Source organism: Mesoplodon bidens (genome assembly GCF_964165515.1).
Source record: "Mesoplodon bidens genome assembly, chromosome: 1".
NCBI classification, from domain to species: domain Eukaryota; kingdom Metazoa; phylum Chordata; class Mammalia; order Artiodactyla; family Ziphiidae; genus Mesoplodon; species Mesoplodon bidens.
This window is the reverse complement of record NC_138176.1, coordinates 162,926,623-163,041,830: the sequence shown is the minus strand read 5'-3', so window position 1 is coordinate 163,041,830 and position 115,208 is coordinate 162,926,623. Positions and strand designations below refer to the sequence as shown.

The 115,208-nt window shown below is 44.0% G+C and overlaps 3 protein-coding genes across 15 annotated transcripts; 1 reads left to right on the top strand and 2 right to left on the bottom strand.

Moving 5' to 3' along the window:
- Positions 1–19,352: 19,352 nt before the first annotated feature.
- On the bottom strand, positions 19,353–35,302 carry MAT1A (methionine adenosyltransferase 1A; the record flags this gene model as incomplete). Of its 2 annotated transcripts, none has more annotated exons than XM_081234725.1 (9): positions 19,353–19,954; positions 20,627–20,760; positions 21,082–21,264; positions 22,409–22,627; positions 26,877–27,020; positions 27,377–27,489; positions 30,513–30,635; positions 31,476–31,553; positions 35,209–35,302. In XM_081234725.1, the coding sequence occupies 9 exons, from the start codon at positions 35,300–35,302 to the stop codon at positions 19,852–19,854; spliced, it is 1,191 nt and encodes a 396-aa protein (XP_081090851.1). In that variant the 3' UTR covers positions 19,353–19,851. The 2 variants fall into 2 exon arrangements, with proteins under 2 accessions (XP_081090851.1, XP_081090852.1); XM_081234726.1 differs by lacking the exon at positions 19,353–19,954 and adding an exon at positions 19,968–20,456.
- DYDC1 (DPY30 domain containing 1) lies at positions 35,227–104,506 on the bottom strand. 5 transcript variants are annotated; one of them, XR_014015086.1, is made up of 8 exons: positions 104,331–104,506; positions 101,354–101,523; positions 98,878–98,979; positions 92,463–92,555; positions 89,078–89,134; positions 88,496–88,597; positions 54,355–55,139; positions 35,469–35,555 (listed from the first exon to the last, which is right to left on the bottom strand). XR_014015086.1 is itself a non-coding variant. In XM_081224569.1 (7 exons), exons 2-7 carry the CDS (start codon positions 101,498–101,500, stop codon positions 35,433–35,435), a joined length of 624 nt encoding a protein of 207 aa, XP_081080695.1. In that variant the 5' UTR covers positions 101,501–101,523; positions 104,331–104,497; the 3' UTR covers positions 35,227–35,432. The 5 variants fall into 5 exon arrangements, 4 of the variants coding, with proteins under 4 accessions (XP_081080695.1, XP_081080694.1, XP_081080697.1 ...); XM_081224569.1 differs by lacking the exon at positions 54,355–55,139 and having other exon boundaries at positions 35,227–35,555; positions 104,331–104,497; XM_081224568.1 differs by lacking the exon at positions 35,469–35,555 and having other exon boundaries at positions 53,570–55,139.
- Positions 104,507–104,564: 58 nt separating this feature from the next.
- Positions 104,565–114,842, top strand: DYDC2 (DPY30 domain containing 2). 8 transcript variants are annotated; one of them, XM_081228658.1, is made up of 5 exons: positions 104,565–104,601; positions 105,076–105,238; positions 110,433–110,580; positions 110,922–111,047; positions 113,949–114,842. In XM_081228658.1, the coding sequence occupies exons 3-5, from the start codon at positions 110,434–110,436 to the stop codon at positions 114,207–114,209; spliced, it is 534 nt and encodes a 177-aa protein (XP_081084784.1). In that variant the 5' UTR covers positions 104,565–104,601; positions 105,076–105,238; position 110,433; the 3' UTR covers positions 114,210–114,842. The 8 variants fall into 8 exon arrangements, with proteins under 8 accessions (XP_081084784.1, XP_081084790.1, XP_081084789.1 ...); XM_081228659.1 differs by lacking the exon at positions 104,565–104,601 and adding an exon at positions 104,792–104,839; XM_081228660.1 differs by lacking the exon at positions 104,565–104,601 and adding an exon at positions 105,948–106,026 and having other exon boundaries at positions 104,988–105,238.
- Positions 114,843–115,208: the final 366 nt, after the last annotated feature.

Sequence of the window (115,208 nt, the reverse complement as noted above, 5' to 3'; positions counted from 1 at the left end):
CAAAAGCAGTGAAGGACAAGAGCACTTACACGGGAACCGATGGAGGCACGTGGCAAAGGGAGTCCTCTCCCTCCTGGGCCTTGGCCTCCCGGTCCTGGCTAGTGGTACATTCGCAGCCCCAGAATCACGATCCCCCAAAAGCCCACCAGCTGGAGAGAACATACCAGGGCTGGACTCTTTTCCCAGGGGAGCAAAGAGGCAGATCAGTGACATACAGGGTTGTCTCCTGGGGCCATTCCAGCTCCAGAGCCTCTTTGGCTCTTGGAAGTGTCCATAGGGCTCCAGAGTGTACAGAGGTCATGTCTGAAGCCAAAGGGTGGTCAGGTTGAGCTGGAACAAACTGTCTGTCATGGGGCATGGATCACCACTGAGCCCCCAGCTCTTGCTTCTGGGGCCTGCAGCTGAGTTGATGGACCATGGTTCACAGGTACAGGTGAACCCTTGGTGGGTTCTCCATTCCTCCCGCCAAGGCAGGCTCAGAGGTGGGGAAGCAGGGCGGGGCTGGAAGGTCACAGGAGGGCAGCAGTTTCTGTCTTGGCCTTGGTGATGTCTGATGACCTGCAGTGGTGATTTCTTTAAGTAGTGGAATGACACGTGAAGCCTTAATTGATAAGATTCCCTCTTCAAGCCACTTGATGAGGAGGGAATCTCTAACGTAGGGATGGTAACGATGGGGAACAGAGACAGGAAGAAATTGCCATGCTTACCTGTGAGTGGTCTGAAGAATCCTGAGATCCTCAGGGAGAGTGGGAGCTCAGCTAATGGAATCCCTTTCCCAGGAGCAGGGAGCCCATCAGAGCCTCTCTGGAGCCCTGAGTGCCTTCAGCTGCCCTGCTGCTGCCTGTCATGTACCCTGCGACTCTGTGGGGCACAGGATGGGGAGCCAGGGCCAGCGCAGGTTTGGGGCAACTAGGGAGCAGCTCTAGCTTAAGGACCACAACTCGGCTTGAAGGGAATGCGGTTCTGCAGGTGAAGGAATGGGAGCAGGGGTCTTCTTGGCCAGATTTTAAAGGGTCTGGGAGGAGGCAGCCTGGAGGTCCGGGCCATGGCTGGTGGGGAAAGGTGTGGACTAAGGAGTCAGACACACCTGAGTTGCACTTTGGAGCTGACACTAGTTTTCCCTGTGGCCAAGGTCAGGTTATATAACTTCCTGAGCCATGGCTTTCTGGGTTTTTTTTTAAATTATTATTTTGAAATAATAATAATAATAAATAAATAATAAACCTACAGGAAAGATGCAGGTGCACTACAAATTTTTTTTCTGAACCTATGAGAGTAGGTTGCAAACATGATACTCCATCACCCTAGTATATTAGTTTATATTTCATATGAAGATGTTTTCCAATATAACCATCAAAATCAAGAAATTAACACTGGTTCAGATCTTATTTTTATTTAAAAACATGAAAGAGTATCATGGGGTATTTTATTTAATCTTTGAAGTCACTTGTTTAACTTAAGTCACTCACATGGCTTAATGCCAATATATTAAAGTGTGTCATAAAAATTCTAATAAAATGACTAATTAATTATTTACCTGGCCTTACCTCCTTCTTCATCCTGTGTTCCACCACTCTCCTTCTGCAGCTTCTAAGAGCATGCTCCAAGTTCATGGAACTGAGGGGTGTTTTCCATGTCACTCTTTCACTGAGCATGATTCTTCTCTTGTCTGGAGTGTTCTGACTGCCTTTTCTGCCACACACAAAAAAGGGTGGATGTCATACAATATTTGTCTTTCTCTGTCTGACTTATCTCACTTAGCATAATGTCCTCAAGGACTATCCATGTTGCTGCAAATGACAGGATTTCCTTTTTTCCGTGGGTGAATAATATTCCGTTGTATGTATACACCATATCTTCTTTATCCATTCATGTATCAGTGGACACTTAGGTTGTTTCCATACTGTGAATAATGCGGCAATAAACATGGGAGTGAAGATAGCTCCATGAAAACCTGTTTTCATTTCCTTTGGATATACACCCAAAACTGGGATGGCTGGATCATATAGTAGTTCTATTTTTAAATTTTTGAGGGACCTCCATACTGTTACCCATAGTGGCTAGACCCATTTACCAGTTTATAATCCCACCAACAGTGCACAAGGGAACAAATAATTTTTTACTGTAAGTATGCAGCATTTGGGATGTACTTATACTAAAAAATTATTCATTGTTTACCCGAAGTTCAGGTGTAGTTGGGCATCTTATATTTTATCTGGCAAACCTACCTGCAGGGACCATCAAGCAGAGGCTTTGGGTGAGGCAGGAGAGACCTCCTTTGGCTTGCTGTCATCTTATAGGTTTAGTCTGGGCCCACATTGTCAAAGTTGCTGATTTTTGGCTCAGATACAGATGAAAAGTCTTCCTGACCTCTGTGTGGCTATCGAGCAGGGGCTGAAGTGTGGAGTGTATGGGTTACAAATGGGGCTGGTATTTAAAACAAACCCCAGCTCTCCTGAAGTGGCAGGGAACATCCAGGAGCCGGGGGTGAGAAAGCTCAGGATTTGCTTTATCCCTGCCTCCACCTGGACAAGAATGACTCTCCCGAGGGAGTTTCCATGGCTACATTGGGAGGGAGGACAGCAAGGTAAGACACAGTAGGACAGAGCAAAGGAAGGGACCAAGTGCGGCTGGAGGTCCCGACCAGGCTTCCTGGGGATGAATGTCCATCAAAGCAGGGATGTTGACCAAGTGCAGAGGCTTGTCACAGAGTCTAAGTGTCCCTTTCTCTGGGGCAGTGGGCTCCAGACACCTTGCAAACCACACGGGCAAAGCCCAGACAGGAGGCACCAGCCAGGGCTCAGGCTCTGGTGGTTGTTTACATGAGGCTGCCTGGTGGAGACAAAGCTGAGAGCAGCCGGTGGGACAGGACAGGACAGGCAGACAGCAGGGGCAGGGAGGGGTTAGCAGCAAGCAGGCTGGGGTTCTCCCCAGGAAAGATGCAGAATGGGCTGCACCTGGATCCAGCCTGAGGGAGCTAGAGAAACCGTCTGCCACGTACACTGTGAGAGGAGAGAACTTTCAATGGCCTGCAAGCTTCTTCATGGACAACACTTTAGTTTAACTCCAGTGCATCACAGGATCAAGGAGGCCCTGGTCTTCAGAATCCAACAGGTACATTAGCATGTGCTCTACGCAGCCACAGCTGTTCCCCTGGGAGGAATTCCAGGCTCAGGACAACATGGGATTTTTTTCGCCCTGCTTCACGGAACAACCAGTTTCTGGTCTGATCCCAGCCTCGTGTTTACACTGGAACTGAAGGGACTTTCCCCATCATGGATCTCCCCATTCCTCCCCCACATTCACTACATTCATCCGGGGCCTCCACTGTCCTCAGAGAACACCTGAGTCCACGTCCTGACACCCACGTGACCCTCCCGTGACAGCCTTGGCCCCCTCCTGGATCACCCAGGAGCCAGGCCCCGAAACACCGTGGCGTCAGCTGTGGGAGTGTCCACAGAGCTCTCTAAAGAGGCTCCTTCTTCCTGGTCCTACAGCCTGGATGCGTTCTACTCCCTCGTGTGCAGTGCCCTTCTGTGAGTCCTCCTATATTTAATTAACCTCAGATTACAGCAAGAATACCTCAACACATTCATTCTAGACTTTTGAAAACATTTCAGAAGGGACCAAAGCCTCTCGGCATTTAGGCCTGCAATGCTTGTCCCAGTGATCTGGGATGTCGGAGCAATGTCCCCTCAGGCCAAGTAGTGGGCCTAAGACTGGCTATGGTCTGGGTTTCATTTTCTAAAAGACCTGAATGTTCAAGAAGAGAGGGCATTCTCTGGAGCTTTCAGCTTAAAAGTGGCTCAAGAATGGGGCCGAGAAGGAGGTCTCAGCACCGCCCACCCTGCTCCCTCACGGCATCCTGAAGGGCAGCCAGACCACAGGCTACTCCACCTCATTGGGCTGAAGAGATGATAAAAGATGACAGTTCAGGTAGAGCTCCTGGCAGGGTGACTGGTGTGGGGAAAGTCTGATCCTTGCTGGAGTGTCCCACATCTGTAGAGGTGAAGGAACCAGCTCCTCAGGCACCCGTCCAATGCCCGTCCTCTGCGGGGGCAGGCAGGGCTTCCCTGGCATCTGCCTCACTCCTAACTCTAGGCTCTTCTTCCGAAACTACCCCCTGGTGTGTGGTTGCTGCTTTCCAGTCCCCTCGTAGCAGAGGATCTGTTGGGTGGGTGCTGGAGTTGTTACTCACTGACCCAGGAGAAACTGACTAGGAACAAATAAAGACTCCAGCTTCCAGTCAACCTGTATTTAAAACAGCTTCGACCAAACACATCTTGGTTTACTGGGAGATGGTGTTAATCTAAAAATTATGACTGTGAATATAAATATAAAAAACTGAATTTGTGCTTCATATATGACCCGAGCCAGAGGAACTCAGCCCTCTGCAAAGCGAGCACAGCCCCACCACGTGCCAGAGCTGGGACTCTCCTAAGCTACATGGCTGTGCCCCAACTCAAGACCAGAGGGCACATGCTGGGCCATGGACCCCACACTGCCCCACGTCAGGAGCCAGGCCTGCAGGGACATTCAGAGAGGCAGGGCCTTCAGGAGTGCAACTATGGCAGGTGACCACTGCAGGGCCACTGGCCACCAGCCACATCTGCTTCCACCACAAAGCCTTGTCCCAGCAACCCAGCGGTACTGTCCTGGGGCTGTGCCCACTGCCGTGGCTTGTCTGTACACAGCCCTGCAGACATCCATAGGACAAACACGGAATCTGCATGAGATCCTGACCCAGCATCCAGCCTATGAGCAACAGGGATACTGAAGCTGGAGGAGAAAGAGCCTCCGCCTGTGAAGTGTGGAAGGGTAACCTGAGGATGAGTGTCTCGGATAAACATGAACCAGGGAAGGGAGCAGGTGACTAATCACAGAGACCCACAAGGATGCAAGCATACCCTGCGAATGCAGAGGGAACTGAGAGACCAGCAGAGAGCCGTTGCACACAGCTTGAGGTCCACCCCAGAGAACCAAGGAGAACCAAGGAGAGTTAGCCAGATTGGGAGAGACACATGAGAGGAATAGAGGGGCCCACGGCGGGAAGGAGACCCAGGCCGGTACACGTCACAGAAGGCCAGGGAGTGGTAGGACACAGTGCCACAAACGCTGCTGCCTGTGCCTCAGACTCTTATGACCCTGGGGAGAATCCTCACTCAGGAAGCCCGCGGTTCCCAGCTGTGCCCCTGAGGCCTGGCTCGCTGAAGGGTGGGGGATGGCTCCTGGGCCCAGGGCTTCAGTGTCCTTGATCAGGAATTCCCATTCCCTTCTAAGTTCCACTTAAGAGCAGACACAAATGTTGGATGGCATCTGTGTCCCCCATGGTTTCCTGAAGAAACTGAGGGTCAATTTCTCATGTGCATAATCCTTCCCCCCCAGAACAGTACACCCCTAACAAAGGAGAAAGAAGGGGGTACTCCCTGGGATGAGAGGGGCCACAGGCACACCAAAGCCCTGAGAAATCTGATCAGACTGACGCAGGAACATTTGCCTCAACTGGACTTTTTTGTTCTAGAGAGATGGAATGTTGAGAAAAGGGTTCTGACCTCTCAGGGGCTGTGAATGGCTTCTGTGCCTACAGAGAAGAATGGTGGTCCCTGAGTTCTGAGGTTTATCATCCCCAGTAGAACTCACAAGAGGGAGCCTGGCCTCGATCCCACAAGGAATGTATAGGTCAGCTCTGCCCTCTTGTGGCTGCATGAAAAACTGCAGTCAAAGGAGAGGATGTGCAGACAAACATCACACATCACCCTCCATGTTCATTGATTCCACCTTCACGGAGGGCTACTTTGTATCAGGTGCTGTGATAGGCCCTGACTTAATCCTCTGACTCCCCTGGATGTATCCATGAGGATTATTCCCTGCTTCCTCCTGACCTAGTCTGATACAGAGTCTTCACCCTTGTGCACCTCCCTTTGTCAGGGCTCTTCTTGCTAATCGTCCCATCCCTGTTTGTCCACAGAGGCTGACTCAGTGCTGTGCCCCAGAGAAGGCTGATATAAACCAGTGTCCATTCCTGAGCACCTGCTAGGTACCTTTACATCTACCATATCCCTCCCAGGCTCACTGGAAGACAGGGCCATCTTTACCCCCTTATAGCAGAGAAGGAAACTGAGTCTCAGTGAGGTTCCCATAACTTACTAGAAGTGGCACAGCCTGCAGGTTCTAGAGCCTGGTTTAAACGTCTTTCCATCTGATCCCACAGCATCTTAGGCATGGTTTCCCTGAAGATCCAGTGCATCCTTTGCCCACAGCCATGGCTCAGGCCCTGGATGGGCTCCTCTTGGACTGTCACTCTGGCAAGGTGGACCTCATCCAAGCCTCAGGTGCCAGGACGGCTTACTGTATCCTCCAGGAGCTCCAGCCTTGCTCTTTGCCTAGAATCCACATCCATCCCTGGACATGCTTGATCCTGGCTCAGCTAGACTGAGCTCAGCAACTTATACCCCAGCCTTCAGCCCCAAGGCTGCTGGCCCAGAGCTTGGTACAGGCTGCCCCCAAGGCCCTCAGCAGGTGCACTGTACAGCCGGTGGTGCCACTGGAGCAGGCTCTTCGCTCTAGCTGAAAAGACCCATATGCCCTGGAGAGGTGGAACAGAGCTGAGAATCCCAACCTGTACCCACCTTCTGCAGCCCTGAGTAACTGAGTTCAGTCCAGCCCTGGCCAGGGGCCCTGACAACAAGAGGGCAGCAGCTCTACTGGGCCCAGAACACCAGGAGCCCCCTGGGCCCCTCATTCCACACGCCTGCTCCCTACACAATGATCACAGCCCAGCCATTCTTTAATCAGCTACTATTTACAGAGACCATGACATCATCCCTACCATTCTCTTATTACCCAGCAACACAGAAGCATCGGCAGAGAGAGAGTGTTCTGATATTTCCAGTGTCTCTGGTGGTTGAACTCCTCCCAGAGAATAGTTGTTTAAGAAATAGTGAATTGTGTCATCAACTTAAATTTAACCCATTATATTTTCTAGAAATTAAAATATGAAGAGAATCATTTAAAAAGCCACTACTGGGCTTCCCTGGTGGCGCAGTGGTTGAGAGTCCGCCTGCCGATGCAGGGGACACGGTTTTGTGCCCCGGTCCGGGAAGATTCCACATGCCGCGGAGCAGCTGGGCCCATGAGCCATGGCCGCTGAGCCTGCGCGTCCAGAGCCTGTGCTCCGCAACAGGAGAGGCCGCAGCGGTGAGAGGCCCGCGTACCGCAAAAAACAAAAACCAAAAAAACAAACCACTACTTACTAAATACTATCCAGAAGTTTGTTTATAACACTATTGAGATACAATCTAAGAAAAAGTAAAAGACTTATGTAAAAAGAGTTCTTTAAACTAAAAACAAATATAGATAATTCAAAAAATACATTTGGACAAAGGTGAGCTATTATAGTGGGCCTTGGGGTGATTTGGGATTTGATCACGAAGCTAGGAGGTCATTCATCTCCACGTTCTGGATGAGCGTGTTCAGGGAAGACCCAGCCCCTGAGGGAGGACGATGGGGAGGACAAAGACTCCTTGGTAAAAAGCCAGCTCAGGGGCCCGCCTGGGCCCGCCTGGAGGAAGGGGTGAAAGAGAACATCCTCCCACCATGAGCTCCACATGTGGATTCACTGGACAGCGTGGAGGAAGAGGAGGGGCAGGGAATGCGTGGCAGCCATGGAGGAAAAAAGTGGGGGGAGAAAAACAAGGGCCTAGGGCTTGGGTAGCATATGCTCCCTGATAAGTGCTCCATCTGGATCATCAGATGTGTGAAGCTCTGTTTTTTTTAAATTAAACTATAGTTGATTTGTAACATTGTATTAGCTTCAGGTATACAATGGTGATTCAATATTTTTATAGATTATACTCCATTTAAAGTTATTATAAAATATTGTCTATATTCCCTGTGCTGTACAATATTCCCTTGTCACCTATTTATATTAAAGATAGTGTTTTACCTCTTAATCCTGCCCCTATCTTGCCCCTTCCCGCTTCTCTCTCTACTATGGTAACCGCTAGTTTGTTCTCTGTATCTGTAAGTCTGTTTCTTTTTTGTTATATTCATTAGTTTTGTTTTTTAGATTTCAAATATCAGTGACAACATACAGTATTTGTCTTTCTCTGTTTGATTTATTTCACTAAGCATAATACTCTCCAGGTCCATTCATGTTGTTGCAAATGGCAAAATTCCATTCTTTTTTATGGCTGAATAATATTCCATTGTAAATATGTACCACATCTTCTTTTCCGTTCCTCTGTTGATGGACAGTTAGTTTGCCCCTTATCTTAGCTGCTGTAAAAAATGCAGCTATGAATATTAGGATGCATATGTCTTTTTGATTTAGTGTTTTTGTTTTCTTCAGATTAGTACCCAGGAGTGGAATTGCTGAATCATATGGTAGTTCTATTTTTAATTTTTTGAGGAACCTCCATACTGTTTTCCACAGTGGCTATACCAATGTACATACCCACAAATGGTATATGTACTAGGGTTCACTTTTTTCCACATCCTCACCAACTTTTATTATTTATTCTCTCTCTCTCTGTGGATTTTTTTTTTTCAGTCATGCTGTGCAGCTTGCGAGATCTTAGTTCCTGGACCAGGGGTTGAACTCTGGCCATGGCAGTGAAAGCACCGAGTCCTAACCAAGGAACCAAGGAACTCCTTATTTATTCTCTTTTTGATCATAGCCATTATGACAGGTTCAAGGTGATATCTCACTGTGGTTGTGATTTTCATCTCCTGATGCTTAGTGATGTTGAGCATCTTTTCATGTGAATGTTGGCCACCTGTATGTGTTCTTTGGAAAAATGTCTATTCAGGTCTTCTGTCCATTTATTTTTATTGGGTTGTTTGGGTTTTTTTATATTGAGTTGTTAAGAGCTCCCTTCTAGCCTGTGAAGTTTCTGCAGAAAAATTGGCTGATGAGGGTTCCCTTGTATGTGAATCTTTTTTTGTCTCTTGCTACCCTTAAAATTCTCTTTAACATTCGCCATTTTAATTATCTTGATATACCTTGGTGTGGGTCTGTTTGGGTTCATCTTGTTTGGGACCCTCTGTGCTTTCTGTACCTGGAAATCTGTTTCCTTCTTCAGCTTTGGGAAATTTTCAGCCATAATTTCATCAAATACATTTTCTACCCCTTTCACTCTCTCTTCTCCTTCTGGGACTCCCATAATGTGAACATTAGTACACCTGATGTTGTCCCTAAGGCCCCCTTAAACAATCCTCCTTTTTAAAAAATTTCTTTTTCTTGTTCTTATTGGTTGACTTCCATTATTCTATCTTCCAGATTGTTTATGCATTATTCTGTATCACCTAGTTTGCTGTTAATTCCTTCTGTTTGACATTTCAGTTATTGTATTCTTCTCTGACTGGTTCTTTTTTATATTTTCTGTTAAAATTCTGTGTTCATCTATTCTTTTCCCTAGTTTAGTTAGCATTCTTATTACTAATGCTTTGAACTCTTTATCTGGTAAATCTCTGTTTCACCAGCATTTTTTTTCTTGTTATTTTGTTTGAAACAAATTCCTCTGTCTTCTCATTCTGTTATCCCCGTCTTGAAGGTGTGTCCTTGTGTGAGAGTGCTCCTAAGCAGTTTGCATGTGCCCAGTGGCTCTGGTAGAAGTGAGCGTGGGTCACATCTTCCCTCAGGGTGTGCTGGCAGCTACTGCCTCGGTGGGGGGTAGGGCTGGAGATGGAGGGGCTAGAGCTGGAGCCAGCTGTGAGCAGGGGTGTCTCCTCTGCTCAATGGACATCAGTCCCTATTGGGGGCATGGTCAGGGCCCCAGGTGCTGGTGCAGAAGCCCTGAGGGTCAGGTCCGAGCTGGTTCCATTCCCTCTAAGCTGGTTCCATTCCCTCCACCCAGCAACAGCACCTCCACCCTAGTGGAGAGCAGCACTGGAGCAAGACAGGCTGGAGAAGGTGCCCACTGTGGGCTGGGGTACGTTCTGGGACAGTTCCAGCAAGCCTATCAGAGCCCTGGTTGTTGCTATCTGCCGTCTCTGCACGCTCGCCACCTACAGGAGCCCTCACCCTATTGGAGGCAGGGCCAGGTTCAAGCCATCTTCATCCCCCCCAAGTGTGCTCTCTCCTTAGCAATGGCAGCCTTTGCCCTGGGGGACAGCTGCACCAGAGCCAAGAGTGGCTGGGCAGGCTCCCGCTGTGGGCTGGGGTACGCATGAAACTGGCCAGAGCCCAGGGGAGGTTTCCATCTGCTTCCTCTGCCTTGTCCCCAGGACTAAGCACGAGTATGTGTGCGCTCTTCAAGGGTGGTGTCTAGGTCTCTTACAGCCCTCCAGTAAGTCCCACTGGTTTTCAAACCAGCTAAGGGTACTCGTCTTTCCCGCATCAGACTCCAGAGCTGGGGCGTCCAATGTGTGGCTCAAACCCCTCACTCCCCAGGGAGGATCTCCAAGTCCATGCAATCCTCTTCCTCCTCTGTGTCCCCTGCTAGGGGCACAGCTCCTGACCTGATCACTTCTCTCTTCTGCCCAACTCCATGTGGATCTTTCTTTACAGCCTTGATTGGGGAAGAGGCTTTCTGCAAGTCCTGTTAGTTTTCAGTAAGAGCTGCTCCACATGTATTACAGATGTGCTCATGGGGGGAGGTGAGCTCAGTGTCCTCCTACTCCACCATCCTGATCTCCCCGCTGGAAACTCTGGTTTAATCGCTGTTTCTGATATTCTTTGTCTTGGGCCTGCACCTCCTGTCTGGAGGTGATGTTTCTTTTCAGCCTTCAACGATCATGAGTTTTCAGTTCAAGGGACAGAATCCTGTTTTGAGAAGAAGAAACGGATCTTTCTAGCTTTTGTTCCAAGATCTTTGTGTGTTTTTAAAAAAATATTAATTAATTAATTAATTAATTGTTTGGCTGCGCCGGGTCTTAGCTGCAGCAGGTGGGATCTTTAGTTGTGGCATGTGGGATTTAGTTCCCTGACCAGGGATCGAGCCTGGGCCCCCTGCACTGGGATGTTCCAAGATCTTTGAATCACTCTCTGTAGTTCCAGATCCATTTTGGACATGTCCAGGACATCTGACCTTTCTGCGCTTTGGTCTTCTATTCCAGGATAAAACTTGATGAGGGCTTTACATCTTCCTAGAATTAGTGCTGAACTGCTACTGGCATGCTTCTCAGCTCCCTGTAAAGAACGTCTGGTTGAACGAGTCCATCAGAAACAAGAGAACTATTACCAGGACACCTACCACAGCACCCTCCAGCATCTCCCACTGAGATCCAGGGAGAGTTAGACTTGGCCTCATATCATACGGAAGGTTCTCCTGTCATGAAACTCTGCAGCATCTCCTAGGTTTGCCGCTATAACAGCTTCATGGGAGGCTAAGTCCTCCCTAGTTCCCCAGGCTGATGAAGGGCCCCCATCCTCAATGGTCTGCTGGGCCACAACAGGGAGGAGACCAGGGGACAAACCTGCGCCTGGTAACCAGGGCAGACCAGCACTACAGGGGGGCAGGGAAGGACAGCAACAATAAAGGCACACACCCTCAACCCTCCTGCCTTCTACGGAAGCCTTGCTTCTGTGGTCTCCGAGGACCCACCTCCCATCCTCTGCCCACACTGTCCCCTGTCTGGTGAGCCCTTCCTCTCACTGCTCATGCTGTGAGCACGTTCCCACACGTAACCCCTGGGTTCCCCGGCCCATGTCCCCAGGGCCCGCGGCACAGTGCTCCATGATCCATGCAAGTCTTGGATGGCATGAGGGAGGGAGGGAGGAAGGGAAGGAGGGAGGGAGGAAATCAGGGAGGGAGGAAACCACCATTTGCCATTCCTGAGCATTCACACGTTTTTGTTCTCCTCTCTTGTCTGTGGCTTTCCCTAAGGAAAGCTTAAAATTACTGTCCACAAGAGTATCTGAATTACAAATTACATAATTTAAAATATAAATACATGTTATATAAATTTAAATATCCAACAAATTAAAATAAATGCAAATCTACATGCTAATAACATCAGGTGACCACATAACATTAGAATTCACCATTTTGGACTGTTATACAACAAAAACCTCAAAAATTTTTGAAAAGTACAAATAACAGAGATTATTTTCTGTAATTGCCTGTCAGTGAAACTAGGAACAAGTGAAAAAATTCAAGAAAAACAACCACGTGGAAATTTTAGAACTGACTCTCGGGTAAATTTTGGATCTAGAAGCAGCTGAGCCTACATGCAGCTCAGAAAGTTAGAAATGGAAAATGAGGGCTTCCCTGGTGGCGCAGTGGTTGAGAGTCCGCCTGCCGATGCAAGGGACACAAGTTCGTGCCCCGGTCCGGGAAGATCCCACATGCCCTGGAGCGGCTGGGCCCGTGAGCCATGGCCGCTGAGCCTGCGCATCCGGAGCCTGTGCTCCGCAACGGGAGAGGCCACAACAGTGAGAGGCCCGCGTACCGCAAAAAAAAAAAAAAAAAAAGAAAGAAAAGAAAGAAAAAAAAAGAAATGGAAAATGAAACACAAGGAAAGCAGAGAAATAGAAATGAGGTCAAAACAAATGAAATATCTTAGAACTCATAACCTCGGGATGCTTTGATGCCAAAATCAGAGCTAATTACAAGGTGATATTCCTTTTCTTTCCTTTCTTTCCTCCCTCCCTCCCTTCCCTTCTTCTTTCTTCCTTTCTTCCCTTCCTTCCTTCTTTCTTTTTTTTTTTAAAGGGCGAATGTTCAGAGCTGCCTTTCAGAGTTCTGTGCAGGGAGATGGATGGACCCACAGTGCCTCTTGGGAGGTTGCAGCAGCCCTGGAGGAGGTGAGGGGGAGGGGGCAGGGTCACCCTGGCTAGGTGCTCCCCCTGGGACTGTCTTAGGGGATCCCTCAGCCCAGAGTTGAGACTAGAACAAGCCATCCAACCTCCTGTCGGAAGGAGTTGAGGTGAGCACAGCGGTTGGGGTCAGGGGCCCTGGAGGTGAGGGGTGGGTCCAGGACTGAGGGGAAGGGGTCTCCTACTCCTCCCCTAGGGGCTGCCCCTCCTGCTGGAGAACATGCACAGCTCCGAGGGTCCTCACACCCCTCCAGAGCAGCAGGACGAGGCCCAGTGCTGGGTGAGGACACGATCCAGCCACTTCTCCCGACGCAGGGAAGGGGAATCATGTCACCACACCTGTGGTTCCCATCCTGCCCGGGGACAGGGTCTGCCCTTTACTGAGTGGGGATCCTCAGAAGTGGTCTCACCCGCCTGAGCCTCAGTTTCCTCCTCTGTAACCTGGGGATCTGAATGGTCCTCTTAGGCTGCCATGATCGCCTCAGCAGTTGCAGCCTTGGCTTGTGCAGGACGAGGGCTCCTCCCAGCCCCTGTGTCCCAGGGCCATCTTTTGGGGGCTCCACAAAACACCCTAGAGGTAGCCCCCTCAGCCTTGGCAGCAAGGCGGGGAGCCCTGCTCTAAGGAGGCCAAGAACAGACGTAGGCTTCCTGAGAGTCCCCCCTCCCCCCGACCACCTTGATCCGGTCAGCCCACACCGACCTTGCCCTCCTGCCCTCCTCAGGACAGGTTGTGGCCTCCTGATCCATAGGTCTGGGAGCAAAGCACTCCCTCCCTATCTTGATGGCACCTCTGACCCAAGGGTCAAACCTGACAAACATGGCATTTAAGTTCAAGAAAAAAGAACGAAGTACCCTCCAGAAAGTTTGTAACAAGTAACACCAACCGTATTTGGAAATGCACATTTCCTTACATCTTTGCCAGCCCTGGATTTTAAGAACATTTTCCCCCAAGCCATTTGTTCGCCAAAATACAATATTGCATTTTTAAAAAGTTATTCCTTGAAATATGTGCCGTTGAGCAACTTTCATTTCTTGTGGTTTCTTCCATTTCTTTAATTACATGTTTATTCCTGTCCTTATACTTTGTCCCTTTACCTCTGGGGTTTTGGCTGCTTTCTTATTGATCTGTGGTTCATTAAATTTGACATTGTAAATATTTCCCATTTGTCAGTTATCTTTTATCTTTGTAGGTTTTTTCCCCTAATGCAAAATAATTTTTTTATGACATCAGATTTAGCGAATTATTTCCCTTATGCCTTTTGAGTCTCACACTGTCCTGTGACAGTCACATCAGATGGGTCTGCTGTAACCTCCCATATTGTAAGGGGACGTCCAATGCCACCTTTGATGCAGATTTTGGGGGTTGTAATCTCCCCTGTTCCCCCTGGTTGGTTTCCTCTTCCAATGAATTATTTTCCTACCCACATTTTTTTGCATCTAGGGCTGATACAAACCGAACTCAGAACACAGCCCCTCTTCCTTATTTCTCCAAAACCTCTTTCATGAAGATGTCAAGGCAGTAGACCTCAGAGCCCAGGAACCAGGTGTCTGTCTCAGTTTTTTCCCCCCAGACTTAATGAGATATAATTGACATATAACATTGTATAAGTTTAAGGTGTGCAAAGTGCTGATTTGGTACACCTGATACATTGCAAAATGATTACCACCAGAGCATTAGCTAACACCTCCATCATGTCACGTAGTTACCATTTCCTTTTTGTGGTGGGAACATTTAAGATCTACTCTCTTAGCAATTTTTAAGTATATAATACAGTGCTCTTAGCTATAATCACCATGCTATACATTAGATCCCCAGAACTTATCTTTTAACTGGAAGTGTGTACCCTTTAACCAACATCTCCCCATTCCCCCATCCACTCACCCTCCCACCCCCTCGAGCCCCTGGTAACCACCATTCTACTCTCTTCTGTGAGTTCGGCTTTTGTAGATCCCACAGGTAAGTGACGTCATACAGTGTGTGTCTCTCTCTGACTTACCTCACTCAGCATAATGACCTCCAGGTTCCTCCATGTTGTTGCAAATGGCAGGACTTCCTTCTTGCTCATGAGTGATATTCCACTGCACATATACGACACATCTTCTTTATTTATTCTTCCATTGGTGGACACTTAGGTGGTTTCCATATCTTGGCTATTGTGTCACCGCTTCTTACACTGTGCCTGGGTCACATCTGCTCTGGGGAATTTGTCCCAGGCCAAAATTTCTCCTGAAGTTTCAATTTCCAAGCCTTTCACACCAGCCACCCACTGCTGGGCTGCTGTTTCTCCCAATTGCCTCTCATTCCCCCACCCCTCCATCCACCACCACCTCTCAGACCAAACTCCCAACTCCCCTTCCTCGACACCCGCCTCCAAGTGCCTCCCCATCTGATGTCACCTTCCTCTGGACCCTCTGTGGGAAATGGGCTTTGTCATATCGTGTCATTCATTCCCTGTTCACTTCATGTTGAAACATTAAACTGCCAAGTGATTGCTGTATAACTACTCACGGTTACAGTGCTACTTCTTAACAAGTGCTAAAACACACACACACATACAAGAAAAACAAAACAGAACAAAACAAAAACAAAAAAAACCCCACACAACTCTGATGAAGGATGGTAATCTACATCTACATCTCTGGGCACCTGAGCCTGACACAGAACCCACCGGAGGGCAAGCAGGATTCTCAGCGCCTGCAGAACCTCTTTGGTAAGGGGAGCTCAGGGAGCAGGAGAGATGGGCACACCTAGGATTCATTCTGATACGACTACATTGAGCACCTACTCTGTGCCAGGCCCGGCACTGGAGCCAGATATGAAATGGCAAACAGAGCAGCCAAGGCAAGACCTCAAGAATTCTGAGTCCGGGGCTTCCCTGGTGGCGCAGTGGCTAAGAATCCACCTGCTGATGCAGGGGACACGGGTTTGAGCCCTGGTCTGGGAAGATCCCACATGCTGCGGAGCAACTAAACCTGTGCGCCACAACTACTGAGCCTGCGCTCCAGAGCCCGCGAGCCACAACTCCTGAAGCCCATGTGCCTAGAGCCCGTGCTCTGCAACAAGAGAAGCCACCACTGCACACCACAATGAAGGGTAGCCCCCACTCACCGCAACCAGAGAAAGCCCGCACACAGCAACAAAGACCCAACGCAGCCATAAATAAATAAATAAACAAACAAATAAATAAATAAAAAGAATTCTGAGTCCTATGGATGCGACAGGCATGAACAAGCAAGCACTGCCACCCACAAGGAATTACAGCTTTTGATGGCTCAGGACCAGAGTAAGATGGCCATCATTTATGGAGGATGTTTGGGAGAGTCTTTCTGGGGGGTGATTAGTAAACTGAGATTGGAAGGGTTCGGAGGAACCACCTGTGAAGAGACGAAAGGGTGGGTGGGTATAGAAGGAGACACAAGGGGTTTGGGCCCCAAGGTTAAACAAGGAAATCACATATTTACACATTATACACACTGAACAAGGAACAAAAAATGGGAGGAGAAAGGGGAGGTTATCAAGGAAGGGGTTTTTCAGAAACACAGAAGTTTCATCTGAAACCTACAGGATGAGACAGAGCATCCATCCAAAGACAGAAGAAGAGCATCACAGAAAGAATGGCATTTGCAAAGGTCCTGGGGCAGGAGTGAGTGGGGCCTGTTTGGTGAAGCCAGAGAAGCCAGGGAGTCTGGAGTGGGGTGGGTGGGAGAGCCCAGAATGAGGGCAGACAGATGGGTAGTGGGCAGGCACGTGGGACACTGACAGCTAATACCTGGTGTATTAGAGGTACTCAAGGATTACAACTGGAGTGTGAAACACGGCCACATTTACATTTTAAGGAGTCTCCTTTCCCCAGGTCACCGACAACCTCCATGTGGCTGAAGTCCCTGGGCACTCGGAGGCCTCATGTCACGTAAGCCACTGGTGTCATTCCACGTGGGAGACCCGCGCTCATCTTCACTTAGCTCCCAAGGATGCTCCCCACTCCCACAACTCTCCTGGCTTCCCTCTTCCCCCAGGCCACCCCCTCCCCCCACTTCCCATCTCCTTTACTATTTCATTTCCCTGACACTTTGACACTTGGGAACTTCATGGCCCAGAAAGGGCTTCCCCTCCTTGCTTTCACTAATTATTCGGCCTTTGATGCCCACAGAGCCATTCTTCTACCACCTTCCCTCCCGGGCACATATCCTAACACGGCTCATGCGCATCTTTTTATTTATATGTGTTCTTACGTGTATTATTTTCTAGGAAATGTAGTCATTGCACAGCCCAGGCAATAGCCTCTAGAGCACGGGTCTCCTCTCTCTGCCACACTCCCAGGTCTATCCTTCCTGGCGCCCTGGTCAGCCCGTCTTGTGTCGGGGTGTCACCAGAAACCTCTTTCTGCAGTCTCCCCCTCCTCAGCCTGATCGGGACGTTTCCCCAGAGCTGACCCCCTCCCCACCACCTGCTCTGACCACACCCCAGGACGACCTCTCCGGGGGCTCCTGCGGGGACAATCTCTCATCTAAACGATGGTTAACTCTCCTCACGGGACGTGTGAAGGGAAACGTGCACCCACTGAAGGCCTGGCTCGTCTCTGCCAACCAACCCCCTTCATTCACTCACCTCACTTCAGTCACTGAACCGGCTGACAAATACTGCACGAGCGCCTGCCTCGTGCCAGGCTTACTGCAGACAACATGCAGGGAGGGGCAGCAGAAGGAACCAGGCGAGGACAAGGGGCACAAACGCCAGATGATGGAGGGGGCACACTCTGAAGCCACCTGCCAGCCAGGTGCCCTCGGCCACACTCCCATCCCACTTCGGGCCTCAGGGTCTCCATGTGTGATGTGGGTTTGCTAGGAATGCCTACCTCTGGGCGGCGTGCTGCAGAATGAATACGGTGATGCAGTGATGACACAGGAGGTGGCATGAGACGCCTTAACCTGTGCTGGCTGGGCGCCCCCTGCACGGGATCGGAGGGACCCTGGCTGGGAAACCCTGAGGGCAGGACACCTGCTTCGCTGCGGGATGGGGATCAGGTAATGTTACTTGGAGGGGAGGTTTCTAGGGGGTTGCAGACAAAAACTAAGCATAGAGCAGTTGCTCCTTGAGTTTTTATTCACCGGTTTAGCAGGAACTATTAACAAATAGACTCTAGTTTCATATAAACAGTGTTGACCCAAAAAAACCTTGTTTCTCCAGCGGGTGGGGAAAGTATAAAATTCTGAATTTTCACTTCGAATATGGCCCAAGTTAGAGGAACTCAGCCACCTGCAAAGCTGAGCCTCCCTCTCCCGAAAGGAACTCAAGACTTCCTGGGTGACCTGGAGCCCTGAGAGAGACTTGAGCTTCCGTATCACACACACCAGCTCTAGGCTTTTATGGAGATCTGGGCTTCTTTTTCTGCCCTGAACAGCTGCCTTTTCCCTGACGGGAAGAGAAAGCCAAGGGTCTTTGTGCTTCAGGCCTAGAGCCCAGCTGCTGGCCGTCTGCCACCCAGATGAGGCTTCCTGGGCTGTGTCTCCCAGCCAGATCCAGCACCGTGTGCCCCAGAAAGAAGGCCAGTACCCAGTGTTCTCCAGAAGCCCATGGAGGCCCCTACCGGAGCCTGTGGTCTGGGGAGGTGGGGAGAAGGTAGAGGTGCAGCTGTCAGAGGCCCAGGCTGAAGAAGGGGGTTGGGGGGAGTGGGTGCCAGCCACAGGTGGAAAGGCTGGGGAACGTGCAGCTTCCAAGACCCCGGTGCGCAAAGGACCACCCAGGACCTCAGGGGTACAGCTGCCCCCAGAGGCTGCCTGGTAAAGGCAGAAATCTCCTCATGACATCCTGACTGACTTATCTCCCATTAGGGGTCAAGCCCTGCCACTTGAGTCACCATTTAACATTTGATATTCGGGCCTTAGGGCTGTCCTCTCTGGAAGGGGGGTCTGAGGGGCTCACCCACTTACTCTAACAGCACTCAGACTGCAGGGGTTACAGAGGGGCCAGAGAGAGAGAAAGCTGTGGAGGACACAGGGTTCCATCCCTTGTTTAAGGGACAAGCTGCTGCTCCTGCTCTAGGAAGCCCAGTGGGACAGGACTGGTCTTGGACCCTTACCCCAGGGGTCCACAGGCCCAGCCCTGCATGTCCCTGAGTGGTCAGGGGCTGGGATTATACCACTGCCTCTTAATTCCCAACTCCAGCCCAGCCCCGTGGGCCAGGATAGCCAGCGCACCCCAAACTGTCTTCTGAAATGAAAGAGGCAAAGGAAACACCCCTCTGGTTCTGTCCTGACTCTGCAGATCATGGCCCAGGGCTCACCAAGGGGTTAATCCCCTAATTTCCAGTAACCTCAAGTCTTCAGGACAGAGGTCACAGCCTCATCTCAATCCACTTGGTCATCGCTCAGACCTGTCTCTGGCATGAGATGGGGGTGCTGGCGGGGGGAGACACAGTGTATGGCTCCTGCTCTCACATCTAGGCCCTGACCCACGCAGCTGTGGGGCCTTGTGAAAGCTACTTCGGCTTCCCCATCTATACATGCAGGTAACACAGGGTGTCACCTCACTGTGTTGCAGTGAAGAAGAAATGAGATCAGTGAGTAGCTCGGTCCCTTACACACTAGATGCTCTCACCCCCTCCACAAGCCCAGCCTGGGAGGGCCTCTGGGAGGCCTGGGCTCAGGACACTGACCGCACGGCCGCAGATGTGAGGGGCAGCCCCGGCACACCCAGGCCCACATGGAGCCCTGAGATCTGTGCCGTGTGCTGCCCTCGGCACATGCCAGGGAGGCAGGGGCTGATCAGCGTCCAGGCCGTGGCGGAAGGTGAGCGAGGGGACTGACTGCCGACACGGGTGAGATTTCCACTAAATTCACATCGCCTTGGCCTGAGGGAGAGGCAAGGGAACCTCATGACTGTCCTCACAAGGAGATCTGAGCCCGGCACCAGGAGGCCTCCTCCTCCTGCTAAATCAGAGGGGCCTGGCTTTGCCAGGGAGGTGGCAGTGGGTGGGCAAGGCCCAACCCTGGGTCCGGGAGATCTGAGGGTTGGGGTCCTAGAGAAGAGGAACATGGCTCTGTTCCACTCAGATGCCTCCACGGTGCAGCCAGGCCTGGTCCCACCAGCACTAAAACACAAGCTTTTTCGGAACTTCCCAGGGGAACTCGCTTCTTCCAAAATGGCCGTAGCATGCCGTCTTCTGGTAGATGGGCTTCTTCAAATCCAAGTCCCTACATGTTCAGCAGGAAAAAAGGTCATTTCTAATGGAAAAGTAGCAGAGTTTCTTCCTCTGAATTTGGGCACAGGAGCAATTAAGAGACTACGACAGTCTGTGTGGGTGGTGTTACCCACCCGAGAACAACTAACTCCCCGTAAGTGTTATGTCTCCGCCATGCCACGTCTTACGAGGTGACTGCCACTGGTGCTTAGGAAACAGGCTCAGAGTTCAGGGACAGCCCGACTGATCTCACAAACGCAGCAGGAACCAGGGATGTGAACTCTGGCCTACTCTCCACTCCACTCACCTGGCCCAGGCCGACATCAACACCGCCAAGCTCCAGGCAGCAGGGGTGGCATCAGAAACGAGAGCAGGTGGGGCTGGACTTGCCGACTAAATTCCCAGCCGATGGGCCTTGTGATTATTTTCCTAAGATCCCCCACCTGGCTCAAAGATGGCCCCTCTGGGGTCAGGGTCTGCTGGGCCAGCAGGGACCCAACCCAGCCGCCTTCAACCTGCAAACCAGACATCCTGCATTTGGGGTTTGCACTGTGCTGGACCAAGAGCCTGAAGTCCCTCCTGCTTCTGGGAGGCTGGACATGCTTCCTTCTGCTTCCCTTTCCAATGAGCTGAGCACTGGGTGAGGGAAGAGGGTCCTGCCCAACAGAAGGGGCTATCCTTTTACCTGACGATGACGCCAGGCCGAAGGTCGAAGTTCTTGTTGACCACAGCCAGCAGCTCTCTCTCTGTCTTCTGGGAGGTTCCGTAGGTGAAGATGGAAATGGACAGTGGCTCGGCCACACCAATGGCATAGGACACCTTCCAGAAGAGTCCAGGGTCAAGGACGGGCCCCTTGCAGAGACCCTGCCATCCTCAGGGAGGTGACGCTGAAACCACACACGCCCTGCCCAACACATTCCCCCAGCCCCCCATCTGCCTAGAAATCCCTGCCATCTTCACGGTGGGCAGTTTCTGTACGTGCCCCACTGCCTGAAGACTTGTTTTCCCACTCCCAGGTTTTCAGGGCACCGGCCACAGAGCCCAACATGACACACACAGAGTCGCATCCTCCGGCAAAGTGTGGGCCTTCCCCTAGGCCAGGGTGCCCTTACTCAGGGTAGACCTGGGGGTCCGACCCACCTGCACAAGCACTCTCCGGCAGAGCCCTGCCTTCACCAGGGACTTGGCCACCCAGCGGGCAGCGTACGCGGCCGAGCGGTCCACCTTGGTGTAGTCCTTCCCGGAGAAGGCGCCCCCGCCGTGCGCCCCCCAGCCACCGTAGGTGTCCACAATGATCTTACGGCCAGTGACGCCCGCATCCCCCTGCAGAGGGAAAGGAAGACACAGAGGGAGGATGTGGGAGGAGGAGGCGGCCAAAGCACTGCAGTGGCTGCTGGACCACAACTTGGAGGCGGTCCCCAAAGCTTCTGGGGGCACACGTTCCAAAGACCCCTTGGCTGGGAGTCAGCCAGAAACCCTGGGCTCTAATCCCAGTTCAATCACTGACTAGTCACAGAAGTCAGGTCACCTGTCAGAACCTCATCAGAAAGGGGAAAAGGTGGGCCAGCTGGGGTCACAGCCTGCTCGTAAAGCCTTTGTTTGTAGGAGTCAATCATAAAGGAGAAATCCAAGTGCAGGAGGAAAGCGCACTGTGACAAATACACCCCGGGCTGTGCCCCGGCTGGTGCCACCCGGCAAACGTTAAGTTGCCCATTTCCTCCAGTGTCTGCTCTGTGCATCTCTGTCGACAAAGACGTTTGGTGGGGGGGGTCTCTATGTTTCTGTTAAATGATGCGGGGAAAGTCTGCATACTATACCATGCCCCCCTACCCCGCTTAGAGATCCACAGTTCACAGCAGCATGCCGAGGCCCTGAGAAGTCCTGCAGGAAAACACAGTGAGCTGTGCCTTCCTTTCACCCTGGGTTTCTGTGTTACTTTGGCTATAGGACCCAACCTGGGGGCTCCGCTTTGTGGCAACACGTCCACAGGGAGGTGCCCAGGCAGTGGTCAGCAGCCTCTCGGAGGGGTTAGGGCTCTCTCTGACTGCTCACGCCGGCTGCACAGGAGAAAGGGGCAGCCCCATGTCCCCATCTAAAACACAGCCCCACCTTGGTGCCCACAAGAGCTGCAGGTCACGTGTGTCCAAGACCCAGGAAGTGCCACCCGGGCAAGCTCAGCGCCCATGATGGTGAGTTAGCCCCGGGCAGGGTCAGGCGGCAGCTGGACACGTATGAGACGTCTCGAGTGGGAGGGCCAGGCAGCACTGAGGGGGAGCCTCCTGGGGACATGTCCCCAATTCCTCCTGTACTCAAGGGCGCACAGCAGGCTTCACAGAACGAGCTGACTTCACATTTCGTCCAGGGCCAGACCTACCTGGCCAAGCCACACAAAGCCACCACCCTCCTGTGGCCTTTGCACTCAGGGAGGTAAGCAAAGTCAGGGCCTCATTCAGAGCCGAGGACACACCTGGGGGCCTCCGATGACAAACCGCCCGCTGGGCTGCAGGTGGTAGATGGTGTCCTCGTCCAGGTACTGGGCCGGCACCACGGCCCTGATCACCTGCTCCTTCAGGGCCCTGCGCATGTCCTCCAGCGTTATGTCTTCGTTGTGCTGCACAGAGATGACGATGGTGTGGATGCGCACTGGGATGACCGCGCCGCTGTCCTGCGTGTACTGCACTGTCACCTGGCGGGAGGCAGGAAACATCGTGAGGCCCTGCCCTGAGCTGAGGACACATCACTGCCAGGCGCGGGTGCCCAGAAGGCAGGCAGGGCTCCCAGGAGCCAGAGGGATCTCCTGTCCTCAAAGGGACTTCAGTAAAGTTCATCTGACACATTCTTAAACTGAGTAACTGCCTGGTGCTGTGAGATGACTGGGCATGAGGCACAAGCTATTCCCACCTGTGACCACAATCAGTGCCACTTGGAGACTCGGGTGTCACAGAGTTTCTGCTCTGTGACCCACTAGACTCCACTCCTCCTACCTCAGAGGATTCTGGGTGCCAGCAAATGTCCCTCTGCCAAAGCCCTGTCTTGACCCTCCGTGGCCCAGGACCAAGACACACCGGCTCCCACCAAGGAACACAGGAGTCCAAAGGCCACATGCCCACTGCCCCGGCCCCCTCAGTGGAGGAACTCTGGAAGCATATGGGGCCAGAGGCCTTGCCTGCTGGAGGGACAGGGTGAGAGGGACTCGAGCCAGGGAGACTGAACTGGAGGGAGCAGCAAGCTCTGGGTCACCAGCCTCTGTGTGTTTGGACAAAAGGAAAAGCAGAGAGTGCGTGGAGGGAAGGATCCTGCCTGCAGCTCCCTCGCAGGGCAGGCCATAGGGACAGAGCTGGGGTTCACTCCCTCCAGTTCTGTGTCCACTCTATGCATTATCAATGAATATTTAAACCAACCCAGCAAGATCGGCATTACTGTCTCCACTTTACAAATGAGGAAGACCAGCCTCTGAGAAGTGAAACAACTTCCCTGAAGTCACACGCCAGTCAGTGAAAAGCCCAAGAGCCAAACACTGCTCTGCCTGCCCCCAAAGCTTGTGTCATGCCCAGAGCAGCACAGAGAAAATGCTTTTGCACCCTGTCCTCTACCGACACATCAGGGAGCGCGAGGGCCCGACATCACAGCCCGATCTGTCCGGTGACGAAGGAGAGCAGCCTGGGCACCCTGGGCTTACAGAGCGAGAGGGAAAGGGATGGTGAGGACGGCACATGAGGCTGGGAAAAGAAAAAAGAAGCCAGCAATTGACTGAGTGTGTACTGTACGCGACAAGCCATGCCAAAAGCTGTGAGAAGCTGTTACCAGCCCCACTTTAAAGACAAGAAAGCTGAGGTTCCAGAACATAAATACTCTGGTCAAGATCACACAGCCAGCAAAAGTGGGCTGTGACCTTGCGCTGTGTGGCCTGGTGCCTGCGTCTCTGCCCAGCACAAGGTCGTCACCCAAGACCCTCAATGCTGGAGCCACAGGCCCCGTCGCTACCCGAGGCAGCATGGACCCACAAGGGCAGTGCCCAGAGGGGCTGTGCGCCTGCAGGAGTGCAGCTATGCTGCATGGTCTGGCAGGGACACTGGTCGGCAGGCACATGACTGCTCCCCACCCCAAGGGCCTTGACAGGACCACAGGGCAGCAAACAGTGGCTCCTGGGGCTATGCCTGAGGCGAGGTCCCAGCCTGCCCAAAGGCCCCTCAGATATCCATCAAACACGGGACGTGTATCAAACTCTACTCTACGTCCTGTCTGGTCCAAAGAGCCATAGGGTGGGATCCAGAAGAAGGAAGAGAAAGAGCCCTGACCCCACGATGCCAGATCCTAGTGAGATGGGCAGATGCACACCGCCTGTGCTCTGAGAGCAGCCCTTTAATGCTGGGCTGCGTGCACCCAGGGCCCTGTGAGAGGGAGCTGGAGTTGGGGGCTTGGCGGGCTCCAGAGTGGAGGCCCTGTGGCAACTCTGGGACCAGACCTGCTGCATCTGGCCTCAGGAGAAGGCTCCTATCCTGCGCAGCTGCTGAGGCCCATCTCCACTGCTACCGGACTCCCCCGCTCTGCCACAAACCCCAAGCAGAGCTGTGCCAGAGCAAAGGGCCCCAAGCATCACTCTTATCTCATCACGTCAGCAAGATGTGGGGAAAAGTACACCGTGGAAAACACAACTCTGGCCAGGTACAAAAATAGCCATCCGTATTGCCACTCAATTCTCAGTATCAGCAGCAAGAATTTGTTCAGGTGGAAAGGTTCATCCTGTTCACAGTCAACACTCTGGGTAGATGATGAAAATCCTTTACCAGTAAGGTATAGAGGAGAAGGCCCAGACATTGTTCCTGGCAGGGTGCCCAGCCCAGTGCAGCAGCCGCGTGGAGGCCGGCCGAGGGCCTCAGGGAGAGGCCCCGTCAGCAGACCCCCACACCCTCTCTGATGCCCGCTGGCTCAGGGCCTGCCTGCAGCAGGGGAGTAAGGCCGACTTTGGTATCCAAAGTAGCATTTGTAAGAGAATTCAGTGTCTCCTTGCAAGAAGGGAAAGCCTGGAAGAGCCCATCCTCCCCACCCTCCCTCACTGCCTTCTAGACTCAGAAACCTTCTATTACTAAGCAAATACAGGAGGCCTTTCCTATTTCAGTGGGTCCAGTAGGTGGACCCTCCAGTCCTTACCCTCAGGCAGGGAGAAGGAAACCCGAGTCACCCCACTTACTTCCTCCCATCCCTGTTCTAGGATTTCCTTTTCTGTGAATCTCCAGCCTGCTTCCCACCACAGCACAGCTCTGGCACAGGGCAGGGAGGGCTCTTTTCTTTTGGTACCATCACAATCCACACGTTTTAGCTCTCCTGCCCACAACCTCAAAGAACACCTGAGGGCTGCTCATGATTCTACTTCTCACCTCGGGGGTCATGTAGATAACACCAGAAGTCCCAAGGAAGGGTTTCTTTTAGGCCACAGAGGTACTCCCTTGCCCCAGGTACAGCTGATATGCAACTTCTGCCTTGTGTGGCCTTGCACTTGGGGTGAGAAGGATGCACCTCTGTGAAGCTGGAGTAACGGGACAGAGTCGCGTGCACCGCGCTGAGCTATAAAACCACGTGAGCCAAATTCCAAGTGCGGGGTCAAGAGGAGGTCCCACCTGAGGGCGGCCAGAGAAGACCATGAGGAGGTGGGAACCACGCTGGCCACTGACAGACAGGTGGGGGCCAGAGAAAGCTTCCAAGGAAGGCAAAGTGTGGGAGCGCAGGTGCAAAGCACCGAGAGAAAAGGGGAGCATGAGTGAAAGGATATGGTTTAAGCAAAGACTGGGGGTGGGGACAGAAGAAGGCAAAGCTGGAAGACCATACACGGCGTTAAACAGCAGAATAACAAGTAGGAAGGAAGCAGAAAGTTGTAGACAATTCTGAGCAGATACACGGAAATTAAAAGTGAAGCCCAAAGGGAATTAACTGAAGTTTCCAGGCAGGGAGAACCTCTGGGAGGACACAGCACTGTTCCTGGGCCTGGCCTGGGAAATGGGGCTGGAGCGGAAGGGATGCGCTAGAGGGAAAACGGGAGCCCGGGTAGAGTGGAGACAGACAGGACCAGGGAAAGGTGGGCTCCATCGCACTCCTTCAGCTGAGGAGAGCTCCCGGGGCCCGGGTGTTTGCGGGGTGAATGAGTAATGGGGCTGGTGATTCAGTCAGACCTGCAAGTGGAAGATTTGGAAGCTGAGTGTGCAGAGGTGAAAGCTGGATTCACAAGCGTGGGCAGGAGGAAAGAGCGTGGAAGAGGTAGTGCCAAGATCCCGCTGGAGTGTGGAAGAAGAGCTGGGGAAGGAAGCCTTGAGGAAAGGGGCCATCAGGGCCGTCAGGATGCGGGGAGAGAAGGCGGACAGGAGGCTTCTGCGTGTGCCAACACCTGCATCACCACCGGCCATCAAATAGTACAGACTTCGGTGCGGATTTCATCACTGCAGGGAGCACAGGGGTCAGGGCGGCTTGCCACAGAGAGTCAGAATCGGCAAAGCCTTTTTATGAGAAACAAAGCAAAAGGGCCACAGCAAGCTGCAGACAGTACTTGTTCACGGTGTGTTCAAGGCTTGCTCAAGATGTGGAGACCTGATAGGCAGCGACCGAAAGTCTGAAACCTGTTACAGAGGAGGTTTGTGGCAGGAATTGGGGAATCATATTACTAGAGTCAACTTATGCTAAGAAAGCCCCCCCACTAAAAACCCAGAACTGCTCTTTTCATTTTTCTGTGTCTTGAAATTTTTCATAATAAAATGTTGGGGGCAGGGGAGAAAAGATCTGGAGCTGAAGATTTTTGAAACAAATAGTTCTTTTCAGAATCAACAATTCTTTGAATGCCCAGACGGAACATTTGGATCTTAACAACGATCAGAATCAAGAGGAAGGGGGGTGGTGTTTGAAGCACGTGTCTGGAGTCCCACGGGGGGCGGAGGGCAGGGGCTCACCTGTGTCTTGGAGTCGGGCCGCAGCCAGGGGAGCTGCCCCGAGCGCCGCAGTTCCGCCATGCGGGCATTGAGTCTGTGCGCCAGGATGATGGTGAGGGGCATGCACTCCTCCGTCTCATCTGTGGCGTAGCCGAACATCAGGCCCTGCAGCGGACACCTGCTTCAGACCACAGGCAACAACCCTCCTCAAATCTAAAGCCCCACTGGCCCTCCATCCTCGCTGGTATGTAACTTTTGCACTGGGCACTTGTGGAGGGGAAGACGTGGTCCCCGAACTCAACACTCTAGAGGGGAGACAAGCCCACACCGGGTGTCCCCAACCCTCCCTGCCCTCAAGTCACTACCCTGAAGAAGGGGTGACTCACTCCAGGCATGGGGGCGGGGGGGTCTACCCCACAGTGCATTCAGTCCATTACACATGAACTTCCCCGGCTAGCCCCTCAGACAGAGCACACTGCACTGCCGTCCTGACACAGGGCCAACGCTCAGCGTTTAGTGACCTGATCTCCGGCACCGACATCCTCTTCGTTTCTGTCCAGATGGACACACTGGGCAATATCCGGGGACTGCTGCTCCAAAGCCACCAGCACGTTGCAGGTCTTGAAGTCAAAGCCTAGGCACAAGGAGAGCAGGCCTGAGCAGAGGGAGGCTGGAGCTCCTGGGGGACTGCTCGGCACACGACAGGGCATTTAGCGGCATGGGTGGTCTCTCTACCATCCGTTTGGGCCCAGAGCTGAGGCCCAGGATGGGGAACATCAGTATCCTTCCCATCCTATCACGTGCAACTCTTTAGTCAAAAAAAATCCTCCACAGTGTATTAAATCACACCTTGATTAAAAATATATATCCTGGGATTCCCTGGTGGCGCAGTGGTTGAGAGTCCGCCTACCGATGCAGGGGACACGAGTTCGTGCCCCAGTCCGGGAAGATCCCACATGCCGCGGAGCAGCTGGGCCCGTGAGCCATGGCTGCTGAGCCTGCACATCCGGAGCCTGTGCTCCGCAACGGGAGAGGCCACAACAGTGAGAGACCCGTGTACAGCAAAAAAAAAAAAAAAAAAAAAAAAAAAAAAAAAATATATATATATATATATATATATATATATATATATATCCTACACAGAGCGGCAGTATGAAGACCAAATAACAGCTACAGCTGCCCTGGCTGAAGGGCAGGTGGGTGACTCACGGCCTTGCCCCCTTTGTCTCTCCCAGAAGCACCTCCCAGGACCCAGGTGGAAAATCACTGCACTGAATGAACATCAAGGGCCCTTTCAACACTGCCGTTCAGAAGCCCAGGCATACGCCAAACCCAAGCATCAAATATACTGAACAATGCGGTGCATGTGAACTATCCAGAGACACTCCCAGAGCCAGAGTCCCCTGAGCCCAAGATGTGCCCGAGGCCTGGAACAAGATGGAAAAATCACACCTCTGGAGGCCGAGGCCCCTTCAGGCCATCCCGGAAGCTCAAGCACAGGGAGGGAGGCCAGTCCCCCCGAAGTGGGAACAGTGGGCTGGGACCTGGGACATGGAGTCTTGGGTAGCAGCAGCCCAGGCCAAGGAGCCCTGAGAGGGAGCTGCCGGGCACACAGCACAATCTCCCTGACACTGGTCCTCACTGGGCTCAGCTACAGGACGGACACAAATGAGAGGCTAAAACGCACAGAGGCCGCACCACAGGGACACGTACCAGTGACAAGATGACTGTCACCCTCTTTGCAGTCTGTCCTCCTACCCATGTGGCCAGAATGGGCTTATTAAAACAAACAAAACCACAAAAAAAGCCTAGGTTCGATCTATCGTTTATGCTCATGCTTCCAGTGGGGACCTGCCACCAAAGGAGGTAAACCGGAAACCACTCAGCTCCAGCCAGGCCTTCCCGGCTGAGAGCTCTCAGCCAACGGAAACTCAGGCTTAGCCTTAAACACGACCTCCTTTGCCACCTCCACTAGGGCTCTCTGCCTAGAATGCTCCTCCTCTGCCTCCCATCCCCCTCCACAAGTCCATCTAGCTCTCTGAAAACGTCCTTGGATGGTCCCCCCTGCAGCTCTTCACTGCACACTCTGCCTCCGACTGGCCGCCGGGCACATTGTACTGTATCACTAATGCCAGGCAGTGTCCCCACTCAGGAGCCATTAGGCCACCTCTGTCCTCTGCAGCCCCTGTTCGCAGTGCAGGTTTCTGAATGCACAAACCAAGGAACAACCTTTAGGGAACAATCTTTAGCTGCCAAGGACTCACCTCCTCACTCCGGGTCTAAATAATAAATCTTCTTAGCGCTGAAAATTAAAGGCTCCAAATGATTCAGGAGAACAGAGTTCAGGGGACTAAGGGGAGAGGAGGAGGGCTGGGAAAGGGCAGTGGGAGTCACTAGCCTAGGGCCTTGTGGCTGCAGGCGCACTGACAGGCACAGGTGGGCTCATTCCCGCTCCTCCCTTTCTGGGGGACATTATACCTCCGGGAAACGTTCCTGCTGCCTAACGCCGAGCAAGGTTTGCTCTTGAATAAGGTCTAAATGTACATAAACAAGTCGGCTCTTCCTGGTAGAACAGGGCGAAGGCTCTGCGTGGTAATGTGTCAGGAGGCTGCTGCTCTGGGACAACGCGTCTCCTCCGCGGACACCCCGCATGCTGGTTGGGAGAACCGACCTGTACCCACTGGTTTCCTCCCAGCGATTCTTGATATACCCCCAAAACTTCCATGTGCTCAAGCGAGTCCTTTGGGCGAGCCAGAAGGTGGCTGCACTGAGCTTGTGTGTGTCCACGCCCTCACGCAGAGAGAGCCTCTCTCACTTATGGAGATCCGTGCACATCACCCCAGCCTGCCCTGACCCACAAAGATGCCACATGTCAGCCCATACAACCCATAAGTAGAACGTAGTGTACACTGGCCCTAGTATCTGGCCCTCACACCCTGTCCTTTCACGCCCTCCAGGCTGGGCCCCTTCCCAGCCTGCCCGGTCCCAGGTGTGGGAGTCTGCTTCAGGGCCCTCAGTTCTCTCCAGCTCTCACCCCCACCCCATCACAGGGCTCCTCCTCAACTCTCACCAGGGCCTGGGCCCCTTCACTGGGTTGTAGGTTCCCACACTGCCTGGCACTGGAGCTACCCTGGGCCAGCCTGTCTCCTGTGCCTACTTTCGGCACCCATTCTGGACTCAGCCACCTTCTTCTTTGTCTATGTGGGGAAGCAGCATAACTTAGTAGAAAGTGCAGAAGTCCCAACCGGGGTGGCAGCCACTTACTGATCGTGTCACCTTACACAAGTTACTGACATATGGAAGCTTCAACTTCCTCATCTGCATAAGGAGCCGAGCAGAGTTCCTCGAACAGTTAGGTAGGAAGATGCACACAGAGACCAGCCCCAGAGCCTGGCAGGGAACATGTCCCCAACAGAGGGCAGCTCCTTGTACTGGGAGCTTCTTCCTCTTCCAAGATGGTAGGACCATAAACAAGACCAGAGTCAGCCATGGCTGGACAGGGGCTGATCCGCCTGGGCTGCCACACTGTTGTGCCAGAGGCTGTGAGCCCTGGACCGTGGCAGGCGGGCCTAGGAGCGTTCTTCCCCTGGGAGGTATCTGCTCTTCCAGGAGACGGAGAGCCTCAGGTGGGACTCAGCCCTGGGGCCCTGGCCTCACCCTTGGCCGAGTCGTCGTAGCCGATGTGCTTGATGGTGTCCCGCACCACCCGCTGGTAGTCCACCATGGCCACGGAGGTGATCTCCCCGCACAGCAGCACCATGCCCGTCTTACACACCGTCTCTGAGGGGAAGGAGACACGTTAGTGGCCACGTGCTGGTGAAGGGGGCTCCACACCTGGACCTCTCACAGTGCTGAGAAAGAGACACGCAAGGAACCGCACAAGGAATGGACTCCAGAAGGAAAAATCATGATGCTAATAAGGAGAGTAAATCCCGGCACAAGTGCTGACCATCTTCACAGGCCACCCAGAGAACTGCGGCTCGGAAAGAACTGGTCACACCTGAGTCTTCGGACCTCTCGCACTTACTGTTGCATACTTGCCTGACCCTGAACTACTTACTCAGCCTCAGCTGTTGGATGAAGATAATCATAAGACTGCTTTGTGGATTAGAATGAGACACTGGCTGTATGCAGTCATAAAGAATGCAGAATGCAGCCAACATACGTGAGGCCTCTCCTGCCCCCTTATTGCTAAAACTCCACTGCAGGCTTTAGGCATGGGGTCCTGAGCAGAGAATCAAGGCAGGTTATTTGTAAAGATGTCAGGGTGAAGTCCACCCTCAGAGGGGCACAGGTCCCTACAGTGCTCATTCTGGGGGCTAGGGTGGCCCTGGAGAGGGAAGGGTGGGTCTGTACAGCAAAAAGGACAGGGTGCTGACCGTGAGGAGATCGGGGCTCTGATCTCCACGCCGGGACCCCTACCCATGACCTTGGCTAAGGCCCTGATTAAGCTGCACCCAAGATCTCCTCAGTAAAGTGAGGGGGCTAGACCTATCACCCCTGGAGCCCTCCAGGCTCTGAAGTCCCCAGCTCTCTGCTGTGCTGAAGGCTTCAACACAGGGAAAGGTTTCACGCTCAGCCCACCCAGGTCTCCAGCAGGAGGGATCAGGCGTTTCTTACCGCAGGCCACCTTGGCACTGGGGTCCTGCTTGAGATGCGCATCCAGCACTGCATCACTGATCTGGTCACAGATCTTATCTGGACAAGAATGAACATATGTAAGAATCACAGGAATATTAAGCCTAGCAAACTGAAATGTTAAAATAATTAGATATTTCGTCAGTTTACATATCGAATCTACCTAAGAGGACACTTTTTAAATATAAGAAATTATAAATTTTTTGGAATTTTTATTTCTTCCCACTTCTGCCTTAATACTGGATGATGTATATTATATAAAGTCATAGAATTCCCTAAAAAAAGAAATATATTCCAAAACCAGTTACAAGAGCCTAAAGCAATTCACACACACACACACACACACACACACACGCATATTCTTCTAACTAAAAAGTATCTCATTCCTCAGCATATTCCCTTTAATTCTAACATCTAGAAAAATCCTAGAAACAGAAGTTAAAACACTAACTGATGACATCAGTAAGATTAGGTGCCAAGAGGCAGACTAGGATGGGACAGACACATGGTACCGCTGGTCCCACAAGATGCAGTGCGCTGTGTAGAAAATACCACGCCCGGTTCTGGGACTACACCTGTAAGAATCCCATAAGAGAACCTCTGCACATTACTGCCACTGCTGTTTTGCAGAATACTTCCACAAGCAGCTCTCAGATCCTTCCCACCGTCACTCAGCCTCCTGAAAGCCAGATATCCTAACAGCTGGGTTTGACCTCCTCAATCAAGGTGGGACTGACAAAGAGTTCAACATGAGCTGGCATTTCATCTTATTCTACGATTTGCCTTAAAGACTCCCTATGGTCTAGGGCTTCCCTGGTGGCGCAGTGGTTAAGAATCTGCCTGCCAATGCAGGGGACATGGGTTCGAGCCCTGGCCCGGGAAGATCCCACGTGCCGTGGAGCAACTAAGCCCATGCGTCACAACTACTGAGCCTGCACTCTAGAGCCTGCGAGCCACAACTACTGAAGACCATGCGCCTAGAGCCCGTGCTCTGCAACAAGAGAAGCCACAACAATGAGAAGCCCGTGCACCGCAATGAAGAGTAGCCCCCGCTCGCCGCAACTAGAGAAAGCCTGCACGCAGCAACAAACACCCAACGCAGCCAAAAATAAAAACAAATAAATCAATAAATTTTTTTAAAAAGACTCCCCATGGTCGAGTATGTAGACACTGTGGAAAAATCCACTCTTGCTTTGGCGTTATATTCACAAATTTAGAAAAAAATGTGACATCTATTTACACATATTACATCTCATTCAGTGTTCAAAAATACCCATAGAGTCTGCTCTTAGTAAATTAGTAAGTTTTTTTTCAGCTTTATTTGGGTATAATTGGTATATAAAAATCTGCATATAATTAATGTATGTAATTTGGTAAGTTTGGTCATATGTACATACTTGTATTACTATCACCACCATCAAGGTTTAATAAACATCCATCACCTCCAAAATTTCCTTGTGTCCCTCCTGTCATTTTTTAAGTTTTTAAATTAAGAATGCAGGTCCAGAATCACGCATTTCTGCTTTTGAAAGTGCCTATTAAGTTCTGTAGTTAAAATGTTAGTTAATCTGAAGGTGAATTCTCTAATCTTTCCTTCAGAAACTGCTACTAAACATATATTTGAGTTTTTCTATCTTCCTGCAGATCCTGGTTATAAATCTAGGTTTGCCTAAGTCCATGCCTCTGCAACCCCCTACCAATCATGGCCTCCTGCTGTCCAAATATCCACTTTAGACCAGCCATCAGGCCTCCTAGGAGCCACTCACACAATGACCATGGATGACTCTGCTCGTTTAGACGACACAGGTCACATGTTTCCAATGCACACAGGGAAATAGGATAAGGGATATTAGGGATAAAGCTGGAGTTGAGCAAGGGTATTAAGACAGCTTCACAGACTAAGATAATGCTTTAGGAGGTCCTTTCTGAACTGTTTCTTGAGGCTTTCGAAATTTCTATCAATATCACTTACTAGCCTTAAGATAGCCAATAGTTGGTTTTCTTAGAAGTTGAAAAAGAAGCATTAATTTTATCTTTCTGATGGAGAGGAATTCAGCACTGGAATGACAAGCAGAAAGCCACCAAGGAAACTGTCTTAACGTGAATGGCTAATTTATAGTGGCAAGCGCAAGGAGAATCAGACAAATTGAAGGGCTGCCATTAAGTAGACAGAACAGCCAACTGATTGGCTGGAATTTTCATTCTCTGTCCATTGAGCACATTGTTGTGTGTACAATGGGACCACTGGCCACTGCGTGACAAAGCACCTACTTCCTCCACATGGAGCAAATCCTATCTATGGCCATCTCCTAACCTGTATATGGCTTTCATACATCATGGAGCTGTCCAGAATATGTGAGACATAGCAATGGATCTGAGATTATGAGTACAGTAAACCTAGAAACTTCATAAAGTCGTGCAGAATTAAAGATGCTATTTACATTGAATTGAGCTAAGTTACATACAAAACTCAGTTTAAGCCAAGATGTCTCAATGGCAATACTGACCTTTGGGGCTGGAAAATTTCTTCTTTGTGGGGGATGGTCTTGTGCATTCAGGGTGTTGAGAGGCACACCTGGCCTCTATCCACTAAATGCCAGTTTCACCCCATGCCCGCCCCGGCCCCCAACAGCTGTGACAGCCAAAAGGTTCCAGACACTACAAAATGCCCTTGCGGGAAAAGGGCACACCCTCCCCAGCTGAGAACCAGTGGCTGAAGCATATGGAAGGAGCAGTGCACTGAGATATCTAAAGCTGGGTTACGAGGTATGAAAGTTAAGGCTCTTTGAGAAAGAACAAGGATGAGGAAGATGAAAAAAAGTTAGACTTGGTGATGATTAGTTACCAAGAACTTCAAACACCCCAGTGAATTTTGAAGAGGTGCTTAAATACATAAATCAGTGTGTCTGGTCCCCCAGGTTCTCCTAGACCAGTGGTTCTGAAAGTGTGGCTCCCTCATCAACAGCATCAGCATCGCCTGGGAACTTCTTAAGAATGCAAATTCTTGAGCCTCACCCAAGATCTACTAAATCAGAAACTCTGGGGGTGGAGCCCAGCACGTTGTGTTCTAACAAGCCCGTGGGGTGACGGTGATGCACCCTGAAGCCTGGGAACCACTGTCCCAGAAAGTTGAGGCTCCCACTGTGGTCTTCACGGAAGCCTCTCTCGTTTCCCCACATCACAGTCCTCCTACCTTTCAGAGACCCAATAAAATGCTGGAATTTTCTTCCAGAGATCTGTCTCGGCCCCTGTTTAGAACGCACTGCTGTTCATTTCTAAACTGCACATGCTTTACATGCAAAACTTAGTGACCCGTGGTCTTGCTTGCGGGAACATTCTCTGTTGACTTAAGCTGCTCATTGATAATAAAGCTTTACTCAAAAAAAAAATCTCTCGATATAGAGTTAATACCTGATGATACATTTTACACATATGATATGTTTATCCAACCAACCATGTGTTCTCTGTCACAGTCCCACTGTGAGGAGATGCTGGTGGTGGGCTGCGGCACAGATCCTCGGCTTCGTTAATTTACAATCTATTATTTGCATAACAAGTGACTGTTTTACAAAACTGTAAATTAACAGAATAAAAAAATACTGCATATTGTTCTTGCCAAGATCCCTTACAGTTACTGACACACATCGTTTTCCAGGCCTTCAGTAACAGTGACCCCCCGGTACAGGTCACCATCCAACCAGGACCACCTACTTACCCGGGTGCCCCTCTCCTACAGATTCCGAGGTGAACATGAAGGCTCCTTCCTCGTTTAGAGAATGGTCACACAAGCCATCCACCGGTCCATTCATCTCTTCACACTGCTCCACTCAGCTTCTTCAAGGTAACAATTTTAATGCTGGGACTTGGCCTGAGGGTTCTGTTTGTTTGTCTGTTTCCTTCTTTAAACCCAACAGGCTCGTCTCCGCAGAGCCACAGGGCTCACTTCTGCCTACGTGCCTGCAAGCGCACGTGAGAGTAAAGGTGCGGAGGGATGAGAAGGGAGGGACTGGAGAAGGATGTGTCACTCCCTCCAACTGGCCAGAGCTTGCTCCTGAGTGACTCCTATATATGGAAAAGTGAAAGTGCCTGAATAATCATGTGAGAAAATTGGAGGAGTCCACTTCTGGGGGGGAGGGGTGTCTTCTCACCTTGAGGAATTTCAGCCCTTAGCTCTCATCTCCCAAGCCAAGCCCTAAGTGTGTGGCCAATGTATGGCAAAGAAAGTTGTATAGGTTCTGCATAACTGAAGCTCCTCTGGGACTCTGCTTTAGCTCTGCAGCTCATCTCCTCAGTGCACCAAGGTTAACATCCCACGTTGGAGGTGGGGGTCTGTGGTTACTCAGGGATACAAATAAATAGGAAGCAAAAAACTCCTTCCCAGAGATATGGTTTAGGCTGAGATTACAGCACAGGGTGCCTTTGCTCTTGGGTGCCCTGCCTCCTCGCCCGCACCTTGTCTGAACTGGGCTCTTCCCCTTCTTCTACCTTCCCAGAGCAAGAGTATGCACCTATATTCTGAGTCAGCTTGGATGTTACACAACAGATTCATTTAGAGGAAAAGCTTTTGAGCCCACATTTTTCTGCTAATAGAAATCACAGAAACTGTCAACTTCTCTAAGACGCTGGCAATCACATTAACAAGCAAGATGTTAAAAAAGTATCCAGACGGGCTACAGAGAACAGTGATTTTTGGAAAAGGATTCTTGAGAGGCAGATTCATTATGGGGAAATCATCAGAGTCCAGTTTCCCAAAGCTGCTTATGATAAATTGGCCCTATACACTTGATAAACATCCTGCTCACGTGACTCCTGCATTATTTTTGCTTTGACCAAGAAAAGAAGGGGACAGGATTATATCCTGAACCAATTCCTACACTAAATGACAGCATCTTTCACTTCACTCCCTCCCATTCTCAGATCTAGCTGCATCCTCAGGCCCAAGGAACAAGAGGGAATTGAGATCACGGAGAGTGAGAATGGGTGGAGAAACTGGTTCCCACTAGAGTGCAATACAAAGTAATCAACCAAAACCTTGTGCACCAAGCACTGGACTGTGGGAAGCAAAAGGCAGGACACAATTGCCCCAACAAACAGTTCTGGCAACCAAATCCCCTCTGTACTTATGAGCATTAAAAATTTTTTTTTCCAAGTCTTGAGTTTTCCAACTGGTCAACAGTGGCAGTACTATCCCTCCAGGGAATTAAAACCATATTAAAGCGATGTCTTCTAGGATAAAGTAAGAAATTTTACATATACATATTTAATCAGAGGCATTTTACAAAGAGGGAGCTAGAATGCTCAGTCACAAGACTGCAGAAGGTCCAAAGAGGAAAAGACCACTGGGAAGGGATGGAAAATGAGGAATCAAACAGGGACTTTAGACAACATAGCCTTGTCCCTGTCAACACACAGGAATCCTGCTGTTTGCACTTAAAATATTTCAACATCACTGTCCTTTTGTAAATTTCTTCTGGGTACACTGGTTTCAAACCTGGAGGCAATGTGAGCTAATGTTTAATGTGAACTGTAGACCTAGGTTACCGTAGCATTTACAACGACAGCCATTATGTTCTAAATGTGCTTTAAGAGCAAGATGAAGTTTCAAGTACTCATGCAGATTCCTAGAGCTTGCAAGAAGCTAGAAAACAAAGCAGCCTAACTGCCCTCTGAATTCCAAAATGAATAACAGCATCATTGGGTGAAGAGGCATGGGGTGGGGGTGCGGGTGGGGGAGTGGGTGGGATGGAGGGGACAATGTGCTGTCCAGAGAAGCGGCACTTTCAGAAATGCATGCAGGAGGCTTTTGCAGCCTGGACATAAATGCAGAGTGAGGGAAGGATCTGGAAGGCACCTAATTGAATATCCATCTTATATGAGTCTCATATGACATCCCTACTAACTACTAGGCCACCGTACGCTCTTTCAGCAGATAATTGTTAACAAGAAGTGCACAAAACACGGTGGTTGGGAGTGCAGGCTTCAGGGCTGGAGTCCTGTTTTGCCTCTAACCCACTATGCACCCTGGGGTAGGCTTCCTACACTCTCTAGGCTGCTGTTTCCTCATCTTTAAAGCAGGTTAAATAATTACCTACCTCAGAGCATTGCTGTCAGAACTACAAGAGATCACATGGGTATGCTGAGTATTGAGCATAGTGCTAGCACACAATAAGGGTTTAATAAAATATTACCTAAGCACCTTCTATGTACATATACATGATTTTCTTCTGAAAAAAAATAGCTCACCATATACATGTTATTTGCATCTTGCTTTTCACAATATACTATGGTCCTCTTTTTACATCTCAACATATAGGCAGACCTCATTTTTAGCACTTGACTAGTATCCCACAATGAGGATATACCATAAATTATTTAACCACTCATTCCCCAATGGCTGGATATTTTCAACTTCTCTAATTATTTAGTGTTACCATAATGCTGCAGAGAAGATACTAATCACTGGCATCCTTTTATAAAAAGACAAAATGCAAGGGCCTGGCAATGCTGAACTAGACCAAAGATTTCCCTTTTGTAATAAATTTTACCCAGTTAGAGAAAAGAAATAGCACTTCAACAAAGAGTTAAAAAAAACCAGCAGCATCAGTCTGCCTCCTTCAGATATAATTGGCAGACCTTGGCAATGACGTAACTACTTAGAGAGCTGAATCTACAAGAACTACATAGCCCTAATCTGCTATCATAAACTCAAAATAAAGCCTCCCTTACGCAAAGACTGTCCCGTTCTCCCTTACGCATGAATTGTCCTAATGTCCCCCGACCCAGCCCCACTGATTACCTAAGTCCAATACGTGTCAAAGGCCCAGAGTTGATCTCACTTCCATGTAGCAACCTTCAACTCTAAACCTCTGCTGACTAATCTCTGAAGAAACTTGCCTTTGAAAATATCACTTTCAGTTAGATTTATCCCTGAGGAATCTCTAAATGTAAAATATCAAGTGGAAAACCATGTTTCCAATGAACAGTATATGTAAGCCATACTGACCAGTTTCAGGAATAAGCTTAAGGGCACCTTATCCCATGTAACACCATGAGGCATCAGAACTAGTGGAAAGCAGCTGGCCAATGGTGCCCTTTGCCTGCCCCTGTACCGCCATGTATGATGGCTATGCCACAGGCAGAAGAAAGGGCAGTTTGATGACCTAAAACTCTGATGCAGAAGTGAAGTGTGCATCCACCTCTTAAATGCTGTTTAAGTGCAAACATTTCTAAACTTTGGTGAGAAACTCCCCTAACTTAAATGGCATAATAACCACGTGGAATATTTGCTTCTTTTGCTCTCATTAAACACAAACTTTTATCACATATGTCATCCTGGAACACAAATAACTTATTCATGAAAAAAGGTAAAACTGACTCAACACCACTTATTGAAGAGGCTGTCTTTTCAACATTGTATATTTTTGCCTCCTTTGTCATAGATTAATTGACTATATGTGTGTGGGTTTATTTCTGAGCTCTCTATTCTGTTCCACTGATCTATGTCTATTTTTGTGCCATAACCATACTATTTTGATTACTATAGCTTTGTAGTATAGTCTGAAGTCAGGGAGCATGACACCTCTAGCTTTGTTCTTTTTTCTCAAGATTGCGTTTGTTATTTGGGGTCTTTTGTGGTTCCATACAAATTTTAGGATTATTTGTTCTAGTTCTGTGAAAAACATCATAGGTATTTTGATAGGGACTGCATAACACAGCTACACGTAAAAGAATGAAATTAGAACATTTTCTCACATCATATACAAAAATAAACTCAAAATGAACTAAAGACCTAAATGTAAGACTGAAAACCATAAAAATCCTAGAAGAAAACACAGGCAGTACACTCTCTGACATAAGTCTTAACAATATTTTTTTTGGATCTGTCTCCTCAGGCAAGGGAAACAAAAGCAAAAATAAACAAATGGAACCTAATTAAATTCAAAAGTTTTTTCACATCAAAGGAAGCCATCAACAAAACGAAAGGACAAGCTACTGAATGGGAGAAGATATTTGCAAATGATATGTTTGATAAGGGGTTAATATCCAAAATATATAAAGAGCTCTTATAACTCAATATCCAAAAAACAAACAACCTGATTTAAAAATGGGCAGAAGACCTGAATAGACATTTTTCCAAAGAAGACATACAGATGTCCAACAGGCACTTGAAAAGATGCTTAACATTGCTGATTATTAGAAAAGTGCAAATCAAAACTACAATGAGGTACCACCTCACACCAGTCAGAAAGGTCATCATTAAAAAGTCTACAAATAACAAATGCTGGAGAGGGTGTGGAGAAAAGGGAGCCCTCCTACGCTGTTGGTGGGAATGTAAATTGGTACAGCCACTAGGGAAAACAGTATGGAGGTTCCTCAAAAAAAAGAAAGAAAGGAAGAAAAAAAGATAGAAAACAGAGCTACCATATGATCCAGCAATTCTACTCCTGGGTATATATCCAAAGAAAACAAAAACACTAATGCATTATTTACAATAGCCAAGATGTGGAAGCAACCTACGGGTCCATCAACAGATGAATAGAAAAGATGTGGGGACTTCCCTGGTGGCACAGTGGTTAAGAATCCACCTGCCAATGCAGGGGACACGGGTTTGAGTGCTGGTCTGGGAAGATCCCGGAGCAACTAAGGCCGCGTGCTACAACTACTGAGCCTGTGCTCTAGAGCCCGCAAGCCACAACTGTTGAGCCCACGAGCCACAACTACTGAAGCCCACATGCCTAGAGCCCATGCTCCACAACAAGAGAAGCCACCACAAGGAGAAGCCTGCACACCGCAATGAAGAGTAGCCCCCACTCTCCACAACTAGAGAAAGCCTGTGCGCAGCAACAAAGACCCAAAGCAGCCAAAAATAAATAAATTAATTAATTTATTTAAAAAAAGATAATAAGATGTGGGGGGGGTGTGTATATATATTATACACACACACACATACATATATATACATACACATGCACAATGCAATATTATTCGGCCATAAAGAAGAATGAAATTGCCACTTTCAACAACATGGATGGATCTGGAGGGTAGGTATCATGCTTAGTGAAGTAAGTCAGACAGAGAAAGACAAACACTATGTTTTCACATATATGTGGAATCTAAAACATAAAACAAATGAATATAACAAAACAGAAACAGACTCATAGATACAGAGAACAAACTAGTCACTATCAGTGGGGAGAAGGTGGGGAGGGGCAAGATAGAAGAAGGAGATTAAGAGGTACAAGCTACTAGGTATAAAATAAATAAGATACAAGGATGTAATGTATAACACAGGGAATACAGCCAATATTTTATAGTAATTTTAAATGGAGCATAATTTAGAAAAATATTGAATCACTATGTTGTACAGCTAAAACTAATAACATTGTAAATAAGCTATACTTCAATTTAAAAAAAAAACTGACTCAGACTGTACATTTAAAAATTTTTAGGCAATTTCAGCACTATGTGAACTTCATCCAGTAAAAAGTCCAAATAAGCAAACCATATATAACAGCTATTCTGAAAAGGAAGAAAGAAATGTGGAAAGACTTCGTGGAAGAAGCAGAACCTGAGCTAGACCCCAAAGGAATTACAGGATTTTAAAAGGCAGCAGAGAGAAAGGGAGGCTCTTGGGGGGCAGGTGGGGAGACTTCACAGCCAAGAAGCCACAGCATTAATTAGAGTTTGTATACTGCTCTGACTCCACCTGAGGAGTGGGGATAACTGGGCAGGGAGGTAGAGGGCTGGGAAGTCAGGGAGGTCAGGAGCTGGGATTCAGAGCAGTAAGTAGCCCTGCAGAGACGCAAGAAAATGGGAGGTTCCATCTGACAGGAAAAGGCAGCTTCCCAGATGGCATTTGCAGAAGGCATTTCAAGGCAAAAGTGTTGGCCACAGCAGACTGAGGCAAAGGGTGACACTTGGGACTAGCAAGAATAGACCAAAAGCCTGGAAAGGAAGAGGTTGGGGAAAGAGATATATGGGGAATAAGAGATTTTTAAAGCTACCATGTATACCAGGGAATCAAGAAGGCCAAGAACATGATGACCAGAGCCAGACAGATCCTCAGAATAGGCCTGAGAAGACCCTAAGTTCTCACCTGTGGCTGAACTTCAGGGTCCCCAAAACAGGAAGTCAAGGGTAAGGCAGAGTTGTAGATGGCCTAGCTAAGCATTGAAGAATTCCCTAACATGGAGGCACTCTGCAAAGACTGGGAGAGTATTTTCTTCTTTTCTAGGATCCAGGTATATAAGGAAACTTTGTCAAAACACTAGCTAACCACTAAGCTAATGGAACACAGACTTCATTGGCCACACACAACAAAAGAATACAAAATAGTTCAGAAAACTATTAAACAACAGTGACACATAACAAATGGCAACAGCACATGCCAGGGAGAAGAGAATCTTATTCCAGAGTTGCCACATTATAATATTCAAAATGTCCATTTTTCAACAAAAAATTACCAGGCATGCAAAGAAACAAAAAAGTATAGCCCATATGCAAGGAGGAAAAAAAAAAAGAAACTAATAGAAACTGTCCCTGAGGAAGCCCATGTATTGCACTTACTAGACAAAGATTTAAAATCAACTGTCATATAATCTCAAAGGTATAAAGGAACCACAGACAAAAAAATTAAAAGAAGCCAGCATGGTGTCTCACCAAACAGAGAATATCAATAAAGTGATAAAAATGAACCAACTAGGAATTCTGAAGTTGAAAAGTATAATAATAGAAATCAAGAATTCATTAAAAGGGTTCAACAGCAGATTCTGGCAGACAAAAGAGTCAGTGAGTATGAAGATAGGCCAACTGAGATTGTTCAGTTTGAGAAGCAGAAATAGGAAAGAATAAAGAAAAATGAACAGAGTCAGAGAAGCACATAGGATACCATAAAGTTTAACAACATGTGCATATGGGAATCTCACAGGGATAGGAGAGAGAGAAAGGGGCAGAAAGAATACTTGAAGAAGTAATGCCTAAAAACTTCCCAAATTTGGTGAAAGACACAAATTTACAGATTCAAGATTCTCAACAAAATCTAAGCAGGATAAAATCAAAGAGATCCACACTGACACACATTATAGTCAAACTTCTGAAGGACAGACAGAGAGAGATTCTTGAAAGCAGCAAGAGAGGCATCTCATGACATACAAGGAATCTTCTATAGTATTAACAAGTTCTCTTCAGAAACTGTGGAAGCCAGAAGGCAATGAGATAACATATTTAAAGTATTGAAAGGAAAAAAAGAAAACCTGTCAACCAAGAATTCTACATCCAACAAAATTATCCTTCAAAAATGAAGAGGAAATTAAGACATTCAGATAAATAAAAACTGAGGGAGTTTGTCACAGTAGACATGCCCTATATGGAATGCTAAAGGGAGGCTCTGGGGCTGAAATTAAAGGACAGCATACAGTAACTCAAAGCCACACGAAGAAAGAAAGAACAATGGTACATACACAGGTACATAGGTAAACATAAAAGGTAGTATTATTGGACTTTTCTTTCATAACTCTTTTTGTATTTAAAAGACAAATGTATAAAACCATTATAAATCTTTGTTAATGGACACAGTAGGTATAAAGTTGCAATTAGGGACAATAAACATGACAGAGGAGACTGACTGAGCAGTGACTCTGTATACTATTGAAACTGTGTTGGTATTAATTCAAACTTGATTGCTATGAATTTAAGATGTTAACTGTAATCCACTAAGGAAAAAATCCAGTAAGGTAAGCACTAAGGAAAAAAAAACCCTAAAGTATATACAGAAAAAGAAACAGCAAAATGGCCGAAGTCCTTTCTCATCCACAATTATTTTAAATATAAATGAATTAAACTCTCCAATTAAAAGGCAGAATGTATTATAAACAAAACATGATCCAACTGTATACTGTTATAAGAGCTCCACTTTAGATCCAAATACACAAGTACATTGAAAGTGAAAGGATGGAAACAGATATTCTACACAAATAATAACCAGAAGAGAGCTAGGATGGCTAACCTAATATCAGAGAAAATAGAATTTAAGTCAAAAATTGTTACAAAATAATTACTTTATATATTGATAAAAGGATAAATCCATTGAGAAAATATAACCAATATAAACATATACACACCTAACAACAGAGCACCAAAATACATAGAGCAAAAATTGACAGAATTGAAGGTAGAAATAGTTGGAGATTTCAATATTCCATTTTCAATAATGGTCAGAATAATTATACAGAAGATCAATAAGGAAACAGAGGAGTTGAACAACACTATAGACCAACTAGACCTAACTGATGCATATAGAAAAGTCCCCCCGAAAACAGAATATAGATTCTTCTCAACTGCACACAGAACATTCTCCAGAATAGACCATATATTAGGTGACAAAACTCTCAATAAATTTGAAAAGACTGAAATCATACCAAGTATCTTCTTTGACCACAATGGAATGAAGATAGACCTCAGTAACAGGAGGAAAACTAGAAAATTCACAAAAACATGAAAATTAACCTGCACAATCTTGATTCAAAAATGAATCAAAAAGAAATTATAAATGAAATTAGAAAATACATTGATATGAAGGAAAATAAACATTACAAAATTTATGTTATGTAGCAAAAGCAGTGCTCAGAGTGAAATTTATAGCTGTAAATGCTTATATATTTTTTAAAAGATCCCAAACCAATAACTTAATTTTACACCTTAAAAACCTAGGAAAAAAAGAACATGTTGAACCCAAAGCTAGCAGAGGGATAACATAATAGAAATTAGAACAGAGATAAATGAAATAGAGACTAGGAAAAAATAGAATCAACAAAATGAAAAGTTACTTCTTTGAAAAATCAACAAAATTGATAAACATTGAGCTCAATGGACCGAAAGACATCAAAGAGAAGACTGAAATTATTCAAAGCAGAAATAAAGTTGGTGACATTAGTACAGACCTTAAGAAAATAAAAGGGACTATAAGAGTATACATGAACAATTGTAAGCCAATTAGATAACCTAGAAGAAATGAACAAATTTCTAGAAATATACAAACTACAAAAACGGACTCAAAAAGAAATAGAAAATCTGAAAAGAACTATAACAAGTCAAGAGATTGGATCACCAATCAAAAACCTTCCAATAATGAAAAGCCCAGATCCAGATGATTTCACTGGTAAAGTCCCCCAAGTCCTTAATTAAAGAATAATTAATACCAATCCTTCTCAAACTCTTTCAAAAAATAAAAGGAGGCAACACTTCCTAACTCATTCTATTTGGCCAGCATTACACTGAAACCAAAGCCAGACAAAGACATCAGAAAAGAACTATAGACCAATACTGTATTTCCTTATGAATACAGATGAAAGAGTCCTCAACAAAATAATAGGAAACAAGTTTCAGCAACATATTAAGAGAATTACACATCATGACCAAAGATGATTTATCCCAGGAATGCAAGGGTGACTAAAATATGAAAATCAGTGTAATACACTATAGTGATAGAATGAAGGGGGAAAAAACACATGATCATGTCATTTGATACAAGAAAAGCATCTGGAAAATCCAACTGACTTACATGATAAAAACACTCAACAAACTTGGACTAGAAGGAACTTCCTCAACATGATAAACGGCATTTATGGAAAACCTACAGCTCACGTTATACTCAAAGGTGAATAACTGAAAGCTTCCCCCAACCCCTCAAGATCAGGAATAGGAGAAGGATGCCCATTTCACCACTTCTACTCAACACTGTACTGGAAGTTCCAGCCAGAGCAAATGGGCAAGAAAAAGAAATAAAAGGCACTGAAATTGGAGAGAAAGAACTAAAACTATCTCTATTTGCAGATAACATAATCTTGCATATAGAAAATCCTAAGGAATCCACACAAAAGTAAACTATTAGAGCTTATAAACTAATTCAGCAAAGCTTTGGGGTACATGATCAACACACAAAAATCAGTTGTATTTCTATACATGATCAATGAACAATGTGGAAAGGAAATTAAGAAAACAATTCCAGGGCTTCCCTGGTGGTGCAGTGGTTGAGAATCTGCCTGCCAATGTAGGGAACATGGGTTCCAGCCATGGTCCAGGAAGATCCCACATGCCATGGAGCAACTAAGCCTGTGCACCACAACTATTGAGCCTGTGCTCTAGAGCCCACAAGCCAAAACTACTGAAGCCCGTGTGCCACAACTATGAAGCCCATGAGCCTAGAGCCCATGCTCTGCAACAAGAGAAGCCACCCACCCCCACAGAGAGGTGGGATAGGGAGGGTGGGAGGGAGACGCAAGAGGGGGGGGATATGGGGATATATGTATACATATAGTATAGCTGACTCACTTTTTTATACAGCAGAAACTAACACACCATTGTAAAGCAATTATACTCCAATAAAGATGTTAAAAAAAAGAGAAGCCACCCCAATGAGAAGCCCATGCACCGCAACGAAGACCCAAGACAGCCAAAAATAAATTAATTAATTAAAAAAAAAGAAAACAATTCCATTAATAATAGCATCAGAAAGAATAAAATAATTAGAAAAATTTAAGGAGGTTCAAGATTTTTACACTGGAAAACTAAAAATTGCTGAAATAAATTTTTAAAATCCTAAGTAAATGGAAAGACATCTCATATTCATGGGTTGGAAAACAAACTGTTACGATGGCAATGCTACCCAAAGCAATCTACAGATTCTATTCAATCTCTATCAAAATCCCAGAGGCCTCTTTTGCAGAAATGTAAAAGCTTATCTTAAAATTAATATGGAATTGAAAAGGATCTCAAATAGCCAAAACAATCTTGAAAAAGAAAAATGAGGTCGGAGGACTCACATTTCCCAAATTTCAAAACTTACTACAAAGCTACAGCAATCAAAATGGTATCTGGTACTGGCATAAGCAAAATGTTTCCAAACCTAGAAAGCAATACAACATTCCCAAACCTCTGGGTTTTCTTAGGCTGGTTTCTCATACTGAAATAAAAGCAAAATGTTTCATATTAAATGGTGCTGTGAGGTTCTAATTACAAGGTTCAATTGCATTAGGCTTCTTTAAAAAAAAAAAGTTGAGTTTTATTCTGGTGTAATTTATGGTAACTGTGGGAAATTTTTAGAAAATACAGAAAAGAAAAATAATATAGTACGTCCTTCCACTCATAGGTTGATGAGCATAGTTCATACATTGGTATATTTTCTCTTGAAGGAAATATATCCATATATCTATATAGGTATAGTCCCCTGTATGTGTTACTTAGATAAAAAATTGAGAGTTAATTAAACCTGTTGAGTTCTAGTTACAGACAAGATGGAATAAGCACGATAAGCACACTCCACCCTGTCTCTCCCACTGAATGCAGCTATAACATCTGGACAGAATGCATGGAGTAGCTGTTTGAGGATTCTGAAAAGTAAACAGTCGTAGGCAAATAGGGGAAGAGATCAAAAAGGCAGTGAGGTTCCCTTTTTTTCCACCTCCTGTATCCTGGACCCAAGGCAGTGCAAAACTCAGAAGTGGGTGCCAGGGCCCACACAGAGAAAGCTCTGGGAGAGGCCCTTTTATTGACTTGATCAAGAGCAGGAAAGGGGATTCCTAAATTTGCAAGAGTGGAGGGAAATCCTTTGGGTTTCTTTTTCTTTTTTCCATTCTCTTGAGCCCCAGCCCCCAGACAATTCCATGGTGACAAAATTGGCAGTGGAGGCCCGTGGGCACCTAAAATTCTGAGGGAGGGGAAACTTTCTCTCTGAATGGAGAAGCTATGATCCCAAGAAAGTGGAACCAATCCTTGTTGTTTTTTCTCTGTGTATCTTCTGCCACTTGGCTTCAGATACAGGCTTAGCCATACAAAGTGTACAGCAGAATGGGGTAACTGAAACCCAGCTTTCTGGACAAAACACCAAAAAGAGGAGGCCCAGAGTAGGGAAAAAACTGGAAAGATCACCGAGGGAAGAGCTCAGAAAGAGATCCAATAACACTGTAAAATGCTAATAATAGGGGAAACTGGGTTCAGAATACACAGAAACTCTGTACTAACTTTGCAATAATTCCATGAATCCAGAAGTGTTCTAGGGACTTCCCTGGTGGCGCAGTGGTTAAGAGTCCGCTTGCCAATGCAGGGGACACGGGTTCAATCCCTGGTCCGGGAAGATCCCACATGCCACAGAGCAACTAAGCCTGCGTGCCGCAACTACTGAGCCTGCACTCTAGAGCCCGTGAGCCACAACTACTGAACGCCATGCGCTTAAACCCCGTGCTCCACAATAAGAGAAGCCACCGCAATGAGAAGCCTGTGCATGGCAACAGAGAGTAGCCCCCGCTCGCCACAACTAGACAAAGCCCATGTGCAGCAAAGAAGACCCAACACAGCTAAAAATAAAATAAACAAATTTATTTTTAAAAAAGGGTTCTAAAATTTTTTTTAAATTAAATATTTACCTTGGCTCCTTCACTCTTATGTTCATTCACGTTACTCACTGAATTATTTACTGAGCACCTACTATGTCATGTCCCAGGTACTAGTCTATTCTCTGGAGATACAAACAGCAAAACAAAACCCAGCATGATTCTTGACATCAAGGAGTTTGCAGCAGAAAATGAAAAAAAAAAAATAATAATAAGTGGTTGCCAAGCCATAGAAAAAAAGTCACCACTTTCAAAATTAAAAATTATCTTCTTGAGTTTTCATTGTAGAAGAAAAATCTATGAGAAGTTAAAAGCCCAGGCTGAAGACCATACAATCTGTCAACTGACAATCAACGAGCAGGATTTCCAAACAGGAGTCATAGGCAGTTCTGGAGCCAAATAAGGCAAATCCCTAGCAGGCGGCCCAGCCCCTGGCCTTAGCAGGAACAATTACTTTGAGTCTAGGCTTACACCAGAAGGCCAGGCTAGCTGTTGGCTCTCTGCAAGCCAGACTGTGCTGGGGACAAGACATGGATAGGAAGCAACATGCCCTACTGGGGTGCAGTCTCAGCAGTGGCAGGAAGGCAGCTGGGCAGCATGACCAGGACAGGCTCCATCTCAGCTACACAGGGATCCACGCATCCACCCTCCTCCCATGCTCACACGCCACACATTCTTTCTCTGAACATGAACTAAACACCTACTGTATACCAGGAATAGGGTAGGCCCTCCACAGTAAGGACAAACATAGATATTCCAGGAGACACTGGGAGAAAATGTTCCAGGCAACGGGAAGAACATTTACCGAGACCCACAAGCTAGAGAGAGCGTGAAGCCTTCATGATTTTTCAAGTGGTTCAGTGAGGCTGGGGCGTGGGCTGGGGCACTGTCAGAGAGAAGACTAGAGGTGGTGGCAGAGGCCAGATCATGAAGGGCTCTGTGGGTCCTATAAGGAGTTTAGACTTTTTCTTGATGACAAAGGGAAGCCGGTGAAGGGTTTCAAGCAAAAGATGTGCATGGATGGGGCATATGATCAGATGCAGACTTTTACAGAAACCATTTTGCCAGCTGCTGCTATTGTTCTATGGTGACCAGACTAGAGAGGGCTGCCCCGGAGGCAGAGAGATTACACGGCATAGGCGGAAAGCAGAAGTGGGATTTGATACCTCACGGGATGTAGGAAGCAAAAAGGTGGGAGGATTCAGGGATGACTTCCAAGTGTCTGACCTGGGTGAATTCATGGGATGCCAGAGTAGAGTAATAATGACAATAAACACAAACACTGTGTGCTCCCAGGATGAGTCAGACCCTGCCAGGAGGTGAGTGAGTGCTGGTGCTCTGGGGAGGACTGGGTGCTCTCAGGGACCTGTGTCAGTCTCCTATCCTGCAAATGCTAGTGTATTTGCCTTTACGTCATTCCCCAGGTCTTACTCAACAGGTCAGGATGTATTAAATGAGCCTCCAGAAAGTTTAAGCAGTTTTTACAGATATAAAATTTGAAAATAACCCCACACCCTGAAAAAGCCATTTCTGTAAGGATTTCTATAAATATGTGATTCTATATTTTTTAAAAAAAGCAGTATTCTGAAGGTTCTTGTTATCACGAAGTAAACACTACTCTTTTTTATGTAAGCAAACACACTCGCCAAGGTAAATATCCAACTGAAGTAAAAATGGAGGCAACATGGGTGTGTTTAAATTAGCCAGTAATTTTGGAGGAAAAAGCAGAAAGTTGGGTGGGATGGAAGAGCAGCATATGATTGGCCAGCTGGTCTTCCAACTCAGCGTAAACTTGGTGGAGGGAAGGAAGGGGTGGACTACACAAGCCCAATTGTTGTTAGGGAATCACTAATTCAGAGTGCTTCTATGGAGTCCTCTGCTGGGCTAAAAAGAGCTTTGCTGTAGAATGACTTAGTATTTTTAAAGTAGAAAAACACTGAGTCAAATCTATGAGTCAATTCACAGCAATCAATATGAATGTTAAATATACTATACATGGTTTCAATTAGCCATCACCTCTCAACTCTAAACTTAGAAGATAGCTAGGATGTATCTAGACATCTGTCAGCTTACCCCTAAAGACTATACATATGCACATAACTTCCATTTTGAAATAGAATCATCATGGCCATAGCCAGTCATTATAAATCAGTTTTATTTTAAAAACTGAAGGTTATATATATACACTATTGATACTATATAGAAAATAAATAACTAATGAGAACCTACTGTATAGCACAAGGAATTCTACTCAGTGCTCTGTGGTGACCTAAATGGGAAGGAAATCCAGAAAAGAGGGGATATATGTATACGTATAGCTGATTCACTCTGCTGTACAGTAGAAGCTAACACAACATTGTAAAGCAAATACACCCTGATAAAAAATTTTAAAAATAAATTAAAATTGAAGGTTATCCCAACTGACCTTATTACATTTATAGAAATTTAAAATATCACGTCCTTCCCTCTAAGTCAACTCACCATAAACTCATCAACACTGGTGGGAAATCTGGGAAGTGTATGGATTGACAGTGAACTATATGACCTCAGCCCACAATTTACTTAATGGAGTTAAATCGTTGACCTACGGTTTCACAATACAGCCAAAGGGTATGGCAGAGACAGAAGTCGTCACCTTTTTCCCAGAATACAGTTTCTTCACTAAACAAATCCCCATCTCAAACACCTAAACAGGGAGGGTGAACATTTTAGAGGCAAAACTTGTAGAGAAAGAAAATTACAGTCATGAAGTCATCTGGCTTTAGTCTTCTCTTGATATTTTGCCTTTCTCTTGTTTACTCTAGAAAATGTTTTTATATAAATGAATAGTGTTGTTGAGGTCTAAATATTTTAAATGACATAGGAAACTAAAATAATTATTTAGGTAATTTAGGCCAAACTGACACTCCAATATAAAAATAAATAAAATTTGGTCAGAAGTATTTCATGTTTTGAAATGTCTATAAAATTGTCTCATTTCGGGGGTTGAAAACAGATTTTAAAAACCTTTGTGAATGCAAACTATTACATTTAGAATGGATAAACAACAAGGTCCTACTGTATAGCACAGGGAGCTACATCCAATCTCCCGGGATAAACCATAATGGAAAAGAATATAAAAAAGAATGTAAAGATGTGCATAACTGAGTCACTCTGCTATACAGTAGAGACTGGCACAACATTGTAAATCAACTATACTTCGATAAAAAAAATTAAAAAAAAAACCTATGTGAAAAAAACCCCACAAACCTATGTGGAAGCGGTCTCCCATTCCTACTCTGTCTCTGATGTCTCTGATGTCAATTTTCCATATTAATAAATACACATAGAAAGTCTTACAGTTTACAAAGCACCCCTGCAAGTGTCAGCTCAGTCACCTCTCACAATGACTCAGCAGGGTACTGTCCCCATTTAACAGAGGAGGAAGCCCAGGCCCAGAGAGATTCGGTGATTTATTTTGGGTTACACAACTGGTAAGTGACACCATACTCAAACTCAGTCCTTCCAACTCCAAATATTCTCTCCTTTTCCCACACTGTGCTGCCAGTTAAAAGTGCTTCGTTTTTTTCCTAATTCAAGATAATAAAAAAGTAATTACCCACAAAGTGTGGTTACTTATTTAGCTGCTGCCAGCTACTCTAATACTTTCTGCTACCAGAGCTCAGGAAAAAAGCCTTTCTCAGCCTCAAATGCAGAAAGCTTGCTTTTGAATATTCCAGAATTACACCAAAGGGTCCTTGGACAATGAAGCAAACACATCTCTACTTCCACCGCTCAATGTGATCTGCTTTTGCTGGCTTCTGAGCCATAAGGATCACTTGTACTGCAGCACCATGTCTAGTGAATCACCAGACACCATAATGGAGCAAGTGACACTGTGCTCAGCCTGGGCTCTGAACCTACAGCATGAACTAAAGGCACTGCAGGCACAGTGCCCACCACGCACCTCCCCCATCACCCCCACCCAGGCAGCAGCCTCCATCACCTTCCTTAAAACTGCTGCACTGCTGCTCGGCCCTCAAACTCCTCCAGTGACCCATGTGCCTACCAAACACATTTTCTTTCTTCTCCAGTCCGTTCTCCTCCACACACACCTTCTGAGTATAACTTTAGCCTCTGTTCTTCAGTGTGGTTCCCTAATGAACAGCCTCAGCATCACCTGCCCACTTGTTAGAAAGGCAGAATGTGGGGCTCCACCCTAGACTCGGAAATTAGAATCAACACTTTAACAGAATTCCCTCTCCCCCATTAATTTGTAAGAAATTAAAATTTGAGAGGCACTACCCTAGGAAAAGGACAAAGCAAGTGAACCTCCTCCTGTCAGGATGTCACCCCATGCTGCCCTTGGGTACCAGTATTTCAGGCTCTAAGAAGGTGTTATGGCCAAGTTCAAACCCTCCAGCGACAGCCCACCTGCTCATCTATTCCCACAGTATATCCAATTCAGCTAGGTTTCACGGTTCCGCAAAATAACCTGCTTAACATTTAGCAAAGTAGTCACACTAAAGTATGAATAGCTAATAATGCCTACAAACAGTGGGCTCTGATAGAATGTTACTGAGAGAACACAGTGGTAGCAAGAAAGTTCTAAAGTCAGAGAAATCTGGGTTTGCATCTCAGCTCTCTCAATGATTAGCTGTGAGAGTCTCAGAAGCTTTAAAAACTCTCTGAACTTCCATTTCTGCCTCTGTAAAATAAGGATAATCCCTGCCTTACAAAGGGAGTAGACATACTGCAAAGCATCTTGCATACCATGCCTGGCACATAGTAAGTGCTCTCTTCCTGTTGAATGAATGAGCCAGTAACATCAGAGAAAACTGAATTTCAAAATCATGTTGATGCAAATAAATATCTAGTTGGTGCTGCTCCGGCCAGTGTAGCCACACAGGGGACATTCTGGAGTAGGCAAGCATTTCTTGTGACATGGAAAATCGCATCAGCCAACTGCCACCAGCCTGGAAGTCACACACCACACCTCTCCTACCTGGTAACTTCTCCTACACTAACTTATACTTTGGAGTCCTCTGATTCAAAAGCTCTTCTCCCTTTCTCCTTGGAAAAACTGTTTAATCATCAAATACAACAGCCAAAAGTATTAGCAGTGGTGGAGGTAATAAGTTTAAACGGCAATAAGCTCATTTTTAGCACTTAAAATATCATTTCCGCAACATCATCAACGGACAAGTTACAAACTAGAATTGTTTTTTTGTTTGTTTGTTTTTTGCGGTACGCGGGCCTCTCACTGCTGTGGCCTCTCTCGTTGTGGATCACAGGCTCTGGACGCGCAGGCTCAGCGGCCATGGCTCACGGGCCTAGCCGCTCTGCGGCATGTGGGAACTTCCCGGACCGGGGCACGAACCCATGTCCCCTGCATCGGCAGGGGGACTCTCAATCACTGCACCACCAGAGAAGCCCTAGAATTGTTTTTATTATTCAGTATAACTGGTAAAATCATGCTTTAACCTGATTTTTTTTTTTTTTTTTGGCCACACCGTGTAGCATGTGGGATCCCAGTTCCCCAACCAGGGATCAAATCCATGTCCCTGCATTGGAAGCACAGAGTCTTAACCACTGGACCTCCAGGGAAGTCCCTAGCCTGATTTTCAAATTGTTGGTTTGATTACTGATTATACTTGAAGGAAATTAATTTGAAAAAATCTAAGTTAAAATACATGAAAATAATTTTTAAAGATAATCCTTAAATCAGACTGGGCATCTTATAAGTTTTTCAGAATGAATAATGCTTCATTAATTTGTTAAACAAAAGACCAAAAAAAGCACAAAACATGAATGGAAAAAAAGGTACAGTTAACTAGAATAAAACAACATTTCTGCCTAACAATAAACACCATAAACCAAGTTAAAAGGCAACCCATCAACTGAGAGATTTCCCAATACATACAACCAACAAAGAAAATCAATAAGAAAAAGACAAACAAATCAATAACAAATATAAGCAAACAATATGAACAAGCAACTCCCAGAAGAGCAAACCCATTGTGCAATAAACATGAAAAGATCTGTAACCTCATTAATCATCAGGGAAAATGCAAATTAACAAAGAAGCTACCACATTACACTCCTGTTATGGGCAAAAATGTTGAAGTGTGACATTACGAAGTACTGGAAAGGAAATGGCACAAAAGGAACCCCATATCCTGCTGGTAGGATTGTCTAGTAAATTCACATGACCACTTTGGGAAGCAATTTCACCCTCATCCAGAAGCTCAAGAATGGGCACCGGCACCACACAGTGGGGCCTCATCTCCCCTAGAGCAGCGTTTTCCAAAGTGTGATCGCTGAGCTGGAGCAGCACCACCACCCAGGATCCTGTTAGAAATGCAAATTCTCCAGCCCCAGCCCAAACTTACTGCCTTACTGGGGGTGCATTCTAAAAAGCCCTCCAGAAGGTTCTGATGCATGCTCGAGTTTCAGAACCACTGCCCCAGAGAAGCTCTCACACATTTCGTCCTTACCTGTTTCGGCAGGACATTGTGTCAGAATACCAGGGACGTGGTCCTTGATATTCTCTGGGAAGGAGGTCTGACAGACAGACCTTGGTTTACCAGGACAGCATCTCACTAAGAGTCAAAGAACAGTGTGCAGTCAGATTTCCTCAAAGGCACACATCTGCACAAAGAGGTACACACAAAGACGTATGTATACAAATAAAGCATTTAAAATAGTCTAAACAGCTGCCTGTAGAAGAACAGGTACAACAGTACACTATACATCAGTTAAAATAGATGAAGTAGATATTCATGAATCAGCAGGGATAAATCTTGAAAATATAACATGAATGAAAAAAAGCAAGCTGCAGAATGACACCTATAGTATGATACCATTTAACACTGTTAAAATCTCAACCCAAAATATTGATGCTATTTTTGAATAAATAAATTAGCATTTGTGTGAAAACATCAGGGATGTATCTGGGAAGTACATCTACTGATCTCAAGGTAATGGTTATCCGTGGGCAAGAAATGAGAGGAATGGGATGGAGGAGGACAAAAAGAACATCAACTGTAAGATTTTTGTCTTTTTTTAACTGTCAAGTATATGATAAAAAGTTAATATTTGTGGCTTCCCTGGTGGCGCAGTGGTTGAGAGTCCGCCTGCCGATGCAGGGGACACGGGTTCGTGCCCCGGTCCGGGAAGATCCCACATGCCGTAGAGGGGCTGGGCCAGTGAGCCATGGCCACTGAGCCTGCGCGTCCGGAGCCTGTGCTCCGCAACGGGAGAGGCCACAACGGTGAGAGGCCTGCGTACCGCAAAAAAAAAAAAAAAAAAGTTAATATTTGTTAGATCTGGGTTGGGGTAAAAGATACTGCTTGTATTATTCTGTGTATTCTCGTGCATATTTGGGGTATTTCATAATAATTTAAAAAAATTAAAGTAGCATTTCATTATACTTGTTAATACTAGAAAACCGTATTTCTGTACAAAAAGAAATGTTTCAAAGCCACAGCCTCAAGAGGTGTAGGGCCTTTAAAAACTGAATCTTTGTGACACCTAGTGGTAGTAGTAATAGTTACAATTTAATACACCATTAGAAACAAACTTGATTCAATGTATTAATACCTGATTTCTTGGTTTAATTAAATTTCACAAGAAATGTAAAACTTGTTCTTTTTGTTTCTATTTTTGTTTTCAGTGGTCTGTACTTGAATATTTTTAATGGGTATGACACTTTAGAATAAGGTTATCATCTCATATTCATTAATTATATGGCTCAGCCACTGGTCTCCTGAAAAATGTATCAATTACATCAGTTCTAGTGTCCCCCAAACAAGGGCGTCCCTGCCATCCCATTCTCTGGGTCAGTGACAGCAGCAGCAGAAGCTCTGAGCTTCTCTCTTACACCCTGCTACATACCCAGCTGCCAGGCATCCTTTCCTGCCCCTGACCTACACCTCCTGCATGATCCCTCTAAGCCCTCAATTGCCCCACCATTACTCCAGGCCCCAGGCTCTTCTTACATCCTTCATATCCACACAATCAGCTTCCAAGTTGGCTTACAGAATGTGCCATGTCTACACTTGTTTGCTTTACATTCCCCACTAAACTGTGAGTGACTTGAGAGTAGGAACCACGTCTAGCACAGATGTTCCCCACGAGAACCTAGAACAGTTCTTAGCACATAGTAGGTACACAATACATGTTACTGATGCATTTCCACTACCACAACCCAGGTCCCGACCTTCATTACGTGAAGCCTAGACTAAGACAACAGCATCCTAAGCCAAAACCATCCTAAACACCACCAATTAAGCATCTTAAGACATCTCTTTGCAAAATAACACCATTTTCTCATGCCCTGTTCCTAATAAAGTTTTTCAACGTACACTTCTCATTTCCGTTCTCACTCTCAGCCTAGACTTCTTAGCTTGGACTTTAATATGCTTCATAATCTGATCCAGACCAACTTTTCTGAACTTCCCTCCTACTTCATCCCTGCACGGATCTGCTATTCCTCAGGCAGCCTGCAGGCATTCCTGCCTTCATTTCTCTGCTCACATTTCTCCTCCTACCCACCCACAATCAATTCTGGACCTTTTTTCTTTGTTTTTTATGTTTTGTATATTTTGATCTCTCACTTCCATGAAGCTCTAAGTGACTTCTGTCCATGTAAGAAGTTCATAGCACTAACTACCAACTGGTCCTTTGCCGCTTCCATCATGATTTACCTTCTTGCCCGTGCTCTTGCTCACCGTGCCGGGGAGAGCTTTGCAGCGGCACTGAGCACCTCTCACACCAGTCTGTGCACTCAGAGAGACCAGCTAAGTCCTCAGAGGGGAGCCAACCTAGAGAGACTTGTTGAAATGAGGTAAGTCAGGTAAGGTGGGGGGGAGGCTATTGATTGCAATTAGGATAAGCCCTTATCATCTTTAATCTGGAGGAACCTGGCACATGATTCTGAATAATGTGTTAAACAAGCTGGTCTTTTATAATTTGATGAGGGACTGACGACAGTGACACTAAGGTGACGAGCTAAAAAACCTATGACCGGTGGCTTCGGAACATGAGAGAAAAGAGGAGCGAGTATCAGGCTCCTTGTATTGGACAAGAAGTATGATAACCACAAGAGGGTTGAGGAAGACTCCCACCTTATAAACTGGGCACCTGGACAGCAATGAAGCCACCTGTGATACTGCAGAGGTGAGGAGGGGAGAGAGTGTCTAGGAAAATAAAGTCAACTATGTTTCAGACACAGTTGTTTTTGTAACATTCTTAGCACACACAAATACATTCAGTAGTTTAAATATGTCACACAGAACTGGGCAATGAGGCCAGCTCCAGCACATTAGCTGGACAGCTCGGAACAGTGACTTTCTGAAACTTCCTTTCTCTAGTACATTCAAATACAGGCTCCTATCAACAATCCCATGAACCCTCAGTAGAGCCTTCAGCATTAAGAAGGGCTCAGTGTTAGCCCCCTTCTCTCTCCTTCACCAACTTCACACCTGACCCCTTTCCACCCACTCACAAGCCCACTTCTGTCTTGTCCCAATCCTGATAGTGTGTGTTTAGGCTGGACAATGGGCATTGGTCCTGCTCCTGATTTATAGTCAAGCTCCTTGGTAAACACTGACTCCTTGGCTGGGCCAAATCTTTGCAAAATCCTCTACCATGAGCTGTGCTGTTTGTTCTCTCCTCTCCTACCTTGCCCCCCTGCCCCCATCTCCCTCCCACTATTGCTCTGTTCCTGGCCGGGAATTTGCTTTGAACAAGGCCACTTACCTCTTGCCCTAGAGCCACAGTGCGGTCATCCAGCTGACAGTGGGCCTGGGAGCCGCACACTCCACTGCTGCTCTCGCTGGACTCCAGACCCCACGGTCTCGTGACAGTCTACCAACCCTCAGCTCTAGGGCATCGCCATCAGCCACTGACTGCTCTACCTCTGAGTTTGTTACAGGCTACTGGAGAACATGATTTAAGAGCTCTGATGAGGTCTCTACTTACCTAGCCCAGTACCCAGCATGTAATAACGTGGTAGCAGTAACTACTTCACTACTTGAGCGCCTACTAAATGCCAGGCACTGCTACAAAAGCTTTACATGAATTAAGTCATTTAATTCATTTAAGTTTAGGGCCCACAGAGCTGTCCAACAATTATTTTATTCATCTATTCCCCCAGCAGATTTTTTTTTTTTTTTTTCTTTTTGCAGTACGCGGGCCTCTCCCTGTCGCGGCCTCTCCCGTTGCGGAGCACAGGCTCCGGACGCGCAGGCTCAGCGGCCATGGCTCACGGGCCCAGCCGCTCCGTGGCATGTGAGATCTTCCCGGACCGGGGCATGAACCCGTGTCCCCTGCATCGGCAGGCGGACTCTCAACCACTGCGCCACCAGGGAAGCCCCCCAGCAGATGTTTTAAAATTCATTCTCACTCAAGTACCTGACCAACCTCTGCCCTTCTCTCCTTCTTTACCAAGAGGATCAGAGGTATATGTTGCAAATTCTGCAATGCACCACTGTCTCAAATTTCATCCCCTTCCCTCAAAATATCTCTCTCTATATATTTCCCACCCCTGGATGAGAGAAAAGAGTAATTCCCAAAGTGCTTTCCTCCCTCTGTGACTTTGTTCCACACCCAGTTCTTCTGGAACCCTGCTCTAACCCTCCTGAACCACAGTTTTAGCCTCTCTCTCTCAACTCCCCAACATTCCTATTGCCCAAAACACAAACAAAACCTCATTTCTCCCCACAAAAAGAACTCCTTCTCAACCTTGCAAAATTCTCAAGCCACTTCCTCTTCATCACCAAATTTCTCCAAAGAATAGTTTTACAATCTTTCCCTTCTTTACCAAAATTCACGCCTTAACCACATAATCTGAATTTCACCTCCACATCCTTAATGAAAACGGTAAAAAGTCCTCAAAAGCCATCACGAGTCTCCCTACACATCACTGCCGCGTCGCAAGCCCAGACCTTTGAGGCTGGCGCCCAGGCCTCCATGATCTGGCCCCTAACCATCCCTCTAGCCCTCTCTTTGTCTAGTTTCCCTCACATCCCCATGGCTTTCACGTGTTCAAAACTTACCTCTCCTTTACGGTTTTTTTTCAAGGTTCTCCCTTTCATAAAGCTTGCTCAAATCATACTCTCCTCTAAATTCTTAGCTCCTATTTGTGACAATTAATAGTTCTTCATACACACTGCCTCAAATTATATGTGCACACAAGTTATGCTTTTCAACCACACAAAAGCACTGTAAGGGCAAAAGTCATGCCTTATTCTTATTTCCCACAGTAACTAGCAGGGATAGGACTGGGACAAGGCAAACAGAGTGCCTACGGGGCAAAATTTAAGAGGCAGTCACTCAGGTTCCTGTAATTACAGAGTCAGCACTTAAACTTTTACCGCATTTGCCTCATCCTGGCCCAGCCCTGTAACTAGTGACGTCTCTTTGACGCAGGTTGAGAATAAATGAATCTAAACCAATGAATCAATAAGATGATAGCGTAAGTACTTTGGGTGATGGCTACTCATCTTTGTTGGGAATGAGATTGGAGATGATAGGCATATAGTGCAATCACAAGCAGCGAGACAGGAAAAGTCTGCTGAGGAGTCTCTAGGAATATAAATACTACCACCCAGGAAGACTCTCCCTACTTCTTACACAAGATGCTGTTGTGTCTGAATATAACACCTGGATTTATTTACTGCAGCCAGGCAAGGAGCAACCCGAGGATGAAACCAATAGAAGAGAAAGACGGAGCCAAGAGGGGGCAGCTAGAGCCCTGATCTGTCATGTTTATGGCCTGCCCATTCTCTGCACTTCTCGTAGGAGGCATTAAGTCATTTGATCTATAAAGCCAGTTGAGTCTGGGTTTTTTTAGTTATTTCAGCCAAAATAAGACTAATACAGTATAATTTCCCAGAAGAGAATGGTGTGGCAGACGAGGAGGCCAGGCTATCTCTGCACCCTCCTCTCTTGCTTCTCCCAAGAGAAGGATGAGTTGGTCTGGGGTAAAGGTTCCGGGCTCCACCAGGCCTTTGAGCTCTTGCCCCTGAATGTCTCAGCAAGCAGAACTGACCACAGACCCTCCATGCTTCCATCTCCCCTCTGGGAAGCAGAGTAGACCGGGCTCTCCACCTGACACAGAACTGCAGCTCCCCAAGTGCTTTTCCTGAGACTAGCCAGTAGCAATAAAATACTCAGTTTGGGCCCAGTGTCCAAAGTGCACTCTCTGTGGAAGTTTTAACATTTGTAAAGTTGATTCTTGACTCGCATTTGGCCCTTTATGCCTGGTTCCAAACAGGATAAGAGATATAAGTCATTAGGCACCTCCAGGACCCCCGAAGTTCTTCTCAGAAAATAATCACATTAAACTTCATGAAATTAGGCAAGTTGAATATAGCAAAGGAATAGTTTTCCATGAGAAAAAGTCTATAGGGTTTGATCTTTGGCTTTAAGCCAGGATGGTCTAAAAGGGATAGGACTTACACATGAAACAATTAAAACCGGGACAAAATTCATGAAACAATACTTGCCAAGACAGTGAACACAAGGCAACAAGGGACAATAACCCCTGGGAAATGAGAAACAATTCAAGTGTTCCCTACAATTGCCCCAATGTACTTCCTGGAAAGTGCTGCCCAGCTACAGTGCAGGGAGGCGGAATGTATACGAAACCTGGTGGTCTCCCCGACTTAAGGAGAAGGAGCTGAGAGCACAGAGGTACCTACAGAGGGTCCTCCTCGAGTCTTCAGCTGAGTGATAAATGCATGTGTATGAGGAAATGACACAAAGCTAAGGAAAGAACCCCCTGAAGTGATTAGAGGGCATTACCATGGCTCAAAGAGAGCCAGGAAAAATGTCTCTTCCTGTCAATCACACATCAGTAAAGTGGTTTTACTATATGAGAAAAGAATCTGAAAAAGAATGAATATATGTATATGTAAAACTGAATCATTTTGCTGTATACCTGAAACTAACACATTATAAGTCAACTCTACTCCTATAAAATAAAATAAATAAAATAAATAATTTTTTTAAAAGAATAGATTTCCATTGGAAAAATAAAGTGGTTTTAAAAATACAATAGGGCTTCCCTGGTGGCGCAGTGGTTGAGAGTCCGCCTGCCGATGCAGGGGACACGGGTTCGTGCCCCTATCCCGGAAGATCCCACGTGCCGCGCAGCGGCTGGGCCCGCGAGCCATGGCCGTGGAGCCTGTGTGTCCGGAGCCTGTGCTCCGCAACGGGAGAGGCCACAGCAGTGAGAGGCCCGCGTACAGCAAAAAAAAAAAAAAAAAAAAAAAATACAATAAAATAGGGCTTCCCTGGTGGCGCAGTGGTTAAGAATCTGCCTGCCAATGCAGGGGACATGGGTTCAAGCCCTGGTCCGGGAAGATCCCGCATGTCACAGAGCAACTAACCCCGTGGGCCACAACTACTGAGTCTGCACTCTAGAGCCCGCGAGCCACAACTACTGAAGCTCACGTGCCACAACTACTGAAGCCTGTGTGCCTAGAACCCGTGCTCCGCAATAAGAGAAGCTACCGCAAGAAGCCCGCGCACCGCGAGGAAGAGTGGCCCCCGCTCACCGCAACTAGAGAAAGCCTGTGCGCAGCAACAAAGATCCAACTCAACCAAAAATAAATAAATAAATTTATTAAAAAAATAAAAATACAATAAAATAATTTATCTTCCCACAGCCAAAGTGGAAATTCACTCAGCATTGGGTAGCATACACCCAGAGATGGTTGCCTTAATTGTAGGGCAAAATTAGCCCTAGACTGAATGCTCCCTTAGTCCCACCTAACAAAGCTTCTTAAAACTAAGATCAGAAAAGAAATCAAACTATTTCCAAGTAACTTAATTGCACCTAGGAACAAAACTCGAAAATATTTATAATAGGAATAAAAACACCCAACATCTAAGAAGATAAAATTCGTATCTAATCAAAAATTACCAGGCATAGCAAGAAGCAGAGAAAAACAAATGACCTATAATGAGAAAAAAACTCTGCCTCAGAAATAATACAATGACAGAATTAGTAACCAAAGACATTAAAGCAGTCATTCTAATTGTCTTCTACGTTTTAGAAGCTAGAGGAAAGAATGAACATATTAAGTAGAGGATGGATGACATTTTTAAAAAATAATAAATATAAATGCTAAATATACCAGACAAGATTAACAGCAGATTTGACATTGCAGAAAAAAAAAAGTTAAGTTTACCTGAAGATACAGCAACAGAAACTTTCAAAACTGAAACACAGAGAAAAAATAAAATAAAAAGAAAGAAATTAAAGCATCTGTGAGAGCTCAGTTCACCCAATGGAGGGAAGATAGTGAAAAAATACTTGAAGAAATAATGATTAAATTTTTTTTCAAATTTGATAAAAACCTATAAGCCAAGGAACTCAACAAACCTAAGGCATATAAAACATGAAGGAAACTACACCAAGGCACACTATAATCAAATTGTTCAAAACCAGTGATAAAGATATTAAAATCAGAGAAAACAGACATATTACATAGGAACAGTTAAGGATGATATTTCTTATCAAAAACAATGCAAATGAGAAGACAGCAAGGAATCATCTTTAAAATACTGAAAGAGAAAAAACTGTCAACCTACAATTCTATAAGCAGTGGAAAACTCCTTCAAAAACAAAGGTAAAAATCCAGAAAATATATTCATATACAAAATTCAATAACTACACAAAATTCAAAGACTTGTGTCTTATATCATTACATGATAGATGATTACAGATTTCATTTAATGTTAGCAAGAAATGTACCATTTGGCCTTATCTCACTAGGATGCAGAAGAATAAAAATAAATAATTAAAAAATGAAGGTAAAATAATGTCGGCATAAATGGTAGAATAAATCCTCTCCTCCATAAAAGTAATGATAGTAATGGTGCAAATTGTCAATATCAACTTTTTCAGAACTCTTAAAATTAACCAAAGGCTTGCAACAATCCAGGGAATATTTATTCAAGAAAAACAGCTGAATCTCAAGAACAGCATTAGCTTTGAGGCTATTTACGTTTCTCTATTCCCATTCTCCTACTCCCATGTCTATGGTAGCCTTGAAAACCAACAGGGCTTTCATGTTGAAACCATGATGAAAATCAGTGACCTGCTAGCCAATAAAAAAGTCAGAATCAGGATGGAACTCTTCTAAAGCCCAATTACCAGAAAACAGTCATTATTTGACTTGTCTGGAAGTTCCATGGAAAAGTCCACTTGAAAAACTATATTTGACATGACTCAGAGTTCACCCATTGCAACCAGCCTTTTTCCCAGGGTGTTGTCAACAAAAATCAGCATCAACTTTTTAACATCATGTCTGCCTGATACAGTGATAACAGCTGGGACAAAGAACAAGATGACCAAAAACTTAAGTGGAAAAGCTTGAGAATAAGATTCCATAAGGGGATTTCAAAATCTCTGGCATATTGCTAGGAATTGAGAAGGCCACACATATTTGCAGGGTGGAACACATGCCTAAGGCTATGTGCACAGTTGAGAAAGACCCAAGAAGACCCTAGGCTCTCATCTCTGGCTGAACTGAAGGCCTCAACACAATCAGAAAGTGAAGGTTAAAGCAGAGTTGTAAACTGTTGGGTTGGCCAAAAAGTTCATCTGCGTTTCTCTGTAACATCTTATGGAAAACCCAAATGAACTTTTTGGTCAACCCAATACATGCCTAAGCATTGAATGTATGCCACCAACAAAGTATGGAAGATTTATTGGTTCCAGACATCTAAGGAAATCTCTGTCAAATCACTGGCTGACCACTAAGCAATCCAAGCAGACTTCAATGACCACATATGATAAAACATGCAGACATTACAAAGTTCAGAAAAGTTACTAAACAAACAAATAGCAACAAGAAGAACAAATAGCAATAATAAGAAATCCTGGGAAGGGGGACACAATCTGTTTTCCAGGATTGCCAATATATATACTTTAAAATATCCAGTTTTCAAAAACTTACAAGGCATGCAAAGATACAAGAAAGTATGGCCCATATTCAGGAAAAGAAAGGACTATTAGAAATTGTCCCTGAGGTAATGTAAATTGACACAGCCACTATGGAAAACAGTATGGAGGTTCCTTAAAAAACTGAAATAGAACTACCATATGACCCAGCAATCCCACTACTGGGCAAATACCCAGAGAAAACAATAATTCAAAGAAAACACATGCATCCCAATGTTCACAGCAACGCTATTTACAATAGCCAGGACATGGAAGCAACCTAAATGTCCATCAACAGAGGAGTGGATAAAGAAGATGTGGTATATACATAGAATGGAATATTACTCAGCCATAAAAAGGAATGAAATTGGGTGATTTTGTAGAGACATGGATGGACCTAGAGAGTGTCATACAGAATGAAGTAAGCCAGAAAGAGAAAAGCAAATATTGTATAATAACACATATATGTGGAATCTAGAAAAATGGTATAGGTGATCTTAGTTGCAAAGGAGAAACAGAGACACCAATGTAGAGAACAAATGTATGGATACCAAGAGGGAAAGGGGTGGGGTAGGAGGAATTGGGAGACTGGGATTGACACATACACATTATTGATACTATGTATAAAATGGACAACTGATGGGAACATGCTGTATAGCACAAGGAACTCATCTAGTGCACTGTGGTAACCTAAATGGGAGGGAAGTCCAAAAGGGAGGGGATATCTGTATGTGTATGGCTGATTCATTATGTTGTGCAGTGGAGGCTAACACAACATTGTGAAGCAACCATACTCCAATCAAAATTAATTTTTTAAAAAAAGGAAGAAATTGTTCCTGAGGAAGGCCAAGCATGGGGTTTATTAGACAAAGACCTTAAATCAACTATTTTAAATATGTTCAAAGAGTTAAAATAAACCATTCATAAAACTAAAGAAAACAAATAGAAATTCTGGAGTTGAAAAATACAATGACTAGAATGAAAAATTCATGAGAGGAACTCAACAGCAGATTTGAGCTGGCAGAAGAATACATCAATGATTATGAAGATAGGTCAATTGACATTATTCACTCTAAGACACAGAAAGAAAAAATATAGATAAAATAACAAAACCTAAGAGGCAAATAGGACACCATCAAGTATACCAACATGTGCATAATGGAGTTGCAGAAGGAGAGACAGAAGCTAAAAAAGTATTTGAGGAAATAATGGCCCCAAACTTCCCAAATTTTATGGAAAACATTAATCTACATATCCAAGAAGTTCAATGAACTCCAGGTAAGATAAATTCAAAGAGATGCACACTGAGAGAAATCATAGTCAATCTATCCAAAGACCAAGAGTGAATCCTGGGAGCAGCAATAGAGAAGCAACTCATCACATACAAGGGATCCTCAATGAGATTAACAGCTAATTCCTCATCAGAAACCTTGGAGGCTAGAAGGCAGTGGGGAAGACATATTCAAAGTGCTGAAAGAAAATGCTGATAATCAATAATTCTATGTCCAGCAAAACCATCCTTCAGAAATGAATGAGAGGGAAGGGTAAGCTCGGACGAAGTGAGAGAGTGGCATGGACATATATACACTACCAAATATAAAATAGATAGCTAGTGGGAAGCAGCCGCATAGCACAGGGAGATCAGCTCGGGGCTTTGTGACCACCTAGAGGGGTGGGATAGGGAGGGTGGGAGGGAGACACAGGAAGAAGGAGATATGGGGATATATGTGTATGTATAGTTGATTCACTTTGTTATAAAGCAGAAACTAACACACCACTGTAAAGCAATTATACTCCAATAAAGACGTTAATAAATAGATAAATAAATAAATGTTAGGCAGACCAAAAAAAAAAAAAGAAATGAATGAGAAATTAAGACATTCCCAGGTAAACAAAGCTCACAGAATTCATTGCTAGCAGACTTGCTCTGCAAGAAATGCTAAAGAGAATTCTTTAGGCAGAAATGAAAGGATACTAGACAGTTATTTGAATTCCATGAAGAAATAAAGAGCACTGATAAACATAATTATGTAGGTAAATATAAAAGACAATATAAATGTAAATGTATTTACATTGTATGTACATACAATGTATGTACAGTATAAATGTATTTTTGTTTGTAACATTTTTTCTCCTATATTATTTAAAAGCAACAATTATAAATCTGTGTTAATGGGCATACAAATTAAAAGATGTTATTTCTATGACAATAATAGCACAAAAGAGGAGGGAACAGAGCTAAGTAGCAGCAAAGTTTTTGTAAATAAATAATATTAAGTAGGTATTATTTTAAAGCAGAGTGTTATATTATATACATATTTCTTGGAAAGAACAGTCTCTTCAATAAATGGTGCTGGGAAAACTGGATAGCCACATGCAAAAGAATGAAACTGGACCACTATCTTACACCACTCACAAAAATTAACTCAAAATTGATTAAAGAACATAAGACCTGAAGCCATAAAACTCCTAGAACAAGGTGGTAAGCTCCTTGACATCTGTCTTGGTGATTATTTTTATAATCTGACACCAAAGCAAAGGCAACAAGAGCAAAAATAAACAAGTGGGACTACATCAAACTAAAAAGCTTCTGCACAGCAAAAGAAACCATCAACAAAATGAAAAGGCAACCTACCAATGGGAGAAAATATTTGAAAATCATATATCTGATAAGAACTCATACAACTCAATGGCAAAAAAAAACAGTAATTAAAAAATGGGCAGGGGCTCCAAATAGACATTTTTTCAAAGAAGATATACAGATGGCCAACATGAAAAGGTGCTCAACATGACTGATCATCAGGGAATGCAAATAAAAACCACAATGAGATATCACTTCACACCCATTAGAATGGCTTTTATCAAAAACACAAGAAATAACAAGTATTGGTAAGGATGTGGAGAAAAGCGGTCCTCAGTGCACTATTTTTGAGAATGTAAATTGGTCCAGCCGCTATGGAAAACAGTATGAGGTTCCTCAAAAAATAAAATAAAACTATATGATCCACTTTTGGGTATTTTTCAAAGAAAATGAAAACATAACTCAAAAAGATATATACACCCCATAAAGGATTATAAGGGAATACTATAAATAATTGTATATTAACTGTATGCCAAATTAGATAACCTGGATGAAATGGACAGACTCCTAGAAAGACAAACTATAAAAACTGTCTCAAGAAGAAACAGAAATCCTGGAAGTAAAGAGAATGAATTAGTAATAAATAGCTTCCAAAAAAAAAAAGTACAGGCCTAGATGGCTTCATGAGTGAATTATACCAATTTTTAAAAATTCTACCACTTAAAGAATAATAAATATCAATCCTTCATGAACTCTTTCAAAAACAAAAGAGACAGGAACACTTCCCAACCTATTCTATGAAACTAGTATTAACCTGATACCAAAGCCAGACAATGACATTACAAAAAAACTACAGACCAGAATCTGTTTTGAATATGGATGCAAATATCCTCAACAAATTACTAGTGAATTGACTCTAGAACCACATAAAAAAGATCATACCATGATAAGAACACTTAACAAATCATGAATACAGAGGAACTTTCTCAACTGGATAAAAAAAATGTATGAAATACCCCAGTAACATCATACTTAATGGTGAAAGATGGAAAGCTTTTCCCCTAAGATCAGGAACAAGACAAGGATTCCTGCTTTCAACACTTCTATTCAACATTATACTGAAAGTTCTGGCCAGGGCAATTAGAGGGGATAAAGAAGAGTAAAAAGGTTCCCAAATTGGAAGAAGTAAAATTATCTCTCTTTGCAAATCACATGATCTTGTGTATAGAAAAATCTAAGGAATCACAAAAAGAAAAAACTACTAAAGCTAATAAATGAATTCAACAATAGACCAACGAACAAAACCAGTTATATTTCAATACACAAACAATGAACAATGTAAAAGGGAAATTAAGAAAATAATTCCATTTATAATAGCATTAAAAATAATTAGGAATAAATTTAACTAAGGAGGGGCAAGACTTGTACACTGAAAACTACAAAACATTGTTGACAGAAATGAAGAAAACTTAAATAAATAGAAAAACATTTCACAGTCATGAATTAGAAGACTTAACATTGTTAAGATGGCAATACACCCCAAACCTATCTAAGAAGTCAGTGAAATCCCCATCAAAATCCCAATGTCCTCTCTTGCAGAAATGAAAAAGCCAATCCTAAAATTCATATGTAATTGCAAGGGGGCCTAACAGCCAAAACAATGTTGAAAAAGAATAAAGTTGGAGGAAGCACACTTCCCAATTTCAAAACTTACAAAAATTACAAAGCTACAGCAGTCAAAAGAGGGTAGTACTGGCATAAAAACAGTAATACAGATCAACTGAATAGAACGGACATTCCAGAGGTAAACCCATACATTATGGTCAACTGATTTCAACAGAGTGCCAAGACCATTCAATGGAGAAAGAACAGTCTCTTCAACAAAAGATGCTGGGATAACTGAATAGGCAAATGCAAAAGAAGAAAGTCAGACCCTTACCTCATATCATATATAAAAATTAACTCAAAACAGATCAAAGACCCAAATAAAAGCTAAAATTAAAAGAAACTATAGATGTAAATCTTTATGGCCTTGGATTTGGCAATGACTTCTTACATATGACACCAAAAGCACAAGTAACAAAAGAAAAACATAGATGAACTGGACTTCGTGAAAATGAAAATCATTTGGGCATCCAAGGACACTATCAAGAGAGTGAAATGACAAGTCACAGAATGGGAGAAAATATTGCAAATCATATAAACGGTAAGGGTCTAGAATCTAGAATATATATTAAAAAAAGCCCAAAACCTTAAAACTCAACAACAGGCGGAGATCACCTTCCTCCCCAAAGATACACCAGAAATACAGCTACACGTGGAACAACTCCTACAGAACACCTACTGAACGCTGGCAGAAGACCCCAGACCTCCCAAAAGGCAAGAAACTCCCCACGTACCTGGGTAGGGCAAAGCGGAGAGATTCCCGCACAGAGGATCGGTGCCAACCGGCACTCACCAGCCCGAGAGACTTGTCTGCTCGGCGGCGCTGGGAGCTGAGGCTCGGGCTTCAGTTGCAGTGCAGGGAGAGGACTGGGGCTGGCGGCGAGAACTCAGCCTGAAGGGGCTAATGCGCCACAGCTAGCCGGGAGGGAGTCCAGGAAAAAGTCTGGAGCTGCCAAAGAGGCAAGAGACTTTTTCTTCCCCCTTTGTTTCCTGGTGCGTGAGGAGAGGGGATTAACAGCGCTGCTTAAAGGAGCTCCAGAGACGGGCGCGAACCGCGGCTAAAAGCGCGGACCCCAGAGACGGGCGTGGGACGCTGGGGATGCAGCCGCCGCCACGAGGCCTGTGTAAGAGCGCAGGTCACTATCCACGCCCCCCTTCCAGGGAGCCTGTGCAGCCCGTCACTGCCGGGTTCCCGGGATCCAGGGACGGCTTCCCTGGGAGAACGCACGGCGCGACTCGGGCTGGCGCAACGTCACGCCGGCCTATGCTGCTGCAGGCTCGCCCCGCACTCCGTGCCCCTCCCTCCCCCCGGGCCTGAGTGAGCCAGAGTCCCCGAAGCAGCTGCTCCTTTAACCCTGTCCTGTCTGAGCGAAGAACGGACGCCCTCCGGCGACCTACACGGAGAGGCGGGGCCAAATCCAAAGCTGAGACCCGGGAGCTGTGAGAACAAAGAAGAGAAAGGGAAATCTCTCCCAGCAGCCTCAGAAGCAGCGGATTAAAGCTCCACAATCAACTTGATGTACCCTGCATCTGTGGAATACCTGAACAGACAACGAATCATCCCAAATTGAGGAGCCAGGAGTCAGTACTGTGCCTCTGAGGTGGGAGAGCCAACTTCAGGACACTGGGCCACAAGAGACCTCCCAGCTCCACATAATATCAAACAGCGAAAATCTTCCAGAGATCTCCATCTCAACACCAGCACCCAGCTTCACTCAACGACCAGCAAGCTACAGTGCTGCACACCCTATTCCAAACACTAGCAAGTCAGGAACACAACACCACCCATCAGCAGAGAGCCTGCCTAAAAACATAAAAAGTCCACAGACACCCCAAAACACACCACCAGACGTGGACCTGCTCACCAGAAAGACAAGATCCAGCCTCATTCACCAGAATGCAGGCACTAGGCCCCTCCACCAGGAAGCCTACACAACCCACTGAACCAACCTTAGCCACTGGGGACAGACACCAAAAACGGGAACTACGAACCTGCAGACGACAAAAAGGAGACCCCAAACACAGTAAGATAAACAAAATGAGAAGACAGAAAAACACACAGCAGGAGAACGAGCAAGATAGACCTAACAGGAGCAAGGACACCAGACCTAACAAATGAAGAGGAAATACGCAGTCTACCTGAAAAAGAATTCAGAATAATGATAGTAAAGATGATCCAAAATCTTGGAAATAGAACAGACAAAATGCAAGGAACAGTTAACAAGGACCTAAAAGAACTAAAGATGAATCAAGCAACGATTCCAAACACAGTAAATGAAATGAAAAATACTCTAGATGGGATCAATAGCAGAATAACTGAGGCAGAAGAACGGATAAGTGAGGTGGAAGATAAAATAGTGGAAATAACTACTGCAGAGCAGAAGAAAGAAAAAAGAATGAAAAGAACTGAGGACAGTCTCAGAGACCTCTGGGACAACATTAAATGCACCAAAATTCGAATTATAGGGGTTCCAGAAGAAGAAGAGAAAAAGAAAGGGACTGAGAAAATATTTGAAGAGATTATAGTTGAAAACTCCCCTAATATGGGAAAGGAAATAGTTAATCAAGTCCAGGAGGCACAGAGAGTCCCATACAGGATAAATCCAAGCAGAAATACGCCAAGACACATATTAATCAAACTGTCAAAAATTAAATACAAAGAAAACATATTAAAAGCAGCAAGGGAAAAACAACAAATAACACACAAGGGAATCCCCATCAGGTTAACAGCTGATCTTTCAGCAGAAACTCTGCAAGCCAGAAGCGACTGGCAGGACATATTTAAAGTAATGAAGGAGAAAAACCTGCAACCAAGATTACTCTACTCAGCAAGGATCTCATTCAGATTTGATGGAGAAATTAAAACTTTATAGACAAGCAAAAGCTGAGAGAGTTCAGCACCACCAAACCAGCTTTACAACAAATGCTAAAGGAACTTCTCTAGGCAAGAAACACAACAGAAGGAAAAGACCTATAATAATGAACCCAAAACAATTAAGAAAATGGGAATAGGAACATACATATCGACAATTACCTTAAATGTAAATGGACTAAATGCTCCCACCAAAAGGCACAGATTGGCTGAATGGATACAAAAACAAGACCCATATATATGCTGTCTACAAGAGACCTACTTCAGACCTAGAGACACATACAGATTGAAAGTAAGGGGATGGAAAAAGATATTCCATGCAAATGGAAACCAAAAGAAAGCTGGAGTAGCAATTCTTATATCAGACAAAATAGACTTTAAAAATAAACACTACTAGAAGAGACAAAGAAGGACACTACATAATGATCAAGGGATCGATCCAAGAAGAAGATATAACAATTGTAAATATTTATGCACCCAACACAGGAGCACCTCAATACATAAGGCAAATACTAACAGCCATAAAAGGAGAAATCGACAGTAACACATTCATAGTAGGGGACTTTAACACCCCACTTTCACCAATGGACAGATCATCCAAAATGAAAATAAATAAGGAAACACAAGCTTTAAATGATACATTAAACAAGATGGACTTAATTGATATTTATAGGACATTCCATCCAAAAACAACAGAATACACATTTTTCTCAAGTGCTCATGGAACATTCTCCAGGATAGATCATATCTTGGGTCACAAATCAAGCCTTGGTAAATTTAAGAAAATTGAAATTGTATCAAGTATCTTTTCTGACCACAATGCTATGAGACTAGATATCAATTACAGGAAAAGATCTGTAAAAAATACAAACACATGGAGGCTAAACAATACACTACTCAATAACGAAGTGATCACTGAAGAAATCAAAGAGGAAATTAAAAAATACCTAGAAACAAATGACAATGGAGACACGACGACCCAAAACCTATGGATGCAGCAAAAGCAGTTCTAACAGGGAAGTTTATAGCAATACAATCCCACCTTAAGAAACAGGAAACATCTCGAATAAACAACCTAACCTTGCACCTAAAGCAATTAGAGAAAAAAGAACAAAAACACCCCAAAGTTAGCAGAAGGAAAGAAATCATAAAAATCAGATCAGAAATAAATGAAAAACAAATAAAGGAAACGATAGCAAAGATCAATAAAACTAAAACCTGGTTCTTTGAGAAGATAAACAAAATTGATAAACCATTAGCCAGACTCATCAAGAAAAAAAGGGAGAAGACTCAAATCAACAGAATTAGAAATAAAAAAGGACAAGTAACAACTGACACTGCACAAATACAAAAGATCATGAGAGATTACTCCAAGCAGCTCTATGCCAATAAAATGGACAACCTGGAAGAAATGGACAAATTCTTAGAAATGCACACCCTGCCAAGACTGAATCAGGAAGAAGTAGAAAATATGAACAGACCAATCACAAGCACTGAAATTTAAACTGTGATAAAAAATCTTCCAACAAACAAAAGCCCAGGACCAGATGGCTTCACAGGCGAATTCTATCAAACATTTAGAGAAGAGCTAACACCTATCCTTCTCAAACTCTTCCAAAATATAGCAGAGGGAGGAACACTCCCAAACTCATTCTATGAGGCCACCATCACCTTGATACCAAAACCAGACAAGGATGTCACAAAGAAAACTACAGACCAATATCACTGATGAACATAGATGCAAAAATCCTCAACAAAATACTAGCAAACAGAATCCAACAGCACATTAAAAGGATCATACACCATGATCAAGTGGGGTTTATTCCAGGAATGCAAGGATTCTTCAATATACGCAAATCAATCAACGTGATACACCATATTAACAAATTGAAGGAGAAAAACCATATGATAATCTCAATAGATGCAGAGAAAGCTTTCGACAAAATTCAACACCCATTTATGATAAAAACCCTGCAGAAAGTAGGCATAGAGGGAACTTTCCTCAACATAATAAAGGCCATATATGACAAACCCACAGCCAGCATCGTCCTCAATGCTGAAAAACTGAAACCATTTCCACTAAGATCAGGAACAAGACAAGGTTGCCCACTCTCACCACTCTTATTCAACATAGTTTTGGAAGTTTTAGCCACAGCAATCAGAGAAGAAAAGGAAATAAAAGGAATCCAAATTGGAAAAGAAGAAGTAAAGCTGTCACTGTTTGCAGATGACATGATACTATACATAGAGAATCCTAAAGATGCTACCAGAAAACTACTAGAGCTAATCAATGAATATGGCAAAGTAGCAGGATACAAAGTTAATGCACAGAAATCACTGGCATTCCTATATACTAATGATGAAAAATCTGAAAGTGAAATCAAGAAAACACTCCCATTTACCATTGCAACAAAAAGAATAAAATATCTAGGAATAAACCTACCTAAGGAGACAAAAGACCTGTATGCAGAAAATTATAAGACACTGATGAAAGAAATTAAAGATGATACAAATAGATGGAGAAATATACCATGTTCTTGGATTGGAAGAATCAACATTGTGAAAATGACTCTACTACTCAAAGCAATCTACAAATTCAATGCCATCCCTATCAAACTACCACTGGCATTTTTCACAGAACCAGAACAAAAAATTTCACAATTTGTATGGAAACACAAAAGACCCCGAATAGCCAAAGCAATCTTGAGAACGAAAAATGGAGCTAGAGGAATCAGGCTCCCTGACTTCAGACTATACTACAAAGCTACAGTAATCAAGACAGTATGGTACTGGCACAAAAACAGAAAGATAGATCAATGGAACAGGATAGAAAGCCCAAAGATAAACCCACGCACATATGGTCACCTTATCTTTGATAAAGGAGGCAGGAATGTACAGTGGAGAAAGGACAGTCTCTTCAATAAGTGGTGCTGGGAAAACTGGATAGGGACATGTAAAAGTATGAGATTAGATCACTCCCTAACACCATACACAAAAATAAGCTCAAAATGGATTAAAGACCTAAATGTAAGGCCAGACACTATCAAACTCTTAGAGGAAAACATAGGCAGAACACTCTATGACATAAATCACAGCAAGATCCTTTTTGACCCACCTCCTAGAGAAATGGAAATAAAGACAAAAATAAACACATGGGACCTAATGAAACTTCAAAGCTTTTGCACAGCAAAGGAAACCATAAACAAGACCAAAAGATGACCCTCAGAATGGGAGAAAATATTTGCAAATGAAGCAACTGACAAAGGATTAATCTCCAAAATTTATAAGCAGCTCATGCAGCTCAATAACAAAAAAACAAACAACCCAATCCAAAAATGGGCAGAAGACCTAAATAGACATTTCTCCACAGAAGCTACACAGACTGCCAACAAACACATGAAAGGATGCTCAACATCTTTACTCATTAGAGAAATGCAAATCAAAACTACAAAGAGATATCATCTCACACCAGTCAGAATGGCCATCATCAAAAAATCTAGACACAATAAATGCTGGAGAGGGTGTGGAGAAAAGGGAACACTCTTGCACTGCTGGTGGGAATGTAAATTGATACAGCCACTATGGAGGACAGTATGGAGGTTCCTTAAAAAACTACAAATAGAACTACCAAACGACCCAGCAATCCCACTACTGGGCATATACCCTGAGAAAACCATAATTCAAAAAGAGACATGTACGAAAATGTTCATAGCAGCCCTATTTACAATAGCCCGGAGATGGAAACAACCTAAGTGTCCATCATCGGATGAATGGATAAAGAAGATGTGGCACATATATACAATGGAATATTACTCAACCATAAAAAGAAATGAAATTGAGCTATTTTTAATGAGGTGGATAGACCTAGAGTCTGTCATACAGAGTGAAGTAAGTCAGAAAGAGAAAGACAAATACTGTATGCTGACACATATATATGGAATTTAAGAAAAAAAATGTCATGAAGAACCTAGGGGTAAAACAGGAATAAAGACACAGACCTACTTGAGAATGGACTTGAGGATATGGGGAGGGGGAAGGGTAAGCTGTGACAAAGCGAAAGAGAGGCATGGACATATATACCGTACCAAACGTAAGGTAGCTAGATGGTGGGAAGCAGCCGCATAGCACAGGGAGATCAGCTCGGTGCTTTGTGACCGCCTGGAAGGGTGGGATAGGGAGGGTGGGAGGGAGGGAGACGCAAGAGGGAAGGGATGTGGGAACAGATGTATATTTATGACTGATTCACTCTGTTATAAAGCAGAAACTAATAAAAAAAATATTTGTAATGGAATGAAAAACACTAAATGAATGAAATACCATGAGTCCATAATGACAATCAATTAAAAGAAAGCAAGAAAAGAAAAACTGTCACTATTCATAACTACTTCAAAAACTCCTTACTTTTAACATTAGTAATTAAGGGAAAAGAAACATTTGTTTTTCAGGAGGAATTACATTTTAGAGTAACCCAGTAATTCCCAATGATTAAGAAAAGCTTTTCAGAAGAATGCTAGACATAAAAGTAAAATGAATATAGAATTAACAAAATGCATTTCACAAATTCCGATGCCAATTTTGATGTGAGCAAAAATTAGCAACTGGTATTAAAATGATTAGAATTGGACGGTCATATTGTAACACCACACAAATTACTCTGGAGTTGCAAGGGGAGCCACAAAAGCTTGGAAAGCACAGACTGTCATCACCCTAACCCAGTGGTTAATCTTAGCTTTACTGATAGTGGGTCAGATACTGTGTCTTCTGATGTCCAATAATACAGAAAAACTAGATTAGTGGTTGCCTAGAATTTAGAGGGAAGAACGGGGGATGGTGACCACTAAAGACTATGGAGTTTCTTCTTGGGGTGACAAAAATGTTCTAAAACTGATGTGGTGATGGTTGCACAAATCTGTGAATGTACTAAAAACCAATGAATAGTAAACTTTAAATGGGTGGTTGTGTGTGTGTGAACTTTATCTCAATAAAGCTGTTACCACCCCCAAAAAATCATATACAGCTATATCCAGGATAAAGTATCTTCAATCCAAACAAAATTAAAAATATAGCATCTACAGAGAAGAAAATGGGATTGGAGAAGAATTAGGTACCCAAAAGCATCAAACACAAAGAATAGAGAGTCTAAAGAAAAAAACATACTAGAGAAAAAAAGTACTGAAAAGTATCTGCTCCATTTTAGCTGAGAATAAACATTTACATAGTATCACAAATGTGTGGTACAGTGACCACAGAAGTTCCATAGCAGTTAAAAATGTTGAGAAATTACTGCTCCAGCACCATAATATTAAACTACCAAAATTTTAATAAAAGTGTAGTTTTTAAATCGTTGTATCTCAGAAGTTAACATATAACTTCAGCCTTGACTTTGGCTGAACAGTGAGATTAATACTCCATCATTCGGGCTTCCCTAGTGGCGCAGTGGGTGAGAATCTGCCTGCTAATGCAGGGGACACGGGTTCGAGCCCCGGTCTGGGAGGATCCCACATGCCGCGGAGCAACTAGGCCCGTGAGCCACAACTACTGAGCCTGCACGTCTGGAGCCTGTGCTCCGCAACAAGAGAGGCCGCAATAGTGAGAGGCCCGTGTACCACGATGAAGAGTGACCCCCGCTTGCCACAACTAGAGAAAGCCCTTGCACAGAAACGAAGACCCAACACAGCAAAAATTAATTAATTAATTAATTAATTAATGTGTCCCCTGCATTGGCAGGCAAAAAAAAAAAAAAAAAAAAAAATTCCGTCATTCAAGATTCAGCCAAAACATCTACTTAACTGTATGTTATCACTTACATGTGGAATCTAAAAAAATACAACAAACTAGTGAATAAAACAACAAAGAAGCAGACTCACAGATACAGAGAACAAACTAGTTCTACCAGTGGGGAGAGGCAATATAGGGGTAGGGGATTTTTTTTAAAAGGGTTATTATGGGATTATACAAAATAATTTGTGTGAAACTTTTGAAAATTGTAAAGCACTACAGAATTTAAAGAATCTTTCATTCAATAACAAAAAAATACATTTAAAAATGTCTATTCGGTGCACCTGTATTTTGATGGTTTGTTCTGTCTCACCTTTTGCAGTGAGAAATGTAGTTTAACTACCTATGTTTAGATCCTTTAGGTCTCTCCATTCTTTTATCCATTTCCTCCTCCCCTTCTGTTATCCTTAACTTCCACAAGAACTAGATCCACAGGGAAATCCAGAATACCTCAACCAAGACCAGGATGTCACCCAGCTACAGAAAAGCCCGCCAGAACAGGAGCCATCCCACCCCGTCATTTGGGTGGGTCTAAAATACGTCTTGCTGCCACTGGCAAAAAACGCTAAGGCCTAGATCCAGACTTAGCATAGGTGTCTGCCCAAAAACAACAGGCTTGCCCCAGTCCCAGCAGGCAGTGGGCATTTGCTCTATCTGTGAGTCATCTCCTTGGGGGCATAGGAGCCTCTTCCCAGGCACCCTGATCACCAGCTAAATCCTCATGAGCGCTCTCTCTCCAGACAGAGGTTGAACACATTTCATCTCCTTTCTTACCCCATTCCACCTCCTCACTCTTATGCCCAGTTCTGGCTGGGAGCTCTTCACACAAGACTACCCTCTGCCCAGAACCACAATGCTTCAAGAGTGACTAACACTCTGAGTGTTGGCAAACACTCAGAGACTCTTGCTGTCAAATCCCAGAGCCAGACTGCACCCTTCACAGACCAGCATGGGCTGTGCTGAGCCCAAGATGCCCTCTGAGCCTTCCCTTCCACACCTAGCCCTCCACAATGGTACCACATAGGCTGAGGTTGAGGCCTTGAAGGACACTCTCTTGCTGCCTTTGACGCTCCTACCTGGGTGAAGTGAATGCAGGGCATCCATGTGGGGGGCACAGTGCCTGGTAGACTGACTGACACATAAGTCATCTCTCCAGGGCACCTGAGATTTTTTTCTCAAAAATGTACAGAACTGGAGAGGAGTCAAGATGGCGGTATGGGAAGACAAGGAGTTAGCATCTCCCCACAACTAGGGTGCCTGCCGGCTGCTGGTGGGGAACTCTGAATCCCAAGGAGACAGGAGGAAGCCCAGAGTGGACCGGTAGGACGTAGGGGGACCCAGGGGGGAGGAGAAGTGGACGTCAGACAAGATCAGCACCCCTGAGGCTGGGGAGATCAGGAGAGGCAGGTGGGAGGGACTCTCCGGGAAGAGCAGGAAAGGAGCAGAGGGCGATTGCCTGGCCCACTCAGGCCGGGGAGTCTGCTGAGCTCCCAGGCTGCTTCCCCCACCTCCAAAGCCCCCTCCAGGCCGCATGGGTCCTGGGGGCATAGGAGGGTGGCAAGGGAGATCAGGAGAGGCAGGCAGGAGGGGCCCTCAGGAGGAGTGGGAGAGGAGCAGAGGGTGACTGCCCTGCCCACTTGGGCCCAGGGAGCCTGCTGAGCTCCCAGGCCAATCCCCCGCCCTTCAAACACCCCTCCAGGCCACATGGGTCCTTGGGGGCATAGGACGGAGGCGGGGAGACCAGAAGAGGCAGGTGGGAGTGGCCATCTGGGAGGAGCAGGAGAGGAGCTGAGAGCGATTGCCCCACCCACTCAGGCACGGGGAGCCTGCGGAGATCCCAGGCCAGTCCCCTGCCCTCCAAGGCCTCCCTCCCGCCCCCGCACCCCGGCCGCACTGGTCTTGGGGGCATAGGAGGGAAGCCCGGGGGGTGGGGGGGTAGAAATCAGGAGAGGAAGGCGGGAGGGGCCCTCCCAGACCCCAGACCAGAGGAGCAGGAGAGGAGAGGAGGGGAGGGCATTTGCCCCATGCACTCGAGCCCAGGAAGCCTGCTGGGCTCCCAGGTGAGGTCCCCTGCCCTCGAGACCATGGGTGGGGGGCACGCCTGTGTCCCTTCTGTCTCTTGAACCTAAGCCCCACCCCCCACAGCCCCCAGGGCCTTTTCCAGCCCTGTGGGTCCTGAACACTGGCCCCACCCACTGCACAAACCTTGCTGTTGCTTAGGCCACGCCCTCCACAGCCAAGGCCTTCCCCCTTCCGCCTGCCCTTGTTTTTTTTTTTTTTTTTTTCCCGTTTCCTTCCTCCTCTTTTTTACTGTTGTGGTACTGATGTACCTTCTGGTTGTTGATTCATCTATATTTTTATTTTTACATTCTTTCTAACATATCTGTTAGTTTCCTAGTCCAATTTTATTTTTTACTTTGTCATTGTTCTCTTTTTTTTTTTTTTTGGCTGCCCCACACGGCTTGCGGGATCTTGATTCACAAGCCCATGGTCAGGCGGAAGCTCCTGAAGCGGGAGCTCCAAGTCTAAACCACTGGACTAACGGAGAACCTCAGACCCCAGGGAATATTCATAGTACTGAGGTCTCACAGAGTTCGTCACCTCAGCACCAACACCCAGCTCTACCCAACAGCCTACAAACTCCAGTGTTGGAAGCCTCAGGCCAAACAATCAGTAAGACAGGAACACAACCCCACTCATAAAAAAAAAAAAAAAAATGAGATGGCAAAACAAAATGTCACAGATGAAGGAGCAAGGTTAAAAACCTACAAGACTAAATAAATGAAGAGGAAATAGACAATCTACCTGAAAAAGAATTCAGAGTAATGACAGTAAAGATGATCCAGAATCTCGGAAATAGAATGGAAGCACGGATTGAGAAAATACAAGAAATCTAGACAATAAATACAAGAAATCCTAACAAAGATCTAGAAGAACTAAAGAACAAACAAACAGAAATGAACAATACAATAAATGAAAAATAAACTAGAAGGAATCAATAACAGAATAACGGAGGTAGATGAACAAATAAATGAGCTGGAAGACAAAATGGTGGAAATAACTGCCAAGGAGCAGAAAAAAGAAAAAAGAATGCAAAGAATTGAAGACAATCTCAGAGACCTCTGGGACAACACTAAACACACCAACATTTGAATTACGAGGTCCCAGAAGAAGAAGAGAAAAAGAAAGGGTGTGAGAAAATATTTGAAAAGATTATAGTCAAAAACGTCCCTAATATGGGAAAGGAAATAGTCACCCAAGTCCAGGAAGCACAGAGTCCCATACAGGATAAGCCCTAGGAAAAACACACCAAGACACATATTAATCAAACTCATAAAAATTAAATTCAAAGAAAAAACATTAAAAGCAGCAAGGGAAAAACAAAAAATAACATACAAAGGAATCCCCATAAGGTTATCAGCTGATTTTTCAGTGGAAACTCTGCAGGCCAGAAGGGAGTGGCACTTAAAGTGATGAAAGAGAAAAACCTACAACCAAGATTACTCTACCGAGCAAGGATCTCATTCAGATTCGATGGAGAGGTCAAAAGCTTTTCAAACAAAAGTTAAGAGAATTCAGCACCACCAAACCAGCTTTACAACAAATGCTAAAGAAACTTCTCTAAGCAGGAAACACAAGAGAAGAAAAAGACTCACAAAAAAACCCCAAAACAATTAAGAAAATGGTAAAAGAAACATACATATTGCTAATAACCTTCAATGTAAATGGATTAAATGCCCCAACCAAAAGACACAGACTGGTTGAATGGATACAAAAACAAGACCCATATATATGTTGTCTACAAGAGACCCACTTCAGACCTAGGGACACATACAGACTGAAAGTGAAGGGATGGAAAAAGATATTCCATGCAAATGGAAACCAAAAGAAAGCTGGAGTAGCAATACTCATATCAGATAAAATAGACTTAAAAATAAAGACAGTTACAATAGATAAGGAGGGACACTACACAATGATCAAAGGATCAATCCAAGAAGAAGATATAACAATTACAAATGTTTATGCACCCAACATAGGAGCACCTCAATACATAAGGCAAATGTTAACAACCATGAAAGGAGAAATCGACAGTAACACAATAATAGTAGGGGACTTTAACATCCCACTTACACCAATGGACAGATTATCCAAACAGAAAATAAATAAGGAAACAGAAGCTTTAAATGACACAGTAGACCAGATAGATTTAATTGATATTTATAGAATATTCCACCCAAAAGTGGCAGAATACACTGTCTTCTCAAGTGCACATGGAACATTCTCCAGGAGAGATCACATCTTGGGTCACAAATCAAGCCTCAGAAAATTTAAGAAAACTGAAATCGTATCAAGCATCCTTTCTGACCACAACGCTATGAGATTGGAAATCAATTACAGGAAAAAAAAACCTGTAAAAAACACAAATATGTGGAGGCTAAATAGTGTGCTACTAAATAACCAAGACATCACTGAAGAAATCAAAGAAGAAATTTAAAAATACATAGAAACAAATGACAATGAAAACACGACAACCCAAAACCTATGGGATGCAACAAAAGCAGTTCTAAGAGAGAAGTTTAGAGCAATTCAATCTCACCTCAAGAAACAAGAAAAATCTCAAATAAACAATCTAACCCTACACTTAAAACAACGAAAGAAAGAAGAACAAAAAAAACCCGAAGTCAGTAGAAGGAAAGAAATCATAAATATCAGAGCAGAAATAAATTAAATAGAAACGAAGAAAACAATAGCCAAGATCAATAAAACTAAAAGCTGGTTCTTTGAGAAGATAAACAAAACTGATAAACCCTTAGCCAGACTCATCAAGAAAAAATGGGAGAGGACACAAATGAAAAAGGAGAAATCACAATTGACACTGCAGAAATACAAAGGATTATAAGAGAGTCCTACAAACAACTATATGCCAATAAAATGGACAACCATGAAGAAATGGACACATTCTTGGAAAGGTACAATTTTCCAAGACTGAACCAGGAAGAATTAGAAAATATAAACAGACATATCACAAGTAATGAAATTAAAACCATAATTAAAGATCTCCCAACAAACAAAAGTCCAGGACCAGATGGCTTCACAGGCGAATTCTATCAAACATTTAGAGAAGAGTTAACACAAATCCTTCTCAAACTCTTCCAAAAAATTGCAGAGGGAGAAACACTCCCAAATTCATTCTATGAAGCCACTATCACCCTGATACCAAAACCAGAAAAAGATATAACAAAAAAAAGAAAATTATAGACCAATTTCACTGATGAACATAGATGCAAAAATCCTGAACAAAATACTAGCAAACAGAATCCAACAGCACACTGAAAGGATCATACACCATGATCAAGTGGGATTTATCCCAGGGATGCAAAGATTCTTCAATATATGCCAATCAATCAATGTGATAAACCATATTAACAAATTAAGGAATAAAAACCATATGATCATCTCAATAGATGCAGAAAAAAGCTTTTGACAAAATTCAACACCCATTTATGATAAAAACTCTCCAGAAAATGGGCACAGAAGGAACCTACCTCAACATAATAAAGGCCATATATGACAAACCCACAGCAAACATCACACTCAATGGTGAAAAACTGAAAGCATTTCCACTAGGATCAGGAACAAGACAAGGATGTCCACTCTTGCCACTCTTATTCAACACAGTTTTGGAAGTCCTAGCCACGGCAATCAGAGAAGAAATAAAAGGAATAAAAGGAAAAAGAAATAAAAGAAATAAAAAGGAACACAAACTGGAAAAGAAGAAGTAAAACCGTCACTATTTCCTGGTGACATGATACTATACATAGAAAATCTTAAAGATGCCACCAGAAAACTACTAGAACTAATCAATGAATTTGGTAAGGTTTCAGGATACAAAATTAATGCACAGAAATCTCTTGCATTCCTATACACCAACGGAAAATCAGAAAGAGAAATTAAGGAAACATTCCCATATACCACTGCAACAAAAAGAATAAAATACCTAGGAATAAACCAGCCTAAGGAGGCGAAAGACTTGTACTCAGAAAAGTATAAAACACTGATGAAAGAATTCAAAGATGACATAAGCAGATGAAGATATACCATGTTCTTGGATTGGAAGAATCAATATTGTGAAAATGACTAAACTGCCGAAAGCAATCTACAGATTCAGTGCAATCCCTATCAAACTACCAATGGCATTCTTCACAGAACTAAAACAAAAAAACTTACAATTCGTATGGGAACACGAAAGACACCGAATAGTCAAAGCAATCTTGAGAAAGAAAAACGGAGTTGGAGGAATCAGGCTCCCTGACTTCAAACTATACCACAAAGCTACAGTAATCAAGACAGTATGGTACCGGTACAAAAACAGATATATAGATCAACAGTACAGGATAGAATGCCCAGAGATAAACCCACGCACATATGGGCACCTAATTTATGACAAAGGAGCAAGAACATACAATGGAGAAAAGACAACCTCTTCAATAAGCAGTGTTGGGAAAACTGGACATCTACATGTAAAAGAATGAAATTAGGACACTACCTAACACCATACACAAAAATAAACTCAAAATGGATTCGAGACCTAAATGTAAGAGCAGACACTATAAAACTCTTGGTGGAAAACAAAGGAAAAATCACTCTTTGAATTAAACCACAGCAAGATCTTTTTTGACCCACCTCCTAGAGTAACAAATAAAAACAAAAATAAACAAATGGGACTTAATTAAACTTAAAAGCTTTTGCACAGCAAACAAGACAAAAAGACAACCCTCAGAATGGGAGAAAATATTTGCAAATGAAACAACAAAGGATTAATCTCTAAAATATACAAACAGCTCATGGAGCTCAGTATCAAAAAAAACACACAATCCAGTTAAAAAATGGGCGGAAGACCTAAATAGACATTTCACCAAGGAGACATACAGATGGCCAAGAGGCACATGAAAAGATGCTCAACGTCACTATTAGAGAAATGCAAATCAAAACTACAATGAGGTATCACTTCACACTGGTCAGAATGGCCATTATCAAAAAAGCTAGAGGGCTTCCCTGGTGGCGCAGTGGTTGAGAGTCCGCCTGCCGATGCAGGGGACGCGGGTTCGTGCCCTGGTCCGGGAAGATCCCACATGCCGCGGAGCGGCTGGGCCCGTGAGCCATGGCCGCTGAGCCTGTGCGTCTGGAGCCTGTGCTCCGCAACGGGAGAGGCCACAACAGTGAGAGGTCCACATACCGCAAAAAAAAAAAAAAAAAAAAAAAAAAAGCTAGAAACAATAAATGCTGGAAAGGGTGTGGTGAAAAGGGAAACCTCCTACACTGTTGGTGGGGATGTAAACTGATACAACCACTATGGAAAACTCTATGGAGGTTCCTTAAAAAACTAAAAATAGAACTACCATATGACCCAGCAATCCAACTACTGGGCATATACCCTGAAAACCATAACTCAAAAAGGGACATGCACCACAATGTTCATTGCAGCACTATTTACAAAAGCCAGGACATGGAAGCAACCTAAGTGTCCACTGACAGATGAATGGATAAAGAAGATGTGGCACATATATACAGTGGAATATTACTCAGCAATAAAAAGAAACAAAATTGAGTTATTTGTAGTGAAGTGGATGGACAGAGTCTGTCATACAGAGGGAAGTCAGAAAGAGAAAAACAAATACCGTATGCTAACGCATATATATGGAATATAAAAAAAAAGGTACTGATGAACCTAGTTGCAGGGCAGGAATAAAGATGTAGACATAGAGAATGGACTTGAGGACATGGGGTGTGAGGTCGTAGCTGGGGCAAAGTGAGAGTAGCATCGGCATATATACACTACTGAATGTAAAATAGTTGGCTGGTGGGAAGCAGCAGCATAGCACAGGGAGATCAGCTCGGTGCTTTGCGGTGACCTAGAGGGGTGGGATAGGGAGGGTGGGAGGGAGGCTTAAGAGGGAGGGGATATGGGGACATATGTATGCATATGGCTGATTCACTGTGTTGTGCAACAGAAACTAACATGGTATTGTGAAGCAATTATACTCCAATAAAGAGGTATTAAAAAAATGTACAGAACTGGGTTTTCCTGGTGGCACAGTGGTTAAGAATGCACCTGCCAATGCAGGGGACACGGGTTCGAGCCCTGGTCTGGGAAGATCCCACATGCCGCGGAGCAACTAAGCCCGTGTGCCACAACTACTGAGCCTGTGCTCTAGAGCCTGTGAGCCACAACTACTGAGCCCGCGCACCTAGAGCCCGTGCTCCGCAGCAAGAGAAGCCAACGCAATAAGAAGTCTACCCACCACAACGAAGAGCAGCCCCTGCTAGCTACACTAGAGTAAAGCCCGCGTGCAGCAATGAAGACCCAACGCAGCCAAAAATAAATAAATTTATAAAATTTTAAAAAAAAACCTTGTTAAAAAATGTACAGAACTGATATAACATTTCTTTTAATTAAATAGTTATTTTTCCCATTATTTTTTCCCTTTTTCTTTTCCCATTTAAACAACTAGGCTGTTCTGTTCTCACTGCCTCGGGAAAGGTATGTTATAAAAACAGAATTTTTTTTTTTTAAAGAAGCCTCTTCCTGGCATTTATGCTTCCACCATTCCTTAAGGAACAGAAAGGACTCATAACATAGACTTAGCTTTGGAAGAATTTTATAAAAGAAGCAAAGTTCTCCCTAAAGCTCAAAGTTAGACCTGAAACCTCCAGGAGGCCAAGAGTACAGTCAAGGTCCACAGACCACCCAGCATCCACTGAAGGAAGCACCGTGCATGGCCTGTGTCCACTAAGATCTTCCTTTCAACAGCAGCACAGGCCCTCTGCCCAGTGACTGTTCCAGAAAAAACGATGCTACCTTGTCCCTGGGACCTTTGCTTCCCTCCCCATCCCAGCCCCATCAATAAGCATGGATTAAGTGGTACTACAAAGCATCACTTCCCAGCAAACTGGGGGAATCTTTGCAGTGCACTACCAGGAGGAACCACCATCTCTAAAGCATGTTGACAGTTCTGAGCTCTACACAGTGACAGCCTCTTTCACTTCTCATAGAACCAGTAACTTTCAACTCGGGCAATCTTGTTCTCACATAGATGCACACATTCATTTCAGCTCGTCTCCCATTTGCCCCTTTTGGTTGCTTTGGGAAACACTCTCTCCTGTTCTATCACTGGCATCATACAAGTAATCAAAATGGTGTCATACAAGTAATCAAAACAATATTTTAAGGCCACTCTTGAAGCCCATTAATAAAGCTGTCTTTAGAGGGAGGAAAAGCAGAGTTCAAGTTTGGAGGGAAAAAAACAATTGGGGACCACCTATTTTGAAACTTGAAAGAAGAAGAAAATTTTATTGTTCTTTGGTTGGTTGATCCTACAAATCTTGATCAATGTTTAATGCAACCTAAAAACAAAAAGTAAATATGCTTTAATACAACTAGAACTGTGAAATGTACAAGCCATAGAAAATTTAAGTTTAGGTAACTTCTATGTGACTATGTAAATGAAGCTTTTTGATAGTTTCAGATTATTTCAAATAAAATCCAAAGTCAATATAATAATAATTTAACTGTGTTCTCAATGTATTTACCAACCCATCCTTTCTTCTACTTCTCTTCCTATTCTCTCTTACTGTTATCTGTATCCTTCTTGCAGGGGTCCTGTATGCACCCCTTAAATGTTGAAATTTCTCATGTGAGCCAGGTAACCTGACTCACTCTCCTAGCTTCACTTAGCATATATGCTGATGACTGCTGAATTCATCTCTCCTTCCTGGTCCTCTCCCCTTCCTCCAGACCCATAACATACTTCAAGGGGTCTTTGGCCATTTTCACCTGCATACCTCAGAGTGACCTGAAATCAACATGTCCACAACTGAAGACATCATTTTCACAAAACCTACTTTCTCTTCATATGTTCCTCAATTTAACAAATGTTAAAGCTCAAAAAATGGTGAAGAGTCCAGTTGCCCAAGGCAGAAATCTGGGCTTCATCCTTGATTTCTTTCTCTCCCTTATCTTCCCAGCTGATATCAAATCCACTCAGCTGTCCCCATCTCTGCTGTCTGGTCCTAGCCCTGGTCATCTTGCATCTGGATGACTGTGATAACCTCCTAAGTGGTCTCCTGTTTCCACTCCTGTCCACTCAGATCCTCTCTCCACCTTCTAAAAACACATATCTAATCCTTACATAAACCCTTTCAATGACTCCCATTGCACATAAATCCAAAATCCTTAAGAGGACACACAGAGCCCAGTGTGATCTGGCCTTTATCCACTTCTCCAGCTTCAAATCACACCATTCTCCTAGCTCCATACAACTCAGCCAAAATACCAGACTATTTGCATTCCTTGAAAGCATCTTGCTCTCTCCATCCACTGGGCTCATCTCAGGCTAATTCCTTAAACTGGAGAAGACTCACCCAGGCTAGGTCAGGTTTCCCTGCTCTGTCCTCTCAGACCACCTTCCCCACCGGCCCATGGTCCCCAAAGGGCAGAAACCCTATCTGTTTTGTTCACTGGTATTTTCTAGCTCCCTGCATGGTACCAAAACACAGCAGCCATTAAATAAAAATGTATCCACTGACTGATTAGCACCAAATCCTCGTGGCTCCACTTTCTGAACAGCTCTTAAAAACACCACTCACTACTTCAGGCCATTTGTGCCATCTCTCTGTAGATTACAAATAGCCTCCCGGTGGGTCTCCTCAAATCGATCACTCCATTCTCTTCTACACGCTATAGCCAGATGGCCTTCCTGAAACACAGTTCTGATGTTGGCCTCCACTGCCTTTAGGATAAAATATAAACGTCTGAGCACAGATTACAAGTCCTTTCATGGTCTGGCCCCTGCTCTCCACTGCCTCAGCTCTGATCTCTCCCTGTCTCCCACTCTCTCTTCTCCCCTTCCCAGCCTCCCATCCCACCACTGAGTGACAAAGCTGACTTCCTCCAGGAAGCCTTCCCTGACTAAGGGTCCTCAACTGGGTGGCTGTCCCGCTTTGTCAGTGCCCACTGATGCAGGTGACTCAGTGCAGCCCTCTGCCAGGGCAGTTCCGGGTTACAGCTGCTGATGGGCCTGTCATCAACAGCCCCTCCTCTTGCTCTCCAAGCATAATGCTCTGGACCAGACATCACCTGCTCACTCTAACAATGACTATCAATTGCTTGTCCAGTTGTCTGTTTCTTCCCTGGACAAGGTCAAGAAGGACCTGTTTTCAGTCATAAAAGCATCGGGCACAATTTATGCGGTGCATAGGAAACACTATATGTTTATTAAATAAGCAAATGGACTTATATACTTTAAAAGCATGCACTCTCATTAGCATATTTACTTGGCTCCACGGTTTGCTACTGAGAACCAAAATGCTGGCCCCCAAAATTTAATTTAAAGATTATGTATTTCACCACGATTCTAAATACATATTTTGAAGAGATTTTGAAATTTTCAAAGGCTCATTTCCAAATATACCTATCACCCTCTACACAGGAGGGCACACTGCTCCCTCCACATTAATGCCCAGTGACCTCCCCATCAGTGCCCACACATTTGTGTGGAGCCAGACAAGTGCCCACTCTCACCCTCAGGGCCAGTAGCACAGTGCACAGAAGGGCAGAAGGCCAATTAGGGATAAGTCAGCACCCAGAACACTGGTTTTCTTTCTATGAAACAAAAGGCCCATTTTGCCATCCAACCTTGGCCTGAGATACACTAGGCTCTCCCAAAGTTAAAAAAAAAAAAAAAAAATCTGCTTTTCACAAAACACTTTCCTAAGGATACTCACATCAGATAGCATCGGTTCATCAAGTTCTTCCACTCTGCTCAAGTTCGGCGCTCCATATCGATCACTAATTTCAGCTAGTGTTCTGCCTGAGTCGGCTCCATCCTACAATCATAGAGCTCATTTTCACTTTCAAATGATTTTGAGATTAATACATTAATTTGCTTTCAGTTTTGCTAAGACACTTCTGTATTACAACATCAAAATTCAACATTGTCAGTTAATAGAACGAACCAATACCTGTTAATGACAAGAGAATTCCAGGAATAAACGCAAAAACGTGTTTAAAAAAATACATCGGAAATTTAAAACATATCATTGCATGTAATCATGTGGTCAATAACCTCACAATATTCTGTTTTTTAAAAATACAAAAACAAACCGAATCTCCCAGTTCTACCCACTTTGAGATTTTGCTTTAAAGCACATCACGTTTGTGACTTGTTATTACTAGACTATGTATTTGGACTATCAGTTTTGATAATCTCCTTATTACAAATTTAGCTATTGATGCATCAAAATTAAGCTTTACATTCCAGGATACTTATTCATTTCCCATAATATAGAGTAACGTTTTCTTCTCACCTCTCCATGTGAAATATCTTCACCCTTAGCTATATTTTCCATATTCATTCTCAACTCCTATAATACATAAAAATGAAGAAAAATACTTTGAATATACTTTTCATTTTGATTCCATGTTTAATTTTCAAGCATTTTATTTTTACATTATGATCAATTTAACAGCAAAAATGACCTCTTAAATGACCAATGTGAATACAAAACTGCAGATACAGTCTCATTTAATACTCTATTAAGAGGTGACTACGATGTTTTGTCTATAATTAAATAGAACTTTTTAATAAATGAAAAAGGCTGACTATTTCACTAACCCTGAAGCCAAATTACTAGCAAATTTGAAAAGTGACAAAATAATAATTTTAATAAACTCTTAGAATATGAGATTTTGAAAGAACTGACAGTTATGTAGAATTTTATACATAGTAAAAAAGAAGCAAATATTTCTGAGGGAATTAATCTGGCCCAAGGCACTATCCAATCCATGACACCTCTCCACAGTACCTGGACAATGCCCTCTATAATGCTCTGAACACATGGGAGACTGCTTTCTGAATGTGAAAACGTAGAATGTGCTAACCAAGCCAAACCTTGCTGTGGCCTCTATCTTTTCATTCTAAGGCAGGAGGCTGACCTAACTGCTCCTGAGCTGATTCATTTCAGCTGTTCAAAGATTAGTGATCGGGCTTCCCTGGTGGTGCAGTGGTTGAGAGTCTGCCTGCCGATGCAGGGGACACGGGTTTGTGCCCCAGTCCGGGAAGATCCCACATGCCGCAGAGTGGCTGGGCCCATGAGCCATGGCCGCTGAGCCTGCGCGTCCGGAGCCTGTGCTCCGCAACGGGAGAGGCCACAACAGTGAGAGGCCCGCGTACCGCAAGAAAAAAAAAAAAGATTAGTGATCTTGTGACCATATATACAGTCACCCTGATTATTGGGGACATATATCGTACATATATGGCTTTCTCAAGATCATTCCCTTCTCCTGGGCATGTCTTATCCCACAACCACATGGCTCTGGTGGGGAAACACATATTCTCACAGGACTCCATTGACCAGCCAAGGGATGGATACTTGACACAAACTAAGCCAGTCAGAATCGTTCCCCGAGATTCTTTTCTTAACTGAAACCCAAAAGAAAGGAATCTATTCCTCTCAGACAGTAGGAGCCACATTACAAGACCCAGGAACTATTAAGGACCGTGATCCTCACCCATGTGCAGCAAACCAGGCCACAGTGAGAGACAACAGCAGAGGTAAGAGCCCTGGCAGCATTGATTCTCTTGCTCCCAAAGGTCTGGAAGACCCAACTCAACCAGAGCCCTTCACAATTTAGTTGTAAAACCCTTTCTTCAACCCAGGATCCTTCCAATAAATTTCCTTTTGCAACTGATAGTTTAAGTTATGTCTCTGAAGCCATAAAAAGGCGAGGACAAAAAGACGTGGATGAATTTGTCTCTGAGCAAGGGGTCAAGCAGCAGTATGTTGCAGGGAAGAGAGGGATGATAAGCCAGTAGGAATATGACTTATTAAAGCTACTGTGGCTCTGGTCACATAGTCTGGTAATGGCCATAGAGTAACATGAATGGGACCCTCTGGAGCCAATCCCTTCTATAAATCAGACTTCCCAGCACTCAGATACAGCTATCAGGCATCTCAATAAAAAATACTTTCAACTCTCTTATTATTTTGATCACCATCTTCTTGATGTATTCTGGTTCTTCTTTCTTTTGAGATCACAGAATCTTAACTGAAGAGGAAGGGGGTATGCATTTACGTGTGTGTGCATGCATTGGTATCCATGTGTCCTACCATATTCAGACAAAGATAGATAGATCAGCATCGGTGTTTTTTAAAACTATGTACAGAGATTTGAATTTATCCTTTTAAAATCTCATCTTTTTGACTCACAAAAGTAGTTTTCCGACACTTGGGCTACAACAGGACTAAATGATTTCACTTTGTAAAGAACAATTCTTAGTAGATTAATCTCTTATTATAGAATGATGAGCATAGTACACTGATGAGAAGAATTGAATTTATCTCGAGTTAAAAAATTAACTAATTAATTAAATCTCATCTTTTAAAAAAATTTCATTTACCCTTCCTACTTTTTAAAATTACTTTAAATAATGATGCTTTCATCTAAGCCATTAATAAACATCTTCTACAAAACCTGCTTCTTTTTAAAATTTTAATTTCGGAATAAATAGAGGAGTAACATTTGAGTAACAGATACTAGCTATAAGCATACAATATGAAATATCCAGTTGAAAAGTATAACTCAGTCATGCAGAAGTTTGGTCTATACGACACATACTTTTCGGATACAAGGAAACATTGGCCAAGCAGGAGGCTTGACATAAGACAGACACAATCTGGGGGCTTCCCTGGTGGCGCAGTGGTTAAGAATCCGCCTGCCAATGCAGGGGACACGGGTTTGAGCCCTGGTCCAAGATCCCACATGCTGCGGAACAACTAAGCCTGTGCACCACAACTACTGAGCCCACGTGCCACAACTACTGAAGCCCATGCTCCACCAACAAGAGAAGCCACTGCAATGAGAAGCCCACACACCGCAACCAGAGAAAAGCCCACGCACAGCAATGAAGACCCAATGCAGCCAAAAGAATAAAATAATAAAATAAACTTATTAAAAAAAAACAGACACAGTCAATGGAGATGGACTTTTTTTGACATAAGTTACTGAATAGTTTATTTAAAGAAAGACATGAAAAATCCAAATAAATACATATATATATATTTTTTCGGCTGTGTTGGGTCTTCGTTGCTGCACACGGGCTTTCTCTAGTTGTGGCAAGCAGGGGTTACTCTTCGTTGCGGTGCGCAGGCTTCTCATTGTGGTGGCTTCTCTTGTTGTGGAGCACAGGCTCTAGGCACGTGGGCTTCAGTAGCTGCGGCGTGTGGGCTCAGCAGTGTGGCTCACAGGCTCTAGAGCGCAGGCTCAGTAGTTGTGGCGCACGGGCTTAGTTGCTCCATGGCATATGGTATCTTCCTGGACCAGGGATTGAACCCATGTCCCCTGCATTGGCAGGCGGATTCTTAACCACTGTGCCACCAGGAAAGTCCCCCAAACATAGTTTTAAATGTAAAGTATTGTTGAGAATACATCTAACATGAAGAAAAGAAACAAACTATTGTCTCAGAGATCAAAATACCCCCAATACTACCAAGAACTTCACCTTCAGTATCAGCTACCATAATTAGGAACAACTATCTCTTGACTAAAATGTTGACCAGGGCTTCCTGGCAACATTAGACCTTCCTGGCAGGTCTCTAGACTATGAATCCCCTGCTATAACAGCTGGAAGAAACAGTTAGAGGATTCTCAGAGGTTTTGAATAAAACAGACATTTATAAAACTTCGAATTACCTTCTCAAATAGCTCTTGAGCTCTCTGCAGTTCTTCTATTCTCTGTCTCTCTTTTTCTTGCATTTCCAACTCCAGCTGGAATGCCAGCTGTTGCTGAATATTCAGAAATAAGTAAGTCATATTAGAGTCAGATCAATTGCAAGGAATTCACTCTATTACTCTAAAGTGTCCCAGGATAATTAAGTTTATGCCCACCTAAATTTCAGAAACTTACAAAAATAAATGGTCACAGCCACCCAATACTTTAGCTTTTACAAATATTTCCTGAAGTATAAAATTAAAAAGGAAGCTTCCTTAATTGCTCATTTTAGAAAAGCACTATTTGTACAAAATCAAGTCGTCTTCTCTGTTCTTCCTGAAGCTACAAATGAGACTGCAGTGATTTTTTCTTTTTTGGATAAAATCTCTTTAAGCACAGATGGATCTTCAAACAGCCAAACCTTGGTTGTAAAACAGTAGATAAGAACATTTTAAGTATATTATCTGAAACCAGAGATAATCAACAACATATTTGGTCCCAACTCAACATATATCCTAGCCACGCGAGAATAGGGGTCAGTAGACTAAATTCCTTGGGCCAAGCCTGACCCAACTCCTGTTTTTGTACAGCCCATGAGTGAAGAATGGTTTTTATACATTTTTCATGGTTGAATAATATCAAAAGAATAATAATATTTCATTGCACATGAAAATTATATGAAATTCAAGTGTCAGTGTCTATAAATAAAGCTCTATTAAAACACTGCCATGCTCACACTCACTCATTTACTGTGACTGCTTCTGCCCCATGACAGCACAGCTGAGTATATGCAACAGAGACCACAGGTGGTACTCTCACTACCTTGCACTGCTGCTCAGCACACTACAAGTTCAGTGACACCATTATGACTCACAGCATTTGGAGTGCCACGGTACCACTATACCAGGCCTTTTTTTTTTTTTTTAATCAGTGCATTACCCATCAAAACAAAACAAGAAAAAAAGTGGATTTTGAATGTTGTCCTTTTAAGACACAGTGGAGTGTGGGTTACTTTATTATCAGATTAAACAGCAAAGGACAGTGTTTCTCATGCAATGACACTGTACTAAAAGAATATAGTAAATATCAGCATTACCAGAGTAAGTACTCATCACAATCTTCTCAACTCACATGAATGCAAAGGTCAGAAATATTAAGAAACTTAAAACAGAATTATTTCATGAGAGCAGAATTTCTTCACAAAAATTAAAAATGAAAAGGAGGCTGTAACAAAAGTAAGATCCCAAGTGGCTCTTTTGTTAGCCAAGCAAAGAAATACATTTATCAATGGTGATTCAATTAAAACAAGTTAGAATTCAATGTCCAGAAAAAAACATAAACTTAAGATTATTATCCTTTTGGTGAGAACAGCTGCTCAAAGAGTCGATTACATGGGGAGTAAAATCAGTGGTCAATTAAAGGCAAGGCAAATGGTTTTGAGTGGTTTTCCTTGGCTCTTGATGAGTAGACAAATGCTCCCAACACTGCTTAGCTGTTGTTTATCAAAGGAGTCAATGCTGAGTTTGCAGTGACTGAAAAATCAGCCACTATGAACAGTCTTCATGAACAGTACTACAGGCAACAACATCTTCAAAGACGTTGAGGAACATTAATTCAGTACAACCAGATGTGACATCTGCTCAGATGTGTTACCACCAACAGTGATAAAAATGTGTATGGAACAGAAAAAGGCTTAACTGGACAAAATTTACAAAGTTGGTGAAAACATAGTGTTTAAAACCTATGAGTTCTCATTTTATGATTCAACAGCAGCTACTCTGCAGAAAATATCTGACTCTCTCATGTTATTGAGCCAGCAGTGTTGAAACCGAGTCCCCCCTAAAGCTGAGTTCCCTTATTGAGTTTCTGATTAATCTCTCTATCCAAAACTTTATTCCTTTTCTTGTCCCCTGACCTCAATCCTGTGCTAACTGAACACTAATCAACCAGAGTCAGATCACTAAAATTGCTGTTGTCAATAGCATTGTTAATGTACTAGAATTGCTGTTATAGATATCATCATTAATGTACAAACTCAGGTTGTTTCTCTAGGACAAGATGAGCTAACAGACCCCCCACAAGCCATGGACCATCTGGCCGGAGAACTGTAAACTGGAGACATCCTGACTTCCAAAGGAGTCAATGTTGAGTTCAAAATGACTGAAAAAATCGATCACTGACTGAAAAAGATCAATGACTAAGAAATATAACAGAAGTGCTGAAGCAACATGGATGGACCTAGAGATTATCATACTAAGTGAAGTAAGTCAGACAGAGAAAGACAAGTATCATATGATATCACTTATATGTGGAAACTGAAAAACAGTACAAATGAACTTATTTAAAAAACAGAAACAGACTCACATAGAAAATAAACTATGATTACCAAAAGGGGGGGTATTAAACTGGGAGTAGGGGATTAATAGATGCACACTACCATATATAAAATAAACAGCAAGGATTTACTGTACAGTACAGGGAACTATATTTAATATCTTGTAATAAACTATAACAAAATAGAATAAAAAAGAACACAGATATATACATATATATGACCACTTTGCTGTACACCTGAAACTAACACAATATTGTAAACCAACTATACTTCAATTTAAAAAAAAGAAATGTCACAGAAACATCACAAGATTAATCCGAGCCTCTCTGCTCTTCCTCTTTAAGAAAACCCCTCACTCAAAGACTCAGTTGGACTGGATCCGAGGCTTGTCTCCCACTTCCTTGCTTGGCGCCCTGCAGTAAACTCTGTACTTTCCTTCACTAGAACCCACTGTCAATAGATTTGGCTTTGCTGTGCGTTGGGCGAGCAGACCTGAGTTTGGTTCAGTAACGGTGTCAACAGTGACCTTCATTTACCCTTATGAACTTAAGCATCATTTCTGTGAATTTCTGTCAGAAATAGAAGCTGAATATATCTTGACTTGCGCTACCACCCCATAGTTCCATGGCTCAACAGTGGTAATGTTTTATTGTGAATTTTTGAGCTCAGGGACAAGACTGACGTTTTTCTTAATGAGAAGACCATTTTCAACCACAATTATCAAACATTAAATAGCTTTGGAAATTAGCTTCCGCTGCAGACTTAATAACGATTTTTAATCAATTTAACCTAAAAGTTGCCTATAAGGCAAAACAGCACTCATATGTAAAACTTACACTGCAGGAAAGTCATTTCAGCAACAACTAATTTTCTGAATCACAATGTCAAGCTGCTTTATACACTCCCAGTGCTGTCAGAAACGGGATTTCCATTCCCACACAAATTTGTGACAAATACATTTTCCAAGCTCAAACTATAGTTCCAGAGTGTTTTTAGGCCTTGATGTAAGTGCAAAGGAAATTCCCACATTTCAAAATCCATTTAACTGTGTAACTGAGAAGTTTTCACCAGCCTTCAACTGGAAGGGATTAATCTACCAGGTAGTGGCTAAAAGACAAATATCAAGAGGAAAATCTAATAGAATTCTACGAGTGCCTTCCAAGAGATGAATACACTCAAAATTATAGGCACGTGGACTGATATCAATATTTGGCAGGACCTATGAGGGAAAAGACATTTTTCAAAGATGACATACATAAACTCTCATTATAGATCAGCATTAACAGATACATATTTTCAATACATTTTCATGATAGGGAACATTATCTCTGAACTCCAACTAAGTGAAATGTTATCTTTAAAAAGGGAATGTAGTTCTTCTCAATAATAAGCCTACACTGCAGAAAAAATTGTATTTGATTTTTTAAAATTTTTACTTCATCAATAAAACATTTGTAGAAATTTATTTTCTCTCTTGTTATAGCTACATAGTATACCATAATCCCTACATAATATCCTCAATTTTGCTTCTTGGCCTGAAAATCATAAAATATCCACCTTTACAGAAGGAGTTTGTCAACCTCAGCTAGAAAATAATTTCTCACCATCAGTCCAGTGCCACCCCATAAACAACCTAATATAAGCTCATTCCATTAAGAGCACTTTAAAACTATATTTTTAAACGCATTTAAAAAATAATACATTTTTACAAAGAGATAATAAACAGTGTAATATTTATTTACAAAGGGCTGTTTAAGATAATTTCTTCATATTCCTATATCATCCCCACTAAGATAAAAGTAATGGGCTAGGTAGCCGAAATGCAGGAACATTATCATTCAATCAACTTTCAGAGATTTGTAGAGGAAGCGAAATTAACCTCTCAACAATAACACAAAGTGCAGTTGCTAAATACCAACACAAAGTGCAGTTGCTAAATACCAACCACATTGGTCAACATAACCGGTTTCTTAACATTTTCAGGAAATGTTCGAAACCCAATCGCTTTCTTCACACATGTGTAAAACCATTAGAAAAACATTCAAACAAATACAAAAGCTAGTACTTCCAAAATGAACTCTTAAGCAGAAAACAGCAAAAAAAAATATTTCCCTGCTCACAAGGACCCAGGCTTGCTGGAGAATGCCTAAAATTTCAAGGAATTTCAAGTCAGTGGTATTGATTATGAGGACACCTGCTCTTGCAACCAACAGGCAGGTGACCAGAGTCCTGACCTTCCAGCTCACTTGACTCGGGGGACACGGAGAAGCCTCTTTCTCTTCATCTGTTGGTCCACCCGTCCCTTCTCCTCCTCTCATCTATCTCTGCCCATCAATCCACTTCTTTAATGGGCCACCACATCTTCTGCAGGATATCACTATGTCTTCCACCCCCAATACAATGCTTAGGGTTTGATGCACAGGGGATGGCTTCATACTGATACAGCTAGAAAAATGTTTGGGTTCCAGTATTGCCGAATTTTATTTAAGTAAGGTAAAGAAGATGAGTCAAAGGAAATTAAATATCTCCATATCTGTGATCTAACTATCTTAGGGAAGGAGAACTGCTGAAAAGTTCTTATTCTGATAGACAGGGGACAGATGCCAGCTCTAGAAGCTGGAAGAGGCATGACAGATCCTCACTCAAAGTTGGGGTGACTGCAGCAGACACTTGCCCATTTAGACGGTCATTTGACATCCAACTCAACACTGTGCAACCTCCCCACAAAAATAAGCCAAATGACTGAAAAATGAAGAAGACTCAGAAGCAGTAAAGGTGCCTAGAATAGCCGTATCCATCTAAGGTGCCTAGAATGATCCATCCCAGTATCAAGGATGGGAGACAAGACAGAGAAGCTAGTTTCCATGTCTACATTTTCCTTTTTTATCCACACACTCAAATAATAGGCTTCTTTCCCTTTTTATAATATGTAAACTGGAGTTGAGACTCTAGAGTTAAGTACCGTATGATAGAAGTATAGGGTGACTCCAACTTGGTTTAGAAGAGCTCCATAAATTAAGTTAGTCCAGAAGCCACTCTAGAACTTTCCCTTCTCTGGTTTATACTCCATGACCCACCTCTTCAGCCATTTTCAAACCAAAATCTTTAGCTCCCCAATCCTGCTAACCCAAACTCACTTCAGTCAAAGGGTCTGTCTCCTCCACATCCTCACTCAAATATCCAGGCCTAGGTGGAGAAAATCACATCATCACAAAACCAAACCAAAAGGCCCCATTATGACTGCTTGGTCTCAGGGAATTCAGTGCTACTGAGGGATGCTAAGTTTCCTTGGTCAACTCTACCTCTCCAAAGCCACTGTTTCAAACCTTCACCACTCTCCCCACACCTCCTACCTTACCACCTCATTCTGGGCAGATGATCATGGCCCCTACTTCATAAAAAATAAATAGTCACACAGAAACTGCTTTCAACTTTTGCCACAAAACCTACACACCACATGCACCTAACGCCGTCCTCTCCTCTTTCCTTGAATCAAAGAGTCAAAGAAGGGCCCCTCCACCTGCCTTACCTGTGTTCCAGAGCCAATTGCCTCTGGTCTCCATGAAAAGTTGACTCTAGTAATCATCCCCTTTATTTCTTTACATCGACCACTCCCCTCCACTCTGTTCCTTAAAAAAAACAAACAAATAAACAAAAGAAAACTCCTTCCCTGAAAATCTCCTTGAAAGCATTACCTGTACTCACCATCTCCATCTCCCCTGCTTTACCCCACCCCACATTCGCTGCTCCCACCAAGGTCACCAGTGGCCTTAAATGAGACTTGGCAGTTCTGTTCCCACTCAACCAGCCACAGACATGGTTGACCACTCAGGTCTCATTGAGACGCTGTCCCCTTGGCTTCTGTGACAGCGGACTCTCTGGGTTTTCCTCCTACCTCACCACTGCTTCTTCTCCAGTAAAGAAGCCACATACAGACATAAAGATGAAGATATAAGAAAGCTACATCTAAGCAACAAGAGATGAGTTTTTCAACACTTGGGTTGCACCACACCAAGGGTGACTCCACTAGCTCCAATCACCACTGAACTCTCTTGTCTCACCTGCTGAAACAGGAGCTCCTCTGCTTTAAGTCTCTCCATCATTTCCTGCTCCATCACAGCTAATTCTCTTTCATGCTCCAACTGGGCCCTTTCCTCTTGTCTCTAACATGGTTTAAAAAAAAAAAAATCATCATGTGACTAATTACAGATAAAACAATCTTAACAGCATCTTAATCTCCAACAGTAGGGAAAGGATTAAGCAAATTATAGTCACATGTGGAAACTGTATAATAATTGGGGGAAATGTGTGTTTCAACAAAGAGCACAAAATTAAAATTATACAGCAAATACAGTCACAATTGTGTAAAAAAAAAAAACTCCAGGCAAATGTGTAGAAAAAAGACTAGAATACCTAAAAATACCTAAGAATCTAAATAGAGGTCTTCTTTACTTTCTTCTTTCTACTTTTTCATGTTATCCAAGTTTTGTAATAATAAACATACTATTTTTTTTTTTTTTTTTTTTTTTTTGCGGTACGCAGGCCTCTCACTGCTATGGCCTCTCCCGCTGCGGAGCACAGGCTCCGGACGCGCAGGCCCAGCGGCCACGGCTCACGGGCCCAGCCGCTCTGCGTCATGTGGGACCCTCCCGGACCGGGGCACGAACCCATGTCCCCCGCATCGGCAGGCGGACTCCCAACCACTGTGCCACCAGGGAAGCGCACATACTATTTTTATAATAGAAAGAAATGATAATATTGAACTTTTTTTAAAAAGCAAAGAAGCTGGACCAATTATTTCACTCCTCTAATTTTATAAAAGAAGATCCACAATGGAACAGAATAGAAAGCCCAGAAATAAACCCAAGCATCTATGGTCAATTAATGGAGAAAAGACGGTCTCTTCAATAAGTGGTGCTGGGAAAACTGGACAGCCACCTGTAAAAGAATGAAATTAGAACATTCTCTAGCACTATACACAAAAATAAACTCAAAATGGATTAAAGTGCTAAATGTAAGACTGGATACTATAAAACTTCTAGAGCAAAACATAGGCAGGACACTCTTTGACCTAAATCACAGCAATATCTTTTTTGGATCCATCTCCTAGAGTAATGGAAATAAAAACAAAAATAAACAAATGGGACCTGATTAAACTTAAAAACTTTTGCACAGCAAAGGAAGCCATAAACAAAAAGACAACCTATGGAATGGGAGAAAATATTTGCAAATGATAAAACCAACAGGGATTAATCTCCAAACTATACGAACAGCTCATATAGCTCAATATCAGAAAAACAAACAACCCAATCAAAAAATGGGCAGATCTAAATAGGCATTTCTCCAAAGAAGACATACAGATGGCCAAAGGCACATGAAAAGATGCTCAGCATCAGTAATTACTAGAGAAATGCAAATCAAAACTACAATGAGGGATCACCTCACACCAGTCAGAATGGCCATCATCAAAAAGTCTACGAATAGGGCTTCCCTGGTGGCGCAGTGGTTGAGAGTCCGCCTGCCGATGCAGGGGACATGGGTTCGTGTCCCGGTCTGGGAAGATCCCACATGCCGAGGAGCGGCTGGGCCCGTGAGCCATGGCTGCTGAGCCTGCGCATCCAGAGCCTGTGTTCCGCAACGGGAGAGGCCACAACAGTGAGAGGCCTGTGTAGCGCAAAAAAAAAAAAGAAAAAAAAAGTCTACAAATAATAAATGCTGGAGAAGGTGTGGAGGAAAGGGAACCCTCCTACACTGTTGGTGGGAATATAAATTGGTACAGTCACTATGGAGAACAGTGTGGAGGTTCCTTAAAAAACTAAAAATAGAGTGCATATGATCCTTCAATCCCACTCCTGGGCATATATCCAGGGAAAACTATAATTTGAAAAGCTACATGCACCCCAAGGTTCACTGTAGCACTACTTACAATAGCCAAGACATGGAAGCAACCTAAATGTCCACTGACAGATGAATGGATAAAGAAGATGTGGTACATATATACAATGGAATACTACTCAGCCATAAAAATGAATGAAATAATGCCATTTGTAGCAACATGCATGGACCTAGAGATTATCATATTAAGTGAAGTAAGTCAGACAGAGAAAGACAAATATTATATGGTATCAGTTATATGTGGAATCTAAAACATGATACAAATGAACTTATTAACAAAACAGAAACAGACTCACACACTTAGAAAACAAACTTAACGGTTACCAAAAGGGAAAGGCTGGGAGGGGAGAGATAAATCAGGAATTTGGGAGTAACATATACACACTACTATATATAAAATAGATAAACAACAAGGGCCTACTGTACAGTGCAGGGAACTATACTGAATATTTTGTAATAACCTATATGGAAAAAGAATCTGAAAAAAAAATATGTGTGTGTGTGTATATATACACACAGAGACACACACATATATATGCATAACTGAGTCACTTTGCTGTAGACCTGAAACTAACATAACATTGTAAATCAACTATACTTCAATAAAAAATAAATTAAAAAAAAAAGAAGATCCATACTTACTTGTTGCTCCACGGTCACATTGTTCTTATACTTGTAAATCCACAATGCTAAGTATTCTATTGGATCCACTGGGCGCATCCTTGCCACTTCTGCAAGACCTTGAGTTAGACACTTCCCAAGATTCTTTTGAAGATATGCCGACTCCATTTCTAACTGCTAAATAAAAACCTCTAAAAGATAAACGTTTTGCATTAGAGCAGGAAATTTTCAATGAAGGCACAATCAAAGTAGAGCTCAGTGAGGCCAACAAAGCATTACATCCTGTCACCAGTCATGGGCACCTGCCATCAGGGATGGCACAAGCAAGCTGGCTCCAGGACACTTCTAGCAGTTTCCAAAAAGCCTCCACAGAAGTCACTACAACTAAAATAGTTTCAAAAACCTGAAGGACCCTGGAGTCCAAGTGTCAGAAAAGGGTTACTGTCATTATTGATGGTGAGACGACTATATGGCAAGCGATGCATGTCTTACTAAATCCTTACAACATACCTGAACATGGTATCATTAGCCCCACTGTGCAGATGAGGTCGCCCAGGCCCAAAGAGCATAAGTGAACAGCCCAGGATCACACAGGTGGCGTATGACGAAGAGGGATTCATACCCAACCCTTGATTCCAGAGTCATTACCCTAAGTGACTTACTAAGATGCTCCTCCGGAGCCATGAGAGTCGTTTCTAGAAAATATCACAATAGACCACCTCAAATTTTTTAAAAATCCAAGTATCTCAAGGCCAAAGAATAAAAAAATGTCATCCTTCAAAGAACAGCCTATGAAGCTTCTCATGCTTTGGCCCCAATTCTGTTTCCAGGCTCACCTCTTGATATAGTTTCTGCCTCTAACATATTCTGGGCTCTAACTACACAGAACATCCTGCCATTCTGCTGCTCACACCTTGCATGTTTCCATCTCCATGACTTTTGCACATGATGGCCCCCTCACTCTCAGCTTGGAAAATATCTCATCTGCAAGGTATCAATCATCTCCAATTCCTCACTGCTGTGGCTATACAACCATCTCCCAGGCAACACAAAGACGTTCCTCCTTCCCCAAGCAGCTCACACAGTACTTGTCACACTATCTGAGCATTATCTGTGTATGCACATGTCTGTCCTCCTGCTAGAGGACAAACTTCTCAAGCTCCTCAAAAACTGTGTTTCAATCACAGCGTGGACACAGCTGGCTCTCCATGATGGCAAGTGAATGAGTTTCTCCACTGTCTCAGTAATGTCCCAGTTTATTTACAAATATGGACAGGAATCATCTCAGATCAAACAGAGAGAGAGAGATGGGGAGGGAGGGAGGGAGGGAGGGAGGGAGGGAGGAAGGAAGGAAGGAAGGAAGGAAGGAAGGAAGGGAGGGAGGGAGGGAGGGAGGGAGGGAGGGAGGGAGGGGGAGAGAGAGAGAAAGAAAGAAAGAAAGAAAAAAGAAAGAAAGAAAAAGAAAGAAAGAAAGAAAATGCAGTAACTACTCTATTTAAGGTGCTTTGAAAAAACTGATCACCTTTGAATTACCCTTATGGAATCTAGACTCCTCTGAGAATCTGATGAAATGTACTCATTATTCAACAAATATATATTGAGTACCTATTACATGTCAGGCATGAGCAATTATAGGGGGCAGACTGCCAGTGTCTAGACCTGTCCCTGGACAAATCCACCTAACATTCTGCACGAAGTTTCAGAAACAGTGACCTCCTGAGTTTCATCCATAGACCCCAATACTACTCTCTCTCATATGATGGTGGTAGAGTACAAAATGGTAGAGTACAATAACCCCATGGAGAAAAATTTGTAAATATCTAGAAAATTACGTATGTATTTACCCTTTGACTGATCAATCTCACTTCTGGGATCCTATCTTGCAAAAATATGCAGTGATATATGCACAGGGTTGTTTTGCACTATTACTAAGGATAGCCAAATTGGGAACCCATCCAGATATTCATCATTAAAGGATTAATGAGATACAGCTACACAATGAATTATTGTGCAGATAAAAAGAAAATGAGGAAGATCTCCAAAATTGGGAGTGATCTCTAGAACACAATGTGAAGTGAAAAAAGGCAAGATGAAGAACTTGCGTATAGTATGCCGTCTTTTGTATTAGCAACATCAGTGGGGAAAGGAATGTGTATGTGTGTATACATAAATGTAGTCATAAAAACAAACTAAAAACCGGCACAAACGAACCTAATTCCCCATCAAGCTGCGTGTCTTAACCACACAGAGAAAAGAATTATTACAACTGAGTATGGAACACAGTATCCTCATCGTACTTCTTCAATGGGATAATACTCTAAAGACAAATCTCAATGTCATTTGAAACAGTAACAATTTAAAAGGGAACAGATTCCTGCTGCTACTCCAGAAAGATAACAAACACATGGGAAGGGTACCGTGGTCCGTAAGGAGAAACCTCCCAAGTGGGATTGGTCTCAAACCTACGCAAGCTGCATCTCGTTAACAGCGGAACCCAGGTGAAACTCGTTACCTCGCTTGGTTTGTTTCCTGCCCATGAAACAGCGACAATACCCATCTCAAAAGCCTGTTGTAAGGAATATTATTTTTCATACACAGCAACAGGCATCTTGGCTCATACATAAGAAAGCCCCTTCCCACAGAAACAGCTGCCTCAAGCCTGGAGAAGCTGTCAGAAGAAATAGAAGGCGGTTCCTCGCTCATGCCTGGGAGAAAGCCGGCCGAGTAGGAAAGGAAGGGATCAGGTAGGGTTGCCAGTTTTGCAAAGAAAAATACAGGATGCCCAGTTAAATTTAAATATCAGATAAACAAGGAGTAATTTTGTATTATACCATATTTGTGCTAAAAAGCGCAAAATCTGTGAAATTCAGATTTAACTGGGTACGCCGAATTTAATCTGGCAACCCTGGATTCCGAGCGCTTCGGCTGGTTTTCCATGCCGGGTCCGCGGAAGGGTGCCCGCCTCCCCTGCCCCTCCAAATGGCGCGTCGCCGCTCACCACCGAGGAGGAGGACCCAGCCGCTGAGGTGCCCACGGAGTCCGGCGCTGAGCTAACCCTCTCTCGCCTCTGGAGCCTAGACGTCGCCTGAGCCCTACACCACTCGCAAGTTCCAACGGTCAAAACAGCCTCGGTCCGCCGGAACCCAGCCCAGCACCAGGAGCCTTTCTTCCAAGACGGCGCCTGCGTTCTAAACGCAGGCGGCTGACGCATGCGCCTACCTACCCGCTAGTCGCGTACCGTCGCTAGGCAACGAGCGTGCGCGCTCCAGGTGCGGGAGACTGCCAGGGGCAGAGAGGAAGGGGCGCCGGCGGAGAGCTGAGCGGACTGCCCCCGGCGGGGATCGGGGGAGGGGGCGCGCGGGCGGGGGTTGATCGGAGGCGGGGCCCGGAGGAGGATGTGCTGCAGAGAGCAGAGGCGGGCGGAGCGGGGCGGGGTAGGACGAGCAGTTGATAGCATGGGGCGCGCGAGGTGTGCAAGGTGCCGGGTGGAGAGCAGGGAGCACCCGGGTAGGTGAACAGAGACGTGCAAGCTAGAGGCTGTGAGGAGGGGCAGCCGAAAAGGGGAATCGAGCGAGCGGGGCCGGCAGGGGCGCACACTGGGAGAAAGAAAGGTCAGAGGGCTGGCCTGCGGGGCGAGGTGGGGCGGGGGGGAGTAGCCGCAAAGACTACCTGTAGGTGAAGCCCCACAGCCTTACGCCAGAGAAGACTAGCTACCTGAGCAGCCTGGTATTTTCCCAACTTAGCACCTTTGCATTTGCTGGTGACTTCTGCTTGGTTCCTGTCCACTGAAAAAAATCGCACATCTGAGAGCTGTGAGTTCAGTTTTATTTGGGGACTTAACTGGGGACTCTAGCCCTGGAGACAAATGCTCTGACAACTCTGAGAAACTGCTTCTGCTTGGAAGAGGTAAGGGGGGAGGTCAGCATATACGTGATTTTTGGAGAAGGGATACCTGCAATCAAACACATATCTAGGTAAAAGGTCACTGCTAGCCACCAGGCACAGATTAATTATTTTAGTGCTTTTCTAAGTATGGGAAGATGCAAGAAATTGGGTTTATAAAATTTTCTCCTGAAAATTTCTATTTGAAGGTCTGTTCTGTCAATTTTCCCAGAGAGCAGAGTTCCACATTCCTGATCTCCACCCTGAACTCCTTCCAGGGTGTGTTAGTGACTCAACAACTGCAGTGGCTAATGACTCAAGCCTAGTATAGCCAGCTGGCTGGGGACGTTCTTTAGTTGGCATTCCTTTCAGAACAAGCACAGGTACCCCCACCTCCAGGAAGCCTTCTAGCCTTTGCCATTTGCAGTCTTCCCTGGGCTAGTGGTTTGTGCACAGTCCTCAGCAAGCATTTCCCATGGCCTGTGTCAATTTATGTGGGGCAGTGCTGGGCAGGAGATGCCTCATTAACCATTAGTTGAGGTAATTAGTAAGTGCCGGCGTGGGCACTGACAAATGGAAGGGAGCATGAGCTCTTGCCTGGGCCCGCAAACATCAGAACCCTCACTGCTTAAGTCAAGAAATATTTGCTGAGCAAATACTGAGTGCCCAACACTAAGGATGTGGTGTGAACAAAGACAATCCCTATACTTAGCACCCCGCTTACTGAATGCAGGGTCATGAGCAAGGAGGTCCAGTATAAGCAGACCCTCAGAGGAGCCCTGGGAAACTGAAACATAACCCCCTCCTCACTGGTGAGTGTGGCTTGATTTGGTGGGGAGTGGGCTATAAAATGCACCCCTTTGGTTCCTCCCTCTCCAGGCTCACATGGTGGCTCTTTGTTTCTGGCTCTGCTGTTTTCACATCAAGTCTTAGTGACCGTCAGGTCAGTGTATTTTGTTGAGACCATTGTTGAAAATGTGCAGATGCTTTCTCCAGAAAGGGTTTGCCACACCTGCTGCAGTGTGGCAGCCACCAAGGACCAGGCAGTGGAGAGGCTTCCTGGGAATGCAGAGTTGGTGATTCCGCCCTCTGGGAAGGGCAGTTCTACTGTGATAAAGGCAGAGGACACCTGTAACTGTGTCACCTGGGGATTTTGTTAAAATGCAGACTCTCAGTCTGTAAGTCTGAGGTGGGACCTGGGAATCTGCACTTCAACAACCTCCAGGTGAAGCAGTGCTGCTGACAGGGGACCACACTTTGAGTAGAAGGGGTGTGGAAGACAGTTTATTCAGGTGCTTTGGTTCAGGTGGGCCACAGATTGGCAGAAGGAGCCACCACACATCCCATCCCCACCCTCCATCATTACCCCAAACGTAGTGACTTTAAACATTGATTTATGATCTTACAGTTTTTGAAGTTTGAAATCGAAGATGAATCTTACAGAGCTAAAACCAAAGTATCAGCAGGGCTGGCTCCTTCTGGAGGCTTTAGGGGAGAATGTGTTTCCTTGCCTTTTCCAGCTTCTAGAGGCTACCTACACTCCTTGGCTTATGGCCCTGAATCACATCACCTTTTCTTCCCCTGCTTCCATCACCACATCTCCTTCTACCCTGTCTGACTTTACTGTGTCCCTCTTATAAAGACCCTTGGGATTACATTGTGCCTACCTGGATAATCCAGTAAAATTTCCCCCAAGCAAACTGCTTAATTTAATCACATCTGCAAAGTCCCCTTTGCCATATAAGGTAACATATTTCATAGGTTCCAGGTATTAGGATGTGGACACTTTGGAAAGTCATTATCCAGCCCTACCACACTGTGTATTTTCTAAGGACAAGGACATTTTCTTACTTACTCATATTTCAATTACCAAAACCAGGAATTTTAACCCTGATACAATTCTATTATGTAATCACAATTCACATTCAGTTTTTCCAACAACGTCCTTTACAGAATTCTATTTTCTGGTCCAGATCCAACCCAGGATCATGTGTTGCATGTAGTTGTGATGGCTGTTTAGACTCCTTTGATCTGGACTGGGGCCTCATCTTTTTTTTTTTTTAATATTTTGGCCGCACCGCGCAGCTTGCAGATCTCAGTTCCCCGACCAGCGGTCAAACCCAGGCCACAGCAGGGACAGCACAGCACCGAATGCTAACCACTAGGCCACCAGGGATCTCCTGGCCTCATCTTTTTTTGTCTTTCATGATCTTGACATTTTTAAGAGTACAGGCCAGTTGTAGACTGTCTCTTAATTTGGCTTACTTGATGTTTCCTCAATCAGATTCTAGTTTTGCATTTGGAGCAGGAATCTACAGAAATGTATTATGTCCTACTAAGAAGTGCATCGCATCAGGAGACACATGATGTTATTTTGTCCCTTTACTGGTGATGTTTACTTTGATCAGTTGGTTAACATTGTGTCAGCCAAGTTTCACTACTGTAAAGTTTCCATGTTTACTTTGGAATTAATCCATAATTTGTGGGGAGAAACTTTGAGAATATATATAAATATCCTATTCCTTGTCAAATATTCACGAAGTTTTAGTGCTCATATCTTGATAGCTGCTTCAGTTATACTATAATGGTTTCAAAATGTTTCTTTAACTGCATTATTCTTTCCACATTTATTAGTTGGCATTCTACTTTAAGAAAGAACTTACCTGCTCTCCCATTCACTTGTTTATTCCTACACGGACTCATGGATTCTTATTTTATTCAATTGGTTATAATCCATTACAGTCATTATTAATTTTGGTGGCCAAATTGCCCCAGGTTTGGCTAGTAGCAGCCCCTTCAAGCTGGCTCCTGTGTCCCCAACCATTTTATTTTTTAGCATTTCCTTTCTGGGACAACAAAACATTCCAGGGTTATTAGACATTTCCCGCCCTGATCTTGGAATTAGTCATTTCTCCAAGGAACCTTGATTCTTTTTAAGTGGTGAAGCCTATTTAAAAGCAAATTCTAATGGAATATTACTCAGCCATAAAAAGAACGAAATTGAGTTATTTGCAGTGAGGTGGATGGACCTAGAAACTGTCATACAGAGTGAAGTAAGTCAGAAAGAGAAAAACAAATACCATATGCTAACACATATATATAGAATCTAAAAAAAAAAAAAGGTTCTGAAGAACCTAGGGGCAGGACAGGAATAAAGGCGCAGACGTAGAGAATGGACTTGAGGACATGGGGAAGGGAAGGGTAAGCTGGGACGAAGTGAAAGAGCGGCATGGACATATATACACTACCAGATGTAAAATAGATAGCTAGTGGAAAGCAGCCACATAGCACAGGGAGATCAGCTTGGTGCTTTGTGACCACCTAGAGGGCTGGGATAGGGAGGGTGGGAGGGAGACGCAAGAGGGAAGAGAGATGGGGATATATGTATATGTATAGCTGATTCACTTTGTTATACAGCAGAAACTAACACACCACTGTAAAGCAATTATACTCCAATAAAGATGTTAAAAATAAATAAATAAAAGCAAATTCTGTGGGGAAGGGATAGATTGGGAGTTTGGGGTTAGCAGATGCAAACTGTTATATATAGAATGGATAAACAACAAGGTCCTACTGTATAGCACAGGGAACTATATTCAATATCCTGTGATAAACCATAATGGAAAAGAACACAAAGAAGAATACATATATAAGTATAACTGAATCACTTTGCCATACATCAGAAATTAACACAACATTGTAAATCAACTATGCCTCAATTTTTTTAAAAAAGCAAGTTCTGTGTGTTCATTGCTACTGAGGTGTTTTTGCTTCTAAGCGTTTGCAGTGGAAAGAGCTGGGAATTTTTTTTTCTTTATTCGTATCTATCTATCTATCTACTTATCTTTCCCTCCTTAAACTGAAAAATGCCTCCAGAAAATGTTAGGAATTGATCTAAGCCTTTATTATTCACTTTATTATTAGCTCTTTTGGAGTTAAAATATGTCAGCTTCAGGAACATAGAGATGTTCAGGAATAGGCTGGGTGCTAGGCCATTTCATGTTGCAATCTTCCACTGTAACAGCTAATATTTATTAAACATGTACTACACGCCAGGCTATGTGCTTCACATGTTTTTTTTTTTAATTTTTATTTATTTATTTATTATTGGCTGTGTTGGGTCTTCGTTGCTGCGCGTGGGCTTTCTCTAGTTGTAGAGAGTGAGGGCTACTCTTCGATGCGGTGCACAGGCTTCTCATTGTGGTGGCTTCACTTGTTGTGGAGCACGGGCTCTAGAGCGCAGGCTCAGTAGTTGTGGCGCACAGGCTTAGTTGCTCAGAGGCATGTGGGATCTTCCCAGACCAGGGCTTGAACCCGTGTCCCCTGCATTGGCAGGCAGATTCTTAACCACTGCGCCACCAGGGAAGCCCACTTCACATGTATTTATTACCTCTTTTAATCCTCACAGTTATGAGATACATGTTTTTGTTATTCTGTTCCACAAATCAGGAAACTGAGGCTCAGAGAGACTTAGTAAGTTGCTGAAGATCACGCAGCTAATAAAAAGCAGAGCCAGGACTGGAACTTGGTCTGTCTGATCTCAAATTCTACATTCCTACTGCTACACTACACCTCCACTCCTAACTTATGGTTTAACTCAGGCTTCATTCCCTCCAATTCTTGACATCTGATTAAGAGTAAATCCAGGGGTTCAACTCAACCTAAAGTAGTTTCTTGCTTAATTAAGCAATAGAAAATGGCATATTTTCTAGCTACAGTGCTTTGCATTCTCCCTCCCTCTCCTCCTCAGGTCTTCTCAGTGGTCTGTTGTGAAATAGATAAGCCTGTCTTATCTATGTCACAGATGACTGTAGCTCCCAACCTCACAATAGTGCAGCTTGCTGGGTGCTCAGAGCCCCTCCTGGGCCCTCTTGCCTGCTCAGTTATTTCCTCCCTACTCAAGGGTAGAGAGTCGTGTAGTGGAGGCCTTAGCCACTTTTAAGCACCAATCCGCCAAGCTCCTCTCAGGCCTGATGAGCCCCGGGACCTATTTACTGACCTAGGAGAGCTGGAGAGCTTTAGAAAAAAGTCCATTTGAATGTAAGAGCTATTGGCAAGTACCTATGTATTTATTGGTTCTTTGGGGAAGGATGGGCTCCAGAAGCATCTCATATTTGTCCTGAAATGAATCTACATTGGTTAGAATGTGTCTATTTTTTATGTCCAATTAGATTTGTGAAATAGTGTGACCCTGTTTGACGTTTTCCAAACCCACCAGGATGGAAACCGAATACCTGAAGAGGTGCTTTGGAAATTGCCTGGCCCAGGCGCTGGCAGAGGTGGCAAAGGTTCAGCCCAATGACCCCATAGAGTACCTGGCTCACTGGCTTTATCATTACAAGAAAACGGCGATGGCAAAAGAAAAGGTATGTGTGCGCACAGGGTCGACCTGGGGAGGGCTTTCAGCTTTCCCAGAGGAATTTGAAATCCAAGGCACCACTCTGGAGCTGGCCTGGGGAGTGTCATGGTTTATTCCACTTTTGAGGATGGCTTAGGCCCAGATATCCCTGAAGTATAGGGAGTCTGGGGGCTGAAGAGAGAATCCAACTCAGAGGAGTTGTGGGGTTGGTGGGTTTGGAGATACTAGCAGGTTGAAGCTAGTTAGTTACAGGAGCAAAGTCAGGAGGCCTGAAGGGCCCGGGACCTGTCCTGGGAGGGTCCCTGCTTCCGAGGACTGACCTTATTGTACTCTGTCATATTGCCCCAGGATAGGCAAGAGAAGATCCAGCTGCAAGAAGAATATGAAAATAGCCTCAAAGAAACCAGAGTGACAGAAATGCTGATGCAAGAAGAGTGTGAGATTCAACAGAAGTGTGAAAAGTGTCATCCCGTGGTGGGTACCAGGAAATCTGCAAGACAGCTCAACCACAGTGCAAAGTGCACTGAGGCTCCCAAAGCCTACTTTTCCCTCCATATTCATATGTTTGTATGTAAATCAATCTTATTGACAATCCTTGTCAATAAAATCCTTGTAATGAACAAAGAAAATGCTTTAAGGCAATTCCATTTTCTATGTCAGGGAATACATTACATGTTACTGGTTTGAAAAATCTAATTTGTCACTTGGAACATATATTTCCATACAAGATCCTTTGAATCCTTTTCAAAAATAACTCAATATTTTTCAGAAACCAAATATGGTTTCTAGTATATACTTCAGGTATATTATTTAATTTATTATATACTATTTACTTAAGTATTTAATTTAATATATGCTATTTATTTATGTATCAAGCCACAGATGTCTCCTCTGTGTTGCTCTAATAGCGGTCATGAATTATTAACTTAGAATCATTGGAAACAACTGTGTATTCATTCATCTGACAAGCATATCTTTTATCCTGCACAATTTTTGCCAGTCTTCTGAAAAACACCTTGTGTCATTTTGTGCTTTCTGCAAAGTGCATGACACCTGGAGAGTGAATTCACTTATTGAACTTGATATCTGGCATCTTTTTAACTATCACTCTGTCCTGTGCATGAAAATCTTTAATGTAGTCCTATACGATTTACTAGCTTTTGCTAGTTTCAAAGCCAACTTTGATGAAGACATGAAAATATTAGGCTTATGTACATTTATATCAATATTCTCAGATTTCCTCATAATTAATAGATTTATATTTTTAAGTCTGGATGTTTTATAAATAAAAGAAAGATAGTTTCCTACTACAGTCTGAAAATAGTAGTTGAACGAACTCTCCCTCAGGAACGGTTCATTCTTGGAACAGTTGTTGGGAGATGATAGAATTGAGATCATTAAGCAAAAATTGTCATCGTCACCTTGCTGCCCACTCTAATCCTTTTCTAACACCATGCTTCACTGTTAATAGAAATATAAATATATAAAGTAGGGAAAGACTCCCAAAACTCTACCCTGGTTTTATGATGCCTTTATTAAAGAACACTTCGCTCACATCAACGTTTTGAATTGTCCCTTTGTGTTACCCTCAGGAGGTTTTGTACCCTGAAGCAGTATTTCTTAGCAAGATTCGGATGAGTAAAAGGTTTGCTGTTCTTTTGCCAAGTGTGAGACAATCAGCAATTGTCAGGGAAGATGAGAAATGAGAGCCAGCCTGATGCCTGCTCTATGTGCAAGTTCTCAGCTTTAGGAAAGAGTTCATGTGCAAATTGTGGTTATGGAAATCGATTCCCTTTGTTAGAAGGAAATAAAGAGAACACGACAGTGATGTAAAACAAAGCTTAGTGCTTACATGGCAAGGGAGAGCCACATCATCCAAGAGCAAGTTGCTCTCCTAGTATAAATTGAAAGAGCTAGATAAAGGGCAAAGAGGTGGAGGTACATCAAATAAGATGAGATTCTAAGTTCTGGTTTCTTGTCGCTCAAGGTGACTAGCAAATTATTCCTTGCTACTGTCATCTTTAGATTTCATCACCAGAGCTTTAAAACTTACTGAAATAGCCCCAGGATAGGTTGCATAGGATTTCAGCAGGCCTGCTGATTTAGCTGACGGGCTTTTCCGCCTATACTAAAAGCTTTGCAAGATTTTCCTTAATATCTTAAAACCATCATTGCTTTTAGTACCCCAGATTGAATACTGCTGGTCCGATGGATGTGTCAAAAGGGGAGTAGAAACAGCACTATGTGTGGTAGAGATCATACCTAATTATGGGAATCAAGAAGGGACTCACAGAGGAGATAACATTTAAGTCAGACCTAGAAGAAAGCTGGCAAAAGTTGCCCTTATATTGATTTCTCTTCATTAAGCAGAGGCAGCTTTGAGTAAGTAAACCATTATTCTGTTTCTAAGTCTGAAAACAGTCCCTTTGATATAAAGATCTGAGCCATACAGATGTTTTAGAAATAAGTTTTTATGGAAACAATACATAGATTTGCTGCATAGATTCATAGCACTTTGGAGTTAGAAGGTCTTAGAGATCATGTGGGCAAGTACTCCACAGACCTCGCTGCAGTGCCCCATAGGGTCCACTGTTGAGTGGACAATGGACAAAGATGGGGGTAGAGATGGCCAGTAGAGCTCAAGCTCCAAGCTTCCTACCTCACCAGGGACTGCAATTACATGGATGCTTGATATCATCTCATAGGTCACTGAGACTGCATTCATTTCTTCCATCTTTTTTCCTCTGTGCTTCAGTTTGGATAATTTCCATTGATCTGTCTTCAAGTTAACTGATCCATTCTCCTGCAGTGTCCAATCCTATTTAGGAATTCAATGAATTTTTTTCATTTCAGATATTTTCTCAATTCTAGAACTTCTATCTGGTTCCTTTCTATGATTTCCATTTTCTCTGCTGATATACCCTATCTTTTCACTCATCATGGCCATTTTTCTCCTTTCAATTTTAAAAAATATTTATAATCACTGTTTTAAGTTCTTGTCTGCCAGTCTCATCATCTTTGTCATTTTGAGGTCTCTTTCTATTAAATACTTTTTCTCTAGATTATGGTTCACATTTTCCTACTTCTTCACATGTCTAGTAATTATTACTTGTATGCTAAACATTGTAGATTATACTTTATAGGGCATCTAGATTGTGTAGTTTTCCTTTAAAAGGTGTTGAATTTTGTTCTGTTAGGCAGTTAAATTATTGGTGAATTATCTTGATCCAATTAGATTTGTTTCATGCTTTGCTGGATTAGGTCTTTTTCAGTTTTGTTCAGTCTTGGGCATGAAAATGGCAGTATTGTATTCTTGCCATGCCCAGTATGTTTAGTCTCTGCTAATGACTTTTTTCTCTCCTGTCTTCTATTTAGCCACTGATATCTGTAGCGAGTTCCACAAAGAAGACCATGTTCATGCAGGAGAACACAAAACCCCTTGAGAAGGAAGCCTTGAAGCAGGAATCCCTGCCAGGAACTTCCAGTATGATTCCAGGAATGCCTCAACAGATTCCTTCTTCAGAGCCATCTGTCCAGGTTGACTGGAACACTGAAACTCCACAAGACATAAATTACCAGGCTTTTCAGCATGAAATTGCTTCTGAAATGCATCCTGGCTCCAAATCTCCTCCCTAGGTTATAGAAGGTAGATGATTCTAGTGATGCTTCTCTCAAAGCTGCAGGCTGAGAAAATGGCCAGCTAGAAGAGCTCTTACTTGAAGATGATTAACTATGTGGATTAAACCAAGATATGAGAGGCTGTGGAAGGAGGTGTCTGCAGGGACTCTCCAGCCCAAGTCCTGTCCTGACAGCCATGAAAACCCCTTAATCATGTGAAGATTTGAACTACTTATAGGATAAAATAACTCATAGTAAGGATTTAAAATAAGTAACCAGGGCCTCCCTGGTGGCGCAGTGGTTAAGAATCCTCCTGCCAATGCGGGGGACACGGGTTCGAGCCCTGGTCCAGGAAGATCCCACATGCGGTGGAGCAACTAAGCCTGTGCGCCACAACTACTGAGCCTGTGCTCTAGGGCCCGTGTGCCACAACTACTGAGCCCACGTGCCACAGCTACTGAAGCCCGTGTGCCAAGAGCCCGTGCTCTGCAACAAGAGAAGCCACGACAATGAGAAGCCCGCGCACCGCAACGAAGAGTAGCTCCCATTCGCCACAACTAGAGAAAGCCCGCGTGCAGCAATGAAGACCCAACACAGCCTAAATAAATAAATAAAATACATTTATTAAAAAAAAAAAGTAACCAAACTGATGAGACTTTTTCCTTTTGCTTTATCATTTTATTTGGAGACTAGACAGTGAAGACATATCCATCTCATGTGTTCATATCTTAACTTTCGCTGAATTTTGCAGTCAGGCTTCTTGGAGTGTTTCCACATGTCCTTATTTTTGAAACAGCTCCAGTGACAGTAAAAGTTAGAAGTTTGACTTTTTTTTTCAATTACTTTCTATCTGTATTCATTCAAATATCATCTATATGCTGATGACTTGAGATTTATATCTTTAATCAAAATTTCCTTGAACTTGACTGCCTGTTTGACATTTCTCCTTGGATAACCAATGGACATCTCAAACCTAACTACAGTTGATGCTTGAACAACACAGGGCTTAATCCACAT

Bases quoted from the DNA above. Each gene is read 5' to 3' on its own strand.
- DYDC1 (XM_081224568.1), bottom strand. From the start codon at position 101,500: ATGGAGTCGGCATATCTTCAAAAGAATCTTGGGAAGTGTCTAACTCAA. The intron at 92,556-98,877 runs GTGAGACAAGAG...CTGAATATTCAG, and splicing joins AGGAGCTCCTGTTTCAGCAG to CAACAGCTGGCATTCCAGCT. The intron at 89,135-92,462 runs GTAATTCGAAGT...TATGTATTATAG, and splicing joins CTCAAGAGCTATTTGAGAAG to GAGTTGAGAATGAATATGGA.
- DYDC2 (XM_081228658.1), top strand. From the start codon at position 110,434: ATGGAAACCGAATACCTGAAGAGGTGCTTTGGAAATTGCCTGGCCCAG. The intron at 110,581-110,921 runs GTATGTGTGCGC...ATATTGCCCCAG, and splicing joins CGGCGATGGCAAAAGAAAAG to GATAGGCAAGAGAAGATCCA. The intron at 111,048-113,948 runs GTGGGTACCAGG...TCTTCTATTTAG, and splicing joins GTGAAAAGTGTCATCCCGTG to CCACTGATATCTGTAGCGAG.